At 56.4% G+C, this 137,788-nt stretch overlaps 4 protein-coding genes and 4 long non-coding RNA genes across 18 annotated transcripts in view; 6 read left to right on the forward strand and 2 right to left on the reverse strand.

Annotated features, from left to right (window-relative positions):
• The first annotated feature begins 22,547 nt into the window (after nucleotides 1–22,547).
• Nucleotides 22,548–24,060, forward strand: LOC132535464 (T-cell leukemia/lymphoma protein 1B-like). Its single transcript, XM_060181372.1, has 4 exons — nucleotides 22,548–22,739; nucleotides 23,341–23,468; nucleotides 23,801–23,978; nucleotides 24,047–24,060. Exons 1-4 carry the CDS (start codon nucleotides 22,574–22,576, stop codon nucleotides 24,058–24,060), a joined length of 486 nt encoding a protein of 161 aa, XP_060037355.1. The 5' UTR covers nucleotides 22,548–22,573.
• A 46-nt stretch (nucleotides 24,061–24,106) lies between these two features.
• On the forward strand, nucleotides 24,107–25,138 carry LOC132535388 (uncharacterized). Its single transcript, XR_009547167.1, has 2 exons — nucleotides 24,107–24,168; nucleotides 24,842–25,138. It is a non-coding gene; the product is annotated as an uncharacterized LOC132535388 (long non-coding RNA).
• A 12,458-nt stretch (nucleotides 25,139–37,596) lies between these two features.
• On the reverse strand, nucleotides 37,597–39,232 carry GLRX5 (glutaredoxin 5). The gene is made up of 2 exons (XM_060180907.1): nucleotides 38,910–39,232; nucleotides 37,597–37,925 (listed from the first exon to the last, which is right to left on the reverse strand). The coding sequence occupies exons 1-2, from the start codon at nucleotides 39,172–39,174 to the stop codon at nucleotides 37,747–37,749; spliced, it is 444 nt and encodes a 147-aa protein (XP_060036890.1). The 5' UTR covers nucleotides 39,175–39,232; the 3' UTR covers nucleotides 37,597–37,746.
• A 5,104-nt stretch (nucleotides 39,233–44,336) lies between these two features.
• On the forward strand, nucleotides 44,337–48,347 carry LOC132535417 (uncharacterized). Its single transcript, XR_009547201.1, has 3 exons — nucleotides 44,337–44,464; nucleotides 44,502–44,746; nucleotides 46,787–48,347. It is a non-coding gene; the product is annotated as an uncharacterized LOC132535417 (long non-coding RNA).
• On the reverse strand, nucleotides 44,390–46,099 carry LOC132535418 (uncharacterized). The gene is made up of 2 exons (XR_009547202.1): nucleotides 45,929–46,099; nucleotides 44,390–44,617 (listed from the first exon to the last, which is right to left on the reverse strand). It is a non-coding gene; the product is annotated as an uncharacterized LOC132535418 (long non-coding RNA).
• A 14,580-nt stretch (nucleotides 48,348–62,927) lies between the features above and the next one.
• SYNE3 (spectrin repeat containing nuclear envelope family member 3) lies at nucleotides 62,928–91,520 on the forward strand. 2 transcript variants are annotated; one of them, XM_060180988.1, is made up of 19 exons: nucleotides 62,928–63,045; nucleotides 63,659–63,768; nucleotides 70,611–70,759; nucleotides 72,089–72,261; nucleotides 72,655–72,964; nucleotides 74,212–74,373; nucleotides 74,530–74,880; nucleotides 76,846–76,982; nucleotides 78,057–78,231; nucleotides 78,351–78,533; nucleotides 79,426–79,569; nucleotides 79,917–80,051; nucleotides 83,057–83,200; nucleotides 83,265–83,416; nucleotides 84,335–84,464; nucleotides 85,819–86,013; nucleotides 86,690–86,839; nucleotides 88,334–88,372; nucleotides 90,039–91,520. In XM_060180988.1, exons 3-19 carry the CDS (start codon nucleotides 70,616–70,618, stop codon nucleotides 90,240–90,242), a joined length of 2,928 nt encoding a protein of 975 aa, XP_060036971.1. In that variant the 5' UTR covers nucleotides 62,928–63,045; nucleotides 63,659–63,768; nucleotides 70,611–70,615; the 3' UTR covers nucleotides 90,243–91,520. The 2 variants fall into 2 exon arrangements, with proteins under 2 accessions (XP_060036971.1, XP_060036972.1); XM_060180989.1 differs by lacking the exons at nucleotides 62,928–63,045; nucleotides 63,659–63,768 and having other exon boundaries at nucleotides 70,621–70,759; nucleotides 72,035–72,261.
• A 28,481-nt stretch (nucleotides 91,521–120,001) lies between these two features.
• The window catches only part of CLMN (calmin), a 59,520-nt gene continuing 41,733 nt past the window's right edge, over nucleotides 120,002–137,788 (forward strand). For 5 of the 10 annotated variants that reach the window (XM_060181006.1, XM_060181005.1, XM_060181009.1 and 2 more), the window contains exon 1: nucleotides 120,003–120,198. In XM_060181006.1, coding sequence (XP_060036989.1) covers nucleotides 120,117–120,198 — 82 coding nt within the window. In that variant the 5' untranslated portion in view covers nucleotides 120,003–120,116. Of the gene's footprint in view, nucleotides 120,199–137,788 lie in introns of all 10 variants that reach the window. The other 5 variants (XM_060181007.1, XM_060181008.1, XM_060181015.1 and 2 more) reach the window with 4 other exon arrangements.
• The window catches only part of LOC132535419 (uncharacterized), a 4,050-nt gene continuing 1,402 nt past the window's right edge, over nucleotides 135,141–137,788 (forward strand). The window contains exon 1 of the long non-coding RNA XR_009547203.1: nucleotides 135,141–137,256. This is a non-coding gene — a long non-coding RNA (uncharacterized LOC132535419). The remainder of the gene's footprint in view (nucleotides 137,257–137,788) is intronic.

The following is a 137,788-nucleotide window of genomic DNA, read 5'->3' on the forward strand; positions in this document are numbered from 1 at the left end:
GGGCAACAAAAAGGAAATTAATTAATTAATTAATTTTTTAAAAATCTTTTTTTAAAGTGCCAATAATAGTAATGGCAGGCGTTGCCCTGGATTTAGGGTTACAGAAGACCTGGGTGCTTCCGGGAGTCGAGTCATCGCTCAGGAAGATCCAGGGGCCTGGGCCTCAAGCTCCCATAACACCACTGCTCTGCAACTTTCCTGGACACTCTTTCTCTCTCTCTCTCTTTACTTTTATTAGTGACTTAGTGTCGATTTACAAGATGACAAGATCACAGGGGTACAACTCTGCACTGTTCCCACCCCCAGAGTTCTGTGTCCCCACTCCCTCCACTAGAAGCTGCTGCAGCTCTCCTAAGGTTGCAGATAAGCTCACTTCCACAACTGTCTGTCTATATTTGTAGATATTTGCCCATTTTTTCCCTATGGCCCCATCTTCTCTTCCTTTTCAAGTCACACCTGCACCTATTACTCCATCTAAATGTCCCTCCCTTTCTCCTCTTCTGTCTCCGGGTCCTGGTGGAGTTGGGGTTCAGAGCCCTCTGGGCATCTTCCCCTGACATTTCTCCCCCTCTGGGACTGTGGACCAGATTCTTTATGGGGAGCATCAGGTGGGAGTTCTGGCTTCTGTCATTGCTTCTCCACTGGACATGGGTGTTGGCAGGTGGGTCCAGACCCCAGCCTGTCTCTGTCTGTCCCTAGTGGGGCAGGGCTCTGGGGGGGGGGGGGGTTGGTGGTTCTAGGACACATGGGTGAGGCGTTTGCCCAGGGAGGTCAGGGTGGCCTCATGGTGGGGCCAGACTAATTTTATCATTGTTCTGTTTTAGTGAAAGGGAGAGACTGAGGAAGGAGAAAAGAGTATGTGCCCTGCCCCCCACCCATCAGCACCCCATCCACAGAGCTCTCTTACATCACACCAGGGCCGAGCCCAGGCCACACACACGCAAGGCACACACTCTACCAGGTGAGCTATCTCTTGGCCCTAGGAGAGAGCAGTTTGTATCGCCAGCCCCTCAGTTTTGTTTTGAATCTACAAGCTCCCTCTCAGAGGGGGAGCGAAGTTCTGTTTCTGAAGTACAGAGGAAGTGACAGGTCCCTCGGCAGAGACAGAGGCTGGCTTGGGTTCTGGGTCCAGGTGTTGTGTAAGGAGAGACATGGGGGCAGGGGCTGGCTGAGGAGCGAGAGCAGGCAGTGGGGCTTCCTCCTGGCCATGGGCTTCTGACACCGGGCGTGGCAGACACCGGCTCTGACACCGGCTCTGTGTGGTTTGCCAGGCCCGTCCGCCTCCAGGAGTCACTTCATCTGACTGTGTCAGCATCCTCAGCCTCACAGCAGAGAGCAGCCCAAGGACAGGCGGCCGGGACCCAACAGAAGCTCCTGGTCTACGCAGGGCCCGCTGGCTGACTCAATGGGCACCTCCAGATGGGCCGCGGGCCCTCAGGGCACCCACTCAGCCAGCCATCTGCACCAGGCAGACGGACGGGACGGGTCCTGGGCAGAGCAGGGCAAAGGGAGCGGCAGGGACATTTCCGCAAGGATGCTTTGGGGTTGCAAAAGGTGCCCAGGTGACCTTGAATGTCCTCAGAACGGATAAGAGTCCCACAGCTAATGGCGACTACTCAGCATCTGTATGGCCGGGCTGGTCACAAATGGCCAGCTTAGAGCAGCCTCAGTGGGCTCTATTTCACTGCCCACCCTTTTCTTATCAGAGCCATGCTCAGCTCTGGTTTATGTGGCACAGGGGATTGAACCTGAGACTTTGAAGCCTCAGGCATGAGAGTCTCTTTGCAGAACCACTGTGCCACATCTCTGCCCTCCTCAATGGGTTCTGTCATCTCAGCACCCATGGATCCTGGAGGCCTCTATGGGAAGCAAAGGGCTTTCTCTAGCACGTGGTAGGTAGCTGCTGTAGGAATTTAGGGGATCCCAGCGGAGAACACCTGCTGGAAGTCTTCCCTTCTCCCTCTGGGGAAGGGACATCCACATTCAGACAAACGCACGGCTGAGTGGCAGTGTCTTGTGAGTGAGCCCGGGCCTCCCACAGACCCCAGGGACTCGGACATCACAGCGTGGCTGGGAGGGAGAAGCCCTGGGCACAGCCCGTGTCGCTCTGCTAAGTTTCTCCTGGGGTCTCCGGGGACCTCATCTAGCAGACTCAGAGCCAGGCCTGGGTACCTAGACCCCAGCTAGCCGGGCCAGAATGGGACAAGTGTCCGCGAGGTCCCCAGGGCAGTGGGAGGGGTGACCAGGTACAGCACAGCTGTGTGATGCTGTTCACAGCTTTTGTGCCCAGTGGGATCATGAAGAAGCGCATGGAAGAAGAGTAAGAAATCCTGTGGCCATGTCACTATCTTTCCCTCGGCAGGACTGGAAACAAACAGTCTCAGTTTCCCCATCGCAGACTGTCTTGCGAACACCAGCGGAGGAACAAAGGAAAATTTTCTCATGCCATCACCCATCTCAGCCTGTGGGCAGAGGCAAAGATTCCCCCAAGCGGAAGAGACGGAAGCCCCCTTCAGAACTGCGTCAGCAAAGCCTAGACAGCCGCAGCCCGGCTCCAAGCACCTGCACTCAGTCCTGCTTCTGTCCGGTCTGGGCCAGTCACGCCCCGGCGTTCCCAAAGCTGCCGCTGCAAAGTGTAGTTTTTGTAGTCCTTCCCTCTATCAAAGCGAAAAGAGAGAACGGAGAGGGGGAAAGAAAAAAAAAAAAAGCAACGGCAGCGCTAAACTCATCTGGTATTTCTACATCTCTGTTTTGCTTTTCTCTCTCTCTCTCTCTTTTGCTACTGCTGCCACTTTTGTTTTTGGGCGACAGTGAGAAAAAGCTGTGTAACTGAGATGTTCAGTTACAGGTGGCCACTCACAGGACTCCCAGAGAGAAAGACCCCCTCTCTGCCGCCCCCGGTGAAGTGCTCAGATGCTACACCCAGGCCCTGACACACCCACTCAAACACTCCATCACGCTCAGAACTTACTTAGACCAAACTCATATTTGTTCTCCAGCCAGAGCAACCTTCCTGATGGTCTATGTTCACGCAGAATTTATAAAAAGAACAACAGAGAAGGGGGCCAGGTGGTGGTGCACCTGGATGAGCGCACATGTCACCATGCACAAGGACTCCGGTTCAAGCCCACCTGCAGCAGAGAAGCTTCTCTCCATCTTCCCCCTTCTCTGTGTCCCCAGTCCACTTCAGTTTCCCTCTATCTCTGTCTAATAAGTAATTAAACAAAATGTTTTAAAGGTGTAAACTTAGCTGATAAACATTTCAAATTGTTACAAGTCACCAATTCAATGCAGGGATCTCTCCAGTCAGAACCCTTAATTGTGACTGAACTATCAAACCCTTAGCTAATAAAACTGTCACATCAGTCAAGATAAATGCAGAGACTTCAAGAAACCATCTCTCCCTTTACAGAATCACAAGAGAAGCCATGCCTGCAAGACTTACCTCTTTGTCTTCCAAACGACTGGTACTTTAAATCACCATTGCTTTCAGAGTTTATCTGCTCAAAACACTTGGTCACTGCACCTTCTTTTGGTCAAAGGAAAAATATTCTTCCCCCTCTCATCTGTTATTTTTCTAAACCACGAATGTTGAGGCATCAGCAGCTGTCTTAGCACGCTGTGGTGACCCATTCCATTTTAGAGACCATGGGACATGCACATCCAGGGGCCACTTTTGTCGGCACCCAGCCCCCTCCAGTCATCTCAAACTGCTCTAGAGCTCATTCCATGACTGTTCCACAGATGACTCTTAAAGAGTCCATCCCTCTGGAGCCTGCAGGATGGAAAAGGGGGTGAAAGTGCCCTCAGCCCGTCAGGTTTCTCCTCTCCCCCAGGCCACTTTAGAAGGGGATGGCACCCCTGCTTGTGTTGGAGGGAGAGTGGGTGTGTGCTGAGTCGGACGGCAGTCACAGAGCGCAGGGGCCAGGTGGGCTGCAGTGGACCTCTCCCAGCGCCCGTCCAGTTAACTCCCCGCTAGGGAAGACAGAATTAAGATGGAGAACTAAGGAAAAGAAAAGCACAGATACAGCACAATTTGTCGACAGAGCTCAAAACCAGTGGGATCAGCCCAGTTTTTCTGGCAACGAGATACGGAACAGACTTGACGCAGTTGGTTTGGAGCATCTCTGTGGGAGAGTGACACTCACACAGAGACTAGTGTCTGCCTTGGGGTAAGTCTGATGGGGTGGAAAAGAAAGTGAAAAGACTGTGTCTCTTGTGTTTTTACAGGAACTTGGGGAAGTGCTAGTTGAAAAGCTAGTACATTCCCCTCCTCTCTTCTGCATAAGATAGACTTATCTTTTGTTTGTGTTGCCTCCAGGGTTATCACTGAGGCTCAGTGCCAGGACTATGAACCCACTGCTCCTGGAGGCTATTTTTTCCATTTTAGTGGCCAGGACAGAGAGAAACTGAGAGAGGAGGGGAGATAGAGGGGGAAAGAAACACTTTCAGCCCTGCTGTACCACTTACCAACTGCCCCCCTGCAGGTGGGGAGCTGGGGGCTCCAACTGGCTCCTTGGGGTGCTAGCACCACCACCCGGCCCCAGTTAACTCATTTGGATCACAAGTCCGACCGCAGGCCCGACCCCAGGAACTTCCTGTGCAGATAGACTGAGGCAGGATGATCAGGAACCGGGCAGTCTGAGGCTTGTAGAAGCTTTGTCTGGTTCAGTCATCTTTTTTTTTTTAATATTTGCAAGTACGATGTATCTTAATTTATTTCAAAATATTTCTTAAAATATTATGTATTTATTTTGAAAGAGAGAAACTGAGCAGCCAGGGGGGATAGAGATAGAGAGAGGGAGAGAGAGAGGCTCCCCGCTTCACTGCTGTGACTTCGCCCTGCAGGCGGGAGTGAGGGCTGGAAGCCAGTCCTGGCAGGCGAGCGGCAGCATGTGCACTCAGCCCGTGTGCCACTGCCCAGCGCTATACATTTCTTCACTTTCATTTTATTTTAGATGGAGAAAAGGAGGCAGAGAGGGAGGGAGGTGGAGAAAGAGACCACAGCAGCGAAGTCTCCTCCTGCGTGGCGAGGACCTGGCGGGACACGTGGCGAGACACATGGCGGCACACGTGGCGGCACACGTGGCGGGACATGTGACAGGACATGTGGTGTTCTCGTGAGCAACTTCAGTGGCTGGAGGTTCATTTATTTATTTATTTAGATTTATTTATTTATTCCCTTTTGTTGCCCTTGTTGTTTTATCATTGTTGTGGTTATTATTATTGTTGTTGTTGTTGCTGCTATCATTGGATAGGACAGAGAGAAATGGAGAGAGGAGGGCAAGACAGAGAGGGGGAGAGAAAGACAGACACCTGCAGACCTGCTTCACTGCCTGGGAAGTGACTCCCCTGAAGGTGCGGAGCCGGGGGCTCGAACCGGGATCCTTACGCTGGTCGTTGAGCTCTGCAGTGTGCTTAACCGTCTGTGCTACCGCCCAACTCCCCATTTATTTTTTAACCCTTATTCTGAATATGAGTTATTGGGAGCTATTCAGGGCTCCACTGGCTTGTGTGAACTCCCCCCTTGGCCAGGGCTGCTGGTGCCTAGGGCCACATTCACAGAGCACCTCGAATGGCTATTATGCATCACTGGTGAGTCACGACTGCTCGCTTTTGCCAGGCGCCCTGCTCAGCTCTGACTATGGTGGCGCTGGGGACTGAACTTGGGGTCTAAGAAGCCCCACCAGGAAAGTCTACTGTTTTGTACTATTTCCCCTAACGCTCTACACCTGTTTTATGTGATCTTTCTAACAAACTCAAGAGGTGTTTCTTGGTGTGTTGCACCCAAGTAAAGGACTCTGGGGTGGTGGGGGGTGGTAGTTTAGGTCCTGGGGCATGATGGCGGAGGAAGGCCTGCGGGGGGAGGTTAGAGCGTTATGTGAAAAACTGAGAACTGTTTGTTACACTTGTACAAACTACTGCATTTCACTGTTGACTGTAAACCCCTCAATAAAGAAAAATAAAATTCCAAATGCTAAAAAAAGGTGTTTCATTGCTACTTTCCACTGGAGGAAATGAAAAGGTCAGAAGTATTAACAGCAGAAAAAGGGGCAGGTAGACAGAGGAAGAGAGGAAGAGAGACACATTCCCACCACCCAGGGCTTCCCCCAGGGCTGTGTTGCCATCAAGGTGGAGCTGGGCCTTAGCTTTGATGCTGTACACGTGGTGACGTGCTCACTGTACCGGCTGAACTATCTCCTGGCCGCAGGGCGGGATGATGTGCCGAGCATCTTCATCCGTGTAAGAGAAGGTCTTTGTGTGTCTTCTGGGGTCTCCCGGAGATGCCTTCCTCTCCTTTCGCACAGTCCAGCTTTATTCCACACATTCAGACTTGCCCCCTAAGTGACTGTGCCAGCCCCATTCGTGACCTCGTGGTCTTGTGTCCCTGCTCTGTCCTTTCGAAAGCTACGTAGAGCTCAAATAGTAGTTGGGCCACACCCCCGCCCATAGCATTCCCCACCACACCTCTCAAGAAAACCAAACAGCAAATCTCTTGGGTGGGCTTGTCCTCTCCTCTAGCCCTCTGTCTGTCAGGACATCTGAAGGCATCCCAGCGCCGCTCTGCGGTTGGCAGTTCCCGTGGTGGTGACAATGGCATCAGCACTCCCGGATCCCTTGGCAGCCAGGACACAGACACGTTAGTTATCTGCGCTCCTGCTGTCAACTCCCGCCTGTGGGAATCGGGTGCTCCCCGGGGCAGTGAATCTCCCACACCCTGGAAGTGGGCTTTGAACGGGAGACAGGAGCAGAAGGATCTGTCTGACTTCTCGGGCAGCAACTTCTGGTGTCTGATCCTAGATTGTCAGAGCTAGGTGGGTGTCCGCAGCCACTGTGACGGACGTCCCTCATGGCTACGTGCTTCCTGTGTCGTGACGCTTTAACCCCAGCTGCTGCCAGGTTGAGTGAAAACTGGCGTGAGAATTCCAGCCAACACAGGTCCCAGCAGTATGCCCCAGCCTGCGAGATTCCTGCATGCAGCCTCTCTCTCCACATACCAAACACAGAGTGATCTCTGTCCGGGATGTTACCTGGGTCATGCCCCTTCAAGGTCAGGTTCCGTCTCCAGTGTCCCCACCTTGGTGACTCCCAAGTCTATGTTAATGCACTTCCCTTACTGATGGCCACAGCTGGTAACTCAGCAATGCGTCCGTCTAGAATATGGACCAAGAATGTGTTTGCCTCTGTCCTCCTTTCCAGTGGCAGCTGCTGTCCTGCCTGCTCACAACTACTTTCTCTCACTGTGGGACAGTTCTCTAACTCAGCTTGTTAAACGGAGCCTGTATCTTCTGGATGGTTTCAGCTGCCTGACCCCAGTGATTCAGAAGCTGAAAAACGGACACGAGCTAGGTCCATCGAAGAAGCCCTTCATGGGGAGGGAAGTGGTCTTCAGAGTTTCCCAGCTGGAGTGCACGTCTGGGGACCCCAGGGGCCATGCTGCTAGCTCACAGGACTTCCGTGATGAATGACAGACAGTCCCAACTTAGTGACTGGAGGCATCAATCATGCCACAGCTGCCGTGGGTCAGGAAGTGGAGCACGGCTTTGCTGGATTATCTGAAAGCTCCAAACTGGTGTCCCCCCTCATCTCGAGGTGCAGATGGGGAAGGTCCCCCACCCAAGTCTATGTGGTTCTTGGCGGAACTGAGTCCTCACATGCCGCAGGTCTGGGGAATCCTGGCTGGCAGGAAGTGGCTGGTCAGAGTCCCCTCTGGGCCGCCTTTGTCCGCTGACTAGAGGTTCCATTTCTTGCTCTCTGAGCCTTTCCAGTATGTTCACGGGCTTCACCCAAGACAATAAAGGACGCCCACTCTTGAGAAAGGTGTCACCGCCTTCTGTCATATGATCAGCACGTGACCTTAGACAGAGTCTGGTGGAAGAAAGCAGGTCACAGATGCTGCCCACGGTCAGGGAGAGGGGATCACACAAGGTCAGAAGTGTGAGGAGACTGAGAGACTGAGCATCATGTTGAAGGCAGACCGTCACACACACCCCTGAGTAGAAGAACTCAGGTATGAAGAGCAGAGGAAGATAATCTGAGGGCGTCAGGGTCTTCACCCCAACTACAACCCTACATGTTATTCTCTGCATTTTTAAAATTTTTTACTCTCTACTTATTGGATAGAGACAGCCAGAAATCAAGAGGGTAGGGGAAGAAAGGGAGGGAGAGTCAGAGAGACCCCTGCAGCCCTGCTTCACCACTCGCAAAGCTTCCCCCTGTAGGTAGGGAAGCTTGAACCGAGGGCTTGAACCTGGGTCCTTGTGCATGGTGACATGTGTGCTCAAGCACTCAGCCTGCCCTCTCTTTAGTGACTTTTCCCACGTAAGCTGCATGCCTTCTGTTCATCGCAACCAAAAAGTTCCTGATACGCCGTGGTAATTTAGTGCCCAGGACAGTTTTGGGAATAGAAGGAGGACCCTTAATGATATTCAGTTAAATCAGATGAAGAATCCTGCTACGTACTGAAATATTTTAGCAATTTCAGTTCACCCAGTCATAACGTGTTGGAGCTGAAAACCCTCCTGTTCAGCTGATCTTACGATGGGGGGAATGAGAAAGGAGAACAGAGCACTCTATCCCTGATCACGGAACTAGTGTGGTGTGATCGAGCAGGAACAGAGTTCTGAAGAAGCAAATAGGTTTGGGTGGTGCATGGGTTGAGTGCATGTTACCATGCTCTAGGACCCGGGTTCAAACGCTGGTCCCCACCTGTGGCTGGGGTGGGGGGAGGGTACTTCAGGGGTGAAGCAGAACTGCAGCTGTTTCTCTTTCTCTTTCCTGCTCTATTTCCCCCCTTCCCGCTTGATTTCTCTGTCTCTATCCAGTAAATACTTTTTTAAAGAAGAAATAGGTTCACTGGTGAAATGGTGGGTAATTCAGCACAATGGATACTGGTCCCTATACTTTGGCTCCTCTAAGCATTCTAACTTTGACAAGCCATGAATCCATGAATTAAGGATCAAAACAAAAATTCCTGGCAAACCAAGGAAGAATGCACCTGGATGGAGCAGATGGTTTGATATGATTTGCAGCTTCAATAGGTAAGAAAGTAACATAGCAAGCCCCTGTAGTGGCTAGGAGTACATGCTTTTCCTTAGTGCTTGTCAGACATGGAATTTAGATTGCTTGCTTTTTTTTTTTTTAACAGAGTTCCAGTAATTCTTGATAATCAATTTGTTTCATAAGGAAATCAGCATTCTTGTAAGCTCAATGATCTAAAAATATGCTCCAGGAAAAAAATGATTTTATAGCCTTATGCAGAATGCCTGGCTGTTCTGCTGAATGGAGTCCTTTGTTCTGCAGAGTCATAGCCGTCCCCACTGGGTCGCTTCCCAGTGTCAGAACAGTTGAAGTGTTTCGCTTGCTTTTTTTAATGCTTGAGGGGTGTCAGCGTGCAGCAATTTGGCACTGCTGGACATGGCCCCACAAGGGGTTCTCTTTATAATATCTGGTGGGGGGGGTGAAAAAGACAGTAATCTCTCAAATTTGCTAGTTGTGGAAAATTGAACAGAAACACATCTAACGGGTGGGGGAAGTTGTCTGCCTTGAGAATCTTTGACTTGGAAGGAGAAAGTGCTTTGTAAAGAACACACATGCTTGCTGGCCTGCCTAGGAAGAACAGTGCAAGAGCAGTGGGTCTGTGGTGAAGAGATGGAGGGGAGGCAGGCGGTGACGGAGCAGATTAACTACGTTACCAAGAGCAAGGACCCGGGTTTGAGGCCCTGGTCCCCACCAGTTGGGGCTGTGCTCCGTGAGTGATGAAGCAGGTCTGCAGGTATCTGTTTTTCTCTCCCTCTCTATCCCCCCTTCCTCTCTCAATTTCTCTCTGTCATATCTAATTGTGGAGAAAAAAAAAAAGCAAAAAATGGTCACCAGGAGCAGTGAATTCGTAGTGCCAGCACTGAACCCAGCAGTGACCGTGGAGGCAAAAACAAAGGGTGAGGGAAAAACATGCCTTTTCTATTTGAAACACACGCTAAGTAGGTATCTGCAGAGAAGGTGAAGGATCTGGATTTTAGTAGGAGGGACCAAGGGAGGCGGCGGGGTCACACTCAAGACAGGAGGGACAGTTGGTCCAACTCTGTGAGCAGATGTCAAACTCCTAGAAGCCAAGATCTGTGCTATTCATCTCCCTGTCAGCCCCACCCCGTGCCAAGTGCAGGGACTCACCACATGTTCCTTCCTTCGCAATGGACACCTTCCAAACTGAGTCTCCCCACACGAAGGGGGCGGGAGAGAGAGGGAGAGGGAGAGGGAGAGGGAGAGGGAGAGGGAGAGGGAGAGGGAGAGGGAGAGGGAGAGAGATAGAAGGAGAGGCTGGACTTGTTTTCTCCAGCAAATCACTTCCTGGGACCTTCTTTTCCCCGCTTCTTGTGAACTGCTTCAAAAGTATCAGAAAGGACGCTAACTAGAAGTCAGTGTTACCACAGAGAAAGTTCTCCCGGTGGCAGCAGTACAGATGAGACATTGCAAAGGAATCGGCAGAAATGGCTCTAGTTGCTAGACCACACCGGGTGGTGCTGAGTGATGCCCATGGAACTGTGTCTCCCGACGGCCGGTAGGCCCACAGCTCAGAGTTCTCCCTGTGTCTCTGGAAATGGACGCGCTTGGGCTGGCTGGCTGCTCTTGGGCAGGAGGAGCTGAGCCTCAGCTGGCTTGGGAGGGCGAGCTGGCAGACGTGTGCTTTCTGCTGGCCTTTTATTCTTTTTATTCTTTCTCCTTCTCCTGTCTTTAGCCCTGCAGAAGGGCATCCCAGAGATCTCGAGAGCTGCCGGCGTGTCTGTGACCAACAGTGGCGTGGTCTTGGGCAAGTGATTCATCTCAGCCTGAGTTCTTCCACCTGTGATGGGGTGTGGGGTGGGGTCACACAGAGCAGGTGAAAGGAATCGGCTTGGAAAGGCTAGACAATCTGGTGTCTTCCCCCCCCCCTCTTTCTCTCCGTTCCTCCTTCCCTCCCTCTCACCTTCCCTTCAGTGCCCCCGCCAGCCATTTAGCAAGCCCACCTCTGCAAAGGTGGACAGAAATCAGCGAATGAGGAGAGGGCTGGAGACCCAAATGTATGAATTTCCAGACGCTCCCTCTGACTTTGGGGCAGCAGCAGGCGAGGCTGTGGCGGCAGCAGGGGAGAGGGTGCAGGTCGTCCGCCTGAGGTGCGGACGGGCACCGTCACGACTGCAGCCCTGGCGTGGTCCCCGGCCATCTGTGAGGCCTTGGCTGTCCCTCTGTCTCGAGCTTTGGTTCCCACAGTTGCAAAATGCGGCTACAACTCCTCCTCTCGGCGCGTGAGAGCGAGCACGGCAGAGTTCAGTCAACGGCCGAGAGCTGCTTCCTCGCGTGTTGATCGTGGATCTTGAGGGAACATTGTCAAGTCCCTCCTTCCATCCATCGGCGCAGAGCTGGACACCAGGTGGTGGCTGGGTGGCCGGCAGCTTGTGCTTTTAAGCTCATGCAGTCTGGGAGGGTCATTTGAACCCCGTCATTACTCAAATGGTTGGTGAAGCAGGTCTGCAGGTGTCTCCTCTCTGTGTTACCATCTCCCCCTCCCCTCTCAATTTCTTTCTGTCCTGTCAAATATAATAGAGAAGAAGGAAGGAAGGGAGGGAAAAAGAAAGAGAGAGAAAGAGAGAGAAAGAAAGAAAGAAAGAAAGAAAGAAAGAAAGAAAGAAAGAAAGAAAAGAAGAGATGAAGAAATAAAAGAAAGAAGGAAGAAAGAGGGAAAGAAGAAGTGGCCACAGGAACAGTGGGTTCATTGCGTAGCCGCCGAGCCTCATCGATGATCCTGGTGGCGACAGACAAACAAGCAAACAGAACATGGAGCTCAGCTGGAATAAAACCTCCCTCTCTCCCTCTCTCTCTCTCTTTTTCTCTCCCTATCTCTCTCTCCCTCTCTCTCTCTCTCTCTCTCTCTCCCTCTCTCTCTGTCCCTCTCTCTCTCTCCCTCTCTCTCTCTCCCTCTCTCTCTCCCTCTCTCTCTCTCTTTCTCTCCCTATCTCTCTCTCCCCCCTCTCTCTCCATATCTCTCTCTCCCTATCTCTCTCTCCCTATCTCTCTCCCTCTCTCTCTCCCTATCTCTCTCTCCCTATCTCTCTCTCCCTATCTCTCTCTCCCTATCTCTCTCCCTCTCTCTCTCTCCCTATCTCTCTCTCCCTATCTCTCTCTCCCTATCTCTCCCTATCTGTCTCTCTCCCTCTCTCTCTCCCTATCTCTCTCTCTCCCTAGCTCTCTCTCTCCCTCTCTCTCTCTCCCCCTATCTCTCTCTCCCTATCTCTCTCTCTCCCTAGCTCTCTCTCCCTATCTCTCTCTCTCCCTATCTCTCTCTCTCTCTCTCTCTCTCTCCCTCTCTCTCATCTGATTCTCCTGCCCCTACTTTTAGGAACCTTGTGATGACATGGGACCCACCTGAGCATCCCAGGGCCACGTCCCCATCTCAGGCCACATATTCTGGGGTCAGGACCTGCTGTCTTGAGCAGGGAGGACGCCCTGGAAAGTGGAGTGAAGGCATAGGCCTTACACTTGGCAGCTCGGCCGCTGTGGAGCCTCTCTGTGAGTGGACGCAGCCGCCTCTTCACCCGAGCACATGTAATGCAACTGGAAGGCTGAGGACCTTGGGGACCTGGGCCCGGGGCAACTCAGAGACAGCACGGCCTGATGCAAAGACCAAATCCCCAAATCTCCAGGCCCCTTCTGCGAGCTGGCCAAGCACATGTTATTTCCTGAAGCCGACACACACAGAGACACACACACACACACAGAGACACACACACACAGACACACACAGACACACACAGACACACACACAGAGACACACAGACACACTCACAGACACACATAAAGACACAGACACACACAGACACACGCACAGACACACACAGAGACACAGACACAGACACAGACACAGACACAGACACACAGACACCCCAGAAGGCAACATCAAATCTATAAATAGAAGACACAGATTTTACTATCAGAGAAAATGAGTCGATCAGCTTGAAAACACACGGGCACTGTTCATAGATGGAGGCGTCTGCAGCTGAGTACGCCTGAGCACCCCAGCTGGCTGGCTTGCAGCTCTGGGGGGTCCTGTGGGCATAGCATCAGGGTGGGGTGTCATCTGGATCTGTGCTGCTGTTCTGAAATCACTTCCTCAGAGAGGAGGAGGATGCAGGATGGATGAGGCCGACAGAAGTTTGGAGGAGAGCAGACTCACCGTACAGTGAGCTGGGGGTCGGGATTCTGGGGGCTTTCGGTGGCAGGAGAGGAGGGCAGGCAAAGGTGGGGTCGGGATTCTGGGGGCCTTCGGTGGCAGGAGAGGAAGGCAGGAAAAGGTGGCTTCCAAGGCAACCACAGCCACCCTGCACCAAGCACCCCTGGCACACTGAGTACTGAGCTTGGTCTTCAGAGCACCACCTGGCCCGAGCACAAGAGATGGTAGGACCCACCCTGTGTTTCAAATGGGGAAAGCAAGGCACCCCCCAGAGGAGCACCTGGCCCAGGCTTGGGCTGCAGTGGGGCCGCAGAGAAGGCTTGTTCACCTGTGCAGGGAGCAGAGCTCTCGGCTGCCCACCTGCAGGAGGAGGACACTTCACAAGTGGTGAAGCAGGTCTGCAGGTGTCTCTCGTTCTCTTCCCTCTCTATCTCCCCTCCCTCTCTCACTTTCTCTCTGTTCTGTCCAAGAATATGGGAAGAAATGGCCGCCAGGAGCCGTGGGTTCCTAGTGTCGTACTGAGCCACAGTGATGACCCTGGAGGCAGAGAGACAGAGAGAGACAGAGACAGAGAGAGACAGAGCCAGAGTGTGGCACTTCCATGTGGTGCTGGTGGCTGAATCTGACCAGCAGAATTGAAAGTTTATCGCACCTGACATGGTATCTTATGCCCTTGTCCCCCCCCCCCCATTATACCATCTTTTTCTTTTTTTCATTGCCACCAGAGTTATTGCTGGAGCTGAGTACTCACATGGTGAATCCATCACTCCCAGTGTCCTTTGCTTCCTTCATTTACTTGCTAGGACAGAGAAATTGCGAGGGAGCGGGGAGACAGAGAGGGAGAGAGACAGAGACACCTGCAGATCTGACTCACCACTCATGAAGCTTCCCCCCTGTAGGTGTGGAGCCGGACCTTGAACCCGGGTCCTTGCACATGATAGCATGTGTGCTCAACCAGGTGCACTACCGCCAGCCCTACCACTTTTTAAGACCACAAGGAGCCACCAATACTTGCTCTCAGTGCCTCTACTCTCCCCGACCCCCAGCTCTGCCTGCAATAGCTTTTGCCCTCACAGCCACCGCAGTGTAATCCACTTGAAGACATTACAGGTGACAACTGGGGCTTCGGTGTAGGCTAAGACCCGACACACTGTGGTGCTGTCACTTCAGATAACTCCAGCCAGGTAGCGGCACCTGGCGGGCAGAGGCTCCCGGCCCTCGAGGTCTGTGAAAACTCCGTCCTGAGCTGCAGCCTGATCCCAGAACCATCCACATCAGAAGAGACGTGATCCTACAGCCGGGAGACCCAGGGCCCTCACTGCTGGGGTTTGTGCTGCGGCTGAGCTCTGAGGACAGACACTGAGCAGGAAAGAAACTTCATACCTGGGCTCTGCGCCATCTGGTCTCCCTGGAGTCTCAGAGGGGAGACAGACAGACAGACAGACAGACAGACAGACACAGGAAAGACAGCACGGCTCAGCTCCACTGTCCACAGGGTTAACTAGCCTGGTGCTGTCCATGTGGTGCTGGGGCTTGAACCCAGGACCATACACGAGGAAGCTGTGTGCTCTATGAAGTGAACCAACTGTTGACCTCCCCTTCTCCTGCCTTCTCAGCATTCAGAGGTGAAGCCCCCACTTTGGGGTATCACTAGGGGCCGATTGGTCCTGCCAGGTTTCCAGCCCCACCGGGAGGAGAGGGACATGGGTTGGGGTCTGCTCCCCACCTGCCCGCCCGCCCATCACCTCCCTGGACTCTGTCCCAGCTGAGCGCCACAGACAGCCTCACACACCACTGCCAAGACCTGTCAGCCGAGTCTCCCCTTTCCTGAAAGGTGGCAGCTTGGTGCCTCCGTCAGTTTAGGCTTCTGTAACCAGATGGCACACGTGGTGGGGGAGACAGCATAGTGGTTCTGCAAAAGGCTTTTCTGCTGAGGCTCTCAGGACCCAGGTTCAATCCCCAGCACCACCATCAAACAGAGCTGAGCAGGGCTTCTCTTTCTCTCTCTCTCTCTCTGTCTCTCTCTCCCTATCTCTATACCCCCTCTAGATTTCTCTCTGTCTCTATTTAAGAAAGAAAGAAAAAAGGAGAAAATAACCACTGAGAGCAGTGGATTCTTTGTGAGTCCCAGTGATCACCCTGGCAGCAATAATTAAGAAAGAAAGAAAGAAAGAAAGAAAGAAAGAAAGAAAGAAAGAAAGAAAATTAAAGATTATTCATGAAAACATAGATTTGATTATGTGTTATTATTTTTTACCCAGAGTTCAGCTGTGGCTAATGGTGGTACAGGGAATTGAACTTGGGACTTTGGAGCTCAGGCAGGAGAGTCTTTGCAGAGCCATCCTGCTGTCCATGGACCCAGGTCAAAGCCGTTCCATTGAATTTGCTGCCCACCTGCCCAGCACCTGCCCAGTGAGGGTGACAGAGACAGTGAGGAGAAAACCAGTGTGGCAGCTAGCAGTGCCCTCCCTTCCTTCCTTCCTTTCAGATTTTATTTTTCTTTACTTATTATGTATTATTGGATAGAGACAGGAATTTAAATGGGAGAGAGGGAGAGAGACAGGGAGACACCTGCAGCCCTGCTTCACCACTTGTAAAGCTTTGCCCCCTGCAGGTGGGGACCAGGGACTTGAACCTGGGTCCTTGCACACTGTAATGTGAGCGCTTAACCAGGTGCGCCACTGCCAGGTCCTCTTTTCTTTTTCTTTTTTTTCTCCAGAGCTGGGACTTCACACATGCATGATTTCATAGCTCCTAGCCTGACCATTTTATTTTAATTCAGGTAGAAAGGCAGAGAGGAAGAGGAGGAGGAGAGACCCACTCCCATGTGGTGCTGGGGTTTGAACCTGGGCATCGAACACATGGTGAGGCATGTGCCCTGCCCAGTGGGCTGCCGCCTCTCTGACCCTTGGCTGTTTTGTACTTCTTAGCAGTGAGTTGGTAAGTAAGAGGATGCCCTGTCCTGCTGGACTCGCAGTTCGCCATCTTTTGTGATGACTGAGTTCTACTTCAGTTCCAGTTCGTATTTGGTATTTCAAGGACATCTCTGACTAGCAGTATTCAGGGTAAGTTATATTTCTTTGGGCTTTGCCAGGAGAGTCAAAACAACTTGATACAGATAACAGGGAGCTTCTAGAATTCTCAGATTGTGAATTGTCTCTGGCAATTCCATTGGATGCTGGTTAGGCCACTGGCTTGTTGGGGTGAACTCTGGCCAAGTTTTTTTTGGGTGGAGTTAAGGCGGGCTGGGAAGACAGCAAAATGTTTATGTGAAAGACTTATGCCTGAGGCTCCAGGTTCAACCCCTGCCCACCCCCACACCCCCAAGAGTAGAGCTTTCCTTCAACAAAAGCAAAAAAAAAAAAAGTAACAATTTACAAGTACAGCCGTGGTATGTCTGTCCTTGCACTTGTGTGTGTGAGGTTAACAGATGTTGTCCAGAGACTCGGCAGTAGAAAGAATCGCTTTATAAGGTGTGTCCACATGTCCAGAACTGTATCCCAAACCTGAGGACGGTCCATTTACATTCTGTATATATTAGCATCGACCTGTAAAAACAAGGGGAGTGCCCCTGCACCTAGATCAGTCTAATTGACCTGGGTGGGGCCCAGGTCTGTTAAGAGAGCTTCGCAAATGAGACCAATTACCAGTCAAGCTTAGGACCGATCACTGCAGCACACAGAGGCCAGAGCACCTGGCCAGTTAGTCGTAGATGAGCCCTTTCCAAACTGCTGCAGCCTGGTGTGAGGAGGTTGACGCTGTTGACCAGAAGTTTCTTTTAAGGGAAAAACACTTTCAATATTCAATGTGATTTCCAACAGAGAATAAGAGCACTCAGAACTGCACGGAGCACACACACACACACCCACACCCAACTCTTGCCCCGTTTTGGTGCCGCTGTGCAGGTACTTTCACTGTGAAATAAAATCCAGGCTATGTTTCTCACTTTGGGTTTTGTCTCGTGGATATGGAACTGCTTCTTTCTCGCCACTACACGAATTCGTTCATCTTAGTTTTTAGTGTGTTTTAGTTCTAACGAGGAAGGCATACCCCCGCACAGAGTAGCTGACTACTGCATCCATGCCAAGGGCTTCTGACACCAAGAGCAAGCTCTGAGCACAGCCCACTCGGCCGCCATTAGAGAAACCCGCAGGGAACGAACGGGTAGCATGAGCAGACACCTACCTTCCCTCCCTTCTCAACAAACGCCTAAATTACCTGGAGAGCTTGACACACTGCAGGGTTTGACTCTAGAGGTCTGGGGGGAGGTTCTAGAAGCAGGAGAAGTTGTTCTCCTGAGAGCCAGGTGATCCTGATGCCACTAATCCAAAGACTCCAGATGATCCCGACAGCCATAATGTTTCACAGAACCCTCTCTGGCGTCGAATGAATCCCATGGGACCTGACTATTCAGAACCACTCTGCTCAGAACTGTGCTTCACCCATCCCACCTCCTACCAAGGCAATTCTACAGCAGGACCAGGGCCTGTTGAGTCAGAAAAGAGTTCTTTCTTTTTTAAAAAAAAAATATTGGATAGAGACAGAAATTGAGAGTGAGAGGGGAAGGGAGAGGGAGAGAAGACACCAGCAGCCCTGCTTCACCACCTATGAAGCTCCCCCCTGCAGGTGAGGGACCAGGGGCTTGAATCAGAAACCTTACACACTAATATGACAGCTCAAATGCCCAGCCCCTTCGGAAAGGAGGAGTTTCATCCTTCCTCATTGTGGTAATGATACTAAGCCAGCAGGGTGGGGCAGAGCACAGCGGTGACAAGGCAGGCATGAGTTACAGACTACTTTGGAAATAGCACTCCATTTGTTTTTTTTAAAAAAAAAAAGTGAATTTATTTATTTTTTAAATATTTTTATTTATTTATTCCCTTTCATTGCCCTTGTTGTTTTATTGTAGTTATTGTTGTTGTTGTTATTGATATCGTCATTGTTGGATAGGACAGAGAGAAATGGAGAGAGGAAGGGAAGACAGAGAGGGGGAGAGAATAGACACCTACAGACCTGCTTCACCACCTGTAAAGTGACTCCCCTGCAGGCAGGGAGCCAAGGGCTCCAACCAGGATCCTTACTCCAGTCCTTGCACTTTGCACCACCTGCATTTAACCCACTGCGCTACCGCCCGACTCCCGTGAATTCATTTTTATGAGAAAGGAAGATAAAGAAAAGATGAAAGACCACAACCCCTGTGGAGAGCAGTCTGGAGAACTCTCAGAAGGCTAGAAATGGACCTACCCTATGACTCTGCAATTCCTCTCCTGGGGATAGATCCTAAGGAACCCAACACACCCATCCAAAAAGATCTGTGTACACATATGTTCTTGGCAGCACAATTTGTAATAGCCAAAACCTGGAAGCAACCCAGGTGTCCAACAACAGATGAGTGGCTGAGCAAGTTGTGGTCTATATACACAGTGGAATACTACTCAGCTATAAAAAATGGTGACTTCACCGTTTTCAGCTGATCTTGGGTGGAGCTTGAAAAATTCATGTTGAGTGAAATAAGTCAGAAACAGAAGGATGAATATGGGATGATCTCACTCTCAGGCAGAAGTTGAAACACAAGATCAGAAGAGAAAACACAAGTAGAACCTGAACTGGAGTTGGCATATCGCACCAAAGTAAAAGACTCTGGGGTGGGTGGGGGGAGAGTACAGGTCCATGAAGGATGACAGAGGACCTAGTGGGGGTTGTATTGTTATATGGAAAACCAGGAAGTGTTATGCATGTACAAACTATTATATTTACTGCCGAATGTAAAACGTTAATTCCCAAATAAAGAAATTAAAAAAAAAAAAAAAAAAAAGATGAGAAACCAATGCACTGCTCAGCTCTGGCATCTGGAGGTGCCTGGGGTCGAACCTGGATCCTAGGCCATGCGAGTCCTACGTTTTATCATACTGAGCTCTCTCCCCAGCCCTGTGTTACTTTGGACGTGAACTACCCACTCGGTTATTTATTCCCAGCAAGCTTGCAGACAGTCAACAGTCAGGCAGTCTCCAGCTGCCCAGGCTCAGAGCCCTCAGAAGGGTCCCCGGCAGGTCTCGGAGACCACACAGCAGCCACTGTCGTCCCTTTCCTGAGAGTTCCTGTAAGAAGGCTCCAGGCCCTCGCAGAAGCTGCCTCCCTCAACTCCTGGGCCACCCTGGGTTCCTACTTGGGAATGCTTTTTCAACCCCACCCAAGGGCAGTTTTTCTCTTGCTTAACAAGGCAAGTCCCGCATGACACTGACACAATTAGCTTTCAAAGAAGCGGGAAGGGGAAAAGGCACCCAATTTCTAGAACATTCTAAAGTGTGTCCTGCTGAAGGGGAGCTGGTTCTTGCTGTGTGGTCTGTTCCTCTGTGGCTTCTGAGAAAAGCAGGCTGAGTTCTAATGAAACCAGCAGACGCAGGGGTGCCCTGCTTCCCTCAGTGCCTCAGCCGTCAGGGTGGCCGTGTCCAGCGCCCATACTGGCTCCTGGGGACCCCCCCCTTCCATGGCTGCAGGGAGCCTCCCCACTGCACTGAGCTGAGCCTTCACTAATATTTGTTTGTTATATAGTGTTGACTGTACTGCCATAGAATTTTTTTTTTTTTTTTTAACCAGAGCACTACTCAGCTCTGGCTTATGGTGGTGCAGGGGATTGAACCTGGGACTTTGGAGCCTTAGGCAAGAGAATCTCTTTGCATAACCATTATGCTATCCCTGCTCCAATTTTTTTTTTTAAATAGTGTTACTCTTGTCTGAGAATGTGCTGCCAACTCCCCTTTGGTAAGGAAGAGCTGGTCTTGATTAATTTTTTTCTAAATGTTATAACAAACTTAGTTGATGTTAAAATGATGTTTCTTTATTCTGGTCAATAGATTAAGAATCACAACCAGTAGAAATGAAACTGAGCTCAACCATTTCGAGGAACAGTAGGGAAAGAGGTCATTTTAGATTAGTGAATAAATTATTTTTAAAATTCCATGTTGAATAACAGATAACTGGGAGTGATTTTTTTTCTCCCACACTGGCTACCTTGGTCTCATGGGTTAAAAAAAAAAATGTCTTTATTATGCCCCCCCTCAATAAAATGGGAAAAAGGAAAGTTGTGTTTATAAGAGAAACATTTTCATAAACCTTGTGGTCGTAAACAGGAAGGTCTGGTATTGGCACAGCATTTCTTTTCTAAACTGTTGTGATGTGATAAAGCATTTGGAGCCATTCCTGATACCTGAATATGTTGTTTTTACATGTGGTGATTAAAGTTTTCTATACCAGGAAAAAATATATATGTTTGTTTGTTTTGAACCGAGACAGAGATTGAGACAAGGACACCTGCAGCTCTGCTTCACGGCTGGTGAACCTTCCCCCCTGCAGGTGGGGGTGGGGGCTTGAACCCAGGTCTTTGTGGATGGGAGTGTGTGCGCTGCCAGACGTGCCGCTGCCTGGCCCTTCTGTTGTCACATTTGGCCTTGGAGCTCAGGAAGGAGGCAGAGCTTCCCCACAGAGCACACGGCCATCTTCCCACAGTGCCTGACTCCTGGGGGCTGCAAGGGGGCTGAGGTGAAGCGCCAACCACGGGGCGATCCCCAGAAGCCACCTGTCTGCATATCACACACCAACAAGCAGTAACGGGGACCAGGTGGGGCGGCACCTGGCTGAGCGCACGCGTACAGTGCACAAGGACCCAGGTTCAAGCCCCAGCTCCTCACCTGCAGGGGGGAAGCTTCGTAAGTGGTGGAGCAGGGCTGCAGGTGTGTCTCTTCTTCTCTTACTGTCTCCCCCTTCTCTTTCAATGTCTGTCTCTAGCCCCAATTGATGAATGAATTAAAAAGTAAGCAGTAACCAGAGGAATCATGCTGGGAAGGGTTCTTTCACTGCACTTGTCTTCAGACCTCAACCCCAGCTCCCACAGGCTTCTGTTTCCCCGTGTTCCCGGTAAATCCAATCACACTGTGATTACTCAAGCCCACCTCCACGCTTTCTGGGAATTAGAATCAGGCTGAGGACACCAGAGGAAGCCGTGAGCCTCCCTGACTGTGGGAGTTATTTTCTGAGTGCCTGGTCAGACAGGAGAGTGTTAAAACTGAGGCCCCAAGCTACCACCAGTGGCGATGTGACTGTTTTAATTGCCTCAGTGGAAAATGGCCGATGACACGGTGGGACTAGATAGCATAATGGTTATACAAAGAGACTCTCATGCCTGAGGCTCCAAAGTCCCAGGTTCAATCCCCCTGCACCTCCACGAACCGGAGCTGAGCAGTGCTCTGGTATTTAAAAAAAAGAAGAAGAAAGAAAATATCCACTGAAAACACTCAGCAGGACCATTTCCCTGGTCCCTGGTTGGCTCCTGTCCCTAACCCAGAGACTTCCCATCCTTCTGACTTAAGCTAGAGGGCGGGGTTGCTTTCCAAGCCTCCCTTTTGCAGGCCCTTTTCACTAATGAATGCAAAACCCACAAACAGAGCAGCTCAGGCTTCTTCACCACACCATTTCACAATCTCAGCACACTGCCCCCACCCCACCCTGAAGATGCATGTCCAGTGCTGCAGGGAGGGCTGAGAAAGTGACATTTTGCCAGGGAAACTGGTCTGAGCCCCCAAAGGACACACCGAGGGAGGTGCCCAGCCGGAATCAGGCTTCCTGGGGCTGTTCCTCCCTTCCTGTCCTGGGGAGGTGGAGGGCCCCCCAAAAGCCTCAGGACCCAGCTCAGTCTGGTGTCCACTGTGAGTCCCCAGCAGAGGCTCTGAGGCTGGGTGTGGGTCCCCGACAGAGGCCCTGAGCCGTGGCTGGCTCAGCACAGCCTAGGCTTGGGGGTGGGGGATGGGGAGAGAAAGCATCACTCCTTAGCACAGGACCAAGGCCACAGGCCCGCGGGTACCCCCCCCAAGAGTGGGGAGTGGGGGCAGAAGCAGGGGCTGCATGGCTGGGGCCTTGGGGAAAACTGGGGGCTCACTATAAGGCTGGCACGGGGGACCAGGTGATGTCGCACTAACTGAGCTCACGTTACAATGCGAGAAGACCTGGGTTCAAGCCCCCAGTCCCCACCTACAGGAAGAAAGCTTCGTGGGTGTTGAAGCTGGGCTACAGGTGTCTCTGTCTCTCTCTCCCTCTTCCTCTCAGTTTCTGGCTGTCTCTATGTAATAAATAAAGAGAAGGCTGGCTCGGAAGCGCTGGAGGCGTCCAAAGTGCCGAGACCCCAGGTCTAGCAGGCTGGGAGGGTGGGTCTCACGTGGCGCGGACCCTATTTAACTGGGAGGCCCCGCCCCGCGCCAGGCCCCGCCCCTCTGGCTGGCCCCACCTGGCGCGCACACAGCTCACCTGTTATAAGGCGCCGGCACCTGTGCGCTGAGCATCCGCCCCGAGCCCGGCTTCCCCGCACTCCCGGGCATCATGACTCACGTGTCCACGCACCCCGACCGCCTGTGGATCCGGCAGCGCACCGTGTACGTGGACGAGCACCAGCGCGTCTGGAGGGCCAATCTCATCCCGGTCGGTACAGTGCGCGGGCACCCTCCCTGGGCTGGCCCGGGACAGACACCGGACACTGCTCTGCCCAGTGGGTGCCAGCTGGGGCCACGCTGAGCTGGGGGCCGAGGGGTGAGGAGGTCTCCAGACCAGAGGGAGGACGGGGAAGGCGCCCGGACCCGTGGGCAGAGGCCCCTCTGTCTCTCCTCTCGCCTCCATGGGGGGCTTGGTTGCCATTCGGGTTCCTGGGACGGGGTGATGTCTCTGCAGTGAATGAGCCTTTTAAAGTGGCGATGTGTTTACAGAATGGAGAAAGACAGACGTTGAGAGCGAAGGCCACATACAGATAGACAGACAGACACCTGCAGCCCTGCTCCACCGCAGGTGAAGCTGCCCCCTGCAGGTGGGGACCGGGGTCTTGAACCTGGGGCATGCATGGTAATAAGCCTGCTCTGCTGAGTGCCCCACCACCTGGCCCCAGAAGTAAAGGATTCTTGCCAAATCCCCTTGGGCGAGCCCTGGATGCCTCCGAGTTAAGACAGATGGGGTGACGGACAGGGTGACGAATGGGGTTGGGGATCCCTACTCTACACTTTGAGGGGAGACCCAGTTCCTCTGCTCTTTGCAAAGCAAACTTGCTACAGTAGCAACAACAGCAGGCCTGAATAAACGTTGATTATCTCCCGTGGGAGGTGTGGGGCTCATCCCGCAGATAAAGCAGTTACATGTGTATCAGGACATGCACCGCTATAACAAGGAGCAGGGAGAGCGCATGCTAGCATTGCGAGGACTCGGGTTCAAGCCCCCAGCCCTACTTGCAGTAGGACAAGCTTCAGAAAGGATGAAGTAGAACCTGGGTGTCTCTGCTTCTCTCTCCCTCTCCCTCTCCCTCCCTCTCCCCCCACCCTGAGGTCTGTCTGTCAGAGGAAAAAATGGCCACTGGGAGCAGAGGAGTCCTGGAGCTAGACATAGTGACAAAGTAAACGGATATGGGGGGGGCATATAGTTCGGGCAAGAGATGGTCTGGGTGGGGAGGTGTGAGGGGAATTGTCATCTGCTTCTGGAATGAACATAAAATGAACAAAAGTCCTCAGGCAGGAAGGGCCGGGGGGCCTGACACTGCGTGCCTGCTCCTCTGCCCTCCCCCTGAAGGTCAGAAACAATATCCAGGTCCATCTGCGCTACCGGGGCGAGCTCCCCACAGGGGAGGCCTTGTCACCCCGGGAGATCGGCTCCAACCCGCTGCCCTCCATGTGGCAGCTCTACTCCTCCAAGAGGTACCGCGGCTCCAACTCAAACCACTGGCACATCGCCTACCACATACGGGCAAGTGTGCTCTCCTCGGGGCTCCTGGGGGCAGGGGTGCTGGGGGCTGCTCCTCCTGCCTCCTGGGGGAAGCTCGGATGCTGTGAACATGAGTCCTGGCTCTGGAGTCCAATCTCCCTTCTGTCTCCTGCAGTTCGGGGATTCTGAAGACATGCTTCTGGTGAGGATGGTCGAGGAGGAGGGCTAGTGACAAGGTGAGTCTCTCAGGCCGCTCTCGGTCAGGGCAGCGCTGACCCCAGCTCCCCCCCACACTCCCAACCCAGCCTGGAAGCCTGTTCCTGTGCTCTGGCTGCTCGGGGATCAGTCATTTCAAGCCTCTACTTGATAAAGGGGGGCGGGGGGCAGCAGTCTATACAGCACCCCCACCCGCAGCTGAGAGGGGTGAGGCTGCACGTGAGAGTAAGTGTATTTAAAACAATTACTAGTGACTTAATAATTGATTTACAAAATAATGAGATAACAAGGGCACAATTCCACCCCATTCCCTCCACCAGAGTTCTGTGTCCCCACTCTCTCCAATGGAAACTGCAGTGGTTCTCCCAAGGTCACAGAGATGGGCTGGCTGGTTCCATAACTGTGATTATATACACTTCATCGCCGGGTCATTGGCTTTAGCTGGGAGCTCATGGCAAACAGCTCTGGGACCCTGGCTGGCCACCCAGCCCTGTCCTCTTCCCTGACCCTGGCTCTCTCCTCTCTCCAAGCCCCACGTCCTGCCGGCCTACACTGAGGACCTCCCCACTGTGCCCATGCCCTGGACAGCTCTGCTCTGCCCCCCCTCCCCCCACACCAGAGAGCACCCGCCCGAGGGTGGATGCACCCCTTCCCCACAGGCTGACCTCAGGGTCCCCGTCTCTCTCCCTGCAGGTACCCCGGAGTCCCCGGTCCTCTGGCTTCTTGCTCTACCTGGCTCTCCCGTTTCTTTCTCCACTGCCCCAGAATCCAGGCCAGGCTGCACCCCAGAAACTGCTTCATTCTGCAGCCTCAGCCCCAGGCACCACACACCCCCCGTTTTAGCCCTGTCTCCCTCAATGGCTTGAGAGGAGCCTGGGTCCAGCTCAGACTAAGGCTGGCCCCACCGCAGGGCACCCTCCTGAGGAGGTGGAGGCCTCTCCCCCATGACACCCCCTTTTCATTGGCATGAACTGGGAGCACTCTGCCAGATCATTGGTGGTACTTTGTGCTGAGTCTGCTGCACCCCTGGACAGAGAATCTGCTGGGGAGAAATGGGAAAGACAGTCGCCAGGCGGGACAAGGTTGGCACCAGGCAGGACATGTTGTAGACTCGGCCTGCTGCTTCTGCCTGGGGGGTAAGCGCTCCTCACTGCTCTGCTCTCTGTATCTGATTCCAACACCCTCTTGTTCCTGAAGGTCAGTGACATCAAAAGGGCTTTACCAACAGCTCCTGGAATTCAACAGCCCAGGGGTCCCCAAACCTGCCCTCCTGATGCCCCAGCACCCCCAGGAGCACTGTGCATGGGTAGTTCCACCCCCAAGAGAATGTCCCCTACCTGGGATTGTCCCCCAAGCCCAGCCAGAGTCCCCCCTCTACCTGCCAGGACTTGGAAACAGACACCCTGGGCCTCGGTCTCCTGCTTCCTTCTCAGGCTGCCCTGCCTCTCCTGAGGGAGTAAGCAGGACCACGGGTGTCACAAAGGGATGCCGTGTGGATTTGGGGAGCCCACCTGGGACCAGAGTATTAATGATTCCTGCCTTGCCATGCAGCCGGCCTGGGTCAGCATCCTGGTGCCACATGTGAGGGGCCAGGACACCAGGAGAAGCTCCAGTCTGTGATCCGTGTGTGCGTGGGGGGGGGGGGGGGGGACAAGTGTGGCCCAAGAGAGGTATGTGCACACCCGCTCCCGGCCCACTCCTTGTTTCCTCGTTTATGGGAGGCAGTGCAGCCTCGTTTCCTCGTTGGTTTCCTGAGCGGCTTCCACGTGCCCCGTGGGCATCTGAGTGCCGTCTCTGGAGTAGAGAAGTTGATTCAAGCCCTTTGCCCATGGTCACATCAGGCTCTGCAGTCACGGCCTCGTAGGGGCCTGTTTACTCTGGATAGTAATCCTTGATCCGGGGTCTTGTTGACTGTCGTTTGATAATGCAAAGTTTTTAAAATTTCCATAAAGTTTCAATTTATCTATTTTTTACTTACTGTATTTGTGCTGTCCTATTCAGTAAATCATTGAAAAATCAATCACATGTGTGTTCAACTCTGACTTGTAAAAAAAAAACCCGGAGTCTATTTGGACTATAACTCTTCCCCTACGTAAGTGTGCTGAGCAGGCTCCCTGGCCCTGTCTGCCCTTCGCTGTTCTTTTGAAAGAGACCAAGAGGGAAGTTGAGGCAGTACTCACAAAGCCCCCCCCCCCCAACCCTGTGCCACCCAGCGCCCCCTATGGGACCAGGATTCAGATGGAGAACCTCACCCATGGTGAAGTGTGTGCTCTGCCTGCCCTCTGCATCTTATTTGACCTGGTTGCCCACATGCTGGTTGGCACAAGAGAGACACCTGTCGGGGGACAGAGCGTCAGGGTGTCAGAGCTTGAGCACACATGTTACAAAGCGCAAGGGCCAGGGTCCGAGCCTCCGGTCCTCCCCACCATACAGAGGGAAAGCTTTGTGAGTGGTGAAGCAGGACTGCAGTTGTCTCTCCCTCTCTGTCACCTCCTCCCCTCTCAATTTATGGTTGTCTCTATCCAATAAATAAAAATAATAAAGAAAAAGGAAGTCACAAACCAAACACGCATGCCTGCCGCCCCGAACTCACGTCCTCATTCCTCCCCAGACAGTAGCTTAGCCCTGAGCGCTCATCAGCCTGCCCTCTCTCCCTTACACAGACCTGAGGCTCCAGTGTAGTTACTTTCCCTGCAGAAGGGCTTGGCTCTGTTTGACTTGGGGTTGGGGGGTGGTGGTCCTGAGTGCCAGGCCTGTGTCACAGCAGCTCACCCTGTGCGAGTCCACGGGCTGCGTCAGTGAACGCCAGGGACAGACCGAGAAAGCCCTCACCCGGGTGGGGTCCCGGCCGGCCCCGTGCACAGGTCTACCTAAAGTGATTCATCCTGAAAATGGGGTGGCTCCCCTCAAAGAAGTGGAGAGAGAAGAACAGATGAGAAAACACAAAGCAGAACTTGGACTGGAGTTGGTGCTGCAGCAAAGTCAAAGACTTCGGTGGGTCCTGGAATACGATGGCGGAGGAGGACCGAGGTGGGGGTTAGAGTGTGACGTGGAAAAAAGACATGTTATGCACGTACAGACTGGATTTTTCTGCCAACTGTCAACTACTGATGCCTCCAATAAGAAGTGTTTCCTCCTCATGGTCTCAATTCCCGTGTCTGAGATGAGACAGGTCGGTTAAAGTCAATCCCATAGGGCTGAGGAGACAGCACAGTGGTTCTGCAAAGACTTCCACTCCTGAGGCTCTGAAATGATCCATTGTAAGGAATCTTTTTAAGATCAGGAAGTACACCAGTGACCGGTTTCTCCTGACACACTTGTCTTTGTTTTCGCTAAGTGGATTTTGTGCTTTTCTTCCCTTGTTTTCCCCGTGATGTAGAAATATTTTCTGTACAATCACATTTATTGTTTTCCCCTTGTGGGTGCTGGGTTTTGTGAACTTCTCAAAGGACTTATCTGGTCTACAGGGGCAAGTCTCTGTCTCATCCCCTGCTACTATCTTTTAATTTCCTTTGTGAAACCTTACATCCATCTGGAGTTTATTTTCACAAGAGGAATGTGGCAACTGCCTCCTCAAAATGTTTCTCCAAATGTCCAGTCAGTTGTCACAACACTCTTCCTTGCCTAAGGCGTCCTTGCCAATTTTGGAGGGTGCCAGCTGGCTGAGGCGTGTACTGAATTTTCCTGGGTTCTCTCCTTTTTTTTTGCCACCAGGGTTATGGCTAAGGCTAAGGCCTGGTACCAGCACTACAAATCCACCACTCTTGGTGGTCATATTTTCCTTTTTTCTCTCTTCATCTTTTCTTTTTATTTTTCTTTTGACTGGACAGAAATTGAGAAATAAAAACGCAAGCAGATCTGCTTCACCACTCATGAAGCTTCCTCCCTGCAGGTGGGGATCCAGGGACTCGAACCTAAGTCCTTGCGCTTAGTAATGTGTGTGCTTAACCAGGTGAGCCACCATTGGTTCCCTGGTTGGTTCGCTCTTCACTCCTCTGCCCCGGCTCTGACACTGACGTCTGCCAGATAGTCTGGCACTGAGGCTGTGCATGCTTGCTCACACATGCCCTGTGCGCTGCGGGCTTCAGAAACACCAGCCCCGTCCTCTTCCCATGCCAGGGCCACTGCTCTGAGTGCTATTCCCACTCCCCAAAGGAGGACGGGGGGGTGGGGGGGATGTGTGCTGAATTTCCTAACCCTTGTCATTGAGATCTTCCCGTCAAGATTCCCACTTCACGGGAAGACAGACACATCCGCCCACCTAGAAAAGGCTCTGGTACTCAACAGAATCTTCAAGCTCACTCTGGAGGGAGTGTTCATACTAAGGTGTATTTTGCATGAGGGAGAGACTGTGCGATCTGGTGTCTGCAGTGCTGGCGATGGTGCCTGGCCCCTGATGCCTGCAAGCCCTATGCTCTACTGCTGAGCCGTTCCCCTGAGCCCCAAGTTCAAGCTCTCACTCCCCACCTGTAGGGGGGGGCAGTTTACAAGCAGCAGAGTAGTGCTGCAGGTCTCTCTCTCTCTCTCTTCTTGCATCTCTGTTTTGGGCTGTCTCTGATAGAATTAAAGGAGCGGAGAAACAGCCCTGGGAGTGATGGAGCCCTAGCATTTGAGAGAACGTGGCCTTTCCCTTGAGTTCTGCGAGATGAAACACCCAGGAACAGTGGCTTTCTCCAAGGGAGCCCCCTTCCTGCACCCCACCTGCAGTGTCACCCATTCACCTCACAAGCACTGTGTCTTCTGCTCTGTGCTTGGAGAGACCCCACACCCGGTGAGCTGCAGGTGAGCCCTCTTCCTCTGCCCCACAATCCCGCCTGCTCCAGTCCAGAGCAGGGGACGGCCTTCAGACAAGCTCGGGGACGGGGGAGGGATAGTTGGTCTAATGGACTCGGCTGCTGGCGCAGGGTGAACCTGACCTCAGGTTCCAGTTCTCTCCCTGGTGGTGAGCTGCCAGCTCTTTCATTAACAGATCTGTTACCTGGCAGTGATCCCATGAGCAGACACGCCCAGCGTGACACAGGACGGCCAGGCCCAAGTCGAGGAAGCCCAGCGCTGGGCCTGCTGCCATTCACTGACCTTGACCTGCCCTGCTGGGGGGCTCTGCGAGTATAGGGGGGATTCTGATTGTTCTCTGGCTCCAAAACAGAAGAGTGAGGGGCTGGGGGGACAGAGAGAGCCCGGGGCACCTTCTCTGACTCGACCGGGGGAAGACATGGGTTCCATCCTTTCAGCCCAGTCCTTTATTTTATTTATTCAATAAAGACAGAAAGAGAGAAATCAATGGAGAAGGAGAAGACAGAGAGGGAGAAACACTTCAACGACGACAACAATAAAAACAAGGGCAGCAAAAAAGGAATAAAGAAATATTTTTTTAAAAAAAACAAACCTTGACCTGGCCTGACCTGACCTGAAAATACCCCTGCTCTAGAGCCCCCTGCCTCCCAGGACTCCCAAAAAGGGCGTGTTGAGGGAGCAGGGAGGGCAGCGCTGCGGCCAGGCCTCTCCATCCTGGGCTAGGGTCCTCCTGAGCTGAGGTTAAGTCTGGTCTGCTCTGGCCCGGTGACACCCTGGGATGGTCTTGCTTCCATCCCCGACTTTCTCCTTCCGTCCGTCCGTCCTTCTTCCCAGTCTTTGGCTTCTGCCTCACCACTTCAGCCTTTCTTTACTCTCTGCCTTAGTTCCCTCCTTCTCCTCTCTCCCTTATGCAGATGGTCGTCACAGGGAGAAAGGGAGACTCCAGCAGCCCCCTCGTCTCCATCTTGCTTTGCTGCCTCTTGTCCTCGACCCTCTGACATGGGGATGGGAACTCTGCGCTGATGGCAGAGGAAGCTCCCGTCTCATAGGTCCATGCAGGTCTGGACACGTCCCACACCCCGGTCCCAAAGGACACTCCCTTCTGCACCAGCTGCTGCTTCCCCCCTGCCCTGGAGCCTCTTGGCCATGGAGAGCTTTCAGCACCAGGAGTGGACAGCTCCCCACCCACCAAGGAATGTGGACAAAATGGGGGGGGGGCAAAAAGAGGGGACTGGGAGTCGAGCAGCAGCACAGTGGGTTAAGTGCATGTGGCACAAAGCACAAGGACTGGCATAAGGATCCCGGTTCGAGCCCCCTGGCTCCCCACCTGCAGGGGAGTCGCTTCAGTTGGTGAAGCAGGTCTGCAGGTGTCTGTCTCTGTCCCAGTCTGTCTTCCCCTCCTGTCTCCGTTTCTCTCTGTCCTATCCAATAATGACGACATCAATGACAACAACAATAACTACAATGATAAAACAACAAGGGCAACAAAAGGGAATGAATAAATAAATATTTTTTTAAAAAAAAGAGAGAGAGAGAGACCATTCACTTCCTCTGTGAACTGTGTCTTCAGGATAGATGGCGCCTAGACATCTGGGAAGACAGGCCAAGGGCAGGACAGCTGGAAGGATAGGGTGATCTCACAACCAAGCCCCAGAACTCTGGGAGGCCCGTGGGTGCCTCTGGGAGGAGACGCCAGCCTCGCAGACCACAGAGGAGACAGAAATAGTGACAATGGTAAGAATAGCACTGGCCGTGGCATTAAGCTTTTTTGCAAACACCTGGAGAGTGAAATATTGCTGACACTCCACTGGTGAAGTTATTCAGACTGATCTCTGTTCTTGGGGGGGGGGCCAGGCGAGGGCGGGGCGGACAGCCAATCAACCCGTCACTTCAGGTAGCAGGAAATGAAGGTCACCTCCGTACCAAGATAACTGCCACGTCAGAGGCTGGCTAAGCCCAAGCCTAAACCGAGTGTACTCTTTTGTATAAGAAAGGGCCTTGGGTGACCTCGTGGCGCAAAGGGCCTTGGGTGAGGGTAGACAGCATAATGGTTCTGCAAAGAGTCTCTTGTACCTGAGGCTCCAAAGTCCCAGGTTCAATCCCTCACACCACCATTAGCCAGAAGGAAAAAAAAAAAGAGAGAGAGAAAGAGACCTTGCAGACAGGGGTCACAGTTTGCAACGAGAGTCATTTGAAAGAGAAAAAAAAAAAAATCTCATTGCTTATGCTGTAAAGACAATTGAAAAAACAGAAAAAAACAAGGAAGCCCAGAAGCCTGAGCACAGGCTACGAGGTTCGTGTGGGCAGAAGAGACAGGACCACACTTCAGCCCTCGGGAGGTTTGGACTCACTTCTGAGTCTGCCTCACGGCCTTGCGGGACTTCTCCCAGTCCGAGAAAAGAAAACACGAGACCTATGCTGACCACTCCTTGGTAATCAAATTAACTCCAGTTCATTCAGAGGCTCCATTTGTCGGGGGTGAGCGATCAACCCACAAAGCAACTTGCTGTCCACTTCGGCCGCTGGCTAAGCCCAGACCTGTCAAAGCCTCCTCACAAACAAGGGTCCCGTTCCCTCTAGAGACATCGCAAGTCCTGCCACAAACACCAACGTAAAACTGCTAGTTTACCACCTCTCATCTCATCCTCCCACCGTGCTGTGGCATGGCTGGATCCTGCTCGTTCTCTCCCTCTGAGGCACGGAGAGCGCAAGGCACTTGCCCGGCTCACAGGCCTTCTGGGCCTAAGCGGAGCCTGGGCCTGGCTCTCAGTGTTGAGTTCTGCACCGTCACACCTACGGGCTCTGCTGTAATGAGAACTGACCAGAGGCCCTTGCGTTCCTGGACGGGAAGCCCGGTGAGAGCGGCCGGAGTTCAGCCCCGCCGCCCGCAAGCTTGTGAGCTGGCGCCCCAGGCTGAGCCTGCATTTTGGTTATAAAGGGGGCTGGCAGGTGCCAAGGGGTTCCTGGGCCTGTCCGGGCCTGCGACAAAGAAATTGCGAGGGGTGGGAGGAGCCAGCATGATTGTTATGCAAAGACTCTCCTGCCTGCCTGCCAGAGGATCCACAGTCCCAGGTTCTATCCCCCGCACCATCATAAGCCAGAGCTGAGCAGAGCTCTGGTTAACAGTACAAAACAAAGGTTAAAAAAAGGCTGAGCACGTGTCTGTGTTTTATTATTGGATAGAGACAGAAATTGAGAGCTCACACCCTGTCCTCCAACTCTAACATGCACCATTTCAAGGAGAAAAAAAAAAAAGGCAAAGAAAAGTACAAAGCAGTTTGGGTTCTCTGCCATTCCAGATCAGAAGGCAGAGAGAGAAAAGCTAGAAACAGCAGCCTGGAGAAGCACCCGTGCTTCCAGCTGAAACCTCAGAGAGCCCGGACCCAGCTGACTTACTGTTGCCAGCAGAAAGCCCGGCCATGACTCAGAGGATGAGGCTGCTGCTCACCAGGGACCTCCTCCCTCCCGTCACCCCCATTTCTACAAGAGATAATCACAGGCAAACTAATTTCTTTGCAAATGAAGTGCAGCTTCAATCCTCTGGCCTGCCGCCTGCGCAAGTGCAGCAGGAATAGCAATGAACTCCCAGGGCCCCTCTCTGAAGGCCTGTCAGCTGGGGCCTGTCCTGGTTCTCCCGGCAGTGCCTACACAGTGCAGGGCACTCCCGGCTTCTCAGCGCTCCGCCACTGTCCAGAGGCGACCTTTCTGCCCCAGCTGGGGAGGCCGGGCCTCAGTCCTCTCACTCCTTCTGGAACCCTCCTCTGCCCACCCACCCCCCACCTTCAGCCTTGGACCCAGAAGGAAAATCATGAGTCTTTTTTGTCTTTTTCCTTCTTCGCCTTCCAACCATCCAAACTCTACCCCCCACCCCGCCCTCCAGGCCCCCAGGGGCTGGCCGCTTCCTTTGTAACCTGCTGATATCTTTATCTCATACTTTTTTTTTAAGGAAAAGATTACTTTTTAATATGGGGGGATGAGGGAGAGGGGGAGTGGGAGAGGTGGCCAGGCAGTGGCGCACACGGTGAAGTGCACAAGGACCCCAGGTTTGAACTATTTTTTTTTGTTTCTCTTTTTTTTAAATTTATATAAAGGAAACACTGACAAAACCATAGGATAAGAGGGGTACAACTAGGGGTGGGGAAGATAGCATAATAGTTATGCAAACAGACTCTCATGCCTGAGACTCCAAAGTCCCAGGTTCAGTCCCCTGCACCATAAGCCAGAGCTGAGCAGGGCTCTGGTGTTTCTCTCTGCATCTCTCAAAAATAAAATAAATAAAATTTAAAAAAGAGGGGTACAACTCCACACAATTCCCACCACCAGAACTCCGTATCCCATCCCCTCCCGACAGCTTTCCTATTGCTTATCCCTCTGGGAGTATGGACCCAGGGTCATCGTGGGTGCAGAAGGTGGAAGGTCTGGCTTCTGTAACTGCTTCCCTGCCGGACAAGGGCTGGGTTTGAATTACTATGGGAAGCAGACGAGGGCAGAGTGTACTTTCCTGATCTACCCTGTGAGGATGTTTTAAGCTCTGCACCTGGTAGCTGTGCCTCTCCCGTGACAGCCCAAGATGGCATTTCCTTTGTTACTCTTCCCACAATTAAGGCAGCCGCTGTAACTGCCGCCCCTCCTCCCCTCCACATTCCTAAGCTGATGGGCAAGAGCTGCTGGAGTCTTGTGCTTTGGGGGTCATTTCTGTAGCAGAATCCCTGCTCCCCACCTGCAGAGGGAAAGCTTCGTGAGTGGTGAAGCAGGTCTGCAGGTCTCTCTCCCCCCCCCCCTCCCTTCTCAGCAGAATCCCTGCTCCCCACCTGCAGAGGGGAAAGCTTCGTGAGTGGTGAAGCAGGTCTGCAGGTCTCTCTCTCCCCCCTCCCTTACTCAGTTTCTCCCTCTCCTGTCAAATAAAAATAGAAAAACACTGGCTGCCAGGAGCAGTGGATTCCTACAGCCAGCACCAAGCCCAGCGATGACCCTGGCGGCAGAGGGAGGGAGGGAGGGAGCCGGAGCACTGCTGGGCTCAGCCTTACAGCAGTGCCGAGCCTTGAACCTGGGACCTTGGTGCCTGTCTCTCCACTGTCAACGTTTTCCTTTCAGGGAGGGGGAGAAAGGGCAACATTGCAGCACATCTCGGCTGCAGGCAGTGTTGGGACTAGAACCTAGGTCCTCCCACAGAGCGAGGTGTCTGCCCCACCTGTTACTATTTAATAACTACCGCCATGCAGATATGGGTTCAAGCCCCTGGTCCCCACCTGCAGCAGGAAGCTTCATGAGTGGTGAAGCGGGGCTGCAGGCCTCTCTCCCCTCCCCCTCGGCGTCTCTGTCCAAGCAGCGAGGGAGAGTCTCCAGAAGCAGTGGCTTCCCAGTGCGGGCACCAGTGCCGACCCCGTGGCAAAAATAAAAGGGCTTCTCTCTCAAGTAAGGAATGCTGGCTGGTCAGACTGTAACTCAAGGGGGTAGTTGAATAAATATCCCCCCCCCCAGACTGGAAAGGATTTGCACAGACGCAGGGTACTTGGGAAGTTCGGTGAAGACGAACCCTCCAGAATCCCACCAGGCCAGAGTCAAGGACCTGACACCCCCAGACCCGGCCAGGGCTCATTCCCGGAGAAACAGCTCCACCTGCTGGCCTGTGGTGGGGTGGCGTGGCCGGGCACCCGCATTAGGAAGCCGGCGACCTGGGGGCCCCTGACATGAGCTGCACCTGGGTGAGCTCGTTACAGGGCACCAGGGTCTGAGTTTGAGACCCCCGTCCCCATCTGCGGGGGAAGGCTTTGCAAATGAAGCAGCGTTGCAGATGTCTCTGTCTCTTTCCCTATCTCCTTCCCTTTCGACTTCTGGTCGTCTTAGACAATATACTTTTTTAAAAAAAGACAAACAGCAACTCCAAGGCACAGAAAATGCTGGCGTGGCTGGAGTTGAATTTGAGACTAAGGGCTCCACCCTTAGCGTTCGAAGGGGTAGACGTGGTCTCTGAACGAGGCCCAGGCCCAAAAGGTAGCCACACAGAAAGGATGCCTTTGAATCTTTTTTATATTGGCAGAAGCCTGAGCAGCACTCCAGCACCTAGGCCTGTGCTCCTAGGCAGGAGAGTCCTTTGCTCTGCCAGCTGAGCTACCTCTCCAGGTCCTCTTTTTTATTTTATTTTTTTAATATTTATTTATTCCCTTTTGTTGCCCTTGTTTTGTTGTAGTTATTATTGATGTCATTGTTGCATAGGACAGAGAGGAATGGAGAGAGGGGAAGACAGAGAGGGGGAAAGACAAGACACCTGCAGACCTGCTTCACCACCTGTGAAGCAACTGCCCTGCAGGTGGAGAGCCAGGGACTCAAACCAGGATCCTTATGCCGGTCCTTGCGCTTTGCACGCACTTAATCCACTGCGCAACTGCCCGACTCCCTCCCTTGTTAATTTAGCACAAGAGAGGAGAGAACCAGAGGGTCACTGGTACACTCAAAGCCTAGGCTAAACCCCAGCACACAGACCGGTTTCTTAGTCCAGGGCTCTAACCACTGCACCGTTGCCCCGGCCTCAGGAGGCATCTTTTTGTGGGGAGGAGCAGCAGAGGCAGAGGTCAGAAGACCCAGTAAGTGTGAGGAACAGGAAGAAGTCACTGACACTGGGGTTGGGGGACACAGCCCAGCTGACCCCCATAAGAAATAGGCCTGGGCAGGTGAGGCTGGTTTTCCCCAAATTCTCTCAAAGGCTGCCTCTGCCCACTCCCCACTAGGGAGCACCCATGAGTTACTCTAGTCTAGTCGGGGCAGCTGCTCTGGGGGCGGCTTGGGCCAAGGCCTGCAGAGGGCAGGTGGCTTGGAAGCTGCTCCACGCAGGGTGGTCTGGGGCCAGTCAAGGAAACTGCGGACCTGGCCGTGCGGGGAGCACGGGGCCCCGTCCTGGGTGCTGCATGGACTGGTGTGGGGCTCTGGCTCTATCCCCTCCGGCAGTAACTATCTTGCAGATTAGAAAGATGAGCACCGCACGTTGACGGGGCCCCAGGGCTTCTCAGGCACACAGAGCCAGAGCTCTCTGGAATGCTGCGGCTGGCAGAGCTGAGGTACCCGGCAGAGACTGCCGGGACATCTCGCCGGCTCACCGTCAGCTCGTTGTATCAGAGTTCTGAGGACTGACGCTGGACCGTGGAGCCTCAGGCAGCAGTGTTTTAGCCACTTTGCTGCCCCTCCCCAGGGCCCACACAGGGCACACTTCCTATTTCCCCAGAGCCCTGCTCAGCTGGGCTGGCGGTGGTGCTTGAACCCGGGGCCTCCGGCTGGACTCTTTGCAGAGCCGCTGTGCCATCCCCTGGCCCGTGAACGTGGCATTTTAACAGATGGTTCAGAAGCTCCAAGCCAACAATACTCCTGAACGGGTGTGTTCTGTGACACGTAACTGCCTCAAACACTGGCCAGAAGAGAGCCCCCAGCACCCTGGCCGAGGCCGCACTCCTGCTCTGACTGATCTGTAAGCGTTATCCCTGGGCAATGTCTCTGCGCTTCCCGTTCTAGCAGGGAAGCTTTCCAAGGAATCAGACCTACCTAAGGCGGGCAGTCGTAGTGAGGGGAATGGAACTGAACGTCCCATCTGCACTCAGAGTCCTCTAGCAGGACGACTCAGCTCCAGCGCGTGGTGGTGCTTGAACCCAGGACCGCTGCTGCCTCAGACACCGGAGTCTGTTGCTTAAACCACTGCACTGTTTCCCCAGCCCCTCCGCCCCCAAAGCTACTTACTTTGCGGCACTGAGGATTGAACCCTGAGCCTTGCACAAGCTCAGCACAGAGTTCCCACCGGGACCAATAGCTGATATCTGGGTGTGACAGAGAAGAGCCACGAGCTCTCAGCACGTCAGCGTGTGCTCCGGGGTGCCCGCACTCCCCCAGCCCCTTTCGTAGAAAAGCAGCCTACTGGCTGCGCTATTTGCCCATCACAGCACCCCAAGGGGACGCTGCCCAGTGAGAGTCCCCACCATCACAACACCCCAAGGGGACGCTGCCCAGTGAGAGTCCCCACCATCACAGCACCCCAAGGGGCCGCTGCCCAGTGAGAGTCCCCACCATCACAGCACCCCAAGGGGCCGCTGCCCAGTGAGAGTCCCCACCATCACAGCACCCCAAGGGGACGCTGCCCAGTGAGAGTCCCCACCATCACAGCACCCCAAGGGGCCGCTGCCCAGTGAGAGTCCCCACCATCACAGCACCCCAAGGGGACGCTGCCCAGTGAGAGTCCCCACCATCACAGCACCCCAAGGGGACGCTGCCCAGTGAGAGTCCCCACCATCACAGCACCCCAAGGGGACGCTGCCCAGTGAAAGTCCCCATCATCACAGCACACCAAGGCTGAGGGTGAGCGACGCAGAACCGGCTTCTAGGAAGCTGGGGTGGGCTTCCTGCCGCCCGGCCCACCTGCTAAAGGTCTGCCCCCAGCGCCCTGCATGCATGGCAGCCCAGCCCAGGGCGGTCTCCATGGCCGACTGCTCCAAGTCTGAGCGCCGACACTGCACGACTGGCAGGACGTCCATGCCCCCCACCTACGGGCACCTGTCTGCGCCGCTCCTCCCGCAAGGCCTCACGGGGGCCCAGGTGGACCGACGGGGTGGCCCTGTGGTCAGCAACCCTGCCCGCTCCCGTCCCGGGTCCAAGGAAGAAGCCTGCTCCCAGCCTCCAGCTGACCCGACACAGCAGCCTGACTGGCGCTGCCTTTTATTTCTCGAGGCCCCGCCCGCCCGGCCGGTCCACCAGCAGCCACCGACGATCCCGAGTGAACAGGAGCAGAGCTGGGCGGTCAGGAGGGAGGCAGCCGAGGCCGTGGGTCACCGGGAGTCCTGGTCCCCCTCGTGGTCCAGCAGGGCCGACCGGATGCCCAGCTTGCGCAGCTCCTCCACCAGGTCCCCGTTCTGGTGCATCTGCAGCAGGATGTCGCAGCCGCCCACGAACTCGCCGTCCAGGAACACCTGCGGGATGGTGGGCCAGTTGGAGTAGTCCTTGACGCCTGCGGGAGGGCAGAGGGAGGCCGGGCGGTCAGCGCAGGCGGCGGGAGCAGCGGTCGTCCAGGCCCTGCGGGCACGGTGCCCCCTGCTCGCCGCCCTCCCGGTGTCCGCCCGCAAGGCGCCCCGAGCCCCAGCGAAGGACTGAAGTCAGGGCCTCGCGCCCTGGAGCCCCCTTCCCAGAGCCCCGCCCCACTGGGGACAGACAGACGGACAGACAGACAGGCCTCCAACACCCCGCCCTCGGCTCCACCAAGAACTGGGCGGTAGCAGCCGCGGCCTTATCTGCCGGCCGCCACCACGTTTAAGGCCCGGACATGGCGGCAGCACGGGGTCCGCATAGGGGGGGTGTCTACACTGGGGTCTACGCGGGGCTCCTACATGGGGATCTACACGGGAGTCTACACTGGGGACCTACACGGGGATCTACACTGGGGGTCTACACTGGGGATCTACACGGGGATCAACACTGGAGATCTACACTGGGGATCTACACGGGAGTCTACACTGGGGACCTACACAGGGATCTACACTGGGGATCTACATGGGGATCTACACTGGAGATCTACACGGAAATCTACACTGGGGATCTACACGGGGATCTACACTGGAGATCTACACTGGGGATCTACACGGGAGTCTACACTGGGGACCTACACAGGGATCTACACTGGGGATCTACATGGGGATCTACACTGGGAGTCTACACTGGGGATCTACATGGGGATCTACACTGGGAGTCTACACTGGGGATCTACACGGGGCTCCAGCAGCCTCACTGGGGCTTGAACCGGGTTCTCGGGGGCTGAGCGGCGGTGGAGGCAGGGCCGCCCCGGGGCAGGAGACGCGGACCCCAGACGCAGGCCTCCGCGCGGTCCGCCCGGCCGGACCCCCCCCCCCGTCCCACCACGCCAGGCCGAGACCCCTGACCCCTGACCCCTGACCCAGGCCCGACCCCTGACCTCGCCCCCCCGCCGCCGCCCTCGGACCTTGGCGCAGCTGCGGGTCGTCCAGCACGTTGTAGGCCGCGAAGTCGCGGACGCCGTGCAGCCGCAGGATCTGCACCACGGCGTTGCTGAAGCCGCAGCGCGGCTGCTCGGGCGTCCCCTTGAGGAAGACCACCACCTTGTCCTTCTTCACCAGCGCCTCCAGCCGCGCCGCCGCGCCGCCGCCCGCCGCCGACCCCGCGCCCCGCAGCCCCGCGCCCGGCCCGCGGAGCACGGCCGCCGCCGCACGGCCCAGCAGCCCGCTCATGCCCGCGCTCGCCCGACCCCGACGCCCGGGCCTCGCTCGCCTCCCCGAGTCCCGCCCGGCCCGCCCCCCGGGGCCGCTCATTGGCCCCGCGCGGCACCGCCCTCCGCGACTGGGTGACGCAGACACGCGGCGACGCGGGCCCGCCAATCACGGCATCGGCTGCGGCCTCACCGCGCGGCCGCGGCCCCTCAGGCCCCGCCTGGCTTTCCGATCTGCGCGTCGATTGGGCCGTCGGCCCGCCCATCAAAAGGGGCGGGACGCAAGAGAAGGCGACGGGCCGGCCGGGTCCTCCGGGAGACTGCGACGCGTCCCGCGGAATGCCGGGAAGGGGGAGGGGTCGCGTCCAATGACGCTTCCGGTTCCGGTGTCGGCGCGGGTTCTGTAACCGAGACGACGGGCGGGCGCCCACGTGCCTCTGTGCGTCCGGCTCCAGGTGAGTAGCGGCGTGTCCTCGGACCCCGGGCCCGCGGCTTCGAGCTCGCCGGGCGCTCTGGGCGCTGCCGGGCAGGGGGGGCCGCGGGGGGCGGCCTCTGCCTTTCACCGACCGCTTCGGAGCCAGCGAGCCCCGGGCCCTGGAGCTCCGGCCGCCGGCCGTGCCGGGAACGGTCGCGGGAGCCCCGCCCGGAGGGAGGGCTGGAGGCGGAGCGGCCGCGAGGCTGCGGGTCCCCCGCCCCGGGCTCCAGCGGGCCGCTCCGGCCGCGAGGCTGCGGTTCCCCCCGCCCCGGCTCCACGTGCCCAGGGCGCCCGGGCCGCAGCGACAGCAGCCGAGGAGGCCGAGGCCCGGCCGCCCGAGCCCCGGCGCGCCGCGTGCAGTGCTCCCCGCACAGCGCTCCCCGCACAGCCCCGCCGCCGCCACGGGGGCGCAGACGGCCGGTGTCGCCGCCCATCCGCCGGCGGGGAGAGAACCGCAGCCGCGGTGTTGTCCGCAGACCGAGCGGCCGCTGCCGGACACTGAGCGCTGCTACACGACCGCACGGGGGCCGCGCGGGCGGCGGCAGATAATGGCGGGCACGCCCCCCGCCCCCCCACCCCGTCCCAGAGGCGGAGCTCGGCTGTCTGTCCTGAGCCCTTGGGTTTTCCTGGGCGGGACGGCGGGACTGAGAGGGAGACAGACAGACAGACAGACAGACGCCGCAGCCCCGCGCCACTCCCCGCGGGTGGGGGCCGGGGGCTCGAACCCGGGTGCGGGCGTCCAGTAGGCGGGAGCAGCCCCGGCCCCGCTCCCCCTGCACTGCTGACGCTGCGGCCCGTCTGCGCGATCGCGGCTTTCCTGGTGCGGGGGCCGCTGATGCCACCGCGAAAACCCTCCCGACAGACAGACAGACAGACGCACCGAAACACCAGGGCCCTGCTCGGCTCTGGCTTACGGCGGCGCTGGGGACTGAACCTGGGACTTAGGAGCCTCGGGCACGAGGGTCTCTGCGTAACCACTGTGCTGTCGCCCCCGCCCCTCAACAGGCTTTTTGCGTTACCACTCGCCAGGAGTTCAAGACTCGGCTGCGGCCCGAGAGCAGCGCCCGGGAAGAGGGAAGAGGCGCCGCGCTGGCACCTGTCCCCTCGCCCTGGGCCCTCCCTCCGCAGGCTGGCCTTGACCCGGGCCCCGCGGTTCTTTTCTTTTTCTCCCTCTCGCTGTTTTGCTGAGACCCCTCTGTCATGGGCAGCCTTCCTCTTTATCAAGAGGATTTCAAGGTCCTCTGTTCCTTTTTCGCTAGACACTTCCTCTGCCTCTGGAACCTTTTGCTCTGGGCCACGCCTTGGCCCCTCTTGACCGCAGCTTTCAGGAGATACGCAGGGCCCCCTCCTAAAAGGACCGAGGGAGTTCCCGCCAAGACTGCCCCGAGCCTGACCCCCCCTGAGCCCTCTGCACTTCAGCCAGCGGCTCCCTTTCTGGCAGACACATCTCCGGAGCAAGTCCCCACGGTCCCCGTCAGCGGCGCCCCCGATGTGTGGAGACCTCAGGCGTGGTGCCCGTATGCCTGCACAGATCTCGAGGAGCTTTGCCAGGCGGTTAAGGAGGACGGAGTTCACGCCCCGTGGACCAGATCCCTCTTACGAGGCCTTCAGTACAACCTTAACACTCCCCGCGACTGGAGGGACGCAGCTCGCACGGTGCTCCCAGACCTGCTCTTCCTTCAGTGGGAGGCCTTATTCAGGGATGAATGCGAGCGGCGGGCCTGCAGGATCAGTCAGAACCAGCCTGGCTGGGACAAGGCCCTTTATAGAATAGAACACTGGGAGGCAGGTCTCCTGCCGTCGGAGGCGCGATTTCCCCCCGGCTGTTTTGATGGGGTACGCCTCTGTGCCTTGCTAGCCTGGGAGCGGATTACACCCCCCACGGAAGCGGCCTCAGCCCCCACTCTCTCCCTTTACCAAGAACCCAGTGAATCCCTAGCCGAATTCATCATCAGGGTCCGGTCGAGTTTGGAGAGGAAGATTTATGATCCTGCCGCCCGTTCCCTTCTCCTGCGCTCTATAGTCTGGGGCGGCATGTTTCCTGGTTTCCGACAGGTGTGCGTCGGTCTTAAAGACCAGGACCCTAACAGGTGGCTTGTGGCGATTCATGATGTAAATTCTAGAAGCTGCCCACCCTTAGCCACGGCACAAGGCTTTCCCGACGCTCAAGAGAAGCTGGAAGGGGGCTGCTGTTGGCGGCGGGAGAGCCCCAATCCTAGGCATAACTTCCGCCCCTTGCCAAATTCCCAGAAGCCCCGAACACCTTGTCCTAGATGCCAGAAAGGTTTTCATTGGAGGAAAGATTGTTGGTCTAAGTTCCATAGAAACGGTACCCCCCTGCCATTTTAGCCGGAAGCAGGACCCCAGAGTGTCGCTCTGATTTCGTAATCCCCCCTAGCGAGCCCACAGCAGATCGGTATTCACACCAAAGAGATAGAGACTCTCCCAGCTGTTAGTGAGGCAACACCCCAATTCTTTTAGCCACTGCTCGTCTCTGTCGCTCCTATGTCCCCCTTCCCTCTCATTTTCTGTTGTGTCTATCCGATGAATAAAATTTAAAAAGGAACCAGTGTTGAGATACTTTCTTTCAAAGCACCTTGGTCTTGGGGTTTCTCTAGAATTCCCATAATAAAAACAGACAAAAAATGCCACCAGTCACCACCATACTGCATGTTTGGATCTTGTCCGACCACAGTCGTTCATGACTTGGGGGTGGGAGGCATAGGGAGCTAGAGGCTTGGGGTGGGTTGGGCCACAGCGTGTGCCTGCCCGCACTAAACAGGCTGGCACGGGCACCCCTGGCATTCTTTGCTGTGCTTGTGTCTAGACGCCCCATCCACCCACCATCTACTCCAAGGATAAGCCCACCGCAGAGAAGAGCTGGCAGGCCAAAGTGCCCTCTTCCCACATGTCCATAGACAGCAGAGTCGATGTTGGAGGGAGCTGGGCGGTGACGCAGTGGGTTAAGCACATGTAAAGTGCAAAGGATCCCGGTTTGAGCCCCCAAACCCCCGGCTCCCCACCTGCAGGGGTGTCGCTTCACAGGTGGTAAAGCAGGTCTGCAGGTGTTTTTCTCTCCTCTCAATTTCTCTGTCCTATCCAACAACGACATCAATAATTACAACAATAAAACAAGGGCAACAAAAGGAAATATTTTTTAAAAAGTGAACATTACTTTTTTAAAAAAGTCAATATTGGGCCAGGTGGTGGCACACCTGGTTAAGCACACGCTACAGTGCAAGGACCCGGGTTCAAGCCCCGGTCCCCACCTGCAGGGGGGAAGCTTCACAAGCGGTGGAGCAGGGCTGCGCGTGTCTCTTCCCCTCTCTGCCTCCCCCTGCCCTCGATTTCTCTGTCTCTAGCCAATGGTAAATAAATAAGGGCGACATTGTTGGAGTGTCTGGTGGGGGCGTCTCAGAAGTGCCCTGGTAGCCTCACTCAGCCACACAGCAGCCGCGGGGAGAGAGACCCTGTGATTGGGTCAATACAAGCAAACACTGGGCGTGAGTGCCCACGCGGTGGCTGTAAGTCTGAGCGTGGGGCGAGGCACCGGGTGTCCCGTGGAAGGAGGCCCCCTGGGCTGCACGAGGGGTCAGGCCGTCGACCTGCCTGGGCTGAAAGGACACCTGAGAGCAGTGCCCTGCTTCCTGGGGAATTGCCCTTGAAGACGCGCCCGAGCCTGTGCCAGCTGTCTGCTGAGCTAGGCCGCTTGAGAATCCCCGGGGCCTTGGGCTAATCGGAGTCCCACCCACGGACACGGCCCAGAGACAGGAAGCGAGGCCTCCGGGCCCTGGTCACAGGTTGGGTTGGCGGCTTCAAACAAGCGTCTGGGGCCACGCTAGGAGCCATCCTGCCCGGGGGCTTGGGGTGCAGAGGGGGGCTTGGCTTCCAGGTGGCCTCACTGGACACCTAGGGCTTCTTAGGGCCTCCTGCTCCTTCCCAAGCGCACATTTGTGATAGGATGGCGTGCAGGCCCATTTGGGAAGGGCTGCAGAGGCGGAAGGGGCCATTTGTAATCTGTTCCTCTGCTAACCCCCCCAGATAGTGCAGTCTTGTGGGAATTTATTTCCTGTTTGTTTTGTATACACACACGGGTTCGTACCTTACGCTAAGCTAGCTGGGTTGTCAGAAAAGTCCTGACGTGTTTTTTTCTGTGCAGGAGTGTGCCGTGACTTCGACAGCCCGGTGTCTGCACCCTCTGCCGCAATGGCTCTTGAGCATCTTTGGTCCCTGAGTCCTGTTTCCTTTACAGCATCTTGTTTGTTTGTTTTTGGTTTTTTGTGTGTGGGTGGGTGGGTGTTTGTTGCTTTACCTGTGCACACGTTGGGGTAGGGGCATGCTTCTTAAGCATCGTGGAACTGAAATCTTAGCGCTTTTGATTCAAAACCCGATGTATTGGCCGCAGCGCCTCACTCCTGAGAGTGGCGTTCCAGCGTGCTGTCCGTCCTGGCCCCGAGGACCTTGCTCAGGCCGCTGTCCAGGGAGTTCTCTTGACCCTGGTTTCATTGTCGAGAAAAGAGCCCCAATCTTACCTCCTCCGCACCAATGCTGAGAACACAGCGATGGTTCAAGGTGATTGCCTCCTGCTCAGCTCTGCCTAGTGAGAGCTGGAGCCTTTGTATTTACTGTTTCTCTCTGCTCCGACCGGCAAGTAGTCTCCGCAGCTGCCACATTCCGGGGACTTCTGAGAAGGCCCGGCGTCAGGGCTTATCTGTGAGCAGAAGTTTGTCTCCTGATAAATCGCCGAGTTGGCAGCCAGGCAGACATTTAGAAAGTTTTATTGTCTTCACCCGGGTGATAGCTAAGAGCTGTTTGTGATGAGTCAGAGCCTCCCTTCGTACGTCAGCCTTTGGGCCAAGTGTCTTGAGACTCAGCAGCTGCGGCCGTGGGACTGAGTCCACTGTGCCAGGCCCTGGCCACCCTGGAGCGGAGGAGAGACCCTGCCCGGGCTGTGGGGAGCAGGACGCTGGAGATGACTCACTCTGCTTTTCTAACAACAATGACAAGAAAAACGGTTTGTTCTAAACCTCATACTTCCTGAATGTGTCACTTGGGGAAATACAGCTAGCTGATTGCAAACCCCAGTGAAGAGTCTCCGTGAAGGGTCGTGGCAGGAGAGGTGGGTGTCCTGTTGTGTTTTCAGCTGAGGAAGGGCATCAGCTTCACGTGCCAGGCGGGGTGGGCGGCACGCCAGCAGCCTGGGAGGAGGCTTCGGGTGTGCGGTGCCCTTCCCTGGCTGCCCGGGGCTGGGGGTGCCCAGTTAGCCCTCGGCCCACCCCTCCCCTCCGCGGGCTTGAAGGAAGCCCTGTCATGTTCATGATCAGTCGTCTGAGAGACTTGAAGCTTTTCATAAGGAGCCCCTGGCCCTTCCTGAGGAAGCAGGGCCGCGGGTGTCTCTATCTCTTCCTTCTCTATCTCCCTCCTCTCAATTTCCCTGTTTCTACCCAATATTACACTTTAAAAAATAAAGACACACGCTAAGTCAGGGAGACAGCATTATGGTGATGTAAAAAGACTCTCCTGGCTGGGGAGACAGCATAATGGTTATGCAAAAGCCTTTCAAGCCTGAGGCTGCAGTCCCAGGTTCAATCCCCAGCACCACCATAAGCCAGAACTGAGCAGTGTTCTGGTCAAACAAACAAACAGACAAAAAAGACTCTCCTGCCTGAAGTTCCAAAGTCCCAGGTTCAATCCCCAGCACCACCATCAGCCAGAGCTCAGCAGGGATCTGATGAAAAGGTAAGACGTGAAACGGCCCCCACGATCAGCCTGGTGCCTCGGCGGAGAGCAGCTGCGGGGTGGGCAGAAGCCTCCAGGAAGAGACTGGAGCCGGGATGGGTCCACAGTGCCCAGCATCTGGGGACCAGCGGATGTGGGAGGGGGCGGGGAAGACAGAGCTGCTCAGGTGCACCACCCCCCCCATCTCTGGCTTGGCAGATGGGTGGGGGAGAAGTAGGGGAAGGGGGGGCTGGAGGGGCGAATGGTGACAGCCTTTGGGCACAGGGGCCTACAGGGCACTGAGACGGAGAAGCTTGTATGCACAGGAGGGCTGGGCCTGCAAACCCTCAAAGCCTTCTGCAGCCCCGCCTCCTCAGCTGCACTGACCTCCATCAAGAGTCACGGGCAGGGAGGTGGCTCAGCTGGTAGCGTGCACACTGCCGTGTGTGTGTGTGTGTGTGTGTGTGTGTGTGTGTGTGTGTGTGTGTGTGTGTGTGTACATATGCACGTGCGCCTACCAGGTGCCTCCCCCCCTTCCTGGGCACGTGACCTGTCACCCCACAGCCCAGCCAGCAAGGAACACTCGCCCGCGGGCAGGTTACAAAACCAGGTCTCCCGGGATCAGAGAACAGCGGCTCCTCCTGGCTGCGTCTAGTCTGCAGACCTGCTGGGGCAAGGGATCTGGGGGTGTCGCCTCCGGGAAAGCCCACCTTTGAGCACGGCTCTCCCCTCCTGGCACCCCCACCCTGCCCCAGTCTCAGATGCTGAGATGGAGGGGCTCCCGCTCGGGCTGCCTCAGGGCGGGGGAGGCAGAGCCCAGGGCAGCAGCCAGTGCACTCGCTCTCACCCTGCCAGCCCCGCCAGGCCCTGGCCTGGCAACACAGGCACCAGGGCTTTTCAAACAAACAAACAATCAGGCCCATGCTCCCCGCTCCCCGCAAGCTGTTGACTCCAGCAAAATGGCACAGCTCCAAGGGCGGCCAGCCGTCCACAGTGACTGGCCTCGGCTCACATCCACGGCCACGCGGCTGGCTACTGAGGACAGAGCTCCCTGGTGGGACGCAGTTCAGGGGCAAAGCCACCTTGGTCAGAGGCAGGGCCGGCCGGCCGCCGTGAAACATATATATATATATATAATTAGAGACAGAGAAATTGAGAGGGGATAAAGGGAGAGAGGAGAGGGGTAGGCAGGCACCTGCAGCCAGGAGCTTTATCACTCGTGAAGCTTTATCACTCGTGAAGCTCCCCCCTGCAGGCAGGGACCAAGGGCTTGAACCCGGGTCCAACACTGCACTCAGGCAGGTCCCCCACTGCCCGGCCCTGGACTTTCCTCTTAGGACGACGGCAGTGAGGATAGTGGCCAGGGGGGAGGCTGGTTCTGTACTAAGCACTGCCCTACGCATTTTGTTACCACTTGTATTTGCTGTGTTTCCTTGTTAAGATAAAGACTCGTTGACTAGTGAACAGAGAAAGAGCTGGAGCGTCATTCTGGCATCCACAGTGCCAGGGATCGAACCCAGGACCTCACCACGCAAGTCCTGCACTCTGCCGCTGTGTCCCCTCCCCGGCCACCCAGCTCATCAGCCCTCAGCCCTGCCCGTCTGAATACAACCCAGCGACTCAGCAGAGAGGGTGGAAAGTTGCCCACCCGGGACCAGGAAATGGGAACAGAAGTCTCCAGAACACCACTGATGCCCCCTGGAGCCCTGAGCAGACTCCTTCCCCTGCCTCAGTTTACCCATTCCCGCAGCAAGAGGCTGATCAGCCAAGAGAGTCACATTCCAAGCTTTCTGCTCTTTCCACACAAACGCCGGGGAATCCCGCTGGGGGAGTGAGACTCGCCCGGGAGGGGCCTGGGGCCTGATGCCCAGGCACAGGCTCAGCAGGCCAGAGCTCCCCCATCCTGTACTGGGGCCCCACCTCTCCACAGCCCTGGCAGGGATGCCAGCGCTAGAGCCAAACCTTGGGGGAGAATCATAAAACGGTCACCATCTGGGGGAGGCGGTCTGTACATTCCAGAAACAGCCCCCAGCGGGTGAGTCACTGTTTCCACGTGGCATTTCTAGAGGGGCCTCCCGGCAGGGCGGACTCAACTTCCTGTGAGGCAGTGGGACCCTCCCTTTGCCCTCTGCCACAGCCTTCCTCCCAGATGTCCGTTTGCTTCCACACCCCTGGCCATGGGGCCCATGGAAAACACGTCTGTGTCCGCCTGGCCTTCCGTCCTGCTGCTGGGGCGCCCTCCCCACTCCGGGCTACTTCTCTGGGGCAGCAGAGGGCAGGCAGCACTGGGGCAGGGCCCCACGGCAGTTCAAGGAGAGTAAGGTGGCTCGGGGTGAGTTCCAGGACACACCTGCCCCTGAGGCCCTGGGTTCGAGCCCAGGGGCTGCATGTGCTGTCGGGGCCGGCGAGGGGGTTCACTGGTCATGCACCTGAACTGCTGTTTGAGCCCGGCCACCACCACCACACTGGGGGAACCTCTCCCCACCCCCTCTGCCCCCTTCATAAATAGATAAATAAATAAACCTTAGGCTCCAGGGTTCTCTCGGGGGCTTGCTCCCACCACTACGAATCCACTGCTCCTGGTGGCCATTGTTTCCATTTTATTGGACGGATAGAAACTGAGAGGGAAGAGGGAGGGAGGGAGAGAGAGAGACCTGCAGACTTGCTTCACTGCTTGTGAAGCTTCCCCTGCAGGTAGGGAGCCAGGAGTTTGAACCCGGATCCTTGAGTGGGTGCTTGTGCTTAGTTCTGTGTGTGCTTGACGCAGTAGTGGCACACCTGTGCCCTAAACAAGCCTTTAGAGAGAGAAAGGAAAGCAACGAGAGATTGTTTCTAAAAGCATCAAACCGGTGCCGGGTGGTAGGTAGCACAGCCGGTTAAGCACACGTGGCTCGAAGCACAAGGACCAGCGTAAGGATCCCGGTTCGAGCCCCCGGCTCCCCACCTGCAGGGGAGTCGCTTCACAGGCGGTGAAGCAGGTCTGCAGGTGTCTGTCTTTCTGCCCCCCTCTCTGTCCTCCCCTCCTCTCTCCATTTCTCTCTGTCCTACCCAACAACTGTAGCTATGACAACAACAATAATAACAGCAATGATAAACAACAAGGACAACAAAAGGGGGAAAATCATGTCTGTCACATCTGTTTTCACTCATGAAGGGTCACTGCCAATCCCATCTAACTAGGAGAAGCCAAGATGCCTGTCTTTTTTTTTTTTAAATAAATATTTTATTGTATTTTAGGTAGGACAGAGAAATAGGGAAGAGGGAGACAGAGCAGAAGAAAGATTCGAATGGTGAAGCAGGGCTGCAGGTATCTCTTCCTCTCTCCCTCTCAATTTCTGACTGTATCCAACAAATAAAGATAATTTAAAAAAAATTTTTTTAAAGGGAGTGAGGGAGAGAGAGCGACAGCTGAGTGGGGTCCTTTTACACAGCAGCAGGTGCGCTCAGCTGGGGGTGCCATCACCCAGCCCCAGAAACTGGGCTTCTAAGGGGTGGCATGCACGTGGGGCTCTGGGGCTCTTCCAGCGAGTTGAGCCGAGGAACCCGGGGCCCGGCTGTCCCTGCGCAGCCGCCATGTGTGGTCTAAGCCTGACTCTTCCTCTGCAGATACCCAGGGACGGGCCTGAGCAGGAGCCCGGGAAGCACTTGGACAAGTCTGAATGAACATGGGGTGAGCAGAGGACCCCCAAACAGCTCAGGTGGGAGGGTCACGCTCAGTGGCAGACACGTTCCAGACAGGACCCTGTTGAAGGGAGGGTGAGGACTGGCTGAGAGAATTAAGAAAGAGGCTGCGTCTGACCCCAGAAAGTGAATGTTTGCGGGCTGGGCAGTGGCGCACCTGGTTAAGCGCATGTGTCACGGCGCACAAAGACCCGGGTTCAAGCCTCTGGCCCCCACCTGCAGGGGGAAGCTTCATGAGTGGTGAAGCAGGGCTGCAGGTGTCTCTCTTCCCCCCTCTCTCTCTCTCTTTTTTTTTTTTTTTTTACCAGAGCACTGGTCAGCTCTGGCTTATGGTGGTGTGGGGGATTGAACCTGGGACTTCAGAGCCTCAGGCATGGCAGTTTGTTTGCATAACCATTCTTCCTCCTATCTCTCCCTTCCTCTCAATATCTGGCTGTCTATACCTAGTAAGTAAATAAAGATAATTAAAAAAATTTTATTTGTTATTGGATAGAGACAGTGAGAAATTGAGAGAGAAGGGGGGATAGAGAGGACGAGAGACAACTGCAGACCTGCTTCATCACCTGTGAAGCGACTCCCCTGCAGGTGGGGAGCCAGGGGTTTGAACTGGGATCCTTACGCTGGTCCTTGTGCTTTGTGCCACATGCGCTTAACCCGCTGCGCTACCGCCCGGCTCTCAAAGATGATAATTTCAAAGAGAGAAAGAGAACACTTTGCCAGGCCTCCCTGTGAGAGTCGCATGGCACGCGGCATCTTGTGTCTTGAGTTCCTTCCTGAGACAAGGCTAACCAAGCTCCTCCCGGCTGCCCAGGGGCCCTTTTCCAGGATTTAATGAGGAAAGGCTGTGAGAGCCTTTGGGAGAGTAGAGGACCTCTATCAGATGCACTTGGCATGGCCTGACCTGACCTGCCTGCAGGCAGCTCTCTGGTGATTCAGGGCTGGTGGGAGAGGCCCTCTGTACCTTCTTCCTTCCCTGCGTGGATAATTACAGGCTTACAAAGGGCTTTTCAGCCAGGAGGTGTGGCTGACACTCTGAAGTCCTAATTTACAAGGGGGCACATGCCAGAGCTCTAGGCTTCCTTTCTTGGTTTTTTTTTTTAAATCGTATTTTATTTATTTATTGGATGGAGACAGAGAATTTGAGAGGGGGTGGGGGAGAATAGAGAGGGAGACGGATATCCGCAGACCTGCTTCACGGTTTGTGAAGCTTCTCCCCTGCAGGTGCGGTCCAGGGGCTTGAACCTGCCTTGTGCGTGGCACTGGGCAGCCTCAGCTCTGCACTGGAACACACACAGACCCCAGTTCAGTCTCCACGTATATGTGTATATACGCATTTTGTTCGCTTGATGGTTTTTATGGAGAGAGCCCAGAGCACAGCTCAGCTCTGGCAGAGGTGCTGTGAGGTTAGACATGGGATTTTGGAGCCTCAGGCATGACTGGTTTTTTGTTTGTTTGTTTTTCCACAGCCTTGACACTAACTATCTCCTCCATCCCCATCCTGGGCAATTACACCCCTCTACTCCCTCAGCTAACACTGGCCCGCCTCTCTGCGCACAGGAGCCAGGAGACAGCTCAGCCTGGCAGAGCACCACCCTGCAGGTCCAGGGTCCCGTCTCCATCACTGGCTCATGCCGGGGCTGAGCAGGGCGCTCTCCCTCTCTCTCTCTCTCTCTCTCTCTCTCTCTCTCTCTCTTCCCCTCTCTCTCCTTCTCTGGGAGCACCTGGATTTGACCCAGCTACCCACCCCCTAAACCCAGGTCCCTGCCCCTCTCCCTTGGGGTCCCTGCTGGTACCTGGGCCCCCCTCTCTTTCTCACCAGCCACTCCCCAGAGAAGGTTCAGAGGACTCAGAAGCTGCCCTGGAAGCTGGAGGAGCACAGATGAGACTGAGGCTGAAGATCTGGGGATTCCCAGCACGCTGCCTGCCGGCTTGGTGCAGGGGTGGGGCAGGCGGGACGAGGGTGGGGATTCGCATTCCTCACGAGCTGCCCCCGGCGCCTGGGGGCTCCTCCCCTCCCGGGGTGCAGAGAGCCGCGCTTGGGGGTGGGGGTGCCGGATGTCACCCTCCCAGGCCGTGTCAGGCCGGCTGGAGGTGCCGCTTCCTTGGACTCCGCACCTCCGGAAGGGGGAAGGGGGAAGGGGTGTCCCTGCCTGAAGCCCCCCGGCGGGTCTGCCAGCACCCGGGCCCCCGAGTCTGCGCGCGCTGGGGACCTGCTGCCCGGCCCGCGTCTCCACGCCATGGGGTGTTCCCGGGCTCCCTGGGGCCTGGTGGCGGCGGGGCGGCGCCCCGGGCGGCTCCGGGTGGCGGTCAGTGTCCCCGCCCCGCCCGTCCCGCCCCTCGGAGGCCCGCAGGGCGGAGGGCGCGCAGTGAGGAGCTTCCCCCGTCGCTGCGCTCCTGCACGCGCGCGGTGAGTGCCGGGCAGGGGAGGGCGCGGGCCGCGGGTGGGGACCCCAGCTCCCCAAGCCGGCGCCTGAGAACGGTGCCCCTCAAAGTCCGGGGGACCCCGGGGAAAGCGGCCGTGACAGCTGCGGGCGGGTATTTTTAGGCGGCGCCTTGTTCCCCAACCTTGGGCCCCGGGGGCTCCCCCCACCCCCAAGCTCAAGGTCCCAGCTGCCTCTCCCGGGGGCTCGCGGGCCTGTCCACGCGTGTCCCGGGCTCTGCGGTGACAGTGGCGGGATGTCTTCCCCTGTCGCTGGGTGACTCCCTCCCGCGGTGCCGGGAGCAGAGAGGGAAATGGGGCGGCCAGGCTGGGCCTCATTGAGACACCTCCTGGCTGGGTAGCCTCGGCTAGATGATGGTTCAGCCTCCCTGAACCTCTTCCCAGCTCCCTAAGGGACAGGCCAGAGAGCACCCCAGGGTCTACCCGGCCCGCCGCCCTCTGTGTGGGCACCCGCTGTGACTGTCACTACCCCTTGGGCCCAAGGCCATGGGGGGGGGGGGTGCTCTCTGGTCCCCTCGTCCACCCTGAAGCCTCAGCTGCCCGGCGGTGTCTGCAGGCAGCCTGGGAGCCCACCAGCGAGGGCAGAGCGAGTAGGAGAGGGGCAGCTGCCCCTGGACAAGCTCCTCCGTCTGCCAGGCCCAGAGACTGGCTGGCTTGTCCAGAGCTGCACAGCCAGTGGGGACCAGATCCGGGCTCTCCCGGGAGTGCAGGCAGGACAGCTGGGGAGCCAACTGTCCCCGACCCCAGCACGGGGCTGACATGGGGGGCAGCTGTGCCTGCTGGGTGCCGCTTGGCCCCAAGGCCCCTCTGAGAGCAGCTGGAGGCACTGGGACTGGGGAGGTTATTTCTGGACCTCATGGCCTGCCTGTCGACTGGGGGGTGGGGGTGGGCTCCCATGTCAGGGTGCAGACAGGCGCCCCACAGGGCAAGTCTGGGGGGGAGGGAGGGGGCTCTGACCTTGTCCCCCTCTGCCTGGTGACTGTCCCCCGGCTCAGCTCTGACCTGCCCCCCCCAGCTCCCCTCTCCCTCTGCATCCTGCGCTCAGGGGATCAGGGGTCAGTGCCGGGCTGGGCAGGTCCGGTCCCGGCCCCCAAGCCCCCGGAGCTGCACGCAGTGGCCCGCCACCAGGCTGTTGGTGTCCAATGTCTCCTACAAAACTTCCCCACAAGACGCAGGGGCACAGCACCCACTCGGCAGCGTCTCAGACTTTATTTAAAAGAAAAAGAAGAAGAAGATGTTATTTGTTTTAATGAGAGAGCCACAGCGTGTGAGGTGGGGGTGGGTGGGGTAGGCAGAGACCAGAGCCCTGCTCAGCTCTGGCTGATGGTGGTGCCTGGGACTGAACCCGGGACCTCAGAGCCTGGGAGATGAAAGTCTTTAGGTTCATGTCATCTCCCTGGGCCTTTAACTATTAAAAAGACATTTTGTTTATTTTTATTTATTTATTTATCTTTTTAATTTTTATTATTTATTTTCCCTTTTTTTGCCCTTAATTTATTTTTTATTTTTATTATATTTATTTACTTATTGGATAGAGACAGCCAGAAATAGAGAGGGAAGGAGGAGATAGAGAGGGAGAGTGACAGAGAGACACCTGCAGCCCTGCTTCACCACTTCTCGGTGACAATGCAGACTGTCCCCACGGGGGAGCCACGGGAGGCCTGGTGACACACCAGGAGCAGCACCGGGTGACGTGACAGCAAAGGCAGGGCAGTGAGGGCCTGGGGAGGGCCTGCCAGAGGGGGCTGTGGCTACAGCAGGGGTCCTGGGTTCGATCCCCCGTCCTGTCCCTTTCTTAATAAATGGCAAAACAGGGCAACTATCTCAGTAGGGGCGGGGGCGGGTGGGAGGGCCGTGGGGCTGGCGACAGAGGGGTTTGCCTTGCCACTGCTGGCGGGGACACTGCTGTGCGTTTCTCTGTGTAGAACCTGCCTCAAGATTTTTAAATTTTTTTAAAAAAATATTTATTTTCCCTTTTGTTGCCCTTGTTTCTTATTGTTGCTGTAGTTATTATTGTTGTTGTTGTTGTCGTTGTTGGATAGGACAGAGAGAAATGGAGAGAGGAGGGGAAGACAGAGGGGGAGAGAAAGACAGACACCTGCAGACCTGCTTCACCGCCTGGGAAGCGACTCCCCTGCAGGTGGGGAGCCGGGGCCTCGAACCTGGGTCCTTGTGCATTGTGACCTGTGCGCTCAATCAGGTGCACCTCCACCCGGCCCCCATCCGGCTGGATTCTGGAATTCCGCCAGGCCTGGAGGATGACATTGGCGCCCTGTGACCTCTGATTCTCTGCAGCAAGTTTACTGTCCTGGCCTGATGAGTTAGGCGTCGGGTGCTACAGTCCTGAATGCCTGAGCAGGGTGGGACCTCGGCTCACCTGGGTACCTGCATTTGCCCGGGCCAAGGTCCAAGGCCAGCTTCGGGGACCTCCGGAAGGTCGCACCCCAGCTTCGGACGGACACATCTCGCAGGGCACAGGTGGTGGGCCGAGGCTGCCGCTCTGACAAGCCAGAGAGAAGCCCTGAGGGACGGGCCTGATGAAGCCGGCACTCCCCAGCCTGACGGGACAGCCAGAGCCTTCACTGTGTGTGGGGGTGGCTGGGAGGTGTGTTCCCAGCGTCAGCTCGCCGCAGGCCCCACACACCGGTGGCCGTGCCCGCCCACGGGTCCCTTCTCAGAATCCTGCTTGCCACCAGGGCAGAGGCACCCTGTGAACTTGGGGTAGGGGGTCCAGCCCACTTGGGGTGCTTCCTAACACCTGGCCCCCTTCTCTGAGCCCAGATCAAAGAAGGTTCTAGCACGGTCCCTGTGCAGATCTGCCCGGTGTGTTTGAGGGGCTCAGAGGCCTAGGTGCCCCAAGACTGCTATTTGGGTGGGGTGGACTTGGGGGCCCATGGCGGCAGGTCAGGCTGGGAACCCCACCTGGCTCCCGGGACTGGTGACAACACCCCGGGGGGCAGGGTTGTACGAGCGAGCGAGGAGACTTGCCTCAAACAAGGGCACTTCCAGTATCCCTTCCTGTGAGTGTCCAGCGGGCTGGTGTGTGCAGGGCTCACGTGACAGAGGCCAGAAGAGAGCCTCAGGCCAGCTAGGATTTGCCCTGGAGGGAAACCGAGGCTCCCCAAAGCAGAAACATCTGGCCCAAGCCTCTCTGGTGCCTGGAATCCGAGAGGCGGTCTTTTATTTATTTATTTTTAATATTTATTTGCTTATTTATTTTCCCTTTTGTTGCCCTTGTTTTTATTGTTGTAGTTATTATTGTTGTTGTCGTTGTTGTTGGATAGGACAGAGAGAAATGGAGAGAGGAGGGGAAGACAGAGGGGGAAAGACAGACACCTGCAGACCTGCTTCACCGCCTGTGAGACGACCCCCCCACCCCCCCGCAGGTGGGAAGCCGGGGGCTCGAACCGGGATCCTGACTCGGGTCCTTGTGCTTCGCCCGCTGTGCTACCACCCAACTCCTGAGGTGTCTTCTGTGTGACTCCTAGGACCCCCGTGCTTAGAGATGGGTGGGGGGAGGAAGTCTCTGGCTGGAGGGTCTTATGTTCTCTGCCAGAGCCGCCGCTTCCAGGCAGGCAACTGGGAGGACTTGACAGCCTGCCCTCCTGCCACCCCAGAAGGTGGCCAGACCATTTAAAAAGGGGTGACTCTGCTGATGGTGTCCAAAGCCAGCCCCCTTATTCAGTTCCCGGAGACCTGTCCCCTCCCCGGGCTCTCCGGGGGCTGGCCGTGCGTCTTGGCCCCTCAGCTGGACTCGTGTGGGCCCGGGGCTGCTGGGGGTCGAACCCAGGGCCGCTCACCACCGCGTCTTTTTTCCAGCGCACTCCTGGCCTGCCTTCTGCCTCCAGCCCTGCTCTCCCGGGGCTCCTGGGCTCAGTCCCAGCCCTCCCAGCACCTGGACTTCTTCTCACTTATCTGCAAGTCCACTCACTCACTTCCTCTCTCCTCAGGGGGAAGGAAGCAGCTTCTTGGGGAGGCCAGAGCCTTTCTGGCCTCTGGTCCAGTGTTGTAGCTGCTTTGTATGCATCTATTCAACAAGCACTTGAATGAATGAATGAATGAATGAATGAATGAATGAGTAATGGTGCATGAACTAGTGGGCCCTGTGCCCTTTAAGCTTCCCTGTCTGCCTCATCCCCCCCTTTAAAAAATAGATTATTTTAATGAGAGAGATACAGAGAAAAAGAAAGAGAGAGTGGGGGGCGGGAGGGAAGAAGGAAGGAAGGAAGGGTGAGCCCAGATCCCTGCTCAGCTCTGGCTGCTGGTGATGCTGAGGATGGAACCTGGGACCTCAGAGCCTCAGGCAAGAGAGGTCTTTGCAGAATTATTATTATTATTATCATTTCCCCAGAGCCCTGCTGAGCTCTGGCTGCTGGTGGTGCTAAGGATTGAACCTGGGACTTCAGAGCCTCAGGCAGGAGAGTCTTTTGCATTATTACTATTATTATTATTATTACTGTTTCCCCAGAGCACTGCTGAGCTCTGGCTGCTGGTGGTGCTGAGGATTGAACCTGGGACTTCAGAGCCTCAGGCAGGAGAGTCTTTTGCAGAACCCTGTGCTGTCTCCCCAGTCCCCCTTTTTGTAGATAAGAGACAGAGGGAGAGAGAGACAGAGAGACGGACGCACCCTTAGTGCGAGCCTGGCCCCCGGAGGCAAAGCGATGCCCTGTCCCAGCTCGTCCTGACCACTGGCATCCCCGGCCGTGGCTCCTGGGTGCTCTGCAGCTGCTCCGAGGCCTTGGGGAGTCGGTGCCGAGCAGCAGAACCGCCTGGGCTCAGGGCAGCGGGTCCCCAGCCCTCAGGTGACAGCACCCACTGTGCGCCCTCCCAGCTGGTGACAAGCCTCCTCCTCCTCCTCTTTCTCTTCCTGCTCTTCTTCCTGCTCTTCCTCCCCCACCTCCCTTTTCTCCTCTTCCTCCTGCTCCCTCTCTCTCCTCCTCTCTCCCTCCTCCTCACGGGCACCGGCTCCTTCTGCACCCGCCCTGTCAGAACATTCCTCAAAGGAAATCCTCTCTGAGGCACCAGTGTGGAGCGGGTCGGGACCGCCGAAGGTTTCCCAGCGCCAGGGTCCACCCCAGCACCCCGCCCTGGCTCCGGGGAAGTGGCCGAGGCCGGCTTGTGGTCTGTGGGAGCCGGTGACCGCAGGGCGGCCGTTGATGCTGGAGGGCAGCCAGCAGCCGGGCTCGGTGCCTCTGTTCAGAGCCGGGCAGTGAGGCCCCTGCTTGTGCAATCTGCCGTTTGCCCGTCTGCCGGTGGCAAACTCGACTCTGCTCGGGGGTGAGGGCAGAAAGTCACATTTTAAATGCTGGTTATATGAGACTTTCACGTGGGACAGAGAGAAAGCAGGGTCGGGCGGGAGCGCAGCGGGTTAAGCGCAGGTGGCGCAAAGCGCAAGGACCGGCATAAGGATCCAGGTTCGAACCCCGGCTCCCCACCTGCAGGGGAGTCGCTTCACAGGCGGTGAAGCAGGTCTGCAGGTGTCTGTCTTTCTCTCCCCCTCTCTGTCTTCCCCTCCTCTCTCCGTTTCTCTCTGTCCTATCCAACAACGACAACAATAACAACAATAACTACAGCAATGAAAAAAAAAGGGCAACAAAAAGGAATAAATAAATAAAATAAATATAAAAAAAGAGAGAAAGCAAGAGAGAGAGACAGGAAGGGAGAAAGAGGAGGCAAGAAATCAGAGCTTCTCTCTGGCACAAGCAGTGCAGGGGTGGAGCCAGGCACCACAGGCAGAAGTCTGAGTCTGTCCACTGAGCTGTTTCCCCTCCCACAGTACAAGTGGGATTAAAGGAATGGATGAGACCGAGAATTCTACAGGAGAGGGAGAGCAGAGTGCCATACCAGTACTTGCACCTCCAGGGACTGAACCCAGGACCTCAGCCGGGCAAGTCCCACATTCCATTCGTTGAGCTATTTCCCAAGCCACAGAAAGTGGACATTTTTTTTCCTTTTTTTGCCTCCAGGGTTACCACTGGGGCTTGGGGCCGGGCTCCATGAATCTACTGTTCCTGGAGGCTATTTTTTCCCTTTTGTTGCCCTTGTTGTTTTATCTGTTTTATCGTTATTATGGTTATTATTGTTGCTATTGATGTCGTTGGATAGGACAGAGAAAAATGGAGAGAGGAGGGGAAGACAGAGAAGGGGAGAGAAAGACAGACACCTGCAGACCTGCTTCACCGCCTGTGAAGCGACTCCCCCACAGGTGGGGAGCCGGGGGATGGAACCGGGATCCTTACACCGGTCCTTGTGCTTTGTGCCAGGTGCGCTTAACCCGCTGTGCTACCGCCCGGCCCCATAGGAAGCGGACTTTTAAAAACCTCTCTCTCACATGGTGTCTCTCGTACCCACTTCCTTCTGGGTCCAGCTGGGAAGTGGCGCCGGGGGCAGAGCAGACGTGGTGGTGTGTGTGTGTGATTCTAAGCCCCATCCCTGGCATTGCATGTGCCAGAGTGATGCAATCTCTCTCTCTCTCTCTCTCTCTCTCTATCTCTATCTCTATCTCTCTCTCAAACATCTTATTTACTTATTAATGAGAAAGATAGGAGAAGAAGAGAGAGAGCCAGACATCACTCTGGCACTTGTGCTGCCGGAGATGGAACTCAGGACCGTGTGCTTGAAAGTCCAGCACCTTATCCACTGCACCACCTCCCAGACCACCGGAGTGATATTCTCTCTCTCTCCTGGCCTGCTGGTGAGGCTGGCAGGTGCCCCAAGCCTCTGCTTGCAGATGTCCTCCGGGCAGGAGGGGTGGCAGGGCTAAATTTGTCCCCACAGGAAGCTGTGGTTAGTCACACTCTCAGCCACGGCCTCCCCTGCGCTGGGATCCCAGCCTCTCCTCCCGGAACCTCTCGGCCTTCCTGCTGACCACTGGTGGTGGTGCTGGGGGGACAGGCCCCTCGGTGACAGCAGGCTGGCGGGTGACGGGCACCCTGGCGACTTTAGAGTCGCCCTCCCGCTGGAGAGAGAAGCTGTGCACTTTAAAACGCATTTCTTGAAAATACCAGTTCTGTGAGTTATTATTATTATTACTTACTGCACTGGGTGTGTGTGAACTGTGTTGCAAACTACCCCCGGCTCCCCAACTTGGAGCCCAGGCCTGGAGCTGCACTCAACCCCGCAGGCCAGGACTCTCATTGGGTTTATTTCTGCCTCTGGTATTTTTCAGAGCGAGAGAACAGCACCGAAGCCTCCTTCAGTGCAGTGGGGGCCGGGCTCAAACCCAGGTCACGCACAGGGCAGAGCAGCGTGCTACCCACTGAGCTATGTGGCCAGCGTGACGTTTTAAAAATCCTTTGTGGTTGTGTGTGATGCTGAGGCCTGAGGCCAGACCCTCGCACGACAAGGCACATGTCTGCTACTGAAGCATTTCCCCTTCCCTGGCCACTTAAAAAAAATTATTTACTTATTTATTCCCTTTTGTTGCCTTGTTTTCTTGTTGTGGTTATTGATGTCGTCATTGTTGGACAGGACAGAGAGAAATGGAGAGAGGAGGGGAAGACAGAGAGGGGGAGAGAAAGACAGACACCTGCAGACCTGCTTCGCCACCTGTGCAGCGACGCCCCTGCAGGTGGGGAGCCGGGGGCTGGTCCTTGCGCTTTGCTTAACCTTGTAGCTTAACCCGCTGCGCTACCACCCGACTCCCTACTTTTTTTTTTTTCAGTAGGAAAGACATGTATTTATTTCTGTGTTTACTTCTTGCAGCCCAGCTCTGCAGTAGGGAGAAGCAGGGATTGGCCTGGGTCCTCTGGCCCTGGGAAAGGGCAGCAGTGACTATTCCAGAAGCGGCCCCAAGGAACACGGGCCGGGAGCCAGGCACCTTCCCGAACAGGTCCTGAGCGCCGGGCCAGAGGTCGGCCCTAGATGTCTTTCCCACCAAGGGCTGATTTCTGTCTTTCAAGGTCTCTGTCGCAACGACCCTGTTTTGCCCTGGTGCCTGCAGACGTCGGGCTGTGCTGTAGACGGCGGCCTGGGGCCCGGTGTGGTCAGAGGAGCCGCTGTCCCCCCAGACTCCAGTGCCAGACCCTGACATGGGGCTCTTTGGGGGCGTTCTCACCTGTTGAGCGGTGTGAGTGCCCTTCTGACTTCCCCTGCCGGGGCTGAGCAGTGCTCAGGTAAAAGGGAAGCGAAGGAAGGAAGGAAGGAAGGGAGGGAGGGAGGGAGGGAGGGAAAGAAAGAGAGAGAGAGAGAGAGAGAAAGAAAGGGCACAGAAACCGCTAATTTTGGCTTTAGGGAGAACCCCCATTAGAAGCCTCTCCTGCCACAGAAGGCGGCCGAGAACATTCCAGCAAGTGGCTGCTGTCAGCATTTCTGTCCTCAGACCTGCATTTTGAGGCACGTCTCCATCTTGCATTGGCCAATGAGTGTCAGTTTTAAAAAAAATATCTTATATTGTGGTCCGGGAGGTGGCGCAGTGGATAAAGCACTGGACTCTCAAGCATGAGGTCCTGAGTTCAATCCCCAGCAGCACAGGTACCAGAGTGATGTCTGGTTCTTTCTCTCTCTGCCTATCTTTCTCATAAATAAATAAATTCTTTTCTTAATTTTTTTTCTTTTTCTTTTATTTATTTACTGAATAGTGACAGAGGGGGGGCTCAGGGGAAGGGGGTTCAGGGGAGTCTGGATTCATGGGAATCAGGGGTCCCCTGGCGGCCTCCAGAGACCAGGTGGGACTCAGACTGAACAGCCTGCTGGGTTGCTGCTGCGTGCGACCTCGCAGCTCACTTCACCTCTCTGCACGCTGGTCTGTCTCAGAACAAGAAGATCAGCATTTGTACTGAACATAGTGTGCGTTTGACACCCGGCCTCCCAGTGTTAGTGTCCCCAACCTCTACTCTTTGAGAAATCCCAGAGGGCTTCCTGCAGGTGGTGGTGGAGAGCTGATGGGAGAATTTCATCAAGTGAAGGAAGATACAGGCCAAGGGGAAGAGTCAGGGTGTGAACAGGGAGCCCCACCCCAATGGGAATTCCCGCTGCAGGGGGAGGAGGTGGTGAGGAGGGTGGCTTAGGCTGCAGGGAGCTGGGGAAGGGTGCCCGCTGGCTCACTCAGTGTGGACTTCCATAGGTGTAGACCAGGGTACCCTCAGTGTGGACTTCCATAGGTGTAGGTAGACCAGGTTACCCTCGATGCTTTAACTCAGAAATTCCTTTGACCTTGAACCTTGAAGGCACCTATTCTATTCAATAGAGATTTTGCAAGACTGGAGGACTTCCTGGGGGAAGAGTCAGAGCGTCCTTACGCCTCAGGCCCGGCTTTGGCTCTGCAGAGTCGGGGTCTCCCCGGGGCCTGTCCCTCTGAGGTCCAGGCTGCTCTGGGGCCTTTCTGGAGCCCAGTCAGCAAGCAGGGGCAAGGCCTCCTCAGCCGGCTTTCCTGCCTGTCCTGTTGGGGTGAGGACAGAGGACGAGGTCGGCCGGCCCCGCGGGTGTGGCCCGTGCAGCCTTTCGCACCGAGGGCCTCCCACGCCCCAGGCTGGGTGCCAAGGCCACCCGCCCCCACGCTGCCAGCAGGGAAGCTGGGCCAGAGGGTGTGGGGTGGCCTGGGCCTTCGAAACGAAACTTGGGTGTAGAGAAGACACAAAGCCACAAGCTACTTCCTTGGCTTGAGGGAGCTGGAGTTTCAGGCTCGCCAGCCCCGGCGTCCCTCCGTGCTCTGCCCTGCGTCCTCTCCGTCTCTACCCGTGGGGCCAGGCCGGGCTCCATCAGCCGGGCACCATCAGCAGGACTCCCAGCAGCCGGCCGCGCTCACTGTCCCGGGGCTGTTGGTCTCACTCGGCAGCTGCCGCTGGGAGTGGCGCCGGGACCCGCTCCAGGGAGCCTTGCCACCCGTGGTCCGCGGTCTGGGGCACGTGGCACATGGCTGCCACATCGCCCCGTGTCACTGGTCACCACCTTGCTGTTGTCGGTGACCCAGAATATTCCTTGCTGCAGCTCCTACTAATTCTCCTCGGCCATTTTCTGTTGGTTAAGTCCACCCCCCTCCTTCTTCTTCCTCCTCCTCTTATTCCTCCTCTTCCTCCTCCTCCTCTTTTTTTAATTTCTTTATTATTTATTCCCTTTTGTTGCCCTTGTTGTTTTATTGTTGTGGTTATTGATGTCGTCATTGTTGGATAGGACAGAGAGAAATGGAGAGAGGAGGGGAAGACAGAGAGGGGGAGAGAAAGACAGACACCTGCAGACCTGCTTCACCGCCTGGGACTTCCCTGCAGGTGGGGAGCCGGGGGCTGGAACCAGGATCCTGACGCCAGTTCCTGCGGCTTTGCGTCACCTTTGTTAACCTGCTGCGCTACCGCCCGACTCCCTCCTCCTCTTCCTCCTCCTCCTCCTCCTCTTCATCCTCTTCCTCTTCCTCCTCCTTTTCCTCCTCCTTCTCCTCCCCCCCTTCATTGCTGGGGGTCTTGTGCATGAGCTCCAGGTCGACATTTTCAGAGAGCGAGAGAACCACACTGGCCTCTCACGTGTGGTGCCAATATGCCACCTGGGCCTTGTGTGGCAAGACCTGCCCTCTGCCAAGTGAGCGGCCTCCCCGGCCCCGTTACGTCATGGCTTTTCTCTTGTTTCTCAGCAGAGAGCAGAGCTGTGGCGCCTGCAGGCTTGTTACTGAGTTCAAGCACCGAGGGGCGAGGTGGCCCCACAGGGAGCAGGGACGTGCACGCTTGAGTGTTCAGGTCCTGTCGTTGGCACCAACTCTGCCAGAGCTGGGCTGGGCTCTGGTTCTCCTCCCCCTACCCCACCCTCTCTCTCTCTTATAAATATTTTGTTTATTTATTTTAATGAGATACAGAGAGAAGGGAAAGATACCAGAGCACTGTGCAGCTCTGGCTCCTGGTGCTGGGGACTGAGCCTGGGACCTTGGAGCCTCAAGCAGAAGAGTCCCTCTGCAGAAGCATGGTGCTGTCTCCCCAGCCCCCCTTCCCTCTCTCTCACACTCACTCTCTCTTTTTTATTTGCAAGTACATTTTATTTATTTTATGAGACAGAGACCATTCTTCCTCTTCTCTTTACCTGGGCACTAGCACTGTGGCTTGTGCTGGTGCAGGGGATTGAACTTGGGACTTTAGAGCCTCGGTTATGAACATCCTTTTGCATAACCACAAGCTGTCTCCCTTAACCCCCACCCAGTTTTTTTGAATAAACAAATATTTCAATAAAGAGCCTTCTGAGGCTTCTCGTTTGCACAGTGCAGCTTCCCCCTTCAGCCTGTGTCCCTCTTTGCTTGCTTGACCTTTACCCACCAGTCTTGTATCACCTCCTACAGGCAGTCCTCCTGGGGACCAACTGAGCCCCCACGTGCCTATTGGGCCTTGCAACCTGGGTAGGGCAGCTGAGTCTGCCAGGCTCCTCCTCCTCACCCTTCTTCAGGGGCCAGGAGATAGCTCACCGGGCAGAGCGCATGCCTTGCTCGGGGCCCATCACCCCCCCCCCCCCCCCGTGCTGTAGAGAAACTTACTTAAAGTCTCTGGCCCACAGAGACACCCTGGAGGGCAGTCGTGTGGACTCTGCAGTGCAGACAGTGGAGAAGAGCCCTGCTGAGGTGCCGGGCTGCGAGGGGCCACGCGTGTCCGGGACACTGGCCAACCACAGTGCCCGTCTCCCCGGAGGGAAGCGGGCGCTCTGGGCCGCGAGGTGCCAGGCAGACAGGCTGGGGCCGTGCTGCGTGTCCCGGGCCAGCGATGAAAGATCGGCCATTGAATGGGGGCCGCACCCACGTGCGGGAAGGAGGGTGGGGTCCCCGCGGGCACACCTGTGGGCAGGTGCAGAGAGGAGCCCGGGAGGCCTGGGGGCTCATGCCCGGCAGTGGTGTGGGGTGGGAAGTGCTGCTGTGACTCAGAGGACCCCCTCCCCCCGCCCTGACTCACTTCCTCTTTGTGCTGGGGGCACCAGCCAGGGAGTCGTCCCTCCTGGCCTGCGAGGTATGTAGTCCCCTGCCACTCTGCTGGAGGGCGGTGGGTGCTGTCCCCAGCCTGGGTGTGGGGGTCAGGCTCGGGGTGACCTAGGGCCCCATCCCCGAGGGACGTCACAGCCCGGCCAGGTGGGGACAGGCTCTGTGGCAGGGCTGATGCTCCAGACTCCGCCTGTCCCGGGTTCGAATCCCAGCTCTACCTCCCAGGGCGAAGCCTGACCAGCCCTCCGGCCTCTCTAATGTCCGGTGACGTCTCCTTGCAGGGCCCTGACTTCCCTTATCTCTCTTTGCAGCGGACACCATGGCCACAATTCTTCGAGTGACTGTGAAGACCAAGTGAGCCATGGGTGGCTGCAGCGGGGATCGCGTGGCCGGCGCCTGAGCCCCGCTCCGTGAGTGGAAGGTAACGTCTCCATGGTTCACTCAGCTACTCACGGCGTCTTTGAACCCGCTTGTTAGGGCGACAACGTGGGCTTGAAGGCTGTGCGTTTTTATAATATGTTCATTTACTGTTGGCTCGAGACAGAGAGAAATTGAGAGGGGAAGGGGAGATAGGGAGGGAGAGAGACAGAGACGCCTGCAGCCCTACCTGTGAAGCTTCCTCCTGGCAGGTAGAGACCGGGGGCTTGAACTCAGGCCCTTTTCATGGGAACATGTCTGTTTTACCCGCCCCAGGGTGTGTGTTTAAAGGGCAGGTTTTCACACCTCCTGCTGATGTGTTTCCACACCGTGTTCAAACCAGTGTCCCTGCACCAAGGTCTGTCAGCTCTCCCTCTGTAGCCTCCCCTCCGTGCCCTGCACCAAGGTCTGTCGGCCCTCCCTCTGTAGCCTCCCCTCCGTGGTGACCTCAGCTCTGTGACCAGCATCCCACCCTTTGTTCTCACTGGCTCTGTGTGAGCGAGACCGCCCACTACATGTCTTTCTGAGTCATTTTCCCATCTTGTGAGGACCTGGGTTTGATTCCCATGCCAGAGCGCTGCTCTGCTGTCTCCCTGTCTTTCTCTTTGCCTCTCTCATTCTCTCTCTCAAAGTAAGCGCACACACACATTTTAAAATGTATTTTATTGTATTTATTTTAATGAAAGAGCGAGAAAGAGTTAAACCAGAGATCTACTGAGCTCTGACTGCTGGTGGTGCTGGGGATTGAACCCGGGACCTCAGAGCCTCAGGCAGGAGAGTCTTTCCAGAACCATTGTGCTGTCTCCCCAGCCTATGTGTGTATATGTGTGTGTTGATTTTTTTAAATTATCTTTATTTATTGGACAGAGACAGCCAGATTGAGATGGAAGGGGGTGATAGAGAGAGACAGAGAGACACCTGCAGCCCTGCTTCACCATTTGCAAAGCTTTCCCCCTGCAGGTGGGGAGAGGGGGCTCAAAGCCAGATCCTTGCATGTTGTAACATATGTGCTCAACCAGGTGTGCCACCACCAGCCCCCCTATTTTTTTAAGTGTTAAAATATTTTCTTTTTTTCCCCATTTGTTGCACTTGTTGTTTTATCATTGTTATGCTTATTATTGTCATTGATTATTATATGATGTCGTTGTTGTTGGGTAGGACAGAGAGAAATGGAGAGAGGAGGGGGAAGACAGAGAGGAGGAGAGATAGACAGACACCTGCAGACCTGCTTCACCGCCTGTGAAGTGACTCCCCTGCAGGTGGGGAGCCGGGGGCTCGAACCCAGCTCCTTATGCTGGTCCTTGTGCTTCACGCCATGTGCGCTTAACCCACTGAGCTACCACCGGACTCCCAGAATATTTTCTTTTTAAAAAGAGCAGTGCCGACCAGTGCCATTCTCTGGAGAAGGGACGGGAGCAGAGAGTGACTGGCGTTTCCTGACAATGTCCTTTCTGGCCACGGGAGCCGGGACTGACGGCCTCCGGAGAAGCGTCTGGAAGGCAGCAGCCTGTCCGACCCGGGACCCTCACAGCCTGAGACAGAGCAGACTTTCTTCTCTAACCCTCTCGAACCCAGGCACAGAATACGGGTTGTGGCACGCTGCAGCCTGTGTGGCTTTGATGCTGTCCCGTGACGCCCCACCCTTGGTGGCCTTGACAGAGGGACACAGGCCTGCCCTTGTCCCCGGCTGCTGGTTCAGCCTCTTTGGGGAGGTTCCTGGGATTGACTGGGGCAGTGGGAGTCCCTGTCCCCATCTCCTCTGAGCTGCAGAACCACCCCTGTGAAGGCCGCCTGGGGGTAGCCCGGGACCCCACCTCAGTGCTCCAGTTACTGCCTAATGCCAGGGACACCCGTTCCCAGGAGCAGCGGAGCAAGGGAGCCTTTGCGGCCTCTGCTTCCCACCCAGTGGGGGAGGAGCCAGTGTGGAGACTGTAGGTGGCAGGGGTGAGTCATGGAGAGGGAGGGCTGCCCCTGGTGCCCCGGCTCTGATCAGTTTGGGGATGGATGCTGCAGGGGGTTGATCCTAGGAGGGTCCCCCTAGGAGCTGGACCTCTCCGTGGGCTGGCCCCAGAGCACAAGGGTGGGGCAGCAGGCCTGGCGTGGGCGTGGGGTTGGCATGCCTGGGCACCCCTGCCCAATGGCCTGGCAGCTCTGCTGTTTATTGCCTGAAACTCTGGATTCTCAAGCTGAAGCCCCCGGGTCCTGGCACTTGGTGCTTATTAACCCCGGGGAGGGCAGCCTGGGGCTCCCCACTCTGTGGGAGGGTGGGCAGGCAGGGGAGGGACCTGCAGCTAGCTGGCACTGAGAGGGAAGACTAGATTCACATCGGCCTGGGGCCAGTCCTGTTTCTGCGACGTCACAGCCCTTCAGCGTGGGGTCAGTGCCCGGACGAGCTTGACGGTTTGCTCAGGGCTGCGTCCGATGCCCCACGACAGCAAAGCGGTCTTGGCTCTGGAGCCTAGCGTAGCATAGAGCCTTCTTCTCTTCTTTTCTCTTCTCTTCTCTTCTCTCTTTCTTTTTGATGTATTTTATTTATTTTATTTTTGAGAGAGAAGCAGAGAGAAAGATACAGAGAAAACACTAGAGCGCTGCTCAGCTCCGGCTTATGGTGGTGCAGGGGATTGAACCTGGGGCTTCGGAGCCTCAGACATGACAGTCTCTTTGCATAACCACTACGCTATCTAACCCCCACCCTGCAGAGCCTTTTTCTTGAGTTAGCATAGCGTTTTCCAGCACCTTCCACCCATCTCTCGCTGCCTAGGACACTTCCAAGCCCTCAGTTCACCAGATTTTTTCTTTTTGCACCTATGATCCTCATTGCACTGTCTCCACCTTTTTGAGGACGTGGTTCAAGCCCAGAGCTCGGGTTCTGGAAGCTTCGGGGCCTCCCACCTCAAGCACAGCTTTGAGGTCCGGAGAAGCTGTGTGCCCGGGGGACACACCAGACCCCAGGTCCCCTCTGAGTCCCGTGTGAAGTCAGCAGACAGTCGGCCTGCACTTGGCTTGTCTGTGGTCAGGGCATAAGCTGTCCTTTCTCTCCTGACTGCTGGTGTGATAGGGTGCTGGGACCAAGCCTCCCCTCACCGTCTGTCACCTCCACTGACTGGTGCAGACTGACACAGAAAGGGTCACATTCCATGGCAGGGCAGGGACCCCCCGGGACACCTCTGAGCCCTGCCTCCTGCAGCCACCCACGGCTGCTTCCCAAGAGGAACCTGCGAGAAGCGACAGTCTTCCTTCCTTCCTTCCTTCCTTCCTTCCTTCCTTCCTTCCTTCCTTCCATCCTTTCTTCCAGCAGAGCCCTGCTCAGCTCTGGCTTATGGTGGTGCAGGGGACTGAACCTGGGATTTTGGAGCCTCAGGCATGAGAGTCTCTTTGCAGAACCATTCTGCTGTCTACTTCGTTCTCTAATTCATGTAGTGCTATATGATAGAGACAGAGAAATTGCAAAGAAAGGAGAGAGGGAGAGACACCAGCAGACCTGCTTCAGCACGTGGGAAGCTTCCCCCTAGAGGAGGGGACTGGGGACATGAGCCCCCCCCTTTCTAGAATCTTCTGGAGGCCTGCTTCCGTGCGCCCATAGCTGGAGCTGGGACTGAGCCCTTGTGACTCCACTCAGATGAAATAACATGAGAAGGTTTTTGACAGAACAGCTCCCAGGCCGGCGGTCCACAACTCCAGGGCACACCACCAAGCCCCGGGGTTCCGGTGGTTGGGTCCTGGGGTGTCCAGCCCCGCAGCCCCGGGCCCCGTGTGTGCCAGCAGGCCGGGCCATGCAAAACCAGGCCGGGGCCGGGACAACGCCTCTCTCCGGGTGTCATCTGGAGCTGAGACCGGCCACACCCCCTTGATGAAAGTACAAGCAGAGTCCTGGGAGCTGATCAAGTCACACGGTGGCCGGCCGGAGATCACTGCCACAAGGAACCATTCAGACGCCTGCACTTTGGAGCACTTGTTTCTAAGGAGGCTTCACAGGCGGGGAGTGGCCGGGAGCCAGTGAAGCCGTGAGGGAAAAACCCAAACAGAGTCGGAGGAAAGCGGGGCTGGCAGCCGGGACTACTAGAGGTCCCTGCCCCTCAGGCCACCCCACTCCACCTGGCCAGGTCTTGGGCTGTGCCTGACTTGGGGCTGTCACCACAACAGCCCTGGGGTTCAGCACAGACCCATGTCAAGCCCGCTCTTTACCGCCGTCCACTATCCTGAACTATAGAGGCATCACGCTGCACTCAGCTAACCTCATGTGTGTGAGCATGTTTCTTGTTCCTCCCTTTGTCCTTGGGTCATTTTCCTCGCTGCTAAATGTTTGGTTTGGGGTGGTTTAAATCCGATAATTGCTCTGGGCTGTTTCCACAGCATTCACAGAGGGCAAGGCATGATGGGAGACCAGCAGGCGGGCCTGCCCTCTGCACCCATAAGATATAAATAACCCTCACCTAGGGTGGATTGCCTGAGCACTGCAGCCCCAGGGTTCAAGGGCTTTAGGGAAAGTCACAGAGACTTTGCTCCCAGGGCAGGAGGGAGGCTGCAGGAGGCTGGGGGTCAGGGAGAGACCTGCCACCAGGTGGGGCTGGGCCAGGGGGCTGCCAGGGGCTGCCAGGAATACAGATGTGGGGCTCAGGGCTGGGCAAGGGGCGCAAATGACTTTGGGGCCCTGAGTGGTGGAGCCACATCTGAGAGACACCTGGCCTCAGGTGATGGTCTCAGGTGAGTTCGGGGCAGCTGTGTGCTCAGAGGGGGCCCAGAAGCTTCTGGTTTGGGGACTGGGGACTTTGTATTTTAATTTTTAAATATTTTCCCACATATTTATTTATATTTATTTATTGATTTATTTATTTATTTATTTATTTATCTCCAGGCTTATCACTGGGACTCAGTGCCTGCACTACGATTCCACTGCTCCTGGAGGCTATTTATCCCCATTTTTGCCCTTGTTTATCGTTGTTATTATTATTATTGTTGCTATTGCTATCATTGTTGTTGGATAGGACAGAGAGAAATGGAGAGAGGAGGGGAAGACAGAGAGAGGGGAAGAGAAAGACAGACACCTGCAGACTTGCTTCACCGCCTGTGGAGCGACTCCCCTGCAGGTGGGGAGCTGGGGGCTCAAACTGGGATCCTTATACTGGTCCTTGCGCTTTGCACCATGTGCACTTAACTCGCCCCCCCCACATCTATTTTTTTATTGATTTATTTTAGATAGAGACAGAGGGGCAGGGGAGAGAGAGGGAGGGAGAGAGATACCTACAGCCCTGCACCACCATTCATGAAGCTTTCCCGCTGCAGGTGGGGTGCGGGGGCTTGAACCCGGGTCCTTGTGCACAGTCAGGCTTGTGCTCTGCTGGGTTAGCTGAGTCCTGACCTTCAGCTGAGACCTTTTTGACCCCTGTAGATTGAGGCCTATGTGGTCAGGAAGGTGGTTTAGTGGGCAGAGCACAGGACTTGCCTGTGTGTGGCCCCAGGTCTGACCCCTGGGACTACTTACGCTGGGGCGGGAACTCTGTAGCTTCGTGAAATAAAAGTGACATTTTGTTGTTGTCATGATGCTGGGCTGTTTTTTTCAGATAGTAGAGACAGAGATAGAGAGAGAGAGAGGGAGGGAATGACAGCAGAGCCCCCAAGCTTCCTCTAACGTGGCCGGGACTAGGCTCAGAAATGAAGCTTCCCAACAAAGAGGGCGGGTGGCGGCATACCTAGCTGAGCGCACACATGACCACGCTCCAGGATCAGGGTTCAAGCCCCCCCTACCCACCTGCATGGGGGAAGCTTCACGACTGGTGAAGCAGATCCGTAGGTGTCTGTCTATCTTCCTTTCCCCTCTCAATTTCTCTCTGTCCTAATCTAGAAAAAAAAAAAAAAAAAACCAGAAATGAAGCTGTCAGACTGGGTCACCTGGACACTTGGTCATGTGCGTGACCCGGGTTCGAGCCCGGGCCCCAGGAAGCTTGGATGCTGAGCTCTCTCACACACTGCTTCTATGTCTGGAGAAAGAGAAGGGAGGGAGGGAGACGGTATCGTGGTTCTGTGAACTGGAGGCTCTGACGTCGCAGGCTCAGCACCAGATCTCCCCCCGGCACTGTGGTCCTTCCTGTGTGGTGCCAGGTTTGCAGGCACGTGCCTCACCTTGTGGTCTGTTTGTCAGCCTCTGTTTGCTTTCCCAAGCCATTTTTTTCATTTGCAATTAATAGTGGGTTCTAAGATGGTAAGCTGACAGGGTCTGGTTGCACACCCCCCCACCACCAGCGCTGTGTGTCCCCACCCCCCACCTTCCGGAGAAACGCTGGAGTTCTCACGAGGCTGACGCTTAATGGCTTCTGTTTGTGCCTGTGTTTTTGGCAAGTCTTTGTGCCTCAGCTCTCCAGACTCCGCATCTGAGTGCCGCCGTCTGGCCGCCGTCTCCCATCTCCTTCCTCGTCTCACTTGACATCCGTTTTGTCCCAGAGGTCACGATAGCATCTCTCTGATCACTCGCCCACCCTCCTTTAGCCAGTCACCCGCTGATGGGCATCTGGGCTGCGTCCACTCTGGCTGTTGCAGACATTGCAGCTGTGAACACAGAGGTGCCCGTGTCCCCTCTAACTAGTGCCTGAGTGTCCATGGGATAAACACCCCAGAGAGGCAATGTCTCCAGCCCCACACGGGGGTCCTGGAGCCTCCCTTTGCAGGACTGTGGTCTGTGGAGAAGAGAGCGGCCCTGTGTCCAGGCCTGGGGTCTGCTTCTCCCTCACTCGGCTCTCTGTGCAGAACAAGCGGGGCCGGGCAGGCCGTGACGGGGTGCGGGCCTGTCCCCGCGTGCCCCCACCCTTGGGGTGCCCACCCTGTCCCCGCCTCACACACCGTCTCCCACAGGCGCCATGCAGCCGGAGCCCCAGGAGGGCTTCGAGCAGAGCGTGGAGGAGGCCCGGGCCTGGATGCGGGCCGTGCAGGAGAGGCTGCAGCTCAGTGACAACACCCAGGGGCCCCGTGCCGCCCTGGAGGCCCGGCTGCACGAGACGGAGGTACAGGGTCCCCTGGGGGGGGCTCCCAGGGCCACGGGCAGCGGGGACCAGACCCGGCTCTCACACAGCCAGGATCCGGGCGGTCAGAGCCGGTCCCAGGCCCTCACTGCCTTCCTGAGGGGCCGGGACCCACCCTCCTCCCGTCCCGTGGGGGGCCGTCCTTCCCCCTGCTTCTGGCAGGTGGCAGTGTAGGGGATGCGGTGCCCGGCCCCCAGCCTGGCACCATCAGTCTGCTCCAGACCAGGGGACAGAGCAGGACGGCTGGACCAATACGTATGTGCACACATGCTGTGTGACCTCAGAGACGTGTCTCTACTCTCTGTGCTTCAGTTTCTCCGCTAGCAGAGACCCAGTGACCCATCAACAAGTGTCACATCCGTCCCATGTGCCACCTTTTGTACTCGCCACCCAGAACGGTCCCAAAGGGCCTGGGAGCAGCTGCTGGCTGGATCCCTGGCTCCCAGCTTGTGCTCATTTGCTTAACTGTTCTCTGCTGTCACGCTGATGCGTTTCACGGCAAATATCTCCTGCTTTCTGGGGACAAGTGGACAGTCCCAAGTGAGAATCCACCACTCGCACCTCTCCCTGCGGCCTCCTGGCCACAACACAACTCTCTCTCTCTCTCCCTCCCTCCCTCTCTCTCTCTCCCTCTAAAACCTGCCATGGCTCCCTGCTATCCATCAGAAACAAAGCCCAGCCTCCCCTGCTGTCCATTGTCCTTCCTGAGCCGTGAGCCCAAGCTGCAGCCTCCAGAGGCCACATCTCTGTCCTGTCCCCATCTCTGTCTGGCTGTCTCGGGGGCTGTGCGTGCGGATGACACAAAGTTCCGGTGCCCACGAGCTTCCCTGCCCTCCCCCGCCCCAGCCCACCTCCCGTGTCCTCGTCCCCTCCCTCCCTCTCTGGTCCCTGGTGGCTCTTGGGAGAGGATGTCGGAGGAATCAGGACTTTCAGTGGATGACCCACCCAGGAGGTGACCCCCCAGAGCTCTGGGCTCTGATGGCCTCCCTGCGCAGGGAAGCAGCTGGTGCCAGTCAGTGGGGACCCCCTTGCTCCCTCCCTGAGTCTGGGGTCTTCTTTGGGAGACCACCCCCGCCAGGGGACACCCCCCAGGCTAGAGTCACAGGGGTGTGGTGACACCCAGTGTCCTGTGTTCATGGGGGTCCCTGAGGTCTCATCTCCGTCACCCCCTCCCTGTCCCCACAGGCTGCCCGAGGCCAGAGTGCAGGGGCTGAGCTCCCCAAAGAGCCAAGCTCTCTGTGCCCCTGCCTCCTGCAGGCCCTGCCAGTCTGCCCCGTGTGACCCTCGAAACTGGCCCTGTGTGCCCCCCAGAAAATATGCCAGCTGGAGCCTGAGGGCCGCGTGAAGGTGGACCTGGTGTTGAGGGCGGCCGAGGTCCTGCTGGCCGGCTGCTCCGAGCTGCAGAGGCCCGAGGTCCTGGCCCTCCTGGGGGACATCAAGGCCCAGTGGGAGGACACGGTCACCTACATGACCCACTGTCACAGGTAGGGGCTGCCCACCCTCCCTGCCCCAGCCCGGGACTGGGCTTCCTCCTTGCTGTGTGGATTTGGGACAGTCACCCTCTCTGACCTGTGTCTGTGGCGGGTGGGGAAACTGAGGCAGGCTTGTGGCTGTCCTGGGTCCCAGGCAGAACCACCGGGCTCACGTCTGTACGTTCAGGGTGGGGTGCCCCGGCTTCTGTGCCCGTGCAGAGCCCGGCCCCAGGAGGGTGACCGCACAGAAGTGGGGCCCCTACATGGCCATCGAGAGGCCTCGGCTCCCCAGAACATCCTAGAAGCCGAGCCCGGGCCCCCGGGAGCTGACGCGTGGGCCCACGTGGGCTCGTCGGGGTCCGGGGTGGCTGTCTGCAGAGGGGCCCCAGCCAGTGTTGTCCACAGCCGCATCGAGTGGGTGTGGCTGCACTGGAGCGAGTACCTGCTGGCCCGGGAGGACTTCTGCGCCTGGTTCCAGAGGACGCTGGCGGCGCTGGAGCCCCCGGCCGAGCTGCAGCTGGGCCTACGGGAGAAGCAGTGGCAGCTGAGTCACGCGCGGGTGCTGAGGGCTCACGTAGATGGCCGGGGCGAGCTGCTGGGGCGGCTGCTGGACGAGGCCGCTGCCCTGTTCACCCGCATCGGGGACCCCAGCGTGGACGAGGATGAGCAGGGGAGGATGCGGGCCCAGTACGACGCCGTGAAGGCCAAGGCCCAGGTGAGGGGCCCAGGTGGCTCTGCCTCTCTCCAGCCAGGAGCCTGCCCTGCCTGTGCCCTGCTTCACTGCCACCCACCAGCACCCATCACCCAACCATCACCAACTCATCACCCACCCACTCAACACCATCTATTATCCATCCATCCATCCACCCAACACCATCTATTAGGTAATAATATTCCATGAATTATAAATCCACCACTTCTTTTTAAAATATTTATTTATGGGGAGTCGGGCGGTGGTGCAGTGGGTTAAGCGCACATGGTGCAAAGCGCAGGGACCGGCGTAAGGATCCCGGTTCGAGCCGCCGTGTCCCCACCTGCAGGGGAGTCACTTCACGGGTGGTGAAGCAGGTCTGCAGGTGTCTATCTTTCTCTCCCCTCTCTCTCAGTCTTCCCCTCCTCTCTCCATTTCTCTCTGTCCTATCCAACAACAAAGCAACGTCAACAATGGCAATAATAACCGCAACGAAGCTGCAACAACTAGGGCAACAAAAAAGGAGGAAAAATGGCCTCCAGGAGCGGTGGATTCATGGTGCAGGCACCGAGCCCAGCAATAACCCTGGAGGAAAAAAAATTATTTATTTCCTTTTGTTGCCCTTGTTGCTTTATTGTCGTTATTGATGTCGTTGTTGTTGGATAGGACAGAGAGAAATGGAGAGAGGAGGGGAAGACAGAGAGGGGGAGAGGAAGACAGACACCTGCAGACATGCTTCACTACCTGTGAAGGGGCTCCCCTGCAGGTAGGGAGCCGGGGGCTCAAACCGGGATCCTTGAGCAGGTCCTTGTGCTTTGCGCCCCCTGCACTTAACCCGCCAGACCCCTTTAGCCAGTCATCTGCTGATGGGTATGTGGGCTGCGTCCGCCCTCTGGCTGTCGTGGACACTGCGGCTGTGAGCACAGGGTGCCTGTGTCCTTCAGAACCAGTGTTTGCTGTCCACTGGATAAAAGCCCAAGAGAGGTCTGACCAGGCCATAAGCTAATTCCACTTTTATTTGCTGAAGGTGAGCTCAGACACCTCACTGTCCCCCTTGTTTTCCTGGCCGGCTGGCCTGCTGGCAGAGCTGTGACAGCCTTGCCCTCCTGGTCCCGGAGTCACTTTGGCCAGTGGTTGAAAAAGGGCGAGAAGGGGGTCTGGATGGGCTCCGGGGCAGGCCGAGGGCTGGCCACATCCTGCCCGACACTCGCACACCCGCGCCCAGGCCGGCCGGACTCTCCCGGCAGTGACACCTTTTCCCTCGCCCGCAGATCAGGGTGACGGAGCTGGAAGAGGTGGCCCGGGATCACGAGGGCTTCCAGGCCGGCGTGGACCAGTTCCGGACGTGGCTGACGGTGCTGCGGGGCAGGCTGGAGGGCTGCCTGGCCCCTGGCAGCTCACAGAGCACCCAGGACCGGCTCTCAGAGCTGCAGGTGCCGTGGGACCCCTGAGGGGGCCGTGGGAGGGAGGGCGGCCAGGGCCCGGGGTCCTCTGGCTTTGTCTGTGGGCGCCCGCTGTGCCCGTCACTGGGGCCACTCGCCCGGTGCCCGCGTCTTCTCGGCTCTGATGCCCACCCTGCCCAACTCCAGGCCGTGGCCCAGGAGGTGCCCCGGGGTGAGGCCATCCTGCGGGGGCTGGAGGAGCAGGCCCAGGGTGTTGCCCGCAACACCTCGCCTCTGGGCGCCCAGAAGATCGCCCAGGAGCTGGAGGAGATGCGGGAGGCCCTGGAGAAGCTGCAGGCCCGCGGGCAGGAGGAGCAGGCCCACCTGCGGGAGCAGCTGGAGGCCGAGGGGGCCTGGGAGCAGCGGAGGAGGCGGCTGGAGGCTGAGCTGGGTGACTTCCGGGCACGGCTGGGGGCGCTGGCCGAGGGGACCCCTCAGACCGCCCCCGCCAAGGGGGCCACCGAGGAGGAGCTGGTGGTCCACTGGAGACGCTGCTCGGTGAGCACTGATATCTGGGGGTGCACGTGGGGGCTTGCACCCCACTCTGGCCAGGCACCTGCCGCCCCGTCCTGGGGCTCTGGAGAAACCTCTCCCCAGAGACTTCCCAAGTGGGAAGGGGCTCAGATGTGGGGGCTTCTGAAGTGCTGGGGATGAGGGGCAGCACAGTGAGGGCTCGCAGGCGGCTCAGCCATTGGGGTGCAGGGGTGCGTGCCTGGCTGGTCCTGGCCCTGCCCACCCATGGGTGCTGGAGGCTGAGTGACTGGTGATTTCAGGTGACAGGCTGGGGGTTGAACCCGGGGCCTCGCAAAAGCAAGTCCTGCACTCCACCCACTGAGCCGCCTTCCTGACCACCAGAGGATTTATTTTTAACTTAAAAAATTCACTGATGTATTTACTGGAGAGAGACAGAAATAGGGAAGGGAAGATAGAGAGGGAGAGAGATAGAGGGAGAGAGAGGGCCCTGCAGCCCTGCTCCACCACTAGTGAGTCCTCCCCCCTGAGGGTGGGGAGCGGGTGCTTGAACCCGGGGCCTTGTGTACTGTAATGTGTAATTCTTTAATAAATATATATTAAAGAAAGGGACCAGAAAATGGCGCCCGAGCAGAATACACATATCCCTGTGCAAGTGCCAGGGTTTGGCCCCTGGTACCACCTGGGGCAGCTTCAGGGCCGGTGGGGCAGTGCTGCAGTGTCTCTCCTGTGTGTGGTATCTCTCTGTGCGGTGTCTCTCTTCTGTGTGGTGTCTCTCCTTTGTGTGGTGTCTCTCCTGTGTGTGGTGTCTCTCCTGTGTGCGGTGTCTCTCCTGTGTGTGGTGTCTCTCCTGTGTGCGGTGTCTCTCCTCTGTGTGGTGTCTCTCCTCTGTGTGGTGTCTCTCCTGTGTGTGGTGTCTCTCCTGTGTGCGGTGTCTCTACTGTGTGTGGTGTCTCTCCTCTGTGCGGTGTCTCTCCTGTGTGCGGTGTCTCTCCTGTGTGCGATGTCTCTCCTGTGTGCGGTGTCTCTCCTGTGTGTGGTGTCTCTCCTCTGTGTGGTGTCTCTCCTCTGTGCGGTGTCTCTCCTCTGTGTGGTGTCTCTCCTTTGTGTGGTGTCTCTCCTCTGTGTGGTGTCTCTCCTCTGTGTGGTATCTCTCCTGTGTGTGGTGTCTCTCCTCTGTGTGGTGTCTCTCTGTGTGGTGTCTCTCTTGTGTGTGGTGTCTCTGTGTGGTGTCTCTCCTCTGTGTGGTGTCTCTCCTGTGTGCGGTGTCTCTACTCTCTGCCTCCCACTTCTCGCAAGAAATAGAAAAACTCTGCCAGCAGTGGTGGTGTCCTGTAGCCACAGGCCCAGTGAAGCCCTGGCAGCAATACATAAGACAGATTCACACCCGGGACAGACAGACACAGGCTGGGGGTGTGGATCCACTTGCCAACACCCAGGTCCAGCGGAGAAGCAGTTACAGAAGCCAGAGCTCCACCTTCTCCCTCCATAAAGATCCTGGGTCCATGCTCCCAGAGGGAGAGATGTCAGGGGAAGGTGACCAGAGGGCTCTGAACCCCAACTCCATCAGGACCCAGAGAGAGAAGAGGGAAGAAGGAGGGGCAGTCGGGAGTCATGACAGGTGTAGATGTGACTCAGAAAGGAAGTGAAGGCAGGAGCATGGGAAAAATATAGACAGACAGACAGTCACAGAAATAACAGTCACCCATCTCTGTGACCTTGGGAGAACCACTGCAGTTTCCAGTGGAGGGAGTGGGGACACAGCTCTGGGGTGGGAACGGGGTGGAGCTGTTCCCCTGTGATCTCATAGTTTTGTGAATCACTCATCAAAATAAAATAATGACGACAGAGATTCCAGATCTTGAAGGGGCTTCAGAGCCCTCCCCTCCCCACCCTGTCTGCTTCTGAGCTCACGTCCTCACACCCGCCCACCCCGCCTCCCCCTGCACGCCGTCCCCTCCCGGCCCCTCACTCCCCCACCCCATGCCACAGGCCACGTGGGAAGCACTGGCATCCGAGGACTCCCGGGTGGACCGGCTGCAGGCCCAGCTGAAGGAGCTGCTTGCCTTCCCCCACGACGTGCAGCCCCTGTCGGACGCGGTGGTCGGCGCCATGCAGGAGTACCAGAGGTCCGTGCTCGGCCGCCACGTCTGAGCCATTTCATGGCTCACAAGCACTTGTTCATTGCAGAGGTGGGGGTGGGGGTGGGGATGGGGTGGGGGGGTTCTCCTCTGGTGCCGTAGAACCTGCCATGTGGTGTCTGGTTTCGAACCTGGCTCCCTACCCAGTGAGTTACCTCTTTGACCCCTCCCCGGGGGATTGTTAGTCCATCCAAGGCCATCTCTAGGAAGTGGCTTGCTTTTTCTTACAAGAAACTGGTAGCTTTATTATGTATTTTACCTTTAAAAATGAATTTAGTGGGGGCTGGCCAGTGGCACACCTGGTTAAGCACATTTAGTACTAAGCACAGGGACCCAGGTTCAAGCCCCCACTCCCCACCTGCAAGGAGAGACGCTTCACAAGCAGGGAAGCAGGTCTACGTCTCTCTCTCTCTCTCTCATCCCCTGTTCTCTCAATTTTTCCCTGTCCTTTGCAATAAAATGGAGAAAAAACAAAAAAGGGAAAATGTCAGCCAGAAGCGGTGGGTCCGTAGTGCTGGCACTGAGCGCCGGCGACCGGAGGCAAAAATAGGGAGACATAAACAGAAACAAAAATAAAGTGAGTAAGATTAGTGAGTCGAGAGAGACGCACGAGCACGGCTGAACGTCTGCGGCAGGGCCGAGCTGGGCGTGGGCGTCCGGGGGTCGGATCCTGAGCTGAGCCGTGTCCCAGATTGTCTCGGGGCCTAGTGCTGAAACTGCACCCACTGCTGCCAGAGGCTGTTTATTTATTCATTTTCATTTCTGTTTAATAGGACAGAGGGAAATTGAGAGGGGAGGAACAGACAGAGAGAGGAGAGAGACCCCTGCAGACCTGCTTCACCCCTTGTGAACATCCCTCTGCAGGTGGGGACAGGGGGCTTGAACCTGGGTCCTTGGGCCTGATCATATTTGTGTTCCACTGGGTGTTGCCCGTCCGTGTGGGCACAAGGTCACGTCCTGTCCACCCTGATCCGGGGGACAGAGCCCCCTGGGGCCCTTGTCCATCCCCGGAAGCCGAGCCCCGTCTGTCTGTCGGTCTGTCTCACTGTCCGTCTCCGGCAGCCTGAAGGGGCAGAGCGCCAGGCAGCGCAGCGCTGCGGGGGTCCGGCTGGGGCAGAGATGGCGGCGTCCCCTACAGGACCTGCGGCTGTGGGCAGAGCTGGCCCAGCACTTCCTGGACGTGACCGCCAGCCTGCCGGACCTGGGCGCCGTCCACACCTTCCTGCCTCAGATTCAGGTGGCCGCCCGGGGCCCCGGGAGGGAGGGAGGGCTGGCAGGCCCCCAGGGTGGGCCCCCACTCCCCACGCTCTCCACACCCACCGGGCCCTTGGGGACCAGAGTCTTCCCCCCTCCCAGGCGGCGCTGGTGGAGAGCTCCCACCTCAAGGAGCAGCTGACAGCGCTGCAGCTCAAGGCGGACCTGCTGGGTGGCGTGTTCGGGCCTCAGCAAGCCGAGGGCTTCCTGGAGGAGGTGGCCAGGGAGGCTCGAGAGCGGGACTTGGTGCATAACAGCCTCTTGCAGAGGAAGAGCAAATTGCAGGTGGGCTTCCCACCAGGGCGGGTGGGGGATCGAAGGAGACCTGGGCCTGCAGAGTCCCCCGTCCGCCCCGGCCTGTCCCCAGATAGCGTCTCCACCCTGCCCCTGCGCGGGCCTGTCTTCTGCGGGGTCCAGCGGGGGTGAGGGCAGGCCGCCCCAGAGAGGAGAGCTCGTGGACTTCCAGCGTCACATCAGCGTCCACGTGGGGACACGGAATCAGAGCCACGTGTGGCGCGGCGCGGCCGGCGTGGGCACTCCTGCGTCCTCGGGCCAAGTGTCTGCAGAGCTCTTGGTGCGGCCGGGCTGTCGCCTGGGGGTGTGGGCGAGGGCCCCGCTCTCAGCCTCGGCCCTGGGGCCCTCTCACCCGGCTAGCCGGGGCCCAGAAGAGCCCTGCACTCAGCTGCGAGCGCCAATTACACTTTATTTAAACTGGGCCGGGGAGGCGAGCGTGGGCATGCAAAAGGCTTCCTTCCCGTTTTCTTTTTAGACAGAAGCAGAGAGAACCAGAGAGGGAGGGTGAAGAGAGACAGACACCCGCAGCCCTGCTCCCCCACTTGTGAAGCGTCCCCCCTGCAGACGGGCGCCAGGGGTTCAGACCCCGGTCCTGGTGTACGGGGATGTGAGCGCTTCACCGGGCGCCTCTGCCCGGCCCCCACAGGCTCTCTCTTCCATGCCTGATGCTCTGAGGTCCCGGGTTCAATCCCCGGCACCGACATGAGCCAGAGCTGGCTTTAAAAAAAGTCGTTTGAATGTAACTGACGGGAACTGGGCTGAGCGGTGCTGTGAGACGCGCCGGCCGGGCCCTGCCCTGCCCTGCAAAAGCGGGTGCTGTGGGGGGACTGTTGCGGCAGGGTTGCGGGGCAGGGGCCTCACTGATGGGGTGTCCTGTCTGCAGAGCCTGCTGGCCCAGCACAAAGATTTCGAGGCGGCCTGGGAGTCCCTGCAGACGAAGCTCTCGGACCTCCAGGCCAGGACCCAGGCTGAGGACCTGCTGCAAACGGGCCTGGCTGGGAAGCAGATGCAGCTTTCCAGGGCACAGGTGAGGCGGGAGGGGAGGGGAGGGCAGGGGAGGGGAGAGGAGGGGAGGAGAGGGGGAAGGGGAAGGGAGGGAAAGGAGTGGAGAGGAGGGGAGGGGAAAGGGGAGGGAGGAGAGAGGAGGGGAAGGGAAGGGGAGGGAGGGGAGAGGAGAGGAGGGAGGGGGCTCAGGTTTCTTCTAGGCCTGGAGCTGAGGGCCCTCTCAGGGCTGCTCTGCCCACCCCCCTGCCCTGCCTTCTTTGCACCCACGAGCGTTGGGGTGCAGACCCTGCCCTCCCGGATGGCCTCCATCTTGAACCCCCAGCCTCCACCAACCCAGAGAGTCACCCCGACCACCCCACCCCCCCGCAGGGGCTGCAGGAAGAGGGGCTGGACCTGGGGCAGCAGGTGGAGGCTCTGAGGCCTCTGGTCCGGGGGAACCTCGGACACCAGCACAAGATGGACCAGCTGGCTGCTGACTGCCGGGCCCTGCAGAGGTCTCTGGAGGTGAGGGGGGCACCTGAGGACTCGACTGTGGCCGCTCCGGGTGGCGGGGCTGGGGGTGGTGCTCCTGGAAGGCTTCCTGGAGGAGGTGAAGCACCAGAGAGCTCAAGCTGAGAGAGGGTGGAGACAGGAGGCCTGTGTGTGGTGACTGATGCTGGGCCCTGGAGACCTGTCTCCTGTGGGACTTCTCCCTCTTTGCTTCCACCCTTCTCTTGCTTTCTTTTTTAAAGAGTTTATTTATTCATTCATGAGAAAGATAGGGAGAGAAGGACCCAGACGTCACTCTGGTGCGTGTGCTGCCGGGGATCGATCTTGGGAGCTCGTGGCTGGGAGTCCAGTGCCTTAGCCACTGCGCCACCCCCCAGGCCACTCTTCCTCTTTCTTTCCTTTTGTTTTATTCTCCTGTGTTTTCATGAAAAGCAGCATAGATTTATGAGAGAGAGAGAGAGGGAGAGAGAGAGGGAGGGAGAACAACGGCAGCGCAACTCCACTCGTGCAGAATATAAAAACCCGGACCCACAAATGTGCGGGGAAAGGCCAGCTTGTCTGACCTGGGAGAGCTGCGGTGGGCATCTCGGGTGGGGGCACAGACCTTTGGTGACGGGAGGTGGGAGAAAACATTTCCTGATTAAAAATTAAAAGGAGGAAAGGAAGGAACAGCTGGGATGCATGTACAGCTGGGAGGTGCTGTACATGCATCAACGACTGTACTTACTGTGAAGGAGAGGGAGAGAGAGGGAGAGAGAGAGAGGGAGAGAGAGAGAGGGAGAGAGAGAGAGGAACCAGATAGTGGCCTGGGCATCAGGCATGCAGCCATGTGTGCTACCCACTGAGCGACTTCCCTGGCTCCCTCCTTCCACTTGATTGATTGATTCATTCATTCATTTTAGAGGTCTGACTTTAACAACTCATGAGCTGAACAGCATCTTTTTTTTTTAATTTCATCTTTTTTTAAAAAAATTTTATTTATTTTATTTATTTATTCCCTTTTGTTGCCCTTGTTGTTTTTTTATTGTTGTAGTTATTATTGTTGTTGTCGTTGTTGGATAGGACAGAGAGAAATGGAGAGAGGAGGGGGAGACAGAGAGGAGGAGAGAAAGATAGACACCTGCAGACCTGCTTCACCGCCTGTGAAGCGACTCCCCTGCAGGTGGGGAGCATCTTATTTTTAAAAATATTTTATTTATTTACTTATTAATGAGAAAGATAGGAGGAGAGAGAGAAGGAACCAGACATCACTGTGGTACATGTGCTGCCAGGGATTGAACTCAGGACCTCATGCCTGAGAGTCTGATGCTTTATTCACTGCGCCACCTCCCGGGCCACAGCATCTTATTTTTTAAAAAATGTATTTTATTTTATTTCAATGAGAAATCTTCTTTTTTTTTTTTTAAAAAAATGCATTTTATTTTATTTCAATGAGAGAGAGAGAGAGACCAGAGCCCTGCTCAGCTCTGGCTTCCTGTGGTGCTGGGGATTGAACCTGGGCCCTCAGAGTGCTGTGGGAGACACCAGGTGTCACTGCCTTCGCTGGAGGGAGGCCCTGCCGTCCTTCGCCCTGCCGTCCTCTGCCCCTGGCCCTGAGGCCCAGACGGCGCACCCCTCCCGCCATCCCGGGGGCCACCGGTGGGGGGCCCGCCCCAGACCTGGGTCAGCGACCCTCCACGCAGGGCCCTGCCTTCCCCAGGCCCAGGCCAGCAGGTGCCTCAGGTGTGAGCAGCTTCAGGCCAGGCCCGCGGCGCCCTCTGGTGGCCACCCGCCTCCGTGCGCCTTCTTTTTAAAATATTTATTTACTCCCTTTTGTTGCCCTTGCTGTTTTATTGTTGTAGTTATTACTGTTGTTGTTATTGAAGTTGTCATTGTTGGATAGGACGGAGAGAAATGGAGAGAGGAGGGGAAGACAGAGAGGGGGAGAGACAGACAGACACCTGCAGACCTGCTTCACCGCCTGTGAAGCGACTCCCCTGCAGGTGGGGAGCCAGGTGCTGGAACTGGGATCCTTACTCCGGTTCTTGTGCTTTGCACCATGTGCGCTTAACCCGCAGCGCTACCGCCCGACTCCTATCCATGAGCCTTCTATGGTGACCCCAAGACTTGTGTCACCACTGGGCTAGATAATATGCAGATTAGATCTTAGCCTCAGACAGACGCAGATGGGACCAGATACAGACACATAGTAGGGCTAGATAATATGCAGATTATATCTTAGCCTTAGATACAGATGGGGCCAGATACAGACACATAGTAGGGCTAGATAATATGCAGATTAGATCTTAGCCTCAGACAGACGCAGATGGGACCAGATACAGACACATAGTAGGGCTAGATAATATGCAGATTATATCTTAGCCTTAGATACAGATGGGGCCAGATACAGACACATAGTAGGGCTAGATAATATGCAGATTAGATCTTAGCCTTAAACAGACATAGATGGGGCCAGATACAGACACATAGTAGGGCTAGATAATATGCAGGTTAAATCGTAGCCTTAGACACAGATGGGGCCAGATACAGACACATAGTAGGGCTAGATAATACGCAGATTAGATCGTAGCCTTAGACACAGATGGGGCCAGATACAGACACATAGTAGGGCTAGATAATATGCAGATTAGATCATAGCCTTAGACAGACACAGATGGGGCCAGATACAGACACATAGTCAGGCTACAGAGTCAGCCCGTCTCCGTGGCCTTGGGAGAACTGTGGCAGCTCGCAGTGGAGGGGATGGGGACACAGAATTCGGGTGGTGGGAATGATGTGGAATTTTACCCGTTACCAATACATCAGAAACAAAGCTAGTTGGACACACACACACACACACACAGGAAAAATCTAGTATGTCCCCTTGTCACCCAGTTCCCCTCAGGAGTCTCTTAATCCTGGCGCCCCCACCCTGCAGCCTGAAGGCCCCAGGACCTCGACGGGGTGGGGCTCATGGGCACAGCCTTTCTGGCCTCAGTCCTCGGCCGGGCTCATGGGCACCCTGCACCCCTGCTTTGCAGGGCCGCGTGGAGGCGAGTCTGCAGGCCGTGTGTGAGCACCAGGCCTTCCGCCGGAGGCTGCAGGAGCTGGGCCAGTGGGTGGCCTCTGCGTCCGGGAAGCTGGAGTCACAGCGAGGGGATCCCAAGGCCCGAGAGGAGGCGGAGGTGAGACGCCCACCCCCGCCCTTGCCCGCACCCTGGGGTGCCCGCTGACCCCGTGTGCCCGCAGGGGCTGCTGGCGGGTGTCCCCGAGCGGCGGGTGCAGCTGGCACTGCTGGAGGTGCAGGCGGAGGCCCTGGAGCGGACCTGCCCCCCCGACGACGCCCGGCAGCTGCGGGAAGAACTGCGGAGGCTGCAGGCGGCCTGGCGGGGCCTGTGCAGGTGAGCAGCCCTCCACGCCCGCCGTGCCCCTGGGCACCCAGCCCTGCCCAGCGCCAGCTCTGCGGGCAGGGAGACAGGGAGACGGGCAGCTGGGTGCAGTGGCGTCTCCCGCAAGGTCTGAGAGAATCAAAGAGTCAGCCGGGAGGGAGGAGGCTGTGTGACTGTGAGGCCCTGGGACAGTAAAACGAGAAGGGGAAGGAGAGTCAGGCGGTGGCGCAGCGGGTTAAGCGCAGGTGGCACAAAGTGCAAGGACCCCGGTTCAAGCCCCCGGCTCCCCACCTGCAGGAGTCACTTCACAGGCAGTGAAGCAGGTCTGCAGGTGTCTGTCTTTCTGCCCCCCTCTCTGTCTTCCCCTCCTCTCTCCATTTCTCTCTGTCCTATACAAAAAAAAAAAGTGTTTAAGTGGCCTGGGAGGAGGCGCAGTGGATAAAGCACTGGATTCTCAAGCACTATCTTTCTGCCCCCTTCTCTATCTCCCCCTTCCTTCTCAATTTCCCTCTGACTCTATTCAATAATAAATAAATAAAAAGGCTTAAAAGAAATATGAGAAAAAGACAGAAAGGAAAACTAAGAAAAGAAAGGAGAGGAAAGACGTGCATGTAAGGAAAGGATAGCTTCCTTCTTGCCACTGGGAGGCCAGGAGCTAGTGCTTCACGCTCAAACCAAGCCCGGTCCTCTGCACAGACTGGGAAGTGGGTTCGAGGCCTTCCCTCCTCTCCCCCTCCCCTCCTCCCTCCTCCCTGTCCTCCAGTCCCAGTGGGTGCCCCCACCCAGTCAGGCCCCCAGCACCGACCCTCAGTCTCCTGTGGGCTCCAGGGGTGCAGTCCTGCTGGGAGACCAGGCCCAGCCTCTGGGCAGGGTGGGGGGGAGGAGGGGCGTCCCCTCACAGCCCCCAGCCAGCCCCAAGTGTTGCCGCAGTGCCGCCAACATGGAGCAGACGCCGGGGATGGACGTGGATGCCCAGAAGAAGACGGTCTTCACCAACAACATCCCGAAGGGGGGCTTCGTGATCACCCCGGAGGACCCCCACCCCAGGCAGCGCCGGGGGGTGAGCCTGCCCGAGGGTCTGGGGGCCTGGGTCGGCTGAGGGGTGCAGGGGCCCCCACAGAGCCTCCTTCCTGCTGGGGGTCTGGGCTCAGCAGCAGAGAGCAGGAAGTGTGAGGTCCTGGGGTCAGCCCCAGCGTGATGGTCTCTCTTAAAGCCTAACAGGAGCCTCCCTTTCATTTTTAAAATTTTATTTATTGATTATTGGACAGATAAGAGAGAGAGGGGCAGAGAGATAGAGAGATGCCTGCAGCCCTGCTTCACCACTTCTGAAGCTTCCCCTGTAGGCGGGGACCTAGAGCTTGAACCCAGGTTCTGCTCAGCTCTGGCTTCTGGTGGTGTGGGGAGATTTGAACCTGGGACCTTGGATGCTTCAGGCATGCAGGTCTCCCCATTCTCTGTTTATTTTCCTTTTTTTTTTTTTTTTTAAAAAAATTACTTATTAATGAGAAAGACAGGAGGAGAGAAAGACCCAGACGTCACTCTGGTACATGTGCTGCCTGGGGTTGAACTCAGGACCTCAGGCTTGAGAGTCCGAGGGACTCATGCTTTATCCACTGTGCCACCTCCAGGATCACTCTTTTCCTTTTTTTTTTTTTCTTTTTTTTTAACCAGAACACTATTCAGTTCTGGCTTATGGTGGTGTGGAGGATTGAACCTGAGATGTTGGAGCCTCAGGCATGAGAGTCTGTTTGCATAACCATTATGTTATCTACCCTCTGCCCTCTCTTTCTGTTTTTTTTTAAATTTAATTTTATTTATTTTTCCTTTTGTTGCCCTTGTGGTTTTTATTGTTGTTGTAGTTATTATTGTTGTCATTGTTGTTGGGTAGGACAGAGAGAAATGGAGAGGGGAGGGGAAGACAGAGGGGGAAAGAAAGACAGACACCTGCAGACCCGCTTCACCGCCTGTGAAGCGACTCCCCTGCAGGTGGGGAGCCGGGGGCTGGAACTGGTCTCTTTCTGTTTCTATCTAAATGTCACCCAGAGTGGTGAAGTCCTAGAGATGAGAAGAAAAAAAATTAAATCACATGCTAATCCATTTCTCAAGGTCTTCAGTGTCACGTCATGAGTCGCTAGCGTGCCCCCCCTCAGTCTTCCAGCCCTCCCTCAATTGTTCACCTAGAGGATCTATGTCCTGGGGACGGTGCTCGCACCGTGTCCTGGGGACATGGAGAGTGGGAACAAGAGAAACTGAGTTTCAGAGTCAGGCTAGAACCAGGGACTCACCCTGGCGGCTGTCTGAGCTGGACACCAGGGGACCGACGGGGACACGCGTGGGGGGACAGTGGCCACCTCCCAGCTGTCCCGCCAAGGGGCTGAGGTGGCCTCCCCCCACGGCCTCTCCTGCGCCCTCAGGCCAGCCGGCTTCAGCTTCAGGGGGAAGAAAGAGGACGAGGAGGAGGAGGAGGAGGAGGGGGAGAAGAAGACGCCTCCCGGCTCCTGGGGGCCTTTGAGCAGTGGCTGCAGGAGGAGGAGGCCAGGCTGGTGAGAATTATTGATGCCGAGGCTGTGACCGCCAGTGGCCTGAGGACCCGGGCACGGAGGCTGCAGGTGTGTCCCTCCCTCCTCCCTTCCTCCCACACTCCCTCCCCTCCCTCCCTTCCTTCTTCCCTTCCTCCTTCCTTCCCTTCTCCTTCCTTCCTTGCTTTTGTTACCAGAGCACTACTCAGCTCTGTCTTATAGTGGTGCAGGGAATAAAACCTGGGATGCTCCTCAGGCATCAGCGTCTTACAGAGCCATTCTTCTGTCTTCCCGACCTCTCTTTCCTTCCTTTAGCTCTCTCTCTCTCTCTTTCTCTCTGAATCCCCTGACTGCTCCCTCCCTGCACACAGAGGGCTTAAGGGAGCAGCTCTCCACTTCCCGAGCTGAGGCCTGGTAGCTGGACTGACCCAGTGGGGCAGCACGCTGGGTCCTGGCTGGGCTCCTTCCCGCTGTCCTTGCTGGACTTTGGGGGGTCTACCCTGGGGCCCGGGGACTGCCGCGGTCTTGTCCCTGTCCCCCATGGGTCTGTGAGCCCTGGCTGGGGCTGGGGGCACTGTGTCACCCACACCCCCTGGGACTTGGAGCTCTTTTCTGGAGACTCTGCCGGGGGTAGGGATGGGGTGGGGTGGGGGTTCTCCCTGGTTCTGTCTGCCTCGTCCCGGGGGGGGTGGTGCTGTCAGACCTGAGCCCCAACTTGGGGGGGATGCGGGCCACTAGCAGGGGCTCACAGCACCGCCTCCCCCAGGAGCTGGAGGCCCGTGTCCCCAAGGGCCAGAGGCTCTTCCAGAAGCTTCTCTGCACGGGGCCGGCCAGGCTGGGCTCGGAGAAGCTAGAAGGGCTGCGCTATCGCTGGATGCTGTACAAGGCCAAGCTCAAGGACTGCGCACCCCTGCTGGTGGGTGCTGGGGCCCCGGGAGACAGCACTGCCCCCCCAGACCGGAGCCCCTGCCCAGCCCGCCCAGCCCTCCTCTAGGCCCTTCAGCCGGGAGATAGGGTCCCTCTGGCTGATGCTGGCACACGGAGTGAGGCCCCAAAAAGGGTCTGAGATCTTTATTATCTTGAGGTTATTATTTTTATTTTATATATGTATCTTTAAAAATATTTTATTATCTTTATTTATTTATTGGATAGAGATCATCAGAAATTGAGAGGGAAGGGGGAGATAGAGAGGGAGAGAGACAGAGAGATGCCTGCAGCCCTGCTTCACCACTCGTGAAGCTTCCCCCCTGCAGGTAGGGGCTGGGGGCTCAAACCCGGGTCCTTGTGCACTGTAACATGTGCGCCCAACCAGGTGCGCCACCACCCGGCCCCTTAAATTTTATTTATTACTGGATAGAGACAGAGAAAGAGGGGAAGGGGAGATGGAGAGACAGACAGAGAGACGCGTGCAGCCCTGTTCACCACTCGTGAAGCTTCCCCTGCTGGAGGAGAGCGGGGCTGGTGGTGGCCTGACCTGTGACGTGTGTGTCCTCCTGGTGCCCCACCACCTGGTACCATTGCCTTTTCTTTTTCTTTTATTTCTCTTGGGGGGTTGGACCTGGGACCTCAGGCTTCCAAGTCTGATTCTCTGTGTGCTGCCTCGTCATAGCCTTCCTTTTTAATTTTTGTCTTGTTAGTGACTTCACATTGATTTACAAAATCATAAGATAACAGGGGTACAGTTCCACACTGTTCCCACCACCTGAGTTCTCTCCACTGGAAACTGCAGTGGTTCCCCCAAGGTCGCTGATGGGTTGACTGTTACTTCCAGAGCTGTGTGTATTTGTACACATTGGCCCGTGCTTTCTGTGTCCCTGCTGAGTGTGCTGGGCTCACAGACCCTGGGAGCAGGTGAAGAAACTAAGGCAGTGGCCGCTAGGTGTCGCCCCAACCCCAGGCAGGAGCCGTCCCCAACTCAAGCTGGCCCACCTGGACCTGGTACCTTAAAAAGCTCCTTCAGGGAGTTGGGCAGTAACGCAGCGGGTTAAGTGCACTTGGCACAAAGCACAAGGACTGTCCTAAGGGTCCCGGTTCGAGCCCCCCGGCTCCCCACCTGCAGGGGAGTCGCTTCACAGGCGGTGAAGCAGGTCTGCAGGTGTCTGTCTTTCTCTCCCCCTGTCTTTGCCTCCTCTCTCCATTTCTCTCTGTCCTGTCTAACAACGACGACATCAATAATAACTACAACAATAAAAAGGGCAACAAAAGGGAAAATAAATAAATATATATATATATATATATATATATATATATATATATATATATAATCCTCCTTCAGTGGAGTGCCTGGCGAGCTCAGCCCGTCCAGGTGACGGGGTCTCCAGCAGCTCCCACCAGACGAGGATTCCACTGCACCTTCAGGACTTGGGTTTCACTCATTTCTCCCTCCTCCCTCTCCGTCCCTGAACGACAGGCTCAGAGTTCTCCCGGAGAGCCAGCCGGATCCCAGAAGGTAGGGTGTCTGCCATCTGCGCCCCTGTCCCACAGCCAGAGGGCAGGGCGGGCCTGGGGCACGGGGCTGGCAGGACCCCTGGGCTTTCTGGAAGGTTCTGGAAGGTCTAAGGAGCCTGGGGAGGGGACCCTGCTTGTGCTGAGTTGGGGGCCGGGGTCTGTGCTCAGGACCAAGTCTAGATGTGTTCAGCTTGGGGGTTTCACCTGGGACGTATGACAAGGGCAGGGCAGGGTGCTGATGGGACCGGTGCTGGGAGCACGGGTGCTGGGGCCTCAGGTAACAGGAAAGAGTGAGAGGTCAGCACCCAGGCAGGCGCTCGGGAGACCCCGCGTGCTCAGACCACTGTGGTCGGGCCCCCTCCAGCCAGCAAGTGGGTGGGTGACAGCAGGGGCCCCGTTAGGGAAGGCCAGCTGCCTCCTTTAATATTGATTAATTCATTATTTTCCCCAGAGCCCTGCTCAGCGCTGGCTGATGGTGGTGCTGGGAATTGAACCTGGGAGCTTAGAGCCTCAGGCAGGAGAGTCTGTCTCCCCAGCCCTTAAGTGTGTCCTTTATTTTTATTTATTTGTTTATTTATTTACTGACTAGAACACTGCTCAGCTCTGGCTTCTGGTGGTGCTCGGAATTGAACCTGGGACCTTGGAGCCTCAGCCGTGGAAGTTTTTTGCAGAACTATGATGCTGTCTCCCCAGCCCCTAAATATGTCTTTGAAAGAACATTTCGGAATCAGGCCCTCAGGGCACAGGCAGGAGTCAAAATGGGCAGCTCCCACCTTCAGAAAACGGGCAGCCCCCACCTTCAGGCAGGCAGTGGGGGTTCTTTGGAAGGGACCATCCTGGTCACTTATTATTTTTATAATTTAATTAATTTTTTATTGCTACCAGGGGCGCAGTGCCTACTCTGCAAATCCACTGCTCCCAGTCCCCATTTCTTTTCTCTTTTTTTTTTAATGTTTTTTTAAAATTGTTTTATTATCTTTATTTCTGTAGAGGGAAGGAGAGATAGAGAGGAAAAGAGACAGAGAGACACCTGCAGCCCTGCGTCACCACTCAGGCAGGTAGGGACTGGGGGCTTGAACCTAGGTCCTTATGTATTATAACACGAGCGCTGAACCAGGTACGCTATCACCCGACCCCCTTTTCTGTTCTTTTATTTTGACAGAGACAGAGAGAAGTTGAGAGAGGAGTGGGGGATAGAAAAGGAGAAAGGGAGACACCTGCAGGCCTGCTTCACCGTTCGTGAAGCATCCCCCCTGCAGGTGGGGAGCGGGGGATTGAACCCGTGTCCTTGCTCATAATAACCTATGTGCTGAACCAGTCAGCCTTAACCACCAGCCGCCTGAGGTCAGTTCTTCAAATGAACTTAGACCCTCAGAGACACCTGCTCCGTAGATGAGGACCCGCCTGGGGGTCCTTCACCCTCTGTGGGGATGCATGTCACCCCGGGTGCTGCCCGGCCCTCCTTCCCTCTCCCCTGTGGCCTGGAGACTGGGGTGCGGCTGGGCCAGGGGGGGCACGGCAGGGAAGCGACCTGAGCCTCTGGGGTGCCCAGAGCCCCCCTGTGACCCTCTCCGGACGGCCTGTGCCACCCCTGAGATCTCCGTCCCCGGTGCCCGTGTCTCAGAAGGCCCAGCTGGGCCTCGCTCACGCCCCCTTCTGGCCCACAGCCCCCCAGGCGGAGGCCCGGCCCCGGCACCTTCTGGCGGAGGGTGTGCTGTGTGGCGCTCCCCCTTCAGCTGCTGCTCCTGCTCCTGCTGCTGCTGCTGCTGCTGCTGCCCACCGGGCACCGTGCCCGCAGCTGCGCCCTGGCCAACACCTTCGCCAGCTCCTTCCGGCTGGCCCTGCACCACCACGGGCCCCCGCCCACCTAGCCGGCTGCGGGGGCCGCCCAGATGCCAGCCCGGACAGAGTCCCCGCAGGGCCACCAGGTGCCCCGCAGCTCTGCGGGGGCCACTGCCTGCATCCGGGGGCACGTCCGTGTCTGAGTCCCTGGGAGCACTGGGTGGAGGCGGGACGTGTCCCTGTTCCGGAAGTCAGCCCCCAGGCCGCCGGAGGCCGGGGGAGCAGGTACACTGACCTGGGTCTCATACCGGTTTTTACAAAGCTATTTATTTCATGCGGAAGGGGAGAGAGGAGAAAGCAGAGGAGGGAGGCCTCAGAGCATCTTGCTGGAACAGGCGGTGACAGGAATGGACCTCTGGTCCTCACGGGGGTCAGCTCCACCCCTGCACGGCCTCCCAGCCGCTGGGCCGGGCTGCGAAGGTGGGAGCGGGGTGGGGGTGGGGGTCAGGGAGGGGCTGTCCCAGTGGCGGCTGTGACAGGTGACATCAGGATGGGTACAAGAGCTCCCAAGCGCAGACCCCAAGCTGGAGCAGAAAAGGGGGCATCGCTGAGTTTGGGGACCCCTAAGCCCACCACTCAGCCTCTGGCCAATGACTTGGGGACAGGGTGTGCCCCTCAGGATGCCAGGCCCCCCCCCAGGCCCTGCCCAGCTGACTCTCATCCCTGGGGGCTCTCTCTGCGACGCTCTGAAACCAGAAGTGAGGCCCTGGCTCATGGGGCCCTCCGGGTGGGTGGTTCCTGGGGGACGCGTCTCCTAGAATAATACTGCAGGCTCTGACCAGGTGACCTCTGAACCCTGGAGACCCCCCCCATCTCAGTCTGTCAGCCAGTAAGCCCCTTGCATAGACGGCGGTCAGAGTCCCCACTCATGCCCCCGCCCCTCATAGAAATCATTCTACCCTCGTCTTTGAGGGTCAGCCTAGCCTTGGTGTAGACCCCGGGTTGGGGGGGACAGGCCACCAGAAATGAGGGACGAGCTTGGCCTGTACCAGACTGGGGGGGGCAGGAAAGTCAGAGCTATTGGGGGGTCCTGCTCTCCCCCTTCTCGGGCTCACACAGCAAGAGGCAGCTACACTGGGCTGGGGCCTGGACACCCTCCCCAGCACCAGCAACTGGAAAGAGCAAAAGCCTTCACCTCCTGGGGCGGGTGAGAAGCTGCACTGTGGGGCTCCTGGGAGAAGAAGCTGGTTTTGTAACTTCCACGCCTTGAATTCCTCAAATCCTGGCTTGTTGGCATACCTGCTATTTTTTAAAAAGAGAATCAATATTTTCCTTACTTTGCTCTAATACAGTTGTGATATATAATACCCCCGGCCAGGGGGCTGTCTGATGCTTTGACTGGGTGCGTGCGGGTGGGTGTTGGGCGGACCCTCTCTCTCTCTCCCTGGCTTCTGTCGAGGTGGGACTGGCGTGATCTCCTCTTGTCTCCAGAGTGAGAAGGTGGCTGTGGAGAGAAGAAAGACGAGGAGGAGGGAGGTGGGGAGGAGGAGGAGCAGGGCAGAAGCGCAGGAGGGAGGCCCTCCCTCTGCACCTGTGCTCCGAGTGGGGTGGGCGTGGGCTCTGAAGAAAGATGGGAAAGGGGTGGTCGCGGTGTGCAGCGGTAGAGCACAGGGCTTGCAGGCAGGAGGTCCTGAGCCCGATCCTTGGCATCGCATGTGCGAGGTACTCTTGGTTCTGTCTCTGCCTCTCTTGTTACTATTACTATTTTTAATATTTTTTTTCCTAAAGCCCTGCTCAGCTCTGGCTGATGGTGGTGCTGGGGACTGAACCTGGGACCTCAGCGCCTCAGGCATGGAAGTTGTTTTGCAGAACTGTTATGCCATCTCTCCAGCCCTCTTGTTAAAACTTAGGTCAGAGGGGAGTCAGGTGTAGCGCAGCGGGTTAAGCGCACGTGGCACAAAGCGCAAGGACCGGCGTAAGGATCCCGGTTCGAGCCCCCGGCTCCCCACCTGCAGGGGAGTCGCTTCCCAGGCGGTGAAGCAGGTCTGCAGGTGTCTGTCTTTCTCTCCCCCTCTCTGTCTTCCCCTCCTCTCTCCACTTCTCTCTGTCCTATCCAACAATGACGACATTATTAACAACAACAATAATAACTACAACAATAAAAAGGGCAACAAAAGGGAATAAATACATAAAAATAAAAAAAACTTAGGTCAGAAACAAAGAAGGCCTCAGTCTGGCAACTGGTCATGCCAGCACCCTGGGGAGGGGGCACCTGAGAAGTCAGATGGTTCTGCAAAGAGACTCTCCTGCCCGAGGCTCTGAGGTCCCAGGTTCCATCCCCAGCACCACCATGAGCCAGAGCTGAGCAGGTCTCTGGTCTTTCTGTATCTCTTTCATTAAAATAAAAATAAATAGGCTGTGTAGATCCCATAATGGTTATGTACAAAGAGACTCTCTTGCCTAAAGCTCCCAAGGCCCCTCCGGTTCAGTCCCCAGTACCACCATGAGCCAGAGCTGACTCTGGTAAAAAATAAACAATAACAAATCAAGTAATGAAAGTTAAAAACAGGGAGAAGGTAGGCCACAGCACCACTGCACCCTTCTATCAGCTTGCCCTGGTGCCATGCCTGGTGCTGGGGCTCAAACCCAGGTCCTCCCGCGTCAAAGTGTACGCTCTACCCACTGAGCAACCCAGCCCTTCTGCTTCCTTTTTTTTTTTTTTTTAATTTCCAGAATCAGTGGTTTATTGAGATGGTGCCCCCAGAGGCAGCTCTGGAAAAATGGGCCCTTGCCACCCCCACCCCCACCCCCACCCTCTTCCCACACAGGAGCGTGGTGTCAGGTCACTCCCACTTGTCCCTCCTGTGGGTGGGACCCGGGATCGAGGGCTCTGCCGCCTCAGAGCTCCCTCGACACACCTACTGCCCTGACTCTGCTCTAAGCCGAGGCCTCGGGGACCAGCCCCTCTCGTGTCACTGACCAGCTGTTTAAACGGCTGGACGGGGCAGTGCTGGGCGGGTCGTGTGGGGCTTGGGGGTGAGAGGCAAAGTCTTGGCCACGGTGTCCTGGGATTGGACGTCTGCACAGGCCCAGGTTCCCACCACCGTGTCAGCCGAGACGAGCGGACATGTGTTTGCAATCAGCTAAGCTTTCGGAAAGAGCATCGGGGCCGGGGCGGAAGTCTATGGGGAACGCGACGTGCTATCTCGGGTCACATCGAGTCCAGGGGCAGCTCCCTCTCCCTGCTCGGAGTGGGGAGGGGTGAGCAGACCTGGGGGTCTCGGGGCCTGCACGCTGAGCCACGTTCAGGTTGGAAGCAATGGTGCTCTCAAAAGTGGGGCTGATGTTTTTGTTTACACACACAGACAGAGCCCAAGACCAGAGACTGATGGTGGTGCTGGGGATGGAACCTGGGACCTCAGAGCCTCAGGCAGGAGAGGCTTTTGCAGAACCATGATGCTGTATGCCCAACCCTATTATTATTATTATTTAAATTTATTTTCTCTTTTGTTGCCCTTTTTTATTGTTGTAGTTATTATTGTTGTTATTGATGTTGTCATTGTTAGATAGGACAGAGAGAAATGGAGAGAGGAGGAGATGACAGAGAGGAGGAGATAAAGACAGACACCTGCAGACCTGCTTCACCACTTGTGAAGTGAATCCCCTGCACATGGGGAGCTGGGGCCTCAAACCGGGATCCTTACACCCGTCTTTGTGCTTCACACCAGGTGTGCTTAACTCGCTGAACTACCACCCAACCCCCCCTATTATTATTATTACTATTATTATTTTCGTTTCTTTATTGGGGGATTAATGGTTTATAATCGACAATAAAATACAGTAGTTTGTACATGCATAACATTTCCACATGACAATACAATCCCCTCTAGACCCTTCTCTGCCATCATGTTTCAAGACCTGAACCTTCCCCCACCCACCCACCCGGCGGCTAGGAGAGGCGCTCCCAGAACAGCTGCATCTGGTGGGAGCCAGGCGGTGGTGCAGCTGGTGGAGCAGGAGAACTGGAGGCTTGAGCCTGCGGCTTCTAGGCCTGCAGGTGAAGCAGGAGTAGTAAATCAGTGCTGCACGTGTCTCTCTTTCTCTCTCCCTCTTCCCTCTCAACTTTTCTCTGTCCTCTCAAATAAATAGTTTTTTAAAAAAATATTTTATTCCCTTTTGTTGCCCTTGTTTTATTGTTGTTGTTACTGATGTTGTCAATGGATAGGACAGAGAGAAATGGAGAGAGGAGGGGAAGACAGAGAGGGGGAGAGAAAGACAGACACCTGCAGAGCTGCTTCACCGCCTGTGAAGCGACTCCCCTGCAGGTGGGGAGCCAGGGGCTCGAACCGGGATCCTTATGCTGGTCCTTGCGCTTTGTGCCACCTGCGCTTAACCCGCTGCGCTACAGCCCGACTCCCATAAATAAAGTTTTTAAAAAATTGCTTCCTGCCCCCACCAAGCTGCTTTGTGACTGCGGGTGACTCCCTCCTTTGCAACCTTCATGTTCCCCTGATGCCAGAGAGAGAGAGAGAGAGAGAGATCAGACGCGGAGGCCCCGGGACACCCCACGGGGGCTTGGACCCTCCCCATCCACAGCAGAGAGCTCTGGGGAGCCCTCAGGAGCACCACGCACCAGGCAGGCCTAAGCTGCCTCAGGACCCGGGTCTGAGGGTCGGCCTTCCGGCCAGGGCTGTGCTGGAGAGTACGGAGGCGCACACCTGTGCTCAGCCTGTGGGCCAGGTGCACGAGCACACACCTGCCCACGGGTGCCACACACAGACACACACTCAGTGACAGGCCCGGTCACTGCCACAGACACTGCAGAGATGCAGAGACACACACAGAGACATGCTGAAACACAGACACTGCAGAGACACACAGAGACGTGCTTCTTCTTCTTCTAGCGTTTGCCCTTCTTCCGTAGCCAGTCAACAGCATCAGGTTGAGCCTGATGTAAAGTTTCAAGACCTCCTTTGAATCTGGAGAGGTGGCAGTCTGAAACACACAGACACTGCAGAGACACACAGAGAGACATGCTGAAACACACTGCAGAGACACAGACATGCTGAAACACGCAGAGACACTGCAGAGATGCAGAGACATGCTGAAACACGCAGAGACACAGTGCAGAGATGCAGAGACATGCTGAAACACGCAGAGACACACTGCAGAGATGCAGAGACATGCTGAAACACGCAGAGACACACTGCAGAGATGCAGAGACATGCTGAAACATGCAGAGACACTGCAGAGATGCAGAGACATGCTGAAACACGCAGAGACACACTGCAGAGATGCAGAGACATGCTGAAACACGCAGAGACACAGTGCAGAGATGCAGAGACATGCTGAAACACAGAGACACATTGCAGAGATGCAGAGACATGCTAAAACACAGAGACACTGCAGAGACATGCTGAAACATGCAGAGACACTGCAGAGATGCAGAGACACAGAGACATGCTGAAACACAGACACTGCAGAGATACAGAGACATGCTGAAACAGAGACACTGCAGAGACATGCTGAAACATGCAGAGACACTGCAGAGATGCAGAGACACACACAGAGACATGCTGAAACACAGACACTGCAGAGATACAGACATGCTGAAACACAGAGAGACACTGCAGAGACAGACATGCTGAAACACAAACACTGTAGAGACGCACACACAGAGACATGCTAAAACACAGAGACACTGCAGAGATGCAGAGACACACACAGAGACATGCTGAAACACACAGAGACACAGGCAGACAGGCACACAGATAGCAAAGCACAGATACACAGACGTGTAGAGACAGACATACGCAGAGCAGACGCACAGGCCAGGGAGCTCTGCGTCCATCCTTTGTGTCCCCCCCCCCCAGTTCTGGGGTCCGTCTCTGGGGAATCCCTCCTCCACACTCAGCCCACTGACGTCAGCTCTTCAGAAACCAGAAAATTCAATTTGGGGCCGTTGCTCTGTCCCGGATATTGGGCGTAATTTGCAGATTACTCCAGGCTGGCCAGAGAGAAAGGCCTTTTCTCTCTCTCTGAAAAGACTGAGCTGGAGAAGAATCGCTGGGGGGGTGGGGGGGGGATGAGGCGCTGCTGGGGCTTGGCGGGTGGGGACTCAGAGCCCCGTCTTTGGGGTCGGGGACAGGTCGGCCATGCAGGGGCCCCAACTCAGAAAGATGGTGTTTCTTGGAGAACGGCCTCCTGGAGTCGGTTTTGCTGCTGTCTTGCTAGACTCTGACCCAGGGGCCTGGAGGGGGACTCAGGAATGCCTCCCACCAGCCCCCCAAGACCTGCTCCCACGGGGTGTCGGGCTGGGCCATGTCGGGGGATGGGGGTCCGGTTTTACAGGCGAGCTGATTCAAGCCGAATGAAATGGCGAGGCAACATGCAGGCTGCTGGGACCAGAGCTGGCTTCATGGACTCCTCTTTCTTCTCTCTTTCTTCTCCTCTACCTCCTCCCTCACTCCACTCCCTTCCTTTCTTCCTTTTCTTCTTCTCCTTCTCTTCCTTTCTTCCTTTTACTTCTCCTCCCTTCCTCTCCCTCCTTCTCCTCCACTTCCTTCTCCTTCACCCTCTCCTCTTCGTCCTCCCGCCCCTTCAGTGAGGGCTGGTCCCGGCCGCTTCCTGGCCTTCTCCGTCCACGATCTCACGTGGTTGCAGTGACCCTCCAGTCGGCTCTTGCTGTCTTTCTTTTTTTTTTTTTTTTAAAAAAGATTTTATTTATTTATTAATGAGAAAGATACGAGGAGAGAGAGAGAACCAGACATCACTCTGGCACATGTGCTGCCGGGGATCGAACTCAGGACCTCATGCTTGAGAGTCCAAAGCTTTATCACTGCGCCACCTCCCGGACCACACTTGTTGTCTTTCGACGGAGGCTCAGAGAGGTTACAGCCACGCTGGAGGCTGCACAGCACAGACCCGTCATCATGTGCCCCTTGGCGATTTAGCTCTGGGGTTTGTGGGCACAGAGTCTGAGACTTCACCTGACACTGGCAGGGTGGAAGGACCTGGACCCCAACTCTCTTCTGGAGCCCCTGCAGAGGACTGAACCCTGGTCCTTCCTGGGGGAGCCCGCCGCCCTCACCCCCGAGGCCGTGGCTGGCTGCCGGGCTGCATCTGCCCTCCAGGGCTGCCTGGGGCTCCGGGAGGAGGTGGGAGAGGAAAGGGTCCCTGGGGGCCGTGTGTTCCATCTTCTCCGAACCACCACACAGCTACAAATTCCATGGTCTCCACTGTGCTCCAAAGAAAAGCAAAGTGGACCCCTCTGTGTCATGACTGAGTGGCGTGGCTGGTGATGGCCTCGCTTATCCTTCACTTCCAACTGTCTCTCTGTCTGTCTGTCTGTCTATGTATCTATCATCTATCCATCCATCCATTATCCACCCATCATTGATCCATCTGTCTACCATCTATCCATCCATCTACACATCTATCAACCCATCCATTATCAATCCGTCATCATCCGTCCAGCTACCCATGTGTCCAAGTATCCATCCATCCACCCACCTTCCTCCCTTCCTGACCCCCAGATTTCCTGACCTACAGTTGCAGGCTTGGTGGGGAGGAGAGCTCTCCATCCCCCCCCCCCAGGGCATGGTTCTTGGCTCCCGGCCCTTCACGCGGGATTCTTACGAGCCGCCACATTCGTTTCTTGCTTGATCTCCATGACCACCCCCCCTCTTGTTTCCTACGTACTATTTCTGTGAAAAGAGCTGGAACTTTTCTTATCAACAATGTAGTGGATGTTGGCTGAGCTGCATCTGGCAGGCAGAGAGCATCTAATTCCGTGTTCTTTGCACAGCAACCTGGCAGAGCTGCCCTCTCAGGCCGGGTCCGTTTTCAAAGCTCCCGAGAGTCTCCAGCCTGTTTCCCACAGGGGTGGACGGGTCTGTCCCTCCACAGTAGCGCCCCTCCCCTGCCCTCCTCCACCCCCACCGCCGGCCTCCCGTCCGTCTGTCCTCTTTGGCTTCCTCATAGCTGTGAAGTGGCTGCGCTTAGCGGGAGAGGTCTGAGCTGTGGTGCTGACAACATGGAGGAGGCAGGTTGTGGGGCAGCAGCTCGCTCGTAGTACCCCCACCTGCGAGGCGAGACAGGGTCACTCAGGAACCCACCAGGCCACGCACAGCCCTTTAAGACCACCTCAGTGAGAGTGGAACTTTTGAATTAAAAAAAAAAAAAAAGGCGTAGGTAGATAGCATAATGGCTATGCAAACAGACTCCCATGACTGAGGCGCCCAAGTCCCAAGTTCAATCCCCAACACCACCATGAACCAGAGATGAGCAGTGCTCTGAGGACCAGGGGCTTGAACCCGGTTCTTGTGCTCAGCCATGTTTACACTCACTCAGGCGTGCCACCACTTGGCCCCGCTACTGTGTTAGAAGTCAGCGTTTTGGGGACCGGGTGGTGGCACACCCAGTTGAGCGCACATAGTATGAAGTGCGGGGACCCTGGTTCAAGCCCCAGTTCCCCACCTGCAGGGGGAAACTTCACAAAAGGTGGAGCAGGTCTATAAGTGTCTTTCTCTCTCCTCTCTCTATCTTCTCCCCTCTCAATTTCTCTCAATTGTCCTATCCAACAACAATAACAACAAATGGAAAAAATGGCCACCAGGAGCAGTGGATTCAGAGTACCAGCACCAAGCCCCAGTGATAGCCCTGGAGGCAAAGGGAAACAAAAAGAACTGAGCATTCCTCCGCGTGATCAGAAAGGAGGGATTCTGAATGGACTGCGTGTCCTGGCTGAACAAGCCTCTCTGTGGCCCCCAGACACCGATGGCAGTGACAGCAGCCTCCAGCCTGCACGCCAGGGGCTGCTGCCCTGTGTCTGACTCTGAGCTTGCCTGGGTGACTTGTTTTGATCCCTGGGACGGAGACAAATGTGACAGCGGTCAGAGGCCTGGGAGTGTTGGTATATCTGCCACCTCCATGAGGTCGTGCCTCAGTCCGCCTGTCCTGAGGGTGAGGGACGGTGACCCCGTACCCTCACCGTCCAGCAGACAGCGGCCTGAGTGGGCCCAGAAGAGCCGCCAGCTGAGCCCCTACTGTGAGTCCATAACCGCTACTTTTGGGGCGTTAGATTGGGGGGTAGTTGATCACATGCCATTACTGTGGTGATCAATATCTCATACAGAATAACTATGGCAATTGTCAATAGTGTGAACTGAGGACTTGGGGGCTGGACTCAGTACTAAGTCCTCTGTGAGAGGACTTATTATTATTATTATTATTACTATTATTATTATTATTTACGGTGTCAGGAAATGAGCTCACAGCCACTGAGTGGCCTCCCAGGCCCAATTTCCCCCCGTTTTTATTAGCTATTTAGTAATGATTAACAAGACTGTAAGATAATAGCAGTGCAATTCCACACAGTTCTTCCACCAGAGTTTCCTGTCCCACCCCCTCCACTGGAAGCTTCCCTATTTTTTATCCCTCTGGGAGAAGGGACCAAAGACTTTTATGGGAGTCCTGGCTTCTGGAATTGCTTCTCCACTGGACATGGGCATTCCTGATCCGATTTTCTATCTTTTTATTTTTGTTGTTTATTTTTTGAGAGAGAAAGAAGCTAACAAGGCAACAGGGCAGAACTCTGGGTGGGAATCTAGGGAGAGAAATTTGGAGGATGATGGGAGAGAAATAAGAGACAGTGCTGACCATGGAGACCCCAGGTGGTGCTGGGTTTTGAACCCTGGGCCTCCTCCCTAGCAAGGTGGGCATTCTAGTGAGCGTGTTGCTCCCCTGCTCTGTCCACCTCTGATGGGCATCTGAGAGCTCACTCTGCTGCCATGCGTGGCTCTCTGCTGGCCCTTCCTGCCCAAAGGACCACCTGCTTTCCTTGGCTTATAGTGCCACCCCCTCCCTCCACCCCTAGAATCAGCCCCCACCCAGGGGCGACTTTGCCAAACCCGGCTGCGCCCAGCGGATGTCCCCAGGCCCTGTGAGACAGGTGGCAGACCCCTGTGTGGCCCAGAGCTTCTCCCTTTTCTGGAGAACGGGGTGCCCTGCTGCCAGAACCCCACCCACCCCACGTCCTGTCCCAGCCGCCCAGCACCCCAAGGGGCAGCTCCAGGAAGGGCTGGCTTGGGGGAGAACCGGCAGTGAAGTGGAAGGACTCAGTGACCCACGCTTAAAAATAAAAATATTCTCCCCGTCGTCAGGCCTGACAACAGAGAGGCTGCTGCTGTCGCGGCCCCATGGCAACAGAGAAACACACCAGAAGCCTTCCTCTGGACCGACCAGAGCGGGTCTCTGCTGGGCCAGCCGGGGACAAGCTCGGACAGGTGTCCCCCGAGCTCTGACTCCTTGGTCCCTCTAGATCGGCCCCGCGTCTGGGCAGTGACTTGCCGTGATGCCGTCCCTCATGGCCAGCTGAGGCCGACGTTCCCCCTGCCAAGGCTGGGCCTCACCCCTGACCTTGGCCCAGCCCTGGGGGCCCCGGGCCCTCCCCTGTGTTCCTCCAGAGGCCTTAGGACTCAGAGAAACCGAGCGGCCAGTATTTGTCCCTTGTTCCCCAGGGACAGCTGGGCCTGCCTGGACTCTGGCAGAGAGATGGGACTGATCAGACGCCTGTGAACGGGATCCTCTCAGGGTGCAGACACCCGGGGGGCGCCGGGAGGTAAAGTGACCCCTGGGGGCACCATCTGCTTCCTTTGCTTATGCTGCCACCCTCCCTCCACCCCCAGGACCCTCCCTCTCCCCCCCCCCCACCAGAAGGTTGGCCTGGGAGCAGTAAAATCATGTTGAAGGCCTCAGCTATGAAAAAGAGAGGTCCAACATGTGGGTAAGGAAGACAGACAGAAGTAACAGACTAACAGACACCAAGAGCCCAGTCAGTCCAGGCCACTTGCCCCAAAGGAAAAGACCAGAAGCTTCTCACTGAAAGAGCACACTGTTCCTCAGAAGACCAACTGAGGAAAAAACCAAAAAAGCAACAGCACAATGTCTATTAAAAGCCAGGATTTGAAGGAACACACAACATCCCCGGCTGCCTCGGGACAGAGAGCGTGTCACTTCCAAGCTGAAGAAACTGGGTGGCTGTCAGGTTCTTAATGCTGACAGTTTATGCCAGAGGACGCCACAGAACAGCCAGGAGGCTCAGGAGGGGCGTCTCTGGACATCCAAGTAAACAGATTCCTTCTCTAGCCCAGAAATTCCATGGTTCAACACAGAGGTTATGAAGCAGTCACCAGCACTCAGGGTCTGAACATTCTTCCAGCACCTCCAGGCCCAGCCCGGAGGACTCCATGGATGGCGTGCAGGACTGTGCTGTCTCTCCCCCCTTCCTTGCTCTAACATATCTTTTTTTTTCTTTGTATTTTTATTGTTACCAGAGTTATGCCTGGGGTCTATAATGATGAATTCAGAGCTCACAGTGGCCTTTTTTCCTCCTTTTCCTTCCCCCCCATTTTTTTTTTTGGCCAGGATAGAGAGAGAATTCAAGAGGGGAGGGGGAACAGGGAGAGGGAGAGACACCTGCAGCCCTGCTTCACTGCTCATGAAGCTTCCTCCCTGCAGGTGGGGAGCAGGGGCTTGAACCCAGGTCCTTGCACATGGTAACATATGTGCGTTCAGCTAGGTGCACACAGCCCGACCCCACATACAGAATTAATACATTTTTACTTGTCATTGATAGTTTACAAGATTGTAAGATGACAAGGTCTAGTTCTAACCGCACCCCCCGCCACGGTCTGCCCCCCCCCACAGCCCCCAGAGATAAGCCACCAGCATCCTCACAAGCCTTGCAGTTTCCGTTTCCGTCTTGTCTGGATGTATTTATCACTGGCAAGTTCACGTGGCCCCGGGTCTCTACATTCCGCACGTGCACGCGAGTAAGACCAGCTGGTAGTTGTCTCTCCTCTCCTCTTGCTGACACCAGCATCTCCAGTTCTATCCATTCTGTCCCAAACACAAAGAATTTTAATTAAGGGAATCGACTGGAGGATGTGCTTCAGGTGGTGGGAAAGAGACAGGCACTGACAGGTGGGTGTGAGGAATGGTAAACAGCCCCCGGCAAGATGAGAGGAGAAGACAGGAGCAGGGCAGAACTGCCCTGAGCTGCTCTGAGCAGCCGTGGTGGGCAGGGGGTGCTGCTGCCGTGTGAGTCCCCGCCATGGAGCAAGGTCTCACGGGGGGCTTCACGTCTGGCCTCCCTGTGGCTGACCGGATGCCTGGTGTGGAAGAAGGAAGCCGGACATGTGGCAGCGAAGATGGCAACATGGACTCGTGCAACAGCAGCAGCCCTGAGTTCCTGGAAACCTCGGTGTGCGGTGTGCGGTGGGAGGTGCCAGTGGCAGAGAACCACAGGGCCGAGGTCCCGAGTTTGTTCGGTCCCTAGACACCACCACAGCCGGGGCGATGCTCTGATTTTCACACTCCACTCCATACCTAAAGAAAGCTTGCCAACAAACTACCTTGTGAAATGTATCATTACGTACTTGGATAGGCTGGAGAGAAACTGAAAGGAGGAGAGAGGGAGAGAGACACCTGTAGCCCTGCTTCACCACCCGTGAAGTTCCCCGCAGCCGGCCCTTGCGCTTTGCGCCACATGTGCTTAACCTGCTGCGGTACCGCCCGACTCCCTCTATTTTATTTTTTAAACATTTGGTCCAGGGATTAATTAGTTAACTAATTCATTCAGGTTCCACTTGGTGACATCCACCCCCAGGCCAGCTGAACGCTGGTCCTGGGCCTGCCGGAACCGAGGGGCTTCAAGACAGGCTTGGGGCTGAGCTATGACTGAGCAGCCGCCTAGGGCCTCTCCTTGCTGGGTGGGTAGAGAGCTCTGTCTACTCCCCACATACACTTGTGTCTTTTTAAAAATTACTTGTTCACTTATTCTCATGAGAGAGAGAAGCCGGCGCAGGAATCTGCTCTGGCATATGGTGGTGCTGGGGATGGAACCTGGGCTCTGGGGAGGCTGGTCCTGTGCCCTAGCGTGCTGAGCTCTCTCTCCAGTCCTGCATTTTGAATCTCTTTTGAGAATCTCTTTTCTCTTTGCTTTTTTAAATATTTCCTTGGGGGCAGGCGGTGGTGCACCTGTTTAAGCGCACGCATTACAGTGCACAAGGACTGGGGTTCGAGCCCCTGGTCCCCACCTGCAGGGGGGAAGCTTCATGAGTGGTGAAGCAGGGCTGCAGGTGTCTGTCTCTCTCCTTCTCTATCTTCCCCTCCCCTCTCAATTTCTGTCTCTATTCAATAACAACTGAATAAAATAAAAAGATTAAAAAAACTTAAAAAAACAAATGATTAAAGGCTTATAGATTTTAGGTGGAGGGTAGGTAGTGTAGATAGCATAGTGGTTATAAAAAGAGACTCTCATGCCTGAGGCTCCAAAGTCCCAGGTTCAGTCCCTTGCACTACCATAAGCCAGAGCTGAGCAGTGCTCTGGTAATAAAAAATAAAAAGGGTTGTAGATTTTAAAAATATATATATTTTTTAAAGATTTTTCAGGAAGATAGGAGAGAGAGAGAGAGGAGAGAACCAGACATCACTCTGATACATGTGCTGTTGGGGACTGAACTCAGGACCTCATGCTTGAGAATCCAACACCCTATCCACTATGCCACCTCCCAGACCACATTTAAAACTACTTTCATTATTTTTATTTATTTATTATAGGATAGAGACAGAGAAACTGAGAGGGGAGAAGGAGAGAGAAAGAGAGACAGAGAGACACCTGCAGCCCTGCTTCACCACTCATGAAGCTTCCCCCCTGCAGATGGGGACCAGGGGCTTGAACCTGGATCCTTGCGCACGGCAATGTGTATGCTTAACCAGGTGCGCCACCGTCCAGCCCCTGAATCTCTTCTCTTTATAAGGACCCCAGTCAGATTGGATTCACGCATGTCATTTCATTAAAAAACTTTTTTTTGAGATTTTTTTTTAGAAAAAAAACCTTTAATTTGATAGGACAGAGAAATTAAAAGGGAAGGGGAAGAGAGAGGGAGAGAGGGAGGGAGGCAGAGAGACCCCTGCAGCCGTGCTTCACCACTTGTGTAGTTTTTCCCCTGCAGGTGGGGAGCAGGGGCTTGAACCGGGGTCCTTGTGCATGGTAACATGTGCACTTCACCCAGTGTAGCACCACCCAGCCCCACCCCAAATCTTTTTTAGCTAAAGACAGACACACAGAGAGTGAAAGAGAGCACAGGCCAAAGCTTCCTTCAGTGCAGTGGGGCCGGGCTCCAAGCGGGTCACAGGGCGGCCTGCCTGCCGGGAGGGGTGGGGGCTCAGCATGCCCTGCACCTGCATGCTTTAGTCCCCTGGAGGAGTCACCTCCTCTCCCTCTCCCTCTCCCTCTCCCTCTCCCTCTCCCTCTCCCTCTCCCTCAGTCTCCCTCTCCCTCAGTCTCCCTCTCCCTCTCCCTCTCCCTCTGTCTCCCTCTCTCCCTCCCTCCCTGTCTCCCTCTCCCTCTCCCTCCCTGTCTCCCTTTCTGTCTGTCTCTGTTTCTCTCTCACCAGCACTTTCTGAGCCCCAGCTGTTCACTCTTCAGGTTCACTGGTGCAGACAAAATTTTTATTTTTATGTGAAAAGTCACCTTTTTAATAGAAGACCAACACTTATCCCAGTTGCGGGGTTATACTTGCAGAGGCTAATGAAAGGGTCACGTGGTGAGTGATCCTGTTATGATTAAGACAATGGAGTTGTGGTTCACAAGTCAGACAGCACCATTTGCTTATGGGCCTTTCAGAATTTGTTTTTCTTTTTCCTTAAAAGTTCCTGAGACTTTCCTGTCTGCAAAACACAGGAATTGGCTAAGCTAACGAGGCCTTCCTAGGACACCCAGTAAGGGCAGTGCTGTTTCCAGCAAACTCCAGGGAGGCTCCCCCAGTTCTGCAGTGTCTGGGCTCTGGGCTCTTTCCCTCCCCCCTGCCACCCCGCCAGACACAGACTGTTTCTCCCTGTGACATGTCACCTGCCCATAGGTCACAGAAGCCCGGAACAGGCCCGGCCAGGCCCTGCCAAGCCAAACATCGGGGAAATGAGGAAATGGTGTGTGCTAGAGACGAAACCAGATGCCCTGGCAAGGGAGCTCCCAGCTCTGGAAAGCCCTCCCCCATCAAGTGGGGGGGGGGGCTCGCCTCACCTCACCTCCGGGGAGAAACCCCATAAAGGCTCCAGCATACAGCCTGCAGGCCCCTGGAGCCGTAAACCGGGCGAGAGGCCTGTTTTTAGAACCCCCGGCAGGCTGGCCAGAGGAAATGGAGCCGCCCTGGGGAGACGGAGGCCAGGCCTGGCTGAGGGGGGTCCCAGGCCCGGCCGGCCCACAGAGACTCCAGGAGCAGGGAGGCCAGGAGGAGCCCCGTGGGAAGGACCCTGTCAAGTCACCTCTGAGTGTGTGTGGGTGTGTGCGTGTGCATGAGTGTGTGTTAGTGTGTGTAAGTATGTGAGCGATTGTGTGTGTGAGTGATTGAGTGTGTGTGAGTGATTGTGTGTGAGTGTATGAGTATGTATGTGTATGAGTGTGTTAGTGTGTGTGAGTGATTGAGTATGTGTTAGTGTGTGAGTGTGTGAATGTGAGTGTATGTGTGTGATTTGAGTGTGTGTGTGTGTGTGTGTGTGTGTGTGTGTGTGTGTGTGTGGGAGTGTGTGTGGGAGTGTGTGAGTGTGAATGTGAGTGGGTGTGTGTGTGTGTGTGAGTGTGTGTGAGTGGTCCTAGCTCTCCCAGCCACCCTCAATAAGAGACATCCTTCCTTTTTTAAAATTGTACTTGTTTATTAAATGAAGACAGAGAGAGAGAGCTCAAGAGGGAAGAAGGAAATAGAGAGGGAGAGGGAGAGAAATAGCAGTCCACACCGTCGTCAGCCCATCTGGGATGGACCTTGAGAAAATCACGTTGAGTGAAATCAGTCAGAAACTGAAGGAGGAATACGGGATGGTCTCACTCTCAGGCCGAAGTTGAAAAACAAGATCAGAAGAGAAAACACAAGTCGAACCTGAACTGGAATTGGCGTATTGCACCAAAGTCAAAGACTCTGGGGTGGGGGGTGGGTGGGTGGGGAGAATACAGGTCCAGGAAGGATGACGAATGACATAGTGGGGTCGTATTGTTAAATGGGAATCTGGGGAATGTTGTGCATGTGCAAACTATTGTATTTACTGTAAAAAAAAAAAAAGAAAAGAAATAGCACCCCAGGGAGTCGGGCTGTAGCACAGCGGGTTAAGCGCAAGCGGCGCAAAGCACAAGGACCGGCAGAAGGATCCTGGTTCAAGCCCCCGGCTCCCCACCTGCAGGGGAGTCGCTTCCCAGGCGGTGAAGCAGGTCTGCAGGTGTCTGTCTTTCTCTCCCCCTCTCTGTCTTCCCCTCCTCTCTCCATTTCTCTCTGTCCTATCCAACAACGACAACAACAATAATAGCTACAACAATAAAACAACAAGGGCAACAAAAGGGAATAAATAAATAAAAATAAAAATATTAAAAAGAAAAGAAGTAGCAGCCCTGCTTCACTGCCCATGAAGCTTCCCCCCTGCAGGTGGGGACTGGGGCTGGAACCTGCGTCCGTGTGCACAGTGCTTGGCACCACATATGCCATAGTGATGCTCTGCTTCTCTGTTTTTCAGTCTCTCCTCCCCTGCCCTCCTCCTCCTCTCCCTCTCTCTCCCTCTCTCTCTCTCTCTGTCTCTGTCTCTCATACTTAAATAAGAACTAATACTCGAAATAATAATGGTCCAGGAGGTAAATTCTCAAGCATGAGGTCCTGAGTTCTATCCCTGGCATCACGTGTACCTGAGTCACGCTCTGACACCCCATAGTAATAAATAAAATATTTAAAAAATAATTATCAATAAGAGACTTACTTTAAAAAAAGTTACCCTGCCAGGCCAGGTGGGGGCACACCTGGTTGAGCGCATGTTACAATGTGCAAGGACCCAGGTTCGAGTCCCTAGTCCCCACCTGCAGGGGGAAAGCTTTGCGAGGGGTGAAGCAGGGCTGCAGGAGTCTCTCTGTCTCTCTCCCTGTCTACCTCCCTCTCCCCTCTCAATTTCTTCCTAGTTCTCTCCTTCTCTATCACCCCCTCACTCTTGATATCTGGCTGTCTCTATCCAATGAATAAATAATGATAATAGAAACAAAATAACAAACAAGACAGTGTTTGTCCTGTGTGCAACCCAGGTTCAAGCCCGGCCCCTGCTGCAGCACAGAAATCTTTGGTGCTGTGGTCTCTCTCTCCTCTCTTTCTCTCTCTGCCTCTGTCTAAACTAACAACAGCGACGACAGTAATACCACCCTGAATTTAAGCCAATTAGCTGACAGGAGTGACCTCATTGCCCTGATGTCAACGGCATGGGCATCCTCCCTTCCCCAGGGCCCCCTCCCCTCCCCTGCTATGGGCTCCTGGGCCTGGAGACGGTTCTGGGAGTCCTGAGTTCTGCCATCTTTGTGTTGCCAGTGGCTGAACAGACCCGGTCCTTTCTCCTATATGTGTCTTGAACACGGCTATTCAGGCTGCCGGCTGAACCTTGGCCTTGGGTCACTGACTTAACAAAAGCCACAGTCCCTGCACATCTAAATGGGTCCTAAAGTCACCCCACTCTGTCGCTGCCCCGGGGTCTGGAATGTTCTGGGTGTTTCCAGGCTCAGCAAACACAAGCCTTTCTTTCAGGGGTGATGCCAGGGGGTGGGGGCACATCAGGGTCCCTTCTTCCGCGTCCATTGTCTGAGGCCAGGACTCTGTGGGCGGCACTGCTGGCATTTGAAGCCAGATGGCGCCTTGTGGCTGGAAGGTCACCCTGGGGGTTCCCTTTGGGCTGGATGCCCTCCTACTCCTGCCAGCAGGACCCTCCACTAGGACCTCCCCTGGGGGGCACAGAGGCTGCGCACACAGCCCCCCCCCCAGGCCTGTTGGGTGGAGAACTCTGCTTTGAGCGAATGAACAACGTGCTTCCGACTCCCTGAGGGACCCCCTGAAAACTCTAGTGATGGGGTTTCCTCCCCATTTTTGATTTGTGACTAGTAGTGGTGTAAAGACAGCAGGTTGCAGGGTCTGGCTTCACACCACACAGCTGCCTAAGTCCTGTGTCCTCAGAGTCCTCACAGGCCTCCAGGCCGGCGGCCTGCCCCTGGCTTTGCTTTCCTTTCCTTTGCAAGCTCATGTTGATTTGTTGTCTAGATTCCACATTTGAGGGAAACCATCAGATGATTGTTTTTCATTTAAAAATTATTTATGATTTTTATTTGATAGGACAGAGAGAAGTGGAGAGGGGAGGGGAAGACAGAGAGGTAGAGAGACACCTTCAGCCCTGCTTCACCACTCATGTTGCTTTCCCCTGCAGGTGAAGACTGGGGGCTTGAACCCAGGGCCTTGCGCCTGGTGACAGGTGTTGTCAACTGGGTGTGCCAACACCCACCGGCCCTGGGCGTTGTCTTTCATTTACTTGTTGCATTAAGCATAATCACCTCTGGTTCCAAATGAACGTCTTTGTTTGTTTGTTTGCTTGTCTCCAGGGTTATTTCTGGGGCTTGGTGCCTGCGCTGTGAATCCACTGCTCCTGGTGGCTATTTTTCCCCATTTTGTTACTGTTATTGTTATTGTTGTTACTGTTATTGTTGTTGTTGGATAGGACAGAGAGAAATCAAGAGAGGAGGCAAGACAGAGAGGGGGAGAGAGAGACAGACCCCTGCAGATCTGCTTCAATGCTTGTGAAGTGACTCCCCTGCACCTGGGGAGCCGGGGACTCAAACCAGAATCCTTATGCCGGTCCTTGCGCTACCATCCGGCCACCATGAGAGGGTTGTTTAAAAAGCTTTGTTTCAAGAAAGGAGAAATCACTTGAAAACAGTCACTGGTGATTCTCAGCAATCAAAATCATCTGTGCACTGGGGTGGGGTCACTCATCTACATCACTGGAGACAGGTGGGGTGTCGAGGGGAGGAACGGACGTTTGCTGAGTGCTGGGGGCTACCGGCACCACCAAGGGAGTCAGCCCCTGCCCAGAGAGACCCCCGCAGGGGAGCACCCGGAGGGCGGGCGGGCAGCCACAGGGCAGACCCAGAAGAGAGGTGCTGGGACTGAGTCAGAGGAGGGGAAGTGGGGCAGCCCTGGCAGGATGCATCAGAGGGCCAGCAACCAGTTCAGGGCGACCAGTGCCAACCGCCCGGGTGCCCCTGCAAAGCCGAGGGGGCTGGTCTCCCTAATCTGTGTCCCGTCCCTTTGGGGGCACTGCCCCTCTCTGTGCTGGCAGAGCCAGGTGTCTGGGGCTCCAGCAGAAGGCCGTTGCCCCCAGGCTCTGCCCCCGGAGGAGGCTGGTGTCCAGCCGGGCAGGGAGGCCCTGTGTGACGGCTACTTCCTGCATCTGGAGGGCCCAGGACAGCCATCATGGTGGCCACTGCCATTTAACAAACAGCTACTATGTGCCGGGCTCTTCAGCTGCATGGACCGAAGCCCAGGGCCGTGGGAGTCCTGGAGGTGGGGGTCCTTCTTGGACATGTGCAGCTTACACGCCACCAACAGCATCCCCAGAGGGATCCAGAGACCTGGTGCTAGGTGGCAGTGTGACCTGAACACATCATCTCCCCCCTCTGCTGGGACTTCAAAGCCCCCTGTCCTCCAGATCATCTCCAAGTGATGTTGGAAACTGGTGTCCAGAAGAAAGAGGAGGAGGAGGTGGAGGAGAAGGAAGAGAAGAAAAAGCAAAACAAACAAGCCTTTATCTGGCCTAGGAGAGCCTGGAAGTCTTCCTGGAGGAGGTGACTACAGCCTGGATGGGAGAAGGCAGCTAGACAGTGAGTCATCTCTAGGACCTGAACAGTCCCGGTAGGACCACACCTGCCTCTTGGCCACCCATCGTGGTCACAGTCACAGCTGCTGAGTCATTGTACCCTAATGATTGAAGACTTCTGGTTCCTGTCAGGACTGGTCTCTCTGAGCCTCAGTTTCCCCAGCTGAAAACAGAGACGTCAAGCCCCTGCGGCCCAGCACTGCCTGGACTGAACTTACTGTGTGGGGCAGGGGATGCCCTGGAGGCCCCCCTCCCTGGTCTCCCTCCTCTGAGGCAGGGTGCTGGTCTGGTCTGGTCTGGGGGAGTCCCTGCCCGAGCTCCTCTGCCACAAGCCTGGTGCCCTCAGCCCCGGCTCAGCGGGGTTCTGTGGAGGCTGGGCTCCTTGTGCATTGTCTCCAGGGCGGACATCAGGGCCAGGTGGGCACGTTGGGCGGGGAGGGGGCTCGCTCGTGGAGCACAGCTGCCCCCCCAGCTGTGGGCATGGCTGGCAGGAGAGCCCTTCCAGGAATCTGTTCCTGCCAAAGGCACCTCCCCGTGGGGCACTGCCTGCCTTCCGACCTCGGGCGGGCACCTGACTCCACTCAGCCAGAACCCACATTCCTCAGCAGATCCCACACCCGAGTGACCCAGGAAGCAGGCTGAAGCCAAATGCCCGGCGGCCGCTGAAGCAGAACCACCGTGGGCAGCTCCCTGGACGTCCAGAGCCCGTCCTTCCTGTGCGCCTGCTGACCCCTCAAACGCACAGTCCCAGGCTGTGGTCCTGGGCAGGGTTGGGGGTCAGGTACGGCTCAGGGGTCTGGGGAGGGAGCTGGGGGACTCACAGACCTGCGGACAGATAGAAGGACACGTCCAAGACGAGGGGGCCCGGAGCACTTCCTTGGCGCTGGCACAGCCGGGGGATCTGAGGTTCATGGGGTGAGGAGAGGGAGGTGGTCACCCTGCTGACAAGAAACGGACTGGCATGGAGGCCGGGCAGTGGTGCACCCTTGTGAGCGCACATGTTCTCATGCACACGGACCCAGGTTCAAGCCCCCTCCCCACCTGCAGGGGGGAAGCTTCATGAGTGGTGAAGCAGGGCTGCGGGTGTCTGTCTCCTCTTTTCCTCTCGATCTCTGTCTTTATCCAAGTAAATTATACATGAAATATTTTTAAACAAAAATAACAAATTGGAGTCGGGCGGTAGCGCAGCGGGTTAAGCAAAGCGCAAGGACAAGGCGTAAGGATCCCGGTTCGAGGCCCCGGCTCCCCACCTGCAGGGGAGTCGCTTCACAGGTGGTGAAGCAGGTCTGCAGGCGTCTGTCTTTCTCTCCCCCTCTCTGCCTTCCCCTCCTCTCTCCATTTCTCTCTGTCCTATCTAGCAATGACGACATAATAAAAACAAGGGTGACAAAAGGGAAAATAATAAACATAAATTAAAAAATAACAAATTATTTGTGTGTGTGTGAGAGAGAGAGACAGAAACAGATCATCACTCTGACACAGGCAGTGCTGGAACCAATGTCACCCTGTGGGCTCAGCGCTGTTTGTGACATCACCACCCAAGCTGAGCGAGTTTCTTTTCTACCCTTCATTTCTGTAGCCAGTTACGTGGCTGTAACTAGATGTTTTTCATATCATTTTATTAGGAGGCTAGTGGCTTACAGCACAGTTGCTGACACAGGGTGTAGTTTCTCATCTCCCTATTATAGATGTCTGCAGAACACTCTCACAGGCTGGGGTGGATAGCAGAATGGTTCTGCAAAGAGACTCTTGTGGCTGACACTCCAAAGTCCCAGGTTCAATCCCCTGTACCACCAGAAGCCAGCAGTACTCTGGTAAAAAGAGAGAGGGAGAGAGAAAAAGAGAGAGAGAGAAGGAGAGAGAGGGAGAGAGAGAGAGAGACCAGCTTTCCACCTGCAGGGGGGGTCGCTTCACTAGCGTTGAAGCAGGTCTGCAGGTGTCTTTCTCTCCTCCTGTCTTCCCCTCCTCTCTCCATTTCTCTCCTATCCAACAACAGCAGCAGCAACAAGGGCAACAAAGTGGGGAAAATGGCCTCCAGGAGCAGGAGATTCATAGCGCAGGCGCCGAGCCCCAGCAATAACCCTTAAGGAAAAAATAGAGAGAGAATAAAAATGCCTTTGCGGCTTCCACCAGGAAACAGCACCACTGTTTGCAGAGTTATGAGAGCAGAAGCCTGGGCAAGAGGGCGAGAGAAATGAAGAAAACTGGACTAGTCACTTTCCCAGCTTCAGGGCAAAGGTCCCTGGTGTGTGTCCAGCACACAGGGAGGCAGCGGGTGGGGCCTTGCCGAGGGGCGGCCCAGACCAGTGGCTCAGATTGGTGCCGCTGAGGGTGAGGGCGTGGGTCCCGGGCCAGCCCTCCCATGACCTGGGCACGTTGATCTCTTCAGGGGGCGCCACCAGCCTCCTGGACTGATGGCTGAGAGAGGGCACTGGCCAGTGGGGCACCCAGTGGAGCACACAAGTTCCCATGTGCCAGGGCCTGGGTCCAAGCCCCCAGCTCCCACCTGCTGGGAAAGCTTCATGAACGGTGCAGCAGTGATGCAGTCCTCTGTCCTCAATGTATTTTAAAATTTATTTATTATTGGATAGAGACAGAAACCAAGAGAGGAGGGGGAGGTGGAGAGGGAGAGAGACAGAGAGACACCTGCAGCCCTGCTTCACTGCTCGCAAAGCTTCCCCCCTGCGGATGGGGGCCCGGGGCTTGAACCTGCGTCCTTGCACACAGGTGTGCCACAACCCGGCCCCCTCAGTTTCTCTGCCTTTATCCAAGAAGGGGAAGGGGAGCCGGCCACTGGGTGTGATTCCCTGTGCAGGTACCCAGCCCCTGCAATAACCCTAGTGACAACAAAAGATCAAATAAAGAAAGCCAGCAACCAGCATGAGGAAGGACACCAGGCAGGAAGAGAGTCCCAGGGCCTGGCCACATAGCTGACCCCAGCCGGGCATCGGTAGGGAGACCACTCGGAGCCGGGAGCCGGGAGCCGGGAGCGGCGCTGGGTTTGAATGATGTCCGGTTACTGTGCTGAAGGTGCTTGGAGCTGGCACCCCACCCACCATCCACACTGTGAGCCCGACCCTCACAATCCTGGACCAAAGCCCCCACCCCCATCACCCACCCCCCAATGCCAACAGTCACCAGCCCTGTCTCTGTCCCCACCCCCGAGCTTGTCCGCTCTGTCAGACGGGGGTGGTTCTAACTCCTGGAAGAGAAGTTGCTGAGAAGCTTCCAGAAAAAGACACCACACGTGGCCAGCTCCGCCACCTCTCAGGGCTTGCCTGCATGGTGTTTCCAATTCTCTGAGCCCTGGACACTGAACCCGGGGGACCCTCTCCCCCAGCCTGTCTGCTGCAGCCTCCTGCAGGCCGGGGACACCTGGTGACAAGGTCACAGTCAAGGCCCCTCTGTCCCCTGGCGTGACGGGAGGTGACGGGTGGGCATGAAGGTGGCAGTGACTGAAACTGGCCGTAGGTACGATTTACCGCGTCAGGGAGGGGGCACTTCTGACTGCCCTGGGCAGGTGGGCGGGCAGAGGACATGCCGTGGGCTTCCGTTGGCCGCGGCTCAGACGTCAGCATGGATCACGAGGCCAGAGTTAAGTGCAGTCCAGAAAGTTCTAGGCCTGGCAGAACACGATGGGTGAGGAACAGATTGGAGCGACCTGAACCCGAGTCCTTATGCACGGAAATGCGTGCTCTCAACCCGGTATTCCACTGCCCGGCCCTCACTTTGGTCCCTACTTCTTTCTCCCAAAGTTTTCTTTTTTGGGTTCTTTTCTCCCTTTGGTTCTTGTGCCCATGGTGTCACTGTTCCTGGCTGGCTTTTTCAGAGACAGAGAGGGAGAGATACCACAGCACACACAAAAAGCCTTCCTCCAATGTGCTGAGGGCTGGATTTGAACCTGAGTCCTGTGCCATCCAGCGGAGCTATCTGACAGTCCCCTCCACTAGGTTTCCTTTTTTGTTGTTGTTGTTGTTGTTGCCTCCAGGGCTATCACTGGGCCTAGGCACTGACAGTATGAATCTGTCTCTCCTGGGACCATGGCCAATCCCCCCCCCCCCTCCACACACACACACACACTTTGTATTAGACAGGACCAAGAGAAAGTGAGCGGGGAAGGGAAAATAGAGGAAGAGAAACAGACACACCTGCAGCCCTGCTTCACCACTTGTGAAGCTTCGGGGGCCCCCGCAGGTGGGGAGTGAGGGCTCAAACCCGGTCCCCGTGCCTGGGGATGAGTGTGCTCCCACCAGCCCCGTCAGCACTAATTTTTAAAGGCTTATCGGGCTGGTGAAATGCTCGCTCGGACAGTGCGACGCTCTGTCATGTGCGCGAGGCACCGCCCTGGGGCGATTTTGTGATCCCGTCCTCTCTCTCTGGCTTTGCCTCTCAGTTTCTGTCAAATAAATGAGTAAATAAATAAAGTAAAAATAAAATTGACCAAAGCTGACATGAAGCAGACAGGCCACATAAAGTTTCTCATAATATCTGGAGTCTGGGGCTGGGCAGTGGCGCCCCTGCTAGAGCACAAACACCCCCAGGCACAAGGACCCGGGTTCAAGCCCCCGGAGCCCACCTGCAGGGCAAAAGCTTCACGAGGGATGAAGCAGGGCTGCAGGTGTCTCTCCCTCTCTAGCTCCACTCTCCTTATCAATTTCTGTCTCTGTCCAATCATAAATAATTTAAAAAATATTTTACTGGGAGTCGGGCGGGAGCGCAGCGGGTTGAGTGCAGGTGGCGCACAGCACAAGGACGGGCATAAGGATCCCGGTTTGAGCCCCCGGCTCCCTACCTGCAGGGGGGTCATTTCACACGTGGTGAAGCAGGTCTGCAGGTGTCTGTCTTTCTCTCCCCCTCTCTGTCTTCCCCTCCTCGCTCTATTTCTCTCTGTCCTATCCAACAACAACGACCACAATAACAACTACAACAATAAAACAACAAGGGCAACAAAAGGGAATAAAAAATATTTTACTGTGACAAGTGTTTCAGCAGTGTTGTTGCTAACACCTCTTCAGGGCATCTCCTCTCCTTAACAACCTGTCTCTCTCTCTCCTTCTATTCTCTCTGCCAGCAGCTCAAAGGACTGTGGTGTGTGTGTGTGCATGAGTGTGTGTGGGGTGGTTCAGTTTTGATCATTTTCTGTACTGGAAGACACACTCCTGAAATAGCATTCTGATGCCTGGAAAAAAGAAAAGGGAAAAAAATCATATAGTTGTCTCCGGGGAAGCGGCCTCTGCCTGTTCAAACCTGGGAGAAGCAAGGGAGGTTATTTGTGGAAATTGGGACATCCGGCTGTGTGTTCAGGGAAGCGGGACCTGTCTTTCTCTCTCCCTCTTCACTTCTTCCTTCCCTCTCCCTTCCTTTCTCTCTCCTTTCCTTCCTCTCTAGAACCGCCCGCCCCCATACTGTAAACGACCACCAGAGTTCCCAGAGGACCCATTCATATTCTCTGTTGTATAATTCCTCGGTTTCAGGGGAAGCTCCTGGAAACACCTCACGCCATGGAAACCATCTGACTTATTCTGAAGAGTCCTCCGCAGGCCTGTCTTCTTTGGGTCTAGCTAACAGGCATCAAGAGAGAAAGGTGTTTCGCACCTTGGCTCTCACAGAAATCTTGCTGGGTTGGGGCTCATTTTACAGATGAGCTCGCAGAGGCCCAGAGAGCTCAAGGCCTTGCCTGAGACCACACAGCTCCCCCCACAGACATCCCTCAGCTCAGGGGCCTCACATCCCAGCAACCTGCTTGAGGGAGTTTCCTTCTGCCTCTTGGCAACTTTGCCACCAGCTTGTGGGCTAGAAGGTCTGGAAACTGGTCGCAACCAGTGTGGAGAATTTAGCAGCACTGGAGAAAAAAAATACGTAAGAAATGAAGTAAATCCACAGACAGCTGCTACCCTTAGTGGTGCAGAAGGGGTGAGCTGAGTCCCTCCAGGGGCCCGAGGCTCAGACTTGAGTTAAATGTGATTTGTTCATTCACACAGGTAACTGACATCTTTTTGAAAAAAAAAAACTATTTAGGGGGCTGGGCGGTAGCGCAGCGGGTTAAGCGCACGTGGTGCAAAGCGCAAGGACCGGCATAAGGATCCCGGTTTGAGACCCCAGCTCCCCACCTGCAGGGGAGTCGCTTCACAGGCAGTGAAGCAGGTCTGCAGGTGTCTGTCTTTCTCTCCCCTTCTCTGTCTTCCCCTCCTCTCTCCATTTCTCTCTGTCTTATCCAATGACGACAACAATAATAGTAACAGCAGCACTGATAAACAACAAGGACAACAAAAGGGAAAAAATGGCCTCCAGGAGCAGTGGATTTGTAGTGCAGGCACTGAGCCCCAGTGATAACCCTAGAGGAAAAAAAAAATTAATGGGTAGAACCATAGAAATTGACAAGTAGGGAGATAGGGAGAGAGACAGACACACCTGCAGCCCTGCTTCACGGCTCATGAAGCTTCTCCCTTGCAGATGGGGAGTGGGGTCTCTGCCCTGGGAGGCTCTGGGCCTGAGGGAAGACCTCTGCCTGGCCTGGCCTCACTCCACTCACCTCCTCTGCCTGGCCTGGCCTCTCGGGCTTTGATCTGGAAGCCTCGGCAAGGCTCAGATACCACAGAGCTGAGACTTTGAAAGAACCTATCAGTCAAGGAGGGTGGGAGTAGATAGCTTAGTGGTTATGCAAAGAGACTCTCTTGCCAGAGGCTCCAAAGGCCCAGGTTCAATCTCCATCCCCCCCAGCATCACCATAAGCCAGAACTGAGCAGGGCTCTGGTTTAAAAAAAAAAAAAAACCTATCAGCGAGTCCGATGCCCAGCAGCACATGGGGCTTTGGAGTGTGGCCCTCTTTCTCCTGCCTACCTTGTGAGTGAACAGAAACACGGGAGCTGGGCAGGGTTGTGGCCGGTCAAAGAGCACATAGTACTAAGCACAAGGACCCACATGAGGACCCAGGTTCAAGCCCCAGGTCCCCACATGCAGGGGAGAAGATGCTTCCCAGGAGGTGAAGCAGGGATGAAGGTCTCTCTCTCTCTCCCTCCCTCCCTCTCTCTCTTCATTTCTCCCTCCCCTCTCAATTTCTACTTTACCCAATAAAATAGAAAAAAAAATGTGGCTGCCAGAAGCCGTGGATTTGTAGTGCTGGCACCGAGCCCCAGTGGTAACATCAGAGGCAAAATAATAATAATAATAATGAACAAATAAAAATAATAATAATAGCGGGCCAGGCAGGCTTCCCACACATACTCTCCACTGTGAATCTCTCTTTTTTGATCTTTATTATCGGATAGAAACAGAGGAGTGAAGGAGATAGGGAGAGAGACAGAGACACCTGCAGCCCTGCTTCACTGATAAAGTATGCCCCCCCCCCCGGCGTGTGGGGACCAGGGGCTTGAACCCAGGTCCTTCCTTGCACATAGTAATGTGTGTGTTTAATTGGGTGCACCACCACTTGTCCCCTCTTTTTAATAAAGACAAAGAGACATTGAGTGGGGAAGGGGAGGTAGAGAGATCAGACACCTGCAGCCTTGCTTCACCACTCCTGAAGCTTCCCCTGCAGGTGGGGACCAAGGACTTGAACCCACGTCCTTGAGCACTGTAGTGTGTGCTTAACCAGGTGAACCACCACCTGGCCCCCGAGATAGCTCTCTCTCTCGGCCCTGAATTCATAGCTCCTTGTACACCCCTAGCCCAGGGTTCCTGGGGTCTGGGGTCTCCTCTGCCTGGGCAGAACTTGGTCTGAAACAACAACAAGGCTTCTAGCAGATTCCAGACATTTCTGGGAGGTTGAAGCCCCCAGGCAGTCCCCTACCCTCAGCCCCCCCAACAGAAATGCAGAAAAGCAAGCTGACTCATCAGAGGGGAACTGAGCCCCCCCCCCATGCCCTGCACGCCTCTCCCCCAACCCTGAAGGCCACCCCTGGCCCTGGGGAAGGGGATCCCCACAGCCTGTGCCTGCCCCCCACATTTTCTTGGCTCCAGAGTGGGAGGGGGGGTCACTCACTTGGCTGCCAGCCGCTGAGCATCTGCTATGAGTCACTCATTCACTGGACAGCAAGGCTGGGCTCCCTGCCCAGTGCTCAGGTCAAGGAGTGACAGGCTCAGCCCTGGGTGTCCAGGGCTTCCCAGCCTGGGGGGCTCCGATTGGGGCAGAGAAGGCCGGCCGAGGCCAGCCTGGGTCTCGTGGTGGACACCACTGTGGGAGACTGGGTGATGAAGGGGACGGGGGTGGGGGTGGGGGTGGTGTCTTTCACTTAGAATCTTTGTGTATGGAGATGACGCTGGCTCCTGCGACTACACACGCTTTTAGGAAAATGTCCTGGGCCCTGGGTGGTGGCTACCTGGTTGAGAGCACATGCTACAATGCCCAAGGACCAGGGTTCAAGACCCTGGCCCCACCTGTAGGGGAAAACTTTGCAAGTGGTGAAGCAGGGCTGCAGCTGTCTCTTTCTCTCTCCCTGTTTTTTCTTCCTTTCTCGATTAATCTCTGTCCTATCAAAATAAATTTTTTTTTTTAAGAAAAGGAATTCTGGGTGGAGGAGACAGCATAATGGTTATGCAAACAGACTCTCATGCCTGAGGCTCCGAAGTCCCAGGTTCAATCCCCTGCACCACCATAGACCAGAGCTGAGCAGTGCTCTGGTGTTTCTCTGTGTGTGCCTCTCTCTAATAAATAAAAAATTTAAAAAAGGAATTCTTTCTTTTTTTCATTTTTATTTTTGTTTCCAGGGTTATCTCTGGGGTCCGGTGCCTGCACTATGAATTCACTGATCCTGTGGCCATTTTCTTGATTTTTTTTTTTTTTTTTTTTTTTTTGTGGAGAAATTGAGAGAGGAGGGGAAGACAGAGAGGGGGAAAGACACCTGCAGATCTGCTTCACTGTGAGCTGGGGGCTCGAACCAGGATCCTTAACCTTCTTACTATGTGCACTTAACCTGGTGCGCCACTGCCCAGCCCCATTCTTTCCCTCCCCTCCCTTCATTTTTATTTGATAAGGCAGAGAGAAATGGAGAGGGGGAGGGGAGACAGAGAGGGAGAGCTGCCTCCAGCCCTGCTTCAGGGTTTGTGAAGCATCTGCAGGTGGGGCAGGGGGCCGGGTGCACGGTAACCTGCACTCAGTGCCTCTCTGGGAGGTGTGGGCAGAACCCACGGCTGCTCAGGTCACTGGACAAAAAAGGGGGAAGGAAGCAGGAAAGAGAACAGGCCGGGGGACGGCCAGGGGTCTGCAGACAGGACTCCTGCCTGAGGCTCCGGGCTGGGGCAGGCTGAGGTCTGGGGGGGGAAAGGCGCGGAGTTGAAGGAGGACTTCTGGGGACTCAGGAGACAGCTCAGCGGTAGAGCACCCACTGGCATCCCATGTGTAAGGACCTGGGTTCGAGCTCCGGTGCCACATGGAGCTCAGGGGAGACCCACGGATGGTGGGCAGCGTGCGTGGCACCCCCACCCCGGCCACTTCCGTTCTCGTCTGCTCTTGCTTCTTTCCTGCTTAGGAGCCGAAGCAGAAACTTTGTGTGAGCTGCGGATTCCAAACAAGATGAGATCCTAGGACAGTCAAGAGTTAAAACAGGGAAGGAGGGAGAGGGAGAGAGAAAGGAGGGAGGGAGGGAAGGAGGGAGAGGGAAAGGAGGGAGGGAGGGAGGGCGAGCTCAGGGCAGAAGCCCCAGAGGTCACTGTCCAGAGGCCCAGTTTCTTGGGGGGGTATGAAACCTCTCCCCTCCCCAAACCTGGACAGAAAAGGGTCCCAATATCCAAGCCCAGGAAAGAGGCCCTGACACACAGCCCCCCAAACAACCTGGGGACAGAAGACACAGGCCAACTCCACACCACCACGCACCCCTTCCCTGCTCCCCAGGCCCCGGGGACCCTCCTCTCTGCAGGGGCGACACCCCGAGTCGTGAGGGGCGGGGGGGGGGGTGTCTCACCAGCCTTGGTGGGGCCGCAGAGGGAGGCCTTGCAGCAGGGGAGCAGGTCCTGCGCCCGGGGTCCCCCCCCGCCCCCGCCCCGCGGCGTCACCCCGCATCACAATCTGGGGGGGCGGCGGGGGGAGGAGGGCGGGACCGCGCGTTTGCAAGCAAACAATCCCCGCGACAAACACCCCGGAAAAAAACAAAAAAGGAGGACCCGGCGCGAGCCCCGCCTCCGCCCCGCCCCCCGGACGGGGCTCGGAGCCGAGCCGGGCGCCCAGCACCGCCGCCGGAGCCCCGCGGCACCGGGGGCGGCTCCACCGCGCGCCCCGCCCGGCCCCGGCCGGGTCCCCGGTCCCCATGGCGGTGCACGAGTGGGACTGGTTCCGGCGGGAGGAGCTCATCGGTCAGATCAGCGACATCCGCGTGCAGAACCTGCAAGGTGGGCGCCCCCGCTCCCCCACCCCGGGTGCTGGGCATCCCAGAGGCGAGCATCGCGCCTCTCCACTGCCGGGAGCTTGCGCGGGATGCACAGCTAACCCCGCCTCTGTTAGTGGGGGCTCAGGCCCCTTCCTGGGGGAGCAGCCCCAGCCCCACCCCAGCCCACCCCAGCCCCTGGGGACACTTCGCCGAAGTTTCTAGGCGGGGGGCGGGGTGGCCGGGCCTGGCGCCAGCCTGCGACTTGCTCGGCCCCCGACTACCTGGAGGGGGTGTTGAAGGAGGGAAGCGGGGGCGGTGTCACAGGGGGAGGGGCACCGGAGAGGCGGGCCAGGGGTCAGGAGGGCAGGGCTGGCGGTGGAGGGACCCTGGGCCCACCCTGCGAAGGGGCCGGGCCGAAGGGCTTCACCCCGGGGACCACCCCGCACCCCAGGGCTCCAGGCCCCTGGACAGAGGGCCACTTCCGGCCTCTCCAGGGCCCTGGGACTTTCTGCAGGAGCCGCCCCTGCAGGCTGGGGCAGGGAGGCCCCCAGCGAGGCGCCCCGCACCCCGCACCCCCGTGGGTGCCCCGGCAGCGAGGGTGCAGCCAGTGGGGGCGGGGAGCAGCCGGGCTTAAACATTACACCTGGGGGAATGTCTCCTGGAAGCCCACGTGGCCGGCTGCGCCCTAGGCTGGGCAAGGTCAGAGCTGTGGGCAGAGGTGAGCCAGGGGAGGGGCGCCCCACGTCCCTGGAGGGTCCTCAGGCTCCAGCTGAGGTTCGCAGGAGGCCCTGCAGCCCTTCACGCTCAGCTCTGTGACCAAGAACAGCTCCACCGTGTTGGGGGCACAGGGGTCTGGGGCTGAGCTGGCACCTGGCAGTCCTGTGCGTCGTCTCAAGCAACTGCCAGCGCCCAGTGGTCACTGCGGAGGCCGCCTGTCCCTCCCTCCTGTCCTCTCGGTTCCCAGTGTCCACATGGCATCTTGGTGAAGGGGGCAGCTTGTTGATAAGAGCGGGTGGCCCCCACCTTTAAGAAGGAGGGCATTTTGCCGCGGGACCTGACCGTCGGGTAGGAGTTCGCTGCGCAGCCACCACAGCAAATAAAGACACCCACAGGCTCTGCTGTCGGGGCACGTTTAGAGAAGGCACACTGACTGTGCCAGCCTGGCAGCTCTGCCCCACGGGCTCACCACCCGGGTTGAGATGCCCCTCCAGCTCTCCCAGACCGGTCACCCCCGTGCCCCGCCCCCCACTCCACAAGGGGACAGCTTTCCCGACTGGCCCTCACGTTCTGCCTCTTGAACTGGGACTGAACTGGGCTTTCCCTCTCCAGGCCCTGCTGGCACTTGCCGGATCTATGTGTTTATTTTATTTATTCTTTTACGGAATTTTTACACAGCCGTGTCTGATGGGGGGTTGTTTGTACATCACCGGCCAGTTTGCAGAGCCGTGCTGGCTAACGTCACAGCGGGCCGGCTGGGGACAGTCTCGTTCCCTGGACATGGTCCTTGTGCCTCTCAGCGGCCGGCCGGGGCCCAGCAGTGCAGAGCTCTGGTGTCCGTCCCTCTGCGACTTTACCCCAGTGTGTCAGCTGCATGGGGGCAGTTGGGAGGGTGAGTGCAAATGGGTCATAAAGTGTCGGGTCCTGGGGCACGGTGGGTACAGGTCTCTCTCCATGGCCCCCTTTGTCTCCGTCTCTCCCCAGAGCTGTGCACACACTCTCTCTCTCCCTGTCTCTGTGGCCGTCAGGAGGTTGCGCCCCAGTGCAGGGCCCAGCTAGTGGCTGTCCCCCCTGGCTCCCCGGGGACCTGGCTCATGCAAACCCAGGGCCTAGGGGGTCCCGGCTTCCTCCTGTGCTCGATAATGTGTCCCAGAGAGCTCTGGCCCTGGTGGGCCTGAGGCTGTGGTCCCGGGTTCAATAATGGTGGCTCTGAGGGTCACTGATTGCCTTTCAGGCTCTCCTTCTGTCAACAGGGAGGGGCTTGGGGACACTGTGCCCGCTGGCTCGGGTTCCGGAACCCGGACAGGTCCCATTGTGATGTAGGCGGAGGGCAGGCTGAGTGGGGCGGGGGTACTGGAGAGCCGTCACCCCCTGCTGGACCCGGCAGGCTCTGTCCTGGGCGCCCCTGCAGGGCTCGCGAGACCTTTGTCACAGCTGGGGAGGTGGCAGGCTGGCAGTGGTCCTGAGTTGGATCCCCAGCATCACAGATGCTGGTGCGGTGCTGATTTTTCTCTCTCTCCTCACTGGTGAATAAATGAGCCTGGAAGCAGAGGTGTGGGTCACAGAAGGGCCCTGGCCAGGCACCATGTCCCTCTGCGCCGAGGTGGCGATGCCCTGCCCAGGGAGTTCCCTGCAGGCAGCCGGAAGTGACCCCAGAGGAGTCACGGAGATGGTAGCCTGGCCTGGTGGCCCCCATGTCCTCAGAGCCATGGGGGCACTGGCCTGGCAGCAGGGCCTGGGCCAGAGCTCTGACATGCTGGGGGTGGCACTGGTCTCGTCTCGTCTCTCTCCTCTCCCCTCCTCTTCTCTCTCCTCCTCTCCCCTCCTCTCCCCTCCTCTATCCTCCTCTCCCCTCCTCCCCTCTCCTCCTCCAAGGTTATTGCTGAGGCTTGGTGCCTGCGCTATGAATCCACTGGCCATTTTTTCCATTTAATTGGGTAGGACAGAGAGAAGTAGAGGAGGGGAAGATGGAGGAGAGAAAGACACCTGCAGACCTGCTTCACTGCTCATGAAGTGACCCTCCCTGCAGGCGGGGAGCCGGGGGCTCGAACCGGGATCCTTGCATAGGTCCCTGCACTTTATATTATGTACACTTAACCTGCTGTGCCACCGCCCGGCCGGGGTCTTGTAACCTTTCTGAAGACAAGGCTGTGCCTTCTCCCTCCTTCCTGCTGTGAGCTCAGTGTCCGGCTGAACGTCCATTCGGGGGTCGGGGGCTAGGCCTCACGCTCCCTGAACTTCACAGCCCTTCTCTGTCTCGGGGAGCCGGGTGCCCAGCACATGGGGGAGGGCGGTGCCCACTGGAGGGAGAGGCAGTCGTGGGCACCCGGCCAGCCTGGGGCTTCGCAGCTGTGGCTGTGCAGCTTGGGGCTGCTTCCTCTGCCCCAGAGCCCGAGGGACTGTGAGCCTCCCCCTGCCCCTCAGCCCCGAGGCTGAGACCTGTTCCCTGGGGGTGGGGGTCGAGGGGGTGCAGTTAGCTGGGGACACCGGGCGTCCACGGCTGACTCGCTCCCTGGACAGAAGGCTCCCCCAGGAAACAGGAGCCCTGACTTGGGGCGGACAGAGGTGCCCACAGCCCCCTGGACCTTGAGACGTGCGTGGCCGGGTAGGGCACTCTCTGCTTCCTTTCAGCTTCCCGACAGGCCTGGGAGGTGGGTGCTGTTTCTGGAGCAGAAGGTGAAGCTGTTTGCCCAAGGTGGACAATGGGCAAGGCACTGGGTAGGGGCCTGGTGCCAATAAAACTTTATTTGCAGAGACAGGAAGCCATGGGCAGACGCGAATGTTTGGGTAGGGAAGGGAAGTTGAGCCCCATGTGGGTGCAGGGCCTCCTGCCTCCTGGCTTCCCACGTGCACGGCGTGAGGATTCGGGGACCCGTGGCCCAGCTTGTGGGAGCCAGGCCGAGCCCCCAACCTTCTGGGTCTGTTGGCAGCAGGCGTGGCAGGAGGCTTCTAGGTCAGCAGCCAGGGCTCGGGACCTAGACCCCCTCAGAGCTTGACCGGATCACCAAGCTTTGGGGAGCCTCCGAGTGTGGAAGAGGCCATGCTCACATCTTCACTGACCTGCTGGATGGTCGCCTGCCAGACTGTGGGGCTGAGGCCGTGGGCATTCCCTGGCCGTCAGGCTGCAGCAGGGCGGAGAGCAGAGCCAGCCACTAGGCTCTCTGGTGATTGAACCTTTGACAGTGGTTTCCATAGCAACCTTTCCTTCTCTTCCCTACCCCACCCCACACCATATCTATATATTTTAAATATTGTATTGGGTAGAGACAGACATTGAGAGGGAAGGGGGAGACAGGGAGAGAGACCCCTGCAGACCTGCTTCCACATTAGTGAAGCTTCCCCCCTGCAGGTGGGGACTGGGGGCTTGAACCTGGGTCCTTGTGCATGGTAACAGGTGCACTCAGCCAGGTGCACCACCACCGGACCTTTATTTCTTTCCTTTTCTTTTCTTTTTTTCTTATCAGAACAAAGGGGTTGGGAAGCTGTGGTCTGCGGGCCCCATCTGGCCCCCTGCCTGCCTTTGTGAATAGTTTCAAGCAGAATGCAGGCCATTGCCCATTCATTTGCTTACTGTCTGTGCCTTCCTGTCTTTGCAAATAAAGTTTTTTTTAAGTTTTTAAAAATATTTATTTTCCCTTTAGTTGCCCTTATTTTTTATTGTTTTTGATGTTGTTGTTGGATAGGACAGAAAGAAACAGAGAGAGGAGGGGAAGACAGAGGGGGAGAGAGAGAGACAGACACCTGCAGACCTGCTTCACCGCCTGTGAAGCGACTCCCCTGCAGGTGGGGAGTCGGGGGCTCGAACCGGGATCCTTAAACTTTGTGCCACGTGCGCTTAACCCGCTGCGCTACCGCCCCCCACACCCAGCGGTTGGCACGTCGTCCACACCCACCGCCAGCTTCTTGTGAGTAAAACTTTATTGGCACATGGTTTTTACGTCTGTCTGTTCATCTGACTGGTGGCAGAGTTGAGCTGCCTCAGACAAGGACCCTCCAAACCCACTTGGCTGTGTCCCTGATCCCCAGGGAATGCAGAGGCTGTGACTTCCAGACTCACACTCTCAGCTACATGTCGGGGACACTTGTAGGCCTGGGGGCCCCCCAGCCCCTGCAGACACAGGCATCGAGAGGGGCTTTCACGTCCACCCAGGAGGAGGTGGCCTGAGAGCATTGTGGGCGTCTTTCCAGTCCCCTCTGTCAGCTTGCAGCCGGTTCCTGCAGGACTTGGGGTCTGGCTACGGGGACCTTTAGATCCTGGTGACGTCACTCTGCCCTCCTTGGGGGTGTCGGGGGGTTGGGGGGAGCCTTTGTGATATTTATATCTCTCTTAAACTATTTTAAATTCTCTCCGGTGTGACATACTTCCCGCAGCCCTCTGAGGCCTTCCTGCTGGGAACTGGGGCAGGGGGTGGGGAGGGGGCCCAGGGGCCAGCAGTCAGCAGGTGGGGGCATGGGTTGGTCCAGGCTGGCACCTTGGCACCCTGGCACCCTGCCCCTTGTCCCCCGTCCCTGTCCTGGCTTTCAGGGGCCTCTCCTCTGAACCTTCCCCCTGGATCTGTTTCTACTAATGTTCTCATCTTCAGCTGCAGGGCCACTGTCCCTTTGGCCCTGGGAGGAGCCGCCGTGCACTGGCCCCCGCCTCTCTGGCTCCCTGGAGGGGACCCGGCCTAGCCACACAGAGTCCGCCGCCCGGCTCAGACCCTCTCTGTCCCCCTGTCCAGGTGGCTCCCCTCACACCAAAAATATGACTGGGACCCTGCCTGGGTGGGCTGAACTCAAGGACTCCACTTCTGCGCCCTGGGACCCTCCACCCACTCTCAGCCCACCCTGGGGAGGAGAATTTGCAGCTCTGGATAGATGCTTTCTAGACTCCAGTTTTTTATTTAAAAATTAAAAAAAATAATTTTTAATTTAATTTATTATATATGCCTCCAGGGTTATCACTGGGGCTTGGTGCCTGCAGTATGAATTCACTGCTCCTGGAGGCCATTTTCCCCCTTTTGTCACCCTTGTTGTTTATCGTTGTTATTATTATTATTGTTGTTATTGCTGCTGTTGTTGGACAGGACAGAGAGAAATGGAGAGAGGAGGGGAAATGGGGAAAGAGAGAGAGAGACACCTGCAGACCTGCTTCACCAGTCATGAAGCTTTCCCCCTGCAGGCAGGGACCAGGGGCTTGAACCCAGGTCCTTGTGGACTGTAGCGTGTGCACTGTACCAGGTGTGCCGCCACCTGGCCCCCAGCCTCTGCCAGTTCATCCTGATCTAGACGCTGCGCCCCAGGTGTCTGCACCTCGCCCCACAGCCTGGCCTCCTCGCCAGTCTCGCTTACAGAAACTGAGAGCTGAGAAGGGGAGGGGTGTCCTGAGATGGGGGAGGGATTCTCCAGTTTTGTGTGAAAAGCAGTGGTCCCTCCGTTACTGACTTACCAACACTGATGACTTGGAAATATATATATGTAGGTGTATATATTTTTTAGCATTTTATTTTTTTTAATATTAGAGAGAGACCTTCTCCTCCTCCTCCTCCTCCTCCTCCTCCTCCTCCTCCTCCTCCTCCTCCTTCTTCAATTTTGACTGGTGATAGTGGCTTCTCCCTCTAGTCATTGAGACAACATGCACCGATTCCTTCATCCTGGTCTCCTGGGCTCTGGGGTCCTCCATCCTGTGGAAAGGAAGGCGCTGGCTTCCCTCTTACCACTTTCAACATCTGACCTCCCCTGTCCTCCAGCTCTGGACGTCTCCTTGCTGGTTTGGGCCGGGCCAGGTCAGACCAGGCCGGGGCAGCGTGGGGCTCGGGCCTGTAGCAAACCGCTCACTTTCCTTCCCGGCTTCACTTTCCGACGCCCGGGGAGAGGACACTGCCTGTCGTTGTCACTGTGCCGGCTTGTCCCGGAGCCCCAGCTGCCCCTCAGTCTCTCCTCAGATGTGAGAGGCCCTCAGTCTCTCCTCAGATGTGAGAGCCCCTCAGTCTCTCCTCAGATGTGAGAGCCCCTCAGTCTCTCCTCAGATGTGAGAGCCCCTCAGTCTCTCCTCAGATGTGAGAGCCCCTCAGTCTCTCCTCAGATGTGAGAGCCCCTCAGTCTCTCCTCAGATGTGAGAGCCCCTCAGTCTCTCCTCAGATGTGAGAGGCAGGCCCCTTGGGCTTCTCTTCTGCAGCACCTGCTTCAGCTGGGACTCAGAGCTCCAGCCCCGGGGCCCAGCTCTCCCTGTCGCTGTGGGTCCCCCCTTTCTCTTGCCTCTCCCGTTCCCCGTCTTGACTCACTCCTGGGACGCAGGAGCACAGCCAGAGGAGATGCTGGGGGTGGGATGGCCTGTAAATGTTCTGAGGTTTCTCAGGGCAATATGATTCCATTCTCCTCTGATTCTTGACTCCGGCTGTCAAAGTCAAGGGTGGAGGATCATTGTCGTCTGCTTCCGGATTTGCAGTCGAGAAACCCAGAGCTGCCTCCTGCCCTCCCTGGGACCTGCTTTGTTCTCTGTGAAAGCTTCTAGAACCGTCTTTTGGCCCCGCCCCTAAGACTTGAGGGCGACCTGTCTCAGTGCTGGTCTCTGTGAGAGTTTGCTCTTGTATCTGTCCGTCCTGACTTCTGCTCGTGTTTACTTATTTATCAAGATTTATCTGCCAGGGCAGAGAGAAGTTGAGAGGGAAGGAGAGAGAGAGAGAGAGAGAGAGAGGGAGAGAGAGAGAGAGAGAGGCCTGCAGCCCTGCTCCACCGCTCATGAAGCTTCCCCTGCAGGTGGGGACGGGGGCTAGAACCCGGACGCTTGAGCATGGTGACACATGCAGTCAGCGGGGTGAGCCTCCGCCCGGCCCCTCTGCTCTTGGTATCCTCTGACCTTCGAGAATGCCTTTGATTCGGACAATCAGTCCTGACTCTCTAATTTTCTTAATCTTTTCTACTTTCCATTTTCTTCCTTTCTTTTTTTTAAATCTGACTTTCTAAGTGACTCCATCAATTTTATTCTTCTTATGTTCATCTCTCACATTTCGCTTTAAATGCAGGGCAGCTTTTTCTTATTAAGAAGCCCAGTCTCCATTCAGGCTGCCTGACCCTCAGAGAATATTAATGCTGAACTGGGGGCGTTTCAGACGCGGTAACCGAGGCCGCAGGGCCCGCCCACCCGATGGCCTGCTTTGGGGCCCAGCTCTGTCACCCACTTGCTTTGAGGCTTCAGGCAAGTTCTTCAACTTGGTCGGTGACATGAGAATAATCCCGAGCAGCGGGGGCGGGGCGGGGGGGGTTGGCCCCTTGGCCCCTGTGGTCTCCCTGCTCCTCTCTGAGTAGCAGAGCTCTTGTGGCCTGGGGACAGAGCCTTATCTGGGCAGGATGGGTGACTGGGCCTTGTCATCTCTGGGTCCCCTGCACTGTGACCGGATCAAGCCTGCCTTGTCTGGTGCACTCCAGAGCTTTCCACGACCGTGTCTTGGATCTGTCTTGGGCTCAGATTGAAGAGTTGGGGTGGGGGTGCTGCGGGCTCCGTGCACAGTGGTGAGGCTCTGTGACTGGAAGCTTCCGTTGTGGGTGCCTCGCTGGGGTGTATCCTGGGGACACCCTGGGGGTCTTTGGGGCTTTCCTGCTGGTTGGTGAGCCCTCTTCCCACCCCCACGGATGAGGCAGACCTCTGCCGGGCTGCAGGGCTAGAGACTTCCAGAAGGACTCAACCTCTAAATTCTTCCTGCCCCCATGCTCAACCCTTTCCATGGGGACCTTGAGTTTGAGCCTCTTTGGAGAAGCCTTTTCCTGCCTGTGTCCCCTGGAGGAGGGACAGCCGCAGTTAGGAGACCTGGGACAGGGGACACAGACCAACTGGCCACCCTCTGGGCCTCCTTGCCATTGTCCTCACGCTGCCCACGTGGTCTCCCCAGGAGGGAACAGGACCTGAGGCTTCTACCCTGTTCAGTGCTGCGTTCCTGCCTAGGAAGCAACTGCCCAGGCCCCCAGTGAGAGCCCCACACTGCCTGGGGGAGATCACCAGTGCCCCATTTTAAAGTGAAGCCCTTCCTCCTGGCCAGAGTCCAGGTTATTCTCCCGGGGCTCAAGGAGACAGTGCCCGGCTGACTTGATACCGGCAGGAGGGGCGCGGCAGACGCCCCCCCCCCCCCCCCCCCCCGCCCCAGCGTCTGGTAAACATGGAGTCTATGACTTCCCTCCCAGCCTGCCTGGAGTGTCCCCTCCTTACCCCCCTCTGCCTCCCCACAGCAAACCCCGGGGAGGGGAGCCGGCCCGGCCCCCTGGAGGAGGAGGGGTTTGAGGCTTGGACATAGCTATCTGGTAGAGGGTCTGCTTTGCCATGTGGGAGGCCCTGGGTCCGAGCCACGCCAGCAGGGAGGAAGGAGCTTCATGGCTGTCTCTCCTCTCTGTCTCTTTTCTCTCTCTCATTTGAGCTTTATTTTGACAGGACAGAGAGAGATTGAGAAGGAAAGGGAGATAGACACCTGCAGCCCTGCTCCACCACTCGTGAGCCTTCCCCCTGTAGGTGGGGACCCGGGGAGGCTTGAACCCGGGGCCTTGACCCCCCTCCCTTGTCCTCCTTGGTTTCTTCTGTTCTATGGCTATCCTTTTCTCCCTCTTGTTACCCATCCTACCCTCCCTCTCTCTCATGCCTCCACTTCCTTCACTCCCTCTCTCCCTCCCTCCTCCTCAGCATTCCTCTGCTGTGAGAGGCAGGGGTCTTCCTTGTTCAGGACCCCGGCCCCTGGGGGACAGTGCCCCACCAGCAGGGAGCCCCTCCTGGCAGGTCCAGGAGATTACAGATCCGGGAGCTTGGCTGGCTTCCCAGAAGGCTTCCAAATAAACATGTTTGTTTGATGTGATTTACAAACAAATTAGCCAAGGCTTAGGGACAAATCAGGAGGGAGGGGAGGAGCGCTAGCTGTCACCCTCACCCTCTCTCCCCTGCACTTGCCTTTGACTCTGGTGGTGGGCGGGATGGCCTGTCCCCTGCCCTCTGGCCCTGCCTGGGGAGCTGGGCTGCTCTCCTTGTGACCCTGGACAGGCAGGGATGGGGCCTGCCTCCCACTTCCTGGGGGGCCACCCTCGTGCAGACCCGGCCCCCCGGGAGCTGGCGTTACCATGGGGGTGCTTGCCCTGCGCCCAGCCGGGGGCTCCAGAAAGCAGGGGGTGGTCAGTGAGCTCCGGAGTGAGAAGGGGGGCTGCCGGGGGCTGAGGCTGCAGCGGAGGGCACCCTGTCCTTGGGAAGAGAGTCAGTCAGGGTGTCCGCGGCGGGGGTCTGACTTCTGCTCCCTCAGGGAGGGAGGGCTGGGGAGCCCTCTCTTTGGGTTGTGTTTCTCTTCTGTTCTGTTCTTCCTTGTTTCCTTTATTCTCTCTCTCTCTCACTAGAGCTTCACTGCTCCAAGCAGACTGAGAGAGACAGAGAGACAGACATGCTACAGCACCAGAGCTTCCTCCAGCGCACTGGGGACCGGGTTCGGGCCATGGGCCGTGCCAGCTCCCGCCAAGGCCTCTTACACGACTGGGGTCACCTCCGGTTTTGAGAGTGTCCTCTTGGGGCCATCACAATGCACACGGACCCGGGTTCAATCCCCCGTTGCCACCTGCAGGGGGGAAGCTTCACAAGTGGCGAAGCAGGGCTGCAGGTCTCCCTCTCCTGTCTTCTCCTGTCTTCTCAATTTTTCTCTGTTCCATCAAATAAAGAAAAGAGAACAGGCACCCAAGTGTGCCCAGAGGCGACTTCTTTGGGGAGGTGTGGCGCCCAGCTGCCCGGTGCTGTTTCCGGGTGTCTGTGGGGACATGGCAGCCCGCCATGGTCCTGTTCCTTGTGGGTCCTCAGAAGGGCAGAGCCTCTGACACCATTGGGTGAGCTCGTCCTGGAGGCGGGAGAGGTCTGTTTACAGAGCCATCCCAGGCTGCTGGCACCTGTGTGCCCGGCGTGTGACAGGTGCGTCCCTGGCTGGCCCGCCATGCCCAGTCTGACAGGGCGTACCTCACCTCCCACCTGTTGAATGTCGCCACTCGTCACCAGGGCTACCGCCTGCCTGTTTCTGCTCCAGCCACCCAACGCCTTATGTGAGTTGTGCCTCTGTCTCTCAAATTTATTCTATTTGATGTGACAGAAATTGAGAGGGAAAAGGGGACAGAAAGGGGGAGAGAGAGAGAGACACCTGCAGCCCTGCTCATGAAGCTCCCCCCCTGCAGGTGGGGACCAGGGGCTCGAACCTGGGTCCTTGTGCATGGTGACACGTGCACTTAGCAAGGTGCTCTGCCCCATCCCTTTGAATATTTTATTTATTTATTCATCCTCTCCAGGGTTATTTCTGGGCCTCAATGCCGGGACTACGAATCCTCTGCTTGGGCGGTCATTTTCCCCATTTTATTGTATAGGACAGAGAGGAGGGAGAGGGAGAGAGAAAGACAGACACCTGCAGACCTGCGCCATCTCTTATGACGCGTCCTTCTTGCAGGTGGGCAGTGGGGAGCTCGAACCCGGACCCTTGCTCAGGTCTTTGTATATGGCACTATGCGCACTTCTCTGGGTGTGGTACTGCCTGGCCTCGATACTGTGTTTACTTATTGGGTAGAGACAGAGAGAAATTGAGATGGAAGGGGGAGATAGAGAGAAAGAGAGACACCTGCAGCCCTGCTTCACTGCTGGTGAAGATTCCCCCCTGCAGCTGGGGGCTGGGGGCTTGAACCTGGGTCCTTGGACACTGTAGTGTATGTGCTCGACCAGGTGTGACAACCTCCTGGCCCCCCTCTCTCCCTCTCTGTCTCCCCTTCCCTTTCAATTTCTCTCTGCCCTGTCAAATAAAAATAGAAATTAAAAACTAAACTTGAGAAAATGGCCTCCAGGAGCAGTGGATTCGTAGTGCTGGCACCAAGCCCCAGAGATAGCCATGGATGCAAAAATAAATATGTATCAAGATTCATCGAAATTAAAGCCTTCTGTGCTTCAGCAGCCGTCACGAGAGCGAGAAGTAGGCACAGAGGGACAGGGCCCACGTGTGACTCACCTGGCTTTCTTCCTTGAGGCCAGAATGGGGAAGGGAATCTGTCTGGGCCATGAGACAAGCCTCCCAGTCCACATGGACAAAGAAACTATTTTCAGTTTGTTTTTACGAGAGAGAAAATGGGATAACGCTCTGTCCTTGGCAGAGCCCGGGATCAGACGCACAGCCTCATGCTGGGAAGGTAGGAGCTCTGCCCACTGAGCCACCTTCTGGGCCCCTCGGATCCCCTCGGATCTATTTTCAGGGGAGCGTGCGCTGCTGGGGTACACAGGCTTGCATGTTGCGATGGTTTGGCCTGGTCGGGTGGGCCCCGGAAGAGGGGTGGGTGCCTGTCCTGTGTCCCCACAAAGGCCACTGCAAGGAAGGGGACAGGAGGGATAGGATGGCTTGGGGTGTCTGAGCCACCAGGGGCACTGTCCTCCCAGCCTCCCACAGGGCAGAGCTCTGTCACGTGACCTAGCTAAGTGCAGGGACCTGTCGGGACAGCACCCTTGCAGGTCGTGATGGCCAGTGGCCTCTGATGTCCACTGGGGCCTTGAATAGAAGCCAGTGGACACATGCAGAGACAAGGCCTGAACACAGACCCTCTAACCTTGGCCAGAACTAGTCCTCATTTCTGACCCAAACCAGGCCATTGGGTCACATCTCAAGGGAGGGGAAACACATATCTGTCCCCACATAAATATATACACTTAACCTTATTTAGTGTGATGGAGTGTAACTGAGAAGGGGAGGGAGATAAAGAGAGAGAGAGAGAGGGGCCAGGTGGCGGCACACCAGGCTAAGTGAACATAGTAGGAAGCACAAGGACCTGCGCATCTGGGATCTGGGTTCGAGCCCTCAGCTCTCCACTTGTATGGGGGCCACTTCACAAGTGGTGAAGCAGGTCTGCAGGTGTCTATCTCCCCCCTCTCAGCCTCCCCCTCCTCTATTTCTCTCTGTCCTGTCCAATGGAAAAAACGGCCTCCAGGAGCCGTGGATTGGTAGTGCAGACACCGAGCTCCAGCGACAACCCTGGAGGCAAAAAAAAGAGAGAGACACTTGCACCCCGGCTCATGAAGCTTACCCCCCCCCCCGAGATGGGGAACGGGGGCTTGAACCTGGGCCCCTGTACACGGCAGGGTGTCTGTGACCAACCAGGTGTGTGTATATCTTCACGCGCACCTGTTACCTCCCAGTTGGGACTGGCAGTTTGCTTCTGCTTTGTTCTGGTCTGCCATTCAGGCGGACAAGGCCGCCCCGCGGAGCCCTGGCCCCTACGTGGACGACACCTTGTGAGGGCCCTGCATGAGGAAGGTGTCACCAGGAGGGGCATCTCCATGCAGGCAGCTGCTAGAGGAGTGTGCTGGGGGAGGGTGCTGTTTGGAGGAAAACGAGGTTCTGCTCAAACCCAGGCTCAGTGAAGCTGGACACTGGATGGACACCCTTTTGTACTCGAGGCTGGAGAATGGCACCCGCTCCCCACGCCCCTAGGCTGCGGGCTGGGAAGGCCGCCTGAGAAATGGGTGAGGTGGGACTACGAGGGGGGGCCAGGTGTGGCTCTGGGAGAGCTTGGCCTCCTCCTCCCTCCCCTCACAGCCTGCACACTTCACACCTGTGCTCAGCCAGGACTTCCCCAGGAAACAACTAGGAGGAGAGAGGGAAAGGGAGAGGGAGGTGGGAGAGAGAGAGAGAGAGGTGGGAGAGGGAGAGAGGAAGAAGGAGAGGAAGGTGGGAGAGAGAGAGGTGGGAGAGAGAGAGAGGTGGGAGAGGGAGAGAGAGATAGGAGAGGGAGAGAGGGAGAGGGAGAGGGAGGGAGGTGGGAGAGGGAGAGAGAGAGGGACAGGGAGAGGGAGGGAGGTGGGAGAGGGAGAGAGAGATGGGAGGGAGAGAGGTAGAGGGAGAAGGGAGGGAGTTGGGAGAGGGAGAGAGAAGTAGGAGAGGGAGAGGGAGAGGGAGAGAGAGGTGGAAGAGGGAGCGAGAGGTGGAAGAGGGAGAGAGAGGTGGGAGAGGGAGAGAGAGGTGGGAGAGGGAGAGAGAGGTGGGAGAGAGAGAGAGGGACAGGGAGAGGGAGGGAGGTGGGAGAGAGAGGTGGTTAAAACTTGGCCCCTGGGGTTACAGAGGCGGCTAGTTTGGAACCTTCGGGCTGGAGACGGAAGTGTCAGTCTGGGTTCGGTGTCTGTCTTGCGGTCCCTCCCTGCCCTACAGTTCAGGCAGGGGGACAGGCCCGTGCCCCTCAGCATGTGGGGGTGTCCTGAGCTCGGGAGAGCCTTGAGGGGCCGGGAACCCTGCCGGGTGAACAGACAGGCTGCCTTTCACAGCTCCTCATGAAGCTCAGAGCAGGTGCCGGCCCGGGGCTCAGAGGGCTGGGGACCCCAAGGTTCCCAGGGTGCTCCGGGTCAGGAGGGGACACGGGACCCCTCCCCCAGCCCCCTCCTCAGCAGTGGACACACACTGGCAGCAGGAGCTCTCTCCCGGCCGGCGCCCAGTGGCTCTGTGGGAACCGCAGCCGGTCTGTTTCCTCCCTGGGGCTTCTGGAAAGGTGGGTGGGGTGGGTGGGGTGTCCCCTGCTTCTTCATAAAAGTTGTGCACCATCCAGAGGCACTTCCTCCCCCGTCCCTCCTGGGCTAGAAGTCAGTGAAGAAGCAATGACAGAAGCCAGAGCTCCCACCTTCGGCTCCACATAAATAATTTGGGTGCAGACTCCCAGAGGGGAGAAATGTCAGGGGAAGATGCCCAGAGGGCTCTGAACCCCAATTCCATCAGGACCCGGAAAGAGAAGAGGAAAAAGGGAGGACAGTGGGACGTAGTAACAGGTGCAGGTGTGACTCAGGAAGGAAGAGAAGGCAGGACCACAGGGAAAAAAAGGGCAAAATTATAATTATAGACAGATCATTATAGAAATAACAGCCCATCTCTGTGACCTTGGGAGAACCACTGCAGTTTCCAGTGGAGGGAGTGGGGGCACAGAGCTACGGTGGCGGGAACGGGGTGGAGTTCTCGTTATCATAAAGTTATTTCTAAGTCAATATTAAATCACTGACAAAAACACAAAAACGTACGTTCACAGACACACACTCTTAGGTGCGCACGCGCGCGCGCGCACACACACACACACACTCATCAGTGTCCACACACAGACGTACAATCATACACGTCAACTCCCCACACAGAGACGTAACATCACACACACTCACAGACGCACACACCCTGAGCTCTGCAGGCTCAGGGCCAAGCTGGAGGGGGCAGTTCAAGACCCCCAGTACTGCAGACCCCCACCTACCCTACTCTTACTCCTTTTTAATTGTGATTGTCTTGTTAATTTTTCCTTATTTTGTTAATGTTTTCTTTTAAGTTTCTTTATTGGGGGGACTAGCGGTTTAAAGTTGACAGTAAAATACAGTCGTTGGTGCATGTGTAACATTTCTCAGTTTTCCACGTAACGATTCAGCCCCCTCTAGGTCCTCTGCTGTCATGTTCCAAGACCTGAACCCCCCACCCCCAGAGTCTTTTACCTTGGTGCAATACACCAGTCCAAGTTCTGCTTTGTGTTTTTTTTAAGTTAGTGATTTAATCATGAGTAGCAAGATTGTAAGATAACAGGTACAATTCATACAGCTCCCACCACCAGAGTTCCATCTCCCACCCCTCCACTGGAAACTTCCCTATTCTTTATCCCTCTGGGGGCATGGACCAGAGATCTCTGTGGGGCGCAGAAGGTGGGAGTTCTGGCTTCTGTCATTGTTTGCTCTTTTTTTAATTGCCCCCAGGGTTATCGATGGGGCTCGGTGCAGGACAGACGCACTGCTCTTGGGGCCAGTTCCCTGTCAGGTAGGACAGAGAGAAGTTGAGAGAGAAGGGGCTGGAGAGGGGGAGAGACAGACACCTGCAGCCCTGCTTCCCCTGCAAGGTTCAGCACATGACGGGGGTCACAGGGCGTGACCTCTCAGAGTTGGGCCACACACAGAATGTCACTGTTCAAAAAGGGTGAATAGTAACTAACTGTCCAGCGGCTAAGAGATACATGGAGGGGCTGGGGAATAGCTTCTGTGGCAGAGGGTTGCCTTACCCTGCTCAGGGCCCTGGGTTCGAGTCTTGGCACTGTATGCTGGCACCGTGGATAACCCCAGGGAGGCTCTCTCTGTCTCTCCCCACCTCCCCCCTCTTTCTCTCTCAAACAAGGAATAGGAAATTGGGTGGGAGGACCCTCCCAGTGACATTGTAAGACTGAGTTCGTTCTCTGGCATCACATAAAAACAAAGTGAAAGAGAAAGGAAGGAAGGAAGAAAAAGAAAGAGTCCTAAGGAGGGCCGGGTGGTGGTGCACACAGTTGAGCACACATGTTCCCACACGCAAGGACCCAGGTTCAAACTCCGGCTCCCCGCCTGCAGGGGAGAAGCTTCATGAGCGGCGGAGCAGGGCTGCAGGTCTCTCCCTCTCTATCTCCTTTTTCCATCTCAATTTCTCTCTATCAATAAATAAGTACATAAATGAAATATTTAAAATGAAGATGTCTAAAATTTTCCTTTAGAAATTACAAAGAGACATTCTGAGTGCAGGAGCCACTCTAGGGAGCGCCCCGAAGCCACCTCCGGGGTCTGTAATTTGCCAGAAACACTCACTGGACTCGCGGCTGGCCCCTGCGGGAAGCTGGTATTCGGGGCCTGGGTGGGGGTAAGGGGGCTCCGTCTGCCACCCCCTCCCTGTGGAGTCAGGGCATGTCTCCTCCCGGCACTGCCATGTGGCAGCAGTCACGGGGAGGGACACTGAGCCAAGCTCTGCTGCCCAGAGCTCGCTCAAGGGCTTGGTCACATGGGCACCATTGATACTTGAGCCACAGACCCGGTGTGGTCAGCCTCTGCCTGGAACGGGGACAAATCCTGTGCAGATGACGGGACCTTGTAGAACAGGCCCTCACCCTTCAGCGGGGGGCCAGGCTTGGGGTGTCTGTGCCCCCCGCCAGCCCCTCCAAGAGCCAGTCGGGTGGGGGAGCAGGGGCTACTTTTGTTCTTAGACTCTAATTGCCCGCTTCAGATGGTTTGCTCAGGACCCCCATGGCCCAGTGCTAGTTTCTGGCCCCCTGGAGAAGGGAGGACCACCCCAGCCCCCCAAGGCTAGGCCAAGCTCAGGGAGCTGGGAGGAAGGGATGCGAGGCCAAGAAAAGGCCTGGTGGGAAGTTATTTTTCAATCCAGCTGGGCTTTACCTTACTAATCTCCCCTCTGCGGGGTCCCAGGGCAGAAACCCCTTCTCTGTGTGAAGGGAGCAGGCTGGGCTCCGCCCCGGCCCCCCAGCCCCCAGTGTGGAGGGACAATAAGTTGGAGCCTGGGAACGTGTCTCTGAAGACCACCAGCCTCCGCCTTGTGGAGGGAGCCATGAGAAGCAGGGACAGGGGCTGCTCTCGCCACTGGGGACTGTTCTCTGCGACAGACATTTGCGAAAGGGGCCGGGCAGTGATGCGCCTGGCTGAGCAGACACTACAGCGCTCAAGGACCCGGGTTCGAGCCCCCAGTCCCCACCTGCAGGGAGAAAGCTTCACAGGTGGTGAAGCAGGGCAGCAGGTGTCTCTCTGTCTCTCCCTCTCTATCTCCCCTGCCTTCTCAGTTCTCTCTGTCCTACCAAATGAAAGGGGAAGAAAAAAAAAGGGAGAGAGGAGATTCCGGGTGACAGCAGGGGACAGGGCAGGTGACAGGAGGCCCACCGTCCTCACCTGCCAGGCTGGTTGGTGCCCATGGCTTCAAGTGCAGAGATGTGGAGCCTTCCGGACCTAAGCTTGCAGGTGGTGGCTTCTCTGTCACCAGCTGTGAGCTGAGTAGGTGACTGGGATCCTGGGGTCCCCGCGTGCAGCCTGCCGGAGCCACAGGAGAAATGCCACGTGACCCAGAGGCCTGGAGGCCAGAGGCTGGGATGTCCCCAGGTGACCTGTGCTGTCCTTAAAAGCCAATGCC

The sequence above is a fragment of the Erinaceus europaeus genome, chromosome 22 (assembly GCF_950295315.1).
Source record: "Erinaceus europaeus chromosome 22, mEriEur2.1, whole genome shotgun sequence".
Taxonomy (NCBI): domain Eukaryota; kingdom Metazoa; phylum Chordata; class Mammalia; order Eulipotyphla; family Erinaceidae; genus Erinaceus; species Erinaceus europaeus.

Coding starts and splice junctions, on each gene's coding strand:
- LOC132535464 (XM_060181372.1), top strand. CDS start 22,574: ATGACTCACGTGTCCACGCACCCCGACCGCCTGTGGATCCGGCAGCGC. Junction 22,740..23,340: donor ACCGGACACTGCTCTGCCCA/GTGGGTGCCAGC, acceptor CTCCCGTGGGAG/GTGTGGGGCTCATCCCGCAG. Junction 23,469..23,800: donor AGCCCCCAGCCCTACTTGCA/GTAGGACAAGCT, acceptor CTCCCCCTGAAG/GTCAGAAACAATATCCAGGT.
- GLRX5 (XM_060180907.1), bottom strand. CDS start 39,174: ATGAGCGGGCTGCTGGGCCGTGCGGCGGCGGCCGTGCTCCGCGGGCCG. Junction 37,926..38,909: donor CGACCCGCAGCTGCGCCAAG/GTCCGAGGGCGG, acceptor GCCCTCCCGCAG/GCGTCAAGGACTACTCCAAC.
- SYNE3 (XM_060180988.1), top strand. CDS start 70,616: ATGCAGCCGGAGCCCCAGGAGGGCTTCGAGCAGAGCGTGGAGGAGGCC. Junction 70,760..72,088: donor CCCGGCTGCACGAGACGGAG/GTACAGGGTCCC, acceptor TGTGCCCCCCAG/AAAATATGCCAGCTGGAGCC. Junction 79,570..79,916: donor TGCAGCTTTCCAGGGCACAG/GTGAGGCGGGAG, acceptor ACCCCCCCGCAG/GGGCTGCAGGAAGAGGGGCT.